The sequence below is a fragment of the Biomphalaria glabrata genome, chromosome 3 (genome assembly GCF_947242115.1).
Source record: "Biomphalaria glabrata chromosome 3, xgBioGlab47.1, whole genome shotgun sequence".
In the NCBI taxonomy this organism is placed as follows: Eukaryota; Metazoa; Mollusca; class Gastropoda; family Planorbidae; genus Biomphalaria; species Biomphalaria glabrata.
In genome coordinates, this window is record NC_074713.1 from 37,388,155 (window position 1) to 37,499,456 (window position 111,302).

Here is a 111,302-nt window from a genome sequence, read left to right on the forward strand (position 1 = left end):
TCTTATTTTGCGTAATTCATTTTGTCGGAAAACATGTCCCTCAAAACCTCATGCGACGCTCGGTCACAACCTTACTAAGGATTCGACTCCCACTTCGACATATGATTTCTTTGATTTAGACCCGTTCTCTATGACTGACTCCTAAAATCTGTCTTAGCCATCTTTGTTGAGACACATTTAATGATTTTCAATTTCGGCAGAAGACTATTCACACTTAATTAATGGAGCCCAAGCCACTGGTAGAAATTTGTAACATTTCTTAACTACGCTCTTGGAATTACATGCCTGTATTTCGCTTTAGATTTTATATCGAAAAAGAAAGTTTTTTCGTCAAATCATCTGTTGAGGGGTTTTAAACTAAAAACTCTGGGTTTTTTTGTTTTGTTTTGTTTTTAATTCAAAACCCCATTTAGCTACGATCATAGAATTTGGTGACTGTAGTTTGCTTTAAAATAATATTGAAGAGAGAGGTTTTCAACTCTAAACGCTCTGTAGGGGAATTTTAAACTCAAAACCATCTGGAGGGGTTTTAAACTTTAAAGAAAAAGCCATCTGGAGGAGGGGGATTTAAACTCAAAACCCATTTGGCTACGCTCATAGATTTTATAGTGTGTAATTTGCTTTTTTTATATTGAAGAGGTACTTTTTAGCTTCAAACCCCAACTGGAAGGGGGAGGGGGTTAAACTCAAAACCCCTTTGGCTACGCTCATAGAATTTTGAGTGTGTAATTTGCTTTTTATATTGAAGATGGGGTTATCGTAAATTTTGGATGGGGTTTTAAAATCAAAATCTTCCTCAACTGTGCTGTTGGAATTTGGGGATTGTTGTTTGCATTTTTTTTTGTTTTGTTTTATAGAAGAGGGGGATTTAACTGCAAAAACCTCTGGTAGGGGGTTTAAAATTCAAAACCTCCTGTAGGGGGTTTTAAACTCAAAGCCCCCTGGTAGAGGGATTTGTATCTCAAAACCCCCTGATAGGGGTTTTTAAAATCTCAAAACCCCCTGGTAGGGGGATTTAAACTCAAAACCCCCTGGTAGAGGGTTTTTAACTCAAAACTGCCTCGGCTGTGCTGTGGTAAGTGATGATTTAGTATTAAAATCTCACCTAAAATAAACAAAATGAAAGCAAAAATCAGTCACTTAATTCCGGTTTGAACCCCAAGAACCCCCCCCTGGCTACGCCCATGATATATATATATATATATATATATATATATATATATATATATATATATATATATATATATATATATATATATATATATATATATATATATATATTGTTACGACTTTGGAGTAGGCTAAAGATAGTTAACTCACCGATTGTCAGGTCGCCGATATTCTCCTCGTTGCAGAAGCACAATCTACTACGAACAGTCAATAATCCGAGTAATCGAAACAATTGCACAGTCCTCCTAATCAAAATGTACATACAACTATTCACAAAACCGATTTAAGAAAAAAACAATCCTCCGTTCAGAAATCCACGATCATAACTCCAGTTCCTTTTTCCTCAACACACTCGCTCAGGTCAGTTTCGCCTCCAAACATAAACAACAATTCAAAAAGATCTCACGTGGGGAAAAATGGTCAGTCGGGGGGGGGGACAAGTTTACAACACTGCCCCCTCCCTAGGTCTGTGCGTCCCGAACAGACTCTCCATCATCTCCACAATAACGGTTCAACCGATCTAGGTGCACTACTTTGCATTTGGTTCGAGGGCCCTCCTGGATCCGGTACACAACGTCGTTGATCCTTTTCACAATCCGATATGGGCCTTCCCAGTCTTTCTGTAATTTTGGCGATCTTCCCTTCTTTCTCTTGGGGTTGTATAGCCAGACAAGATCATGTTCTTCAAACCCCGCAGAGTTGGCCCTTCTGTCGTATCTGGTTTTCATAAGGTCGCTACTGTCTTTTATCCTACTCCTTGCAACTGCATGAACCTCTTCTAGTCTCCTTCGAAGTCCTGTTACATATTCGCTTGCCGTTGTTGGTTGGTCTCCTGGCTGTCCAAATAAGAGGTCTGCTGGCATCCTAAGTTCTCGACCAAACAATAATTTGGCTGGTGTGTAACCTGTAGTTGCATGAACTGCTCCTCTATAAGACAGAAGGAATAGGGGAATGTAGTCATCCCAATCATTTTGCTGTTCTGCTGACATTTTAGCCAGATGCTGTACCAGCGTACGATTGAAGCGTTCTACCATCCCATCTGATTGAGGGCGTAGTGGTGTGGTTCGCGTCTTCTCGATATTCAGGATTTTACAAATCTCCTGAAACAGATTAGATTCAAAGTTGCGTCCTTGATCTGAATGTAATTCCATTGGGACACCAAAACGACTAATCCAATGTCCTACCAAAATATCGACTATTGTTGTGGTTTCCAGGTTGGGCATCGCGAAAGCTTCTGGCCATTTACTAAAATAGTCCATTATCACGAGAATGTATTTGTTCCCTTTGTTAGTCTCAGGAAAAGGTCCAGCTACGTCCAGTGCGATTCTCTCGAATGGGACACCTACGTTGTACTGTTGCAAGGGTCCTCTAGTTCGACGTTGCGGGCCTTTAGTTGCCGCACACCGGTCACATTTCCTGCACCAATCTTCTACGTCTTCCTTGTAACGACACCAATAAAACCTTTGCCTGACTTTTTCTAACGTTTTGTTAACGCCTAAGTGACCACCTGTGGAGCCGTTGTGCATTTCATGTAGCACTTCTGGGATTCTAATCTTTGGTAAAACTAGTTGTACTCGTGTCGAGGTCCCATCGGTGGATTCCCAAATCCGTTTTAGGACGCCGTTGTCTATCACTAGAGAGTCCCATTGCGCCCAGTAAGCCTTGGTAATTTTTCCCGTACTAGAAATTTGATGCCAATCAGGGCGTTGTCCAACTTCCTTCCATTGCAAAATTGGGGCAATATCTTTGTCATCCTTTTGTTCTCTGCTTATCGTCTCCTCAGACCAAGACGCTGATGCACTTAGCTCCAACCGCCTACAATCCAGGGCACTTGTTGTTTTCCCTTCTACTTTTGTGCAATGCTTGCACTCCTGCTTACAAGGTCGTCGTGATAAAGCGTCAGCATTCGAATGGGCTTGTCCCTTCCTGTGTTGTGTTTCGAAATCATAAGTCTGTAACCTTTCTAACCATCTAGCTACTTGTCCTTCCGGATTCTTGAAGGAAAGTAGCCATTGGAGGGCCGCATGGTCTGTTCTCAACTTAAATCTTTGTCCATAAGATACTTGTGAAAATGTTTAATGGAGTCCACTACAGCTAGCAGCTCACGTCTAGTCACACAATAATTTCGTTCAGCTTTTGACAAACTTCTGCTAAAGTAGGCTACCACTCTCTCGCTACCGTCCACTTCCTGTGATAAAACAGCACCGATCCCTGTATTGCTAGCATCCGTGTCAAGTTGAAACACATTACCTGGTAGGGGATAAGACAACATGGGCGATGAGACGAGAGCCTCTTTCAATTTCTCAAAAGCTTCTTGACAATCTGGCGTCCATTGAAATTGCGTCTTTCTCTCAGTCAATTGGTGAAGGGCTCTAGCGATAGTGGAAAAACTGGGTACAAAGCGTCTGTAGTAGCTGCAAAGACCCAAGAAGCTTCTGAGCTCATGAAGATTAGTAGGTGTAGGCCAGTGCTTGACGACTTCCGTTTTTTCTGGGTCTGTGCTTACCCCGTCTTTGGATACAATATGGCCCAGATATTTAACTTCCCTCTGAAAGAATGAGCACTTCTTCGGATTTAGTTTCATTCCCGCACTTCGAATACGCTGCATCACTTCCCTCAAGTTATGTATGTGTTCATCAAATGTCTTTCCGAAGACTATAATGTCATCTAGGTAGACCAGGCAAGCATTCCAATTTAAGCCCCGCAAAACTTGTTCCATCAGTCTCTCAAAAGTTGCCGGTGCATTGCAGAGCCCGAAAGGCATAACCGTAAACTGCCATAGTCCGTTTCCCGTGGAGAAAGCTGTTTTCTGTTTGTCATCAGGATGTAAACCTACTTGCCAGTAGCCGCTTTTGAGGTCTAGGGTTGAAAATATATGAGCTCCAGAAAGAGTGTCTAATGTGTCATCGATACGCGGCAGTGGATAGCTGTCTTTTTGTGTGACGTTATTTAAAGCCCTGTAGTCAACGCAAAAACGCAGAGAGCCATCTTTTTTCTGAACCAGAACAACAGGCGAGCACCATGGGCTGTTAGACGGTTCTATAATTCCTTGTTCCTTCATTTGTTCCAACATGTGAGCTGCCTCTTGTTGCTTTGCTAATGGTAGTCGCCGTGGTGTTTGCCGGATTGGTCTAGTGTTACCTGTATCTATCCTATGGGTTACCATATTAGTCCGACCACCTTCATTTTCACTGTCCGGCATGATGTCTTTAAACTCTAGCAACAGTTGTTTAGCGTTATTGTACTCTTCCTCTGACAGATTCTCGCCCACATCTCCAAGCATTAGATCAACTCGAGAGTCACATAACGATGCACTAGCTACAGGGGCCACCGCACCACACGTTGCAATAAGCTCCACTGGGCAACAGGTGGCGATAACATTATTCTGTTGTAGGTTGCAAGCTTGAGTGTCAACGTTCATAACGCGAACAGGTACTCTCCTGTCTTCTCTGTTAACAACCAATATTCTCCCAACAGGCAACCTTCTGTATGCTTCCTTTGACTGCTCTATGAGGCTTGTGATAGACATGGGATCGTTGCCTTCTATTGTTCCCCATATGATGACTTCAGACTGTGGGGGTATGATGGTGTCTTCTGTTACTAAGACCCTCTTAATCTGTTCTTCTTCCATGTTGTCCCCCAGCAAGGGAATTTCTAGATTCCCATATTGTACTGTGCCACCCCCAATGTTCAACGTGAATCCAAATAATTGCATAAAGTCTAGTCCCAGAATACACTCATCCATGATATGGGCGACCAAGAATTCGTGACTAAAAGGTTGGTTAGCTATCTCAAAATTTACAAAGGTTTGTCCTAAAATCGGCAACAGTTCACCACTAGCTGTTTTTAGTGAATAGCCACTTGTTTCGTGAATCACGTGGTTTTCTACGAGACTAGGGTGAATGATTGATCTTGATGCGCCAGTATCTAAGAGAAATCTGCAGAAACGAACTCCTACTTTCCCTTGTACACTCAGACTTCTATTTTTACCTAACACAGCCACTGGGATGATAAGTCTAGGGCTTCCTGTAAATCTCGCTGCCTGTCTCCGCCCCACGAGACCGGCAGAATCTAGTTTTCCTGGTTCTGAGATTGGGCGGTGGCTGCTTGCTGGTTACCCAATCCATCTCTTCCTCTCAGACGGCCTGCATTTCTTCGAGTACAGTTCCTTTGAATATGGCCAGGAGCATCGCAATTCCAGCAGCGAAAGACCGACCTGTTCTGCCTGGGCATCTGCTGTGCCCGCCGGTCCTCTATAGTGTCCACCACCTGTCTGATAATATGCGTGAGGTCCTCCTCCTGCACATTGAGCCCCCGACTGAGATAGGTCGTTTTCGCTGTGCCTTTAGCTGCCTCAAAAGATAAGGCGTATATCAAAGCATCGCTCGCCTCTCGTTTCCCACTCAATCGGATAGCCTTCTTCAATTCGGGGTCATGAACACCATCGATAAACGCGTCCGTTACGAGAACGTCTAAGATCTCTTGGGTCAGGGTCGGATAAGCCAAGCGTGCCAGTCGTTCGATGTCTGCCATCAGCTCTTGTAGTGTCTCTCCTGGTTTTTGCTGCCGAGTCTTCAATTGCACCCTGTAAACCTCCTTCATGTGTTCGTCTCCAAATCGCAATTCCATAGTTCTAACAAGTGCCTCATAATCTTGCTGGTCGCTTACTATCTGGAGCAATTCCGTGACCTTTCCTCGTAACGCAAGCATTAATCCAGTGGCTTTTTCTTCGTTTGTTCTCCAATTGTTCACTTTTGCAGCCGCCTCAAATTGTCTTTTATAAACTGTCCACGAAACCGTACCATCAAAGAAGGGTGGCTTGATTTTTCCAGTTGCCTCGCTTGACCCTAAATTTACTTTTGTGCCTTTAACCTTGCCCAGCTCAACTCTGACTGCCTGGACCTCGTCGCTAAGGACTTGAATCTTTTGCTCCATCTGCACTGTGAGCTCCGACTTCACTGCAGCGATTTCATCCCTTAGCTTACTTCTGAATTCCTCCATGTCTGTTTTCTGGCTAGTCGCAATTGTTTGCATTGACCCTAGAAGCTCTTTTTTCATTTCACTCAATATTCCGCCGAGATCAGTCTTCACTTCGAACTCGTGAGTGTCCGGGTCGAACCCATCTTCTTTCAAGGCCTCTCTCAGACGGCTAACAAGGGCTTCTTTGTTTCCTGACGCTACGATGTCTCGCCTCTTTAGCTCCTTTCGGATTTCATTAATCTGGAGCTCGTGAAGGCGTTTAGAAGTAGACATTGTAAGTAGAGTGGGCGGGGTCCCACTTGTGACACCAGTTGTTACGACTTTGGAGTAGGCTAAAGATAGTTAACTCACCGATTGTCAGGTCGCCGATATTCTCCTCGTTGCAGAAGCACAATCTACTACGAACAGTCAATAATCCGAGTAATCGAAACAATTGCACAGTCCTCCTAATCAAAATGTCCATACAACTATTCACAAAACCGATTTAAGAAAAAAACAATCCTCCGTTCAGAAATCCACGATCATAACTCCAGTTCCTTTTTCCTCAACACACTCGCTCAGGTCAGTTTCGCCTCCAAACATAAACAACAATTCAAAAAGATCTCACGTGGGGAAAAATGGTCAGTCGGGGGGGGGGGGGGGGACAAGTTAACAACAATATATATATATATATATATATATATATATATATATATATATATATATATATATATATATATATATATATATATATATATATATATAGAGAGAGAGAGAGAGAGAGAGATCTCGTAAACTAGAAACGATATTGAAAATACGAGATCACAATATTTTAGACCATTCAAAGTTCTGATGCTACGGCTACTTTTTTTCTATTCTGAAAGCGAAAAATCTAATTTTTTAAATCACTTATGCAAGCAGTTTTTTTTTTCATCACCGTTGTAACACATTTATACGAATGGTTGTAGATTTTTTGTCAAAATCTTTTTTATATATTTGTATTGTTAAGTTATGTAAGTTCTATTATACTAAGATATTATAATTTTAAAGAGAAAAAAATCTATTTAGTATGCATATAAGTCAGACATAATTTAAAACAACAATTAATATGTAGTTTTTCATATTATATTATAGCTTGAACTGCAATGTTGCAAATGACACAGGTCACCTAACCAAACATTTATTTTTTATTTTTTTATTTTTTTAAGGAAATATTTTATTCTTCAGGAATAAGAGATTGGCCCTTTACAAATTATAAGACATCAGTTAGGCCAGGTTCACATCTAACTTCACATTCACTTTCGCCTATCCTTTAGTCTGCTGGACCGCTGGGACACCACACAAGATCTGTTAACCTTTTTTCTCCATTATTTTCTGTCATTTGTCTTTGATAGAATTCATTCTGATAATATTGAAACCTGCCTTTTTACCTGCCTGGGTGGAACACTTTGGGGGCCGATTTTCAGTTTGTGTTTCCACACAAACTGTCTCGGTAACCTTGTTATTTATATAATCTTTTTAGCTTTTTTTTAATGAATGTTTGTCTCAAACAGATGCCCAAATGGGATTTGTTTTTGCCAATGATTTTACCTGCATCATTTAGGCTTCTATAAAGTTTATTTTTATCTTTAATGTTCAGATTGCTATACCAGGCAGTGATATTAAAACTTACAAGATTGCAGATGTGAGCGTGATAAAACATTGCCAAGGCCTTTTCACTAACATTAAACGAGGACATTTTTCTAAGTAATCGTTATCTTTGCTGACCTTTTTATCTGAAATAATCAGTAGGCCTATTTGAAGTAAAATTTAATTTGTAATTGTCTAAGGTAGTACCAAAGTTTGCACTATTTCAATGGTCTCTCCAGCTACAGAAACAACATCATTTTCCTTCTTTTCCCTACGAAAATCGATTATCATTTCTTTGTTGTTTTTTACATTTAATAATAAAAAATTGGGCCTATCTTTACAGTATTTTTCAATGTGTTCTATTTCTTTGAAATACTCATTTACGTCAGAGCTCTCTAAAAGCAAGGCAAGATGAGCTGCATCATCAGCGAATCTTGTGAAGGAGCAAAAAGGACTATCGGATTGAAAATCATTGGTGTACAAAATGAACCACATTTGCGATGTCACAGCCTCTTGGTGGGCGCCTGTGTTAACTTATGCGTGCATTTGATATTACATTGTATACCATGGGCGTAGCCAGGATATTTTTTCGGAAGGGGGGGGGGGAGAAACCCCTTCCGCGAAAAAAAAAATTATACGTATTTATGTGTGCCCTAGAATAGGTTCTTCCTGGAGTTAGTGGGAAAATTGTAGATTTCCCGCCATTGCCAGCAAGGGGCTCTGGGGTAGCGCTAGAAGCTCCAAAAGCGCGGGGCAGAGCCCCGCCGCCAAGCACTATTTCTGGTATTGAAAGCCAACAAAATGCATATTCTGAGGTATCTACAGTGCATTTTCCTGCTATTAAAAAGTTTTATTTAAAAAAAACTAATGTGCTATTCTTACTGACTTAGACCCTCCCGCGCCGTTCGGTGCATTTGCCGTCAAGCTATTTCCACAAAAATCTGTCAGTGGTAATGACTGAAGCCTCTTCCCACCTGCTCTGAGGACCTCACTGAATGTGTGGCGCCAAGTTGTACTAGGATGTCATCGCAACTCTTTTTATGCGTAATTCATTTTGTCGGAGAACATGTCCCGCAAACCTCATGCAACGCTTTGTCACAATTTTACTAAGGGGTTGACTCCCAGTTCGGCATAGGATTTCTTTGATTTAGACCCGATCTCTATAACTGACTCCTAAAATCTGTCTTAGCCATCTTTGTTGAGCCACATTTAGTGTTTTTCTATTTCGGCAGATGACTATTCACTGCACTTTATTAATGGAGCCCCGCCACCGTAGAAATGTGTAACCTCTCTTGAATACGCTCTTGTAATTAAGTGACTGTAGTTTGCTTTAGATTTTATACCGAAAAGGGAAGTTTTATCGTCTGTTGGGGGTTTTATACTAAAAAATCTCTGTTGTTTTTTTAATTCAAAACCCCATTTAGCTACGGTAATATAATTTAGTAACTGTAGTTTGCTTTAGAATAATATTAAAGATAGAGGTTTTCCACCTCAAAACGCTCTGTAGGGGGATTTTAAACTAAAATTCATCTGGAGAGGTTTTAAACTTAAAAAAAAAAGCCATCTGTTGGAGAGGGGTTTAAACTCAAAACCCCCAATTGAACTGGCTACGCTTAAATAATTTTAGTGTGTAATTGCTTTTTTTATATTGAAGAGGTATTTTTTAGCATCAAACTTCTCTGAAGGGGGGTTAAAACTCAAAACCCCTTTTGGCAAGGCTCATAGCATTTTGAGTGCGTAATTTGCTTTTTTTCTTACACTGAAGATGTATTTTTTAGCTTCAAACCCCGCTGGCTGGGGGTTTAAACTCAAAACCCCTTTTAGCTACGCTCATAGATTTTACAGTGAGTAATTTGCTTTTTTTTATATTGAAGAGGTATTTTTTTAGCTTCAAACTCTACTGAAGAGGGGAGAGGTAAACTCAAAACCCCTTTGGCTACGCTCATAGAATTTTTAGTGTGTAATTTGCTTTTTTTTTATATTGAAGAGGGGGTTTATCGTAAATTTTGGAGGGGGTTTTTAAATCAAAATCTTCTTTAACTGTGCTCTTAGAATTTGTGGATTGTCGTTTGCATTTTTTTTTGTTTTGCTTTATAGAAGCCCTAGGGTAGGGGGTTTTAAACTCGAATCCCCCTTGGTTGTGCTGGTGCAAGTGATGGTTTAGTATTAAAATCTCACCTAAAATAAACAAAATCAAAGCAAATAATCAGTCATTAAATTCCGATCCCCCCCCCGGCAGGGGGGTGGATTTCATTTCGGGACCCCCCCCTGGCTACGCCCATGTTGTATACCCTAACCCTCTGAGGTCTCAGGGTCAAAAATTCATTATATTACATATATATGTTATCTTATACATTATTAACGTTATAAAAGAGAAGTATAATTACGTCCTACACGTAAGCATGTGTCATATTGTAGGCATGCATGTTTATCAGTCGTTGGTTTTCCTGGCTGATTCAGGACAATTCAGATAATCCATTTCATGCTATATCTATGGGCGTAGCCAGGATTTTTTCGGGGGGGGGGGATATATATATATATATCCAAAACTTTTCAAATAATACCGGACATCTATTGTTAAAATTCTAACGGAAGATCTAGAAATGGATTTAGATGATGTAGTTTGATATTGTGACAGAAATCTATTCCAAGCCATGTATAATGTTAAAACCTCACAACAGAAAAGAGCTATTTCCTTTCATGTAGCGGTCAGCAAGACTGAAGTTGTTTGTAAAATCTAAATGAGTAGAAAGTAGAAAATATTAGATTATATTAATTTATCATGCTGTCAAGAACTACCATAGGGATTGCGGCCGCAAGTGCAGGAATTTGTTTTATTGGTTATTGTTTTTATTATGATAGGAAACGTCGTAGTGATCCCGACTTCAAGAAAAAATTAAGAGAAAGTATGAATTATCATTATTAAATCTCATTGTGATTATGAATCAAAATGATGAAACTTTTAATTTTACTTTTATTCTTTTAACATAAAAAATTCATAGATTTAGAATCTAGATGAGATCTAGATCCAAATATTGTTAAGTCTAGTTAGACTAGAGTATATAGAACTTTGTCAGCATCTTATTAAATAAAGTCTAGATTGTGTAGATCTAATGATAAATCTAAATTCTAATCTAGACTATAGTACTATAGATTTAGATCTAGTCATTCTAGATTCTAGAATTAGTAGAATCTAGTATAGATCTAGATCTAAAAGTTTAAAAGCCTAAACTGTACTAAAACTACTCCTATTCTTATATCTATATACTTAGTGTCTTAGTAGCGTCTAGATCTAGCATCTATATTGTTACAAATGTCCAGTGACAGATAGAGGTCACAACTTGTGACCCCGGCAAGATGACACTGCAGCCAATGTTTTCTGGAATCTACATGTATAAACAAAGACAGGATGTGACGTTTCCTCATGTGTTATTCCAGAGGATACTAGCCATGTTTGTGCAACTTTGGACAAGCGATTAGGGACTCTATATAAGCCAGAGAGTTAATGTGAAAGTCAGTCGTATGGAGTCGTGAGTGAGCCGTTACAGTCGAGACAGACTATGTAAGACGTGTGCGGCTCTGTGGAAGAGAAATGTGTACGACTCGATGCAAGTTAACTAGGGTAGAGTTAACTGGAGTGGACTACTGTCGTTAAAGTCTATACAGCGAACTACAGTGGACTTGAGCCGTTACAGTCGATACAGTCGATGTAAGACGTGTGCGGCTCTGATTCGGTAGACTTGAGTACGACTTGGTTCAGCTTTGGGAGACCTGGAGCGACACTGGGAAGTGTGTCATTGGTCTGTTCTGTGGAATATGGCTCGAGGAAAGTTGAGAAGAGATGAATTGCAACGAAGTGAAGAGATGAATTGCAACGAAGTATAGCTAACTGTAAACTGACAGATATTGTACAGTCTTCTACGCTACATGTTACAGTAACGAATTGTTAGAGTTAATAGTCATTAAAGTTATATGAAACTGAAAGTTTAGTCGTCAAGTTCTTTGCTGTGTTTTTATTTGTGTGCCAACTAATACATCTAGCCAGAAAATTCAGAAATACGTAACAATATTTATATTATATACTAAAATCCTACTCTGTCTAGTCTTCTATAGTAAATAATAGTATAAGTATAGATTTAGTTACTCTATACGCTATAGTTATTAGTATTGACATTATACACTAATTATAGATTAGATTTCTAGATGTAAATAATAAATGAATGGCTCTCATAAGATGATGACGTTAATAATAACTTAATAAGTGAAGTCAAGTTGAAGTAAAAGTCTAAAAAATAGATATAGTGAACAGTTGAACAAAGAATATACTAGAACTAGATAGATCTAGAATCTAGTAGCCATTGTAGTAGATTTTCTAGATAGTCACAACCCCTAGAGATCAACTTGTACTCTGTAGATTTATAAATTTAATTCAAGATCTAAACAATTATAGATCTATATATTATAGATCTATTATATAATCTATATATCTAGACAATATCAATTTTAAATTATAATTAATAGTAGATCTAGAATAATCTAAATTTATAGTATAGAATAAATAGAATTATAGTAATAGATCTAGATTTATTTATAGAGCATCTAAATTCAGACTAAATCCATATATAATAGATCTATATTATATCAAGATGTTCAATAAACTGAATTATTTCTGCTATAATGCTACTTATCCCTAAAATTCTTTTTTTTTCTATATCCTGTTTTAATTAGATTATATAATAATAGATCTATAGATCTATGCTTCTGCTAATAAACTATTTGTACACAACTATTACCATATATTCTCTAAGCTTAAAAGCAAGGAATCTCAGAAGGGGATATCATTGACATAAAAAGCAGACTAGTGTTACAAATCGTAACTCTGGATATGAACCTTAAGTATTCTTTTTAGCATTAATAAAACTGAACACAGTTATAAGTAAACCTAAATTGGTATACATATAAAATAATGCAGACATGTAGTGCAATACAGCAAGAATAATAGAAGTTTAATTTTATATAATGATAGAATTAAAATAAACTGCTGAATAAAAAAAATTGACTATACATTAGAAATTATTGGATGTCTCAAATTTAATAATATTTCTTAGTCCCTAAAAAAAGTCTTTCCATTTCCTGATAATGTTGTGATGTAGCTATACTATATTTTACTACTATTATATAAAGGCTCACATTCATTTTGTTAACAGTTGCCAAGAAGTTATCATAAACATAAAAATTCAAACTAATCAGCCTTGCATCATTGAAAATATCATCTCTTTAGATATTATTAACAGCTTTCTCTAGCTTCTTATATCTAAGGCTTTAAGGCTGAATTTTTAGTATTCTCCTGTTTATGTTCAGGATTAATAGGTTAAATTTCAGTCAATACTTTTTAGTGACACATGACTTTTTAAATCCAGCTTTTGTTCTGGGTGATTCTTATGAACAATACAGGCATGGCTTTGCATCAGAAATGTATGCTCCCTGGTCCTAGATCATTTTGAAATGTTGGAGTTTGTTATACCTATGCCTTTTCATCATTTGTTTCTTTTCCTCAGATTTTATTATTTTTAAAACAAAAACACACAATTTTAATCAATATTTATTTTATATAATAGCTATTAAGAGTTTTGTTTGATGTTTAAGTTTCTTTTTTCTTTTTATTATTCAATTATAGGAAGAAAATTAGCAAAAGAAGAAAAGGCTAGAGGTGGAGTTACTAGGGTAAGTGTATAAAGATATTTTATATAATGAACACGATAACTTTTTAAAATGTATCTTCTAGCTTATTTTTCATTCCAATTATTACACTTGCACTACTTCCTGTTTTAAGTTCTTGGTATTAGTTTCAGTTCTCAGATCTACTCAAATTTTTAAAATGAAAACTTTGGTCGCATAAGGGAAAAAAATTGTTACAAATTTTTTGGACATTTTGGAAAGTAAACTAATACAATTATAAGCAGTAGCAGCAGTTTTTAAATTTTACTGTAAGAAGAGCTCATTTTTTATCTGAGAATTTTTAAAAACAAAAGTGCCCATACCCTAGTGATTAAGCTCATACCCAGGAAATTTATTATTTTTAAAGCATTATTATATTCTAAAGGTATTAAAAGTATACATACTTTTTGAAAGCAGACATATTGTTCTATTTTTTAATGTTTATTGAATTAGATCTTAAATTTTTATATTTTTTTTTGCAATTTTATTTGTTAGAATTTAGACTTGCCTTGCCTAGGGTATGTTGAGGATTTTTCAAACCAGAAATCAGAGCTAATGGGTTAAAAAAAAATTACAAATTACATATTTTCTAAATTTTTTTTTTAACAAGCTAGAATTATTAAATATATATAGTATACAATATATATCTCTCTCACATATATTTGCATAAAATGATAAGCCACATTGATTAATGGACAATATTAGAACCAACACAACATTTAGATTTCAAGTGGCATAGCAATAATTACAAAATTAACATTTATCCTAAAAAATTATATTATTCTTCGTGACAAAACAATATTTATAAACAAACACACATATAAAACATAGATATGTATTATACTTTGTAAACACATAATAAAATGAACATTTATCACCAAATGTATGTGCCAAAATATCATGCTTCATTAATAATATATATATAAAAAAAATACAATATATAATAATATCTATATTTTTCTGCCAAATCTTGTAATTTAAAAAATAAAAGTAACAGTAGTTATCAATGGATCAATAGTTAGCTTCCATTTATTGAGTTAAGGGTTGACAAAGTAATGCCTTAACCTTGAGAAGCTTAAAAAAATCCGTAAATTTTTTTTTTTTTTATAGTTACCTGACTTAACAAATCCTGAAGCGATGCAAAGATTTTTCTTACAAGAGGTACAGATTGGAGAGGAGAAACTTGCAAGTGGTAACTATAATTCATTGTTTTTGTACAATTTTTACTAAACACATACATTGTTAACTTACTAAGGTCATCAAGCCTGACTTTTTTGGTGGGCACCACTTGTATGAGTTGCATTTTTTGGTTTATTCTCTAAAATTTCAATCAAATTAATACGTTTTTACTTTTTTATACTATTGTACATTATAATGACGGTACTTAAAATGAAAAGCTGAAAACAATAGTTAGTGTACAAATCACTCACGAAATTTGATGTTAAACATTTTTGTGATTGTATTAACTCTGTTGGAAATGAATTAGTTGATGATTTCTTCTCCATAACTCTGTTGGAAATTAATTAGTTGATGATTTCTTCTCCATAACTCTGTTGGAAATTAATTAGTTGATGATTTCTTCTCCATAACTCTGTTGGAAATTAATTAGTTGATGATTTCTCCTCCATAACTCTGTTGGAAATTAATTAGTTGATGATTTTTTCTCCATAACTCTGTTGGAAATTAATTAGTTGATGATTTTTTCTCCATAACTCTGTTGGAAATGAATTAGTTGATGATTTCTTCTACATAACTCTGTTGGAAATGAATTTGTTAATTTCTCCTCCATAACTCTGTTGGAAATGAATTTGTTAATGATTTCTCCTCCATAACTCTGTTGGAAATGAATTTATTAATTTCTCCTCCATAACTCTGTTGGAAATGAATTTGTTAATGATTTCTTCTCCATAACTGTTGGAAATGAATTTGTTAATTTCTCCTCCATAACTCTGTTGGAAATGAATTTGTTAATTTCTCCTCCATAACTCTGTTGGAAATGAATTTGTTAATGATTTCTTCTCCATAACTGTTGGAAATGAATTTGTTAATTTCTCCTCCATAACTCTGTTGGAAATGAATTTGTTAATGATTTCTTCTCCATAACTCTGTTGGAAATGAATTTATTAATTTCTCCTCCATAACTCTGTTGGAAATGAATTTGTTAATGATTTCTCCTCCATAACTCTGTTGGAAATGAATTTATTAATTTCTCCTCCATAACTCTGTTGGAAATGAATTTGTTAATGATTTCTCCTCCATAACTCTGTTGGAAATGAATTTGTTAATGATTTCTTCTCCATAACTCTGTTGGAAATGAATTAGTTAATGATTTCTTCTCCATAACTCTGTTGGAAATGAATTTGTTAATGATTTCTCCTCCATAACTCTGTTGGAAATGAATTTGTTAATGATTTCTCCTCCATAACTCTGTTGGAAATGAATTAGTTGATGATTTCTTCTCCATAACTCTGTTGGAAATGAATTTGTTAATTTCTCCTCCATAACTCTGTTGAAAATGAATTTGTTGATGATTTCTTCTCCAGGGGATATCGAGGAAGGTGTTGAGCACCTGAGCAATGCTGTGGCTGTATGTGGCCAGCCACAACACTTGCTCCAAGTTCTACAGCAGACTCTACCACCTCAGGTGTTTACTTTGCTAGTACAGAAGTTACCTTCTGTTGGAGCGGTAAGATAATTTGTTAATTAATATGTATATAATAATAAATCATCTGATATGATACACATTGAAATAACACAAGCCGGATATGGCCTGTGGGCCTTAGTTTGTAAATGAATGATCTAGTGCATTGAATTTAGCTCTATATCTAACATGGCGAGATGTTCCCTTAAAAATTTTAAAATTTTCACACGAAAATGAAAATGGGGTTTAGCCGACATAATTATAGCTACTATAAAATACTTAAAAAATAAGATTACCTGATTTGTTAAAAAGCTTCCATTTTTGATAAATTTAGGTATTTTTTTATTTTTAGGGTTCTCCGGTTGTGGGAGGGACATTTAACATTCACTAAGGTCTCAGTTGTAATCTAAGGAATGTTCTTGTCAAATTTTATCCAGCTTGATCAAATGGTTTTGATTCCTATTTGGGACATACATAAAAAAGTGTTCTTGCTTTATTTATTAATCATATGTACTAAATACAAATTAGCCTGCAAAGCTTTTTTAAAAATCTACTTTTATTGTTATGGAGCCTTTTCTCTTCTATAAGTCATTTAGAGTTTTTAAGATTTAGAATTACCACAAACAAAGTAGATCATCAATACAAAGCATGTGATATAAAACAAAAAAAAACAACTTTTTTTAGTTGACAAAGCAGTGTGAAGTAGTAGAAATGTGTAGGGATCCATCTTTTTAAAAGTTCTACTAATCCATGGATGCAAGATCGCCGGCTATAGCCGGCAAAATCGAAGTAAAAAAAAAAAAAGCTTGCCGGCAAACGCCAGTCCGACTGATTGCCGGCTCTGTATCTGACTTTTTTTTTGTTTTTTCACATTCACGTTTTGATCTTTCAAACTAAAACTTAATAAGTCGAATTCAAAGAAAGACAGGAAGTTACAATTCTTAAGTTACGGCGCATGCGTTAATTTCCGAATTTTCGCTTTGTATCAAAAACGTAAACAAAAGTTAGAAACAAATCCGTATGGCCCCGGCCTGAGATGCCTAATTTACTAAGTAGATCTAATTCTAATAAGTTTGATCTGCCGGCATAAAAATTGAAACCAGACCTAGAGGCTAGATCTAGTCTAGAGATCTATTTCTACATTTAAAATGATTTTAGAAGTTGAACGTGAAAATGCGAAATTACGTACCGTATCATTGCCGTATGAATAATGATAGTATTATTATTGAAAGTTATAAAACTTATATAGATAATAATAGTCTTGGCTTTTTTAAAATAAGTTTTTTATTATTAGATCTAGAATCTAGATTTAATAAGATCTATACTTTACTAGTAGAATATTATATCTATCTATAAGGCTATAGACTTCTATCATCTAGCATTTTCTATTACTAGATGAGTGATTAGTGTCTAGATCTAACTTTAAGATCTAAATCTAGAGGATATAATTTGGATTTAGGTCTAGATCTAGTCTAGACCTAAATCTAGAGAAAATCTAATATCTAGTCAACTCAGCTCTAGTCTCGGAAAGTCTAGACAAGTTGAAGTCTAGACTTAGACTCAGAGACTATTGTATGTATAGATCTCTAATACTTAATACTTACTAATTTCTTTATTAAACCTAAATATAGATAGGTGTAAATTTATGGATCTGCTCTGTTACTATTATCATAGAATAAAAATGACATCGCATAGATCTCTAGATATCTGGTATAAAAATCAGTCTAAGTACTCTAAGCTACTATTAGTGAGAAGATCCAGTTAACTAGTTCTATACTCTGTCAGCCAATAAATATTTAGATCTATTAAGTCTTCTATTTGAAATAGAGTTAACTTTTAACATAGGTGCTACAAAGTTTTATTTGTACTAATATAGTAGTAGTACTAGTTAGGCCTATCTATGTGCATATTATATATAAAAAAATGAAATGTTCAAACATACATGAACATTATAGTAATTTAAGTAAAAGCTTAAAAGCTTAGTATTTATAGTTTGTATTTAAAGATATATATATATACACACACACACATATATATATATATATACACACACACACACATATATATATATATATATATATTTATATATATATATAGCGGTAAATGTTTTATTTATGTCGTGAAGATATAAGAGACATCATGCTTGCAGGTTTTTTGGGGTTGCCAACCCCTCCTTGCAGGCAAAACGGGGCTCTGTTGCTTGCATCCATGTACTAATCCTACAGGATTATTGTAAATTTTAAAACTAGTTTCTAACAAGCTAAATAAAAAAAAAATGTAAAAAAAATCTTATATAAGGGGAAGAACACTTTTTACAACTATATCTTTCAGTAATGTAGAAACTATTTTTCCTTTTTGATATTAAAATAATTAATTGACTAACTGATTAATAAATAATTTTCAGAGTTTTAACTTGATCCTAGAATGGGCGTGGGAGAAATCATTTCTAGACAGTTCTCTAAGGAGACAAAAACCCAAATATATATCTCTGATTAGATAAGAATTCATTTCCCTGGTCGGTTTCAAACAAAATAATTAATTACCAGTAATCAATTGACTAATTGGTAAATTTTAAAATTGATACGTGCATTGTCTTCACCAATGGATAATTTGATTTGAGATAGGGTGTGGGAGAAACTTTTTACCAAGACAGAGTGAGTTGATATTAGCTTTGTAAAAATGTTTTTGATGATCAGTTTCCTGTAAATCCTTTTTAAACCAAGTCACAAAAAAATATTGGAAATAAATTTTCTTATCTTTCTTAATATAGATCTCCAATTTATATTGAACCTTTTAACATATGCAAATAATTTATACATTCCAAACTAAAAAAATATTACTTTATAAAAATTAAAGACTTCAGTGGAACAATATAAAAATAACTACCACTAAGTAATATTTCATGGGTTATTGTGTAGTCTTTATTTTGTACTTTTATTTTTCTGTATATTGATTTGTGTGAAAGAGGGTTTGGTGTTCCTAGACTTTAGATTTTTCTGGATGTCTTGCAACAAAAACGGTTAGCCTATTTTTTTTCGTTCAAACATTCTTCTCAAATAATCATTTAACCATTTCACCACTAAGCAGTTGTCAGAAACTCCCCCATCCCTAAGAGAAGGGATATAACTCTGTATCAGTTATTTTAAAAAATCAAATTTTTTTACTAAAAAAAGAACTAATAAAACCTAACAAAAACCTTATTTTTATAATAGAGAAAAATAGACCTGTGGTTAAGCATCATGTTTGAAGTCATAAATAGGCCTACAGAGCTCAAAAACATTAAAATATCATGTCATATTTAGTTGCCTTCCAATCTCCCATTAGACAAGATCTAACAATCAATATTGTATCTAGCATCGATTTTTTTATTCATTTTTACTACTGTCTGTCTCAAATGGCTCTAAATCACTTACCCCAATCATTATATCTTTATTCTACAGCTGAAACATTAATATTCCCTTTAAAATCTTATTCCATTAAAGCCTACACATAAGCCTAAATATGTTCCATTTTGTAGGCTGGCAAAAAAAAGGTAATTTTCAAAAAATCATATAAAATCCATTCCATCATGCTGCAGATACCAAATAAACACCTAAAAATAGTGTCTCTATCACTCTAGGTCAGAGTTTGTAAAGGTATAAATAGTTATTTAAAAACTAGCAATGCGAAACAACTCAAAATCGTTGATTGCCGGCGACTGTAGTTGTCAAATGGTTAACTTGATTTTATGAGTTTGTTCCTTAGGGTGTATTTTTACTTCAAGGTATTTCTTTTCTGAAGTTCTATATATATAAGAAAAAACAGACCTGCTTAATTTTTTGACACAAGGCATACATAGTCATATGAACAACAGACCTACTTAGTCTTTTAGCAACATGCCTAAATAGTTTTTTCTGTGCTATTACGTGTATTTAAAAAAAAATTGTACATGAGAGAATTAAAGTTAAAGAGAAGAAGTTCTGACTACACATAGCTCCTCCTTTGTAATAGAAGATGAGCACATTTCTCATGAACTTGAAGATGACTGTAAAGTCCAATGCTCACTTGGTCAGTTGCAAATAGGCCTGCTTCCTCTCTTAGCTTTTTGTTGGTTTAGAGCTCTTTCACCCTGGCTACTCTTCTTGCTTCAAATCTCGAGACTCCGAGACTCACAGCTTCATGCCATGAGGAGCAATCGAGAGCTAGTGCTTCCCAGCCGTGAATGTCAATATCACACTCCTTGAAGTAGCTCTTGAGGGTGTCTTTATAGCGCTTGTATTGACCCCCCCCCCCCCCTCAGAGCGCTTTCCTGCACACAACTCCCCGTACAGAAGTCCTTTGGGAAGGCGATTGTCTGGCATGCGGACTACATGTCCCGCCCTTTGTTCAAATGAATATGAAACAAAAAGTTATAACCGTCCCGAGACATGACGTTAAACTGCGCTCCTCTTTCCTTAGCACTTTTGGAGCTCAAAAGTGCCCTACTTCTGTTCTATCATTGTGTCTGCCTCCTCTTTTCCTAAGTCTGCCTTCATTGATCATCACACTGTCTCCTTAACTTTAAATTCTCACTACGTCCTAGACCAGTCCGTTTGCCGTGGACTGCGACGGGTAAGGGGGGATAAAGAGATCCTGGTGTTTGAGTGGTGGCTATCTGAGGATAAACCACAACAACACAATACTTTGGCTCCAAGTTCCCCTAGACCTGAGACCCAGATGGCCCGCTCTGGGTCAACCGGCTGGTCATGCCGAGCTACCAGCATAGGTCGTCGACCTATGCTGGAGGGCGGTGGCTGGAGGGTCAATCAGGGAGCTGCTGTATTGGACACATGTCCGATGTAGCAGCTGACTGAGTATAGCACCTGTGTAGCCCTGGCGGGCTCATTCTGGACATCCGAATGGCCCGTCCCCTTGTTGGACTCGATGGCGGGTGGGGAGCACAGATGCCGAATTAACCAAACTATATATGGACCAAAAAACACACACAAAACTACTTGCCCCAGACCTATGTCTGGGCAAGAAACGACGAATTGACGATAAAAAAGAGGAGGTCGCAAAAAGCTGTGCCACCTGGCCATCATTTCTGGTGGTTAGATGCACAGAGGAGGGAAAAAGCCTGACCAAGTTGAGCCCTTTTATTATCTATAAGGGACTCAAGTCAGTAGTGGGAGAGCCCAAGAGTGTGTCTAAGCTACACAAAACAATGGAACTCCTTGTAGAAGTAGACAGCAAGACACACTCTGATGGGCTTTTAAGATGCAGAAGACTCTGTGATCTCCAAGTGGAAGTCATGCCACACAAGAGTCTGAACACCAGCAGAGGTGTAATCAGCTCTAGGGACCTACTGGAATGTTCCGAGAAGGAAATAGTGGAGGGCATTGAAGGAGTCACCCATGCCCGGCGCATTACCAGGCGCAGGGAGGGTGAGGAGGTCAAAACCGCCACTATTATCCTCACATTCGGAACTAGGACACCGCCAGAGTATGTGAAGGCAGGATACCTACGAGTTCCAGTGAGGCCCTACATACCTAACCCCATGAGGTGCTTCAAGTGCCAGGGTTATGGACACGGCGCGGCAGTCTGTAAGAGGAACACTGTGTGTGCCAGATGTGCTGGAGAGGGTCATGAGGACAAGGGCTGCACAGCCCAGTTCAAATGCCCAAACTGTCAAGCTGGCCACTCAGCCTACTCCAAGGACTGCCCTGTGTGGAAACAGGAGGTTGCCGTGCAGGAGTACAAGGCAAGAAACGGATGTACCTTTAGCCAGGCGAAATCGGCTGTACTGGCCCTACCCAAGGGTCAATTCGGCTTGACAAAGACCTACGCCCAGGCTGTTGCTAAGAAAGGAAGATCCATAGCCACACAGACGGACACATTGACCCCACCACCCCCTCCTCCTCCCCCAACTCAGAAGAAAACACCGCCAAAGAACACACCTCTGAAGAAACAAGAAAGCCCTGTTGTCATGCTAAAGAACAGGTTCTCTGTGCTCGCTGATGAGAGCATGGAGACTGAGCAGCATGTCAAAACCAATACTCCGGGAGAACCCGGAGACATCATGTCTGACACAGGTTCTCCTCAGAGAACCCAGCCAGACACCCCAACCTCTACTGAGTTAGAGGTTGACCAACTCCCTAAGGGGAGAAATCAAAGCGGAGAGGATGCCCGAGGTGAGAGAGGAGGAAATAACCTCCGCTCTAACCAGAGGGATCTCCCCTCTCCAGAGAGAAAGACTTCCCCCAAAAGGGGGTTGTCCTCCTCTCCATCCAAACCCAAGAATAAAAATACCAAGGTCACTGGAATAAAGGGAAACCCCCCCCGGGGGCCTCCCAAGGCCAAATAGCTCCAAGTAGGTCATCTAGAATAAGCCATGGATTCCAGAATTGTACAGTGGAATTGTAGAGGCCTCAAGGCCAATTGCGAGGAAATGCAGCTACTGATGGACTCTGAGACTCCTGTAGCTGTCTGCTTACAGGAAACATTTCTAAAAGATTGCATCAGCTTCCGAAGCTACCGTGCTTACACCAAGAATGTTGAGGATGCAGAGAGAACATCAGGTGGAGTCTGTATCCTTGTGAAGGATAGCATCCCCCATGAGAGGGTAGAACTACAGACCACACTACAGGCCGTAGCAGCTAGGATAACCCTTCACAAGGTTATCACTTGCTGCAGCCTGTATCTACCACCAGGCGCTCCATTAAACCGAACAGACATGGAGGACCTATTGAAACAACTCCCCCGGCCTTATTTAATCCTTGGGGATTTCAATGCCCATAACACCATGTGGGGATCCAACAATACCGACACAAGAGGTCGTATGCTGGAGGATATCTTCCTCCAACATGATTTATGCATACTTAATGATGCATCACCGACCTACTTGCACCCAGGAACTGGATCATTCACATGCATTGACCTCACCGTATGCGTCCCCGGACTTCTGGACGACTTTAAATGGTCAGTTAGCAATGATCTACGGGGAAGTGATCACTTCCCAATCATCATTACTAACAATCTCCCTTCATTGGGACGACCTCAGCGGTGGAAACTGAATAAGGCCGATTGGGAACAATTCCAAAAAAGATGCTCTGAGGATATCACAGAAAATATCCTCCATGAACAGAACCCAGCTGATACCTTTGCTAGCAAGCTACTAAGTATAGCCAGGAAAGTTGTACCCCTAACCTCTGCAAATCCAAAACGGCCTAGCAAACCATGGTTTGATACAGCTTGCAAAAGTGCTATTGGTGATAGGAAAAAACGACTGGCTGCATTTATAAAGAATCCTTCCCAGGAAAACCTAAAGCTATTCAGGATAGCTAGAGCAAAGGCTAGACAAACCATACGGTCAGCCAAAAGGAATTCCTGGAGAAGTTTTGTCGGCAGTCTGGATGCCAAAACTTCTGCTAGAGCGGTTTGGAAGGCAGTAAGGCGAATCAAAGGGAAAGAATCAAATGCAATAGGGCATTTGAAAAATCAAGGACGAACTGTCACGTCCCCCAGAGAAATAGCTGACTGCCTTGCATCCTCAATAGCAGAAAAATCATCCACTGCACACTACACGCCAGAGTTCCAAAAAGTCAAAACCAGGGAGGAAAGACACCCCATTGATTTCAGGTCAGAGAACAATGAAGACTACAACAAACCGTTCTCACTTGAAGAACTGAGGGAATCGCTGGACAAGTCACATGACACAGCGCCTGGAGAAGACGAAATCCATTACCAGTTCCTCAAGCACCTTCCCGAACCCTCATTGGCAGTCCTGCTAGGGGTCTATAACTGTGTGTGGCAAACAGGCGCTTTCCCAAACAGCTGGAGGAAAGCCACAGTTATACCGATACCTAAACCGGGAAGAGACGGCTCTGACCCAGCTAACTATCGACCAATAGCACTAACAAGCTGCATCTGCAAAACCATGGAAAGAATGATTAACAGTAGGCTGGTCTGGTACCTGGAAAGGAATAAAGTGATCTCAAACTACCAGTGCGGATTCCGGCAGGGGCGGACAACAACTGACCACCTGGTAAGGCTGGAAGCTTATATTAGAAATGCATTACTCAGAAGAGAACATCTAGTAGCTGTATTCTTCGATATAGAAAAGGCCTATGACACAACCTGGAAACATGGCATTCTACGTGACCTGGCGCTTATGGGGCTTAAGGGACACCTCCCCCGTTTTGTGGAGGAATTCCTGAAAGATCGAAAATTTCAGGTTCGAGTGGGCAACTCCGCTTCTGACACTCATGACCAGGAAATGGGTGTACCCCAGGGCAGCATTCTGTCAGTCACCCTGTTCAACATTAAAATAAATAGCATCATAAATGCGCTGTCCCCTGGCATAGAGTGCTCTTTGTATGTTGATGACTTTGTCATTCTTACTTATGGGAAAAACATGAACACCTTAGAAAGGAAATTACAGTTATGTTTAAACAAAATTCAGGGTTGGGCAAACTATAATGGTTTCAAATTCTCAGACTCCAAAACAGTTAGTATGCATTTTTGTAATCTAAGGGGACTCCACCCAGACCCTGAACTATTTATACACAAAAAGAAGATCCCTGTCGTGAAAACTACAAAATTTTTAGGCCTCACCTTAGATTCCAAATTTAATTTTCTCCCCCACATTAAGGAACTTAAGAAGAAATGCCAAAAGTCATTAAACATACTAAGAGTACTCAGCCATACGGACTGGGGAGCTGACAGAGATACCTTGCTGCTGCTCTATCGGAGTCTAATTCGATCCAAGCTAGACTACGGATCCATAATATATGGAGCAGCAAGGAAGTCGTACCTAAAAATACTGGAACCAATACAAAATGCTGCCCTGCGTCTCTGTCTCGGCGCGTTTCGTACATCACCTATCCCAAGTCTCCATGTGGAGGCTGGAGAACTCCCCATGGATATAAGAATGAAAAAGCTTGCAATGCAGTATATAGTCAAGCTAAAATCCAACCCCACGAACCCTGCTTTTGACTCCATATTTAACCCCACAGAGGTAGAATTATACAATCGAAGGCCTAACGTCATACAGCCGCTGGGCCTTCGAATGAGAGAACCCATCCAAAATTTAACCCCACCCATTGACCAAATCTCTAAAATAGAAACCCCTCAGAATCCTCCTTGGCTAATGAATAAACCCAAATTAAATTTATCCCTCCTTAATTTCAAAAAAGAAAATACAGACCCAAGCATACTACAAGTCCACTTTAGGGAACTGCAGGAGAGCTACGGAGATTGTGGCACCATCTACACAGACGGATCCAAAATGGAGGGAAAGGTCGCGTGTGCCTGCTCCTTTCGGAACAAAACAATCTCCCGTAGACTCCCCGATGGCTGCTCCATCTTTACGGCCGAATTGCACGCAATATTGCTTGCACTTATGGCCGTAAAAGCATCAGAAAGGAGGAAATTTATAATCTGCTCCGACTCCAAATCTGCATTGCAAGCTTTGGGGCGGATGAAGACTGACATCCCATTGGTACATAAGAGCCTGAAGCTGTTGGACCTAATAACAGCCGACCGTAGGGATGTCACCTTCATCTGGGTCCCCTCCCATGTTGGCATTGAGGGAAACGAAGCCGCAGACAGAGAAGCAAAGAGAGCCCTAAATCATGCGGTGTCAGGAACCCAAATCCCCTACTCGGACCTGAGACAAAGTATTGCCTCTGCCACCTATCGAGAGTGGCAGAACCGATGGGAGGCTGAGACTCACAGTAAACTCAGGCAGATTGTGGCGGATGTCAGGTGGCGGCCCACATCTAAGGGTCTGACAAGGCGTGGTAGCACAACCATGTCCAGACTTAGGATTGGCCACACCTACATCACGCACTCTTTTGTACTGAAGAGAGAGGAGCCCCCACTTTGCGAGTACTGTGACTCTCGCCTCACCGTGGAACATATCCTCGTTGATTGCCCCAGATACCAGGATGTCAGGGCGAAACATTTTAGAGCCACTAATCTAAAAACACTATTTAATAATGTCGACCCTGGGAAGGTACTGGGCTTTATTCGGGAAGTGGGGCTATCTACGAAGATGTGATTTCTGAATTTGTGAACATACACTATCTACATTAGATTTTTACCAAATATTTAAATTTTTACTACCTTTACTATTTTAACTGTGAATAGACCTTAATTTTAATTATATTACTGTATAGAATCTGGCCCTTGCTGTTTAGAGAGAGAGTAGTCCTTAAGGGACTGCAGGCACGACATGGCCTAAATTGTGCCGATGTGCCTCAAATCAACAAATCAAATCAAATCAAACAAAAAGTTATATACAAAGTTCTGTACAGTCTACTACTTGTAAATGGTATTGAGGTTATAGTTACATTTTAAAGGAACATATACATTAGTTGACTATTTCAGAAGGGCCTAAAGAAGAGATTATTCCTGAATGTTGTCTACTAAATGGCATGGCTACTAGAGAAAGTATATTCCTTCATCTAACTCTTGTTACAAACAGAAGACATTGATTTCTTTCAGAGGTTGGCAATGGCTGGTGCAGGAGGTGCAGCTGGTCAAGGACTAACAGAGTCTACCGGTATGGTGATTGATGAAGTGGTGGACTAAATGTTTTGTGATGAAGTCAAGTGACTTTGTGATGAAAGAAAGAACAAAATGAAAGCCATGCAACTCTTTAAAATAACATCATGTGTACAGGAAGAGGGACAAGGACTGGTGGTATCCACTGGCCACATAAAGTCTTCTTTCGCTAACTTTTTTTTTTCAGTATTATTGATTCCTCAGAAGTTGATCAACCAGCAAAAAAAAACAACATCACTTAAATGCTTATTTTGTTTTATCCTCTTTAACATCAAAGAAGTTATCTGCTCTTGGGTGTATTTTGTTCTTATGTTTATCTGAAGGTGTGAAACTGTGTGGACCATGTTAGTTGTATTATATATCATTAAATCATTGTTATTTTCTCACCAACCATGTGGGTTACATCTCATTTTTTAAAGACTCTTTGTTGTGTATTTCTGTCATTAGTCTGTGATGTTTCGTTTAAGAATCCATTAGGAGGTTTTAGATACTAAGTTAAAGTAATTCGCAGCATTCTGAAAAATAGCATTACTGAGTTGATCACTTATAATAGTTTGTTGAAAAGTTGTGAAGTATAATATTGATCAAACAAACTATACTTACTAATTACATCAATACTTTCTGATTAGGCTCCAACAAGTACTAAGTCAAGATGTAGTAGTCAGCTGTTTTTATAGCCTTTAGTTTGAATTCAGTTGGAATACAATATAATTGAAAAGAATCTGTTCTAAATGTCACTAGCATTTAAAGTTTCTAATGACTTGCAAAGCAAGCTAGCTATTTTCTAAGTAACTAGACACAGACACAAGGTTTATATACAATAATATACAATTTTATTAGAATAAACAGTGCAGTATTTTCATAAACAATAGTACAGCTGACTTTTTAGTCACACTAAATAACAATGTACAATTCAACAAATCAATTTTACCACAGATTTATGCTACTGTAGGTCAATATTTTATTTTTCGAAGTACAATTTTCATTTTTTTGTTTGTTAGCAACTATACAGTTACACCAGGAGATGCTGAAAGTTACAAGCCCAGCCAAGCTTAAAAAATTCATTCAATTTAAACAATTTGTTTTAGTTGCTGGGGCCTAAAAATATACCCTGAAGATAGTTAACATTCTTATCTTTTCTTTTGAAGGAACAGCTGTAAATGATAAGAAACCAAGTTTCTTGAATCAACACAAAGACATTATATTATGTAGACAAACCATGAAGAATAGTTATTGCCCATAAATTGACCAAGACCTGCTTCTATGAGTAATGGGAACATAACTTGAAGAGCTGAAACCAAAAGTTTTTACACAATTGCAGCTGCACAAGATTTATATAGGATTTATTAGAACAGGGCAACTTGATCAAAGCTTTCTTATTGCAAACAATGCCTGTTTAGTCAGCTGTAAATAATGACACCTAGTCAACTGTTTCATTTAACATGCGCATACACACACAAAGGGTACATTAAATAAATACAATTTTACATGACTAATTGAAATAGTAGAATGTCAAAAAAGAACAAGACACATATTTATACACATTTACATTATACATACACTACTGAAATTTCAGACCTCTTACAAATCAGATCCTGTCTGGATAAACAAAATAAACCATGAACTGGGGATTGCATGTTCAAAATTGAGAAGAGAACTCATCAGAATTATTGTTTCTTTCCTTTCAGATGTCTTGATGTTTTTATTCTTTATTGTATTCAAAAACAACACCATCCAAGTAATTTAAAAGTAAAGCAACATTTTTATCATTTATTGGTAGAAAGCTGTCTAATTAAAAAAAAAAAAAAAGGCATTTTTTAACATTTCTGAATATTGTATCAGATTTACTTAACAGAGATGTCTTTATAAACTAAAATTTTCATAAAGGATTAACTTTCCCTTCATTTTAGTTTGAAGTCATGTAGGTTACTTTGTAACATCCCCAACATCATTCAACCTTCACAGACAAAAAGCATGAAACACATTAATATAGGCTCATAAGCAAAACAAATGAGACAATAAACCATTCAAAGTCATTGTTATGTCAAGTAATTTGTTCTCGAATCATTATGTCAAATAATGTTCTCCAATCATCATTATGTCAAGTAATCTGTTCTCCAATCATCATTATGTCAAGTAATCTGTTCTCCAATCATCATTATGTCAAGTAATCTGTTCTCCAATCATTGTTATGTCAGCTATATAATCAAAAGTAATTCAGAAATGTAACCAATCCATTACAAGATCCCAATTGTTTACTTAATGCTATGGATCAGCATGAAACAGTTTCTACTTCATATTGACAAAAGTTATGGAAGCCAATTTTATGCTCTTTGACAAGGCAAGACAATTTATTTTGATTAATGGCCTGATTACTACCAGTACTCAAGACAAAACCTGTTTGTGCTAAACTGATTTCTTAAGTAATGCAGCCACATGCTGTCCACATTGAAACCAAAAAGTACACTACACCACATGGGATAATTGGATGTTTCAAAGTATTGACAGTGTGTCAAACACCAAACTTGGATACAGCTGATCAGTGACTATTATTATTATTACTTTTAAGTGAGCATTTTCTTTTTAAATATCCCTTTTGATGGATATTTATTAGGTTTCCTAGTGTATTTTTTGTTTACTTATTTCAATCTGGGATTTAATGAGAGAACTTGTGAACCTTTTGAGATATCCATCTCCTGTATAAGCTGTTATGTCATTCATCCTTGTGGTTACAATCACGCACATGCATACATTGACATTACTTAACATAAATTAAAACAGTCTTTCATAAACATGAAATTCACATAAATTAACTTCCAGTCTATAGAACAATGTGTTTAATATAACCAACAGTAGGCTTTGGTTTTCACCGTGCCCTTCAATAACATCTACTATAGAATATATGCTTCCAGGCTAGATAAACTGTGCTAGCACACCCTGATAGGTCTGTCTATAATAAGGATAATTAGCAGTGGATAGATCAGATAGAGTGAAAATAATGAACATAACAAGATCAGCTTACATCAATATGTTCTCACAGATCTTAGTAAGTGTAGCACAAAACTCAAACATACAATAATAGATTAAAGTATTTCTCAATCAGATATGAATTCTACAATTAAAAAGACTTCTCTTGAGAAAAATAAAATTATGTAGTTTGTTTTACAAAACAGCATAAAAATCATCTTGGTGGTTTGTGAGATTTTCAATGAATGGTCTTCATAAAATTCTAAAATGTGTAGAGCAAAAAGATATATCCAAATCAATTTGTCATTCAGAGAATATTTATGCAAGTGTATTTAGAACTAAAGGTTTTGTCATTAATATTAACACAAAACAAATGGCAACGGGAGGGAAAAAAAATAGACAAGAGACCATGAATGTATAGAAATATTGTGGCGTTCAGACTGTGAATCTATCAAAAGGAACGTTTGTATAAAATTTCAGGCAAATCCCTTAGGTAGTTTTAGAGATCTCTTGATATATTAGTGAATTAATCAATCAGTGGTATTTTTGCATTTAAATATCAAGTTTTTTACAAAATATTGTTTTCTTCTAACCAATTCTCTAAAAATATTTGTAGAAATCATTTGTGAGAGTGAAATAGTTGGCCTAAAAACAAAAGCTATTGTACGTTAATGAGCTGTGATGAGAGAATGTAGAAAATACAGGTATTAGGATACTGAACTAAAATTTAAAGAGTAAAACCTATGTGTCTGTAAGTAGGTTAAAAAAAAGGAGTTTAGCACCAGTAGTTTTGAAAAATTAACACTTGAATACAGAAGTAGACTTCAAATTTGATTGTGGTTTCTAGGTAACAATTCTAACAGAAAACAAAAATGCTAACTCAGAAAAAATGTTGCTTTTTGGTTTAAATTCTGTAGAGAAAGTTTTAGTTGCTGGTGTATAATTTGTACAAAACTAATGAGGTAGAGAGGCCCATTCAGAAATACTAAACTACTAACTTTGATCATTAGTGTCAATAAGAAACAAAAAGTTAGCTACAAAAGAAAGATGGAAATATAAAGAACTTAGAAATGGAAGGCTTTCATCACAAAATAAACTTAAGCCATATATATATGCTCTATCCCTATAAATCAAGTTTTCCACTAATTACTGCAAAAACCCATCTATTGTGGTAGAGGTTTATATTTTAACATGAAATCTTAACCTAAATTATCAGTTCAACACAGAAGTATTTAGTGCTGAAATTGTTCACTTCTATCTTATTTTATAATTGCAGCATCAAGGTGAAAAAACAATACAATAACAATTTTATGATTTTGTTTAAACAGACCTATATATTACAGATGTTTCCAACTTACCATAAACAGTGGTTAAAGAAGAAAAAAAGAAAAAACAAGTGTCACCGGCTCTAAGTGTGTGTTGAAGGTTTCAGAACATTTCTTGTGTGCTGTGAGCAGCAGAGGAAGTACTTAGGTAACTTGGGTTGCCATAACTGTTCCGGCTGCCTTGATAAGAGAACTGGTCAAAGTAAGGAAGCTGACCATCCTCGGCAATGGGGTCCAGCCTGCTGCACATCATGTGAGAGCCAGGTGTGAAGTGGACAGACTCCTGGGCAAACTCTTCAGGGATGTACTTGGTGTCCCATTCATTCTCCACTTCAGGCTTCCAGGGTGGTGGGATCTAAATCAACAAGGACACATGGAACTCAAGAGCCAAAGATTTGAACATGAACACTCCTACAGCAAATGAAGGTCTAAGCATGTCAATAGAAATCAAACATTCCTAGCTACAGTTCCCTTATACAGCTACATACAGAGGATTAAAACTATCACAACTAGAGAAGATCATACTAATACTAATGGTCTTGATGCCTAAACACAGCCCACCATTTTTTTCTAAATATATATGAAGCAAATTTTACTTTTTAGGTAGAGTTCAATGTAAGGCAAAATATACAGACCTATATTTTGTTAGGGACAAGAAGAACCCCAAGATTAGAGCCTATTGATGGACTGGTAGAATACTATGATTTAATGTACACTGCACATTGTTGGCTTCTTCTTTTTTTTTGTTCTCCAAAGCTAAGTCACACATATCTTTAAAGCTGGTTGGACAGAAACTTCACCTCCCCCCCCCCCCCCCCCCAGACAAAAATATACCCAAACAATTTAAACCCAGATTTTTAATAAGAAAAAAAAAGTTCTAACTTGTAACCACCTTATGTACTGTTTTTGTCTTTAGGCTAATGTTATGTTGAAGTGTTAATTTTGGCCTGGCCTTTCACGCCTGATTAAAAAAAATAAATTTTTATTCCTATTTATGACATTTGGGCTAACACAACTTTCTGTTGTAACACCACCAGGTCTACATTGTATTCAAATGTGTGTTGGTTAGATACATTCCTTCACAGTAAGTAGGGCCTATATCTAAGTAAAACAAGTCTATGCCTTTTGTGTCATATTCTTTAGTCTTGTGGATGTCAAAGGATACATAAATTCCTCTCCCCTTCCCTGCCTGGAGGTCCTAATTTTTCATTGGCCTCAATAAGATCATGAAATATGCAAATAACATTGCTTAAACAATCTTTACACAATTTTAAGCAAATATGCTTTAGACCTTAACAGAGGCTTTAAAGTATGTTAGAGTGCCCAGCTGGCATGCTGTGAGGCCTTGTCATTTTTAGGCTATTAATCCAGGTGAAAGAAAAATGAAATGCTGACAGCATGAAGCAAACATGGAACATTCAAAACACTAAGTGCTAGATAACAGATTTTCCATTTGACTGGCTAAGTAGAATAAGTTTCTGTAATTTCTTGTTAGATAAAATAACTTGTTTTACTGGCTAATTAATATATAATAAGTTCATTCATTAAAACTTCATTTTCAATATTGTTTTCTTTTAATTAACTTAATTATTAAGTTACACATTAAATATTTTTTAATCATTTAAGATCCATGTTTTAAAAACATATTCTGCTTCTGTCAATGATAAATACATTTAAACCCTGGCATATGTTTAGCTAAAACTGTTGATATGATATTTTGCACAATTTAGGCCATGTTGTGCCCAGTTAAAACTGTCCCATTTTTAGGGGACAAGACATAGATGTAGCCATCAAGCACAACAGTTATCATAAGCTTAGAGACTGAAAAACATTCTCTTCACCTGATTCACTTAAGTCAACAAGCACTGAAAGAAATTTATTAAAGTATATTGTATATTGGTGGCTGATTGGTAAAGTGCTTGGCTTCTAAACTGAAGGGTCTTGGATCCAAGTTTCTGTGAAGACTGGGATTTTGAATTTCGGGATTTTACAATGCCCAGAGTCCACACAACTCTAATGGGTACGTGACATTAGTCAACGGTTGGTCATTGTGCTGATCACATCTGTTGTCCATAGAAACAGATGACCTTTAAATCATCTGATCACATCTGTTGTCCATAGAAACAGATGACCTTGACATCATCTGATCACATCTGTTATCCATAGAAACAGATGACTTTTAAATCATCTGCCATATAGAGTGCAAGATCTGAAAGGGTTAGTTTCAGCTTTTGCAACACTATTAAAAGAAATTACTCAGGTATACTATACTTTAAGTCATGTTTTAATCTTTCTCTCTCTGTAAGCTAACAATTTTATTAACATGTTTTTTTTAGATGAGTTAACAAAATGAAAAACATTTTTTGTGTATCAACTCATTAATCTTAAATACACCATGAAAAAAAAAAAAAGAACTTGTATAGAAAAGAGCCAGGAAGACGAAGTTTGAATCATTAAACTTTAATATGAACAGCTTCAAACTACACCAACATATGTACATTACAAGCACAACAGTCATGAATTATTTCATGGTGATCAAATAGTCCAAGCAACTGGGTGGACAAGATGTTGAGAATAGAAGTGGTGATGACCAAACAAATCAGACAAATCTGAGCTATGGAACATGCAAAGGAGGGAAGTAGGTGTGTGTGTAGAGAGAGAGAGAGAGTCTAGAACTGAAGGGAAATAGGACAGAAAACTACAAGGTGATGAAGACATCAATGTCATGGCATGAAATTCATGTTACAATAAGGGGAAAATAAAAAGAAAAAAAAAATATAAATGAGCCATATAGTAGTTCAAAGGTCAACAAACCCAAAAAAGTAAAACAATGTAAAGCTATAATGAGCAAGATACAAAATGTATGGTAACTAATAATACAAGAAACAATTGGACAATGAGAACACAACAATGTTACAATACAGTCAGAGAAACAAAACCAGCCAGATTTCTAACGTCTGTCAAGAGACAATTAAAAATATTTGCCATACAGACAAGTATTTCAGAATGAGCTTTAAAACTGAATTCCAGATAAGTGATAGACACATTAAGTGTACCAAAGAAGAATAGAAGCCAACAAACCTATAGTAATTGTAGACTTGTCACTAGCACCAGCTAGTCATGTACAAAGTAATCTAGAATCACCAGCTGTTCATTTACACAGTACTGTTAATCTAGAATCACCAGCTGTTCATTTACACAGTACTGGTAATCTAGAACCACAAGCTATTCATGTACCATACAAAGTAATCTAGAATCATGTACAAAGCAATCTAGAATCATGTACAAAGCAATCTAGAATCATGTACAAAGCAATCTAGCATCACCAGCTATTTATGTACATAGTAATTTAGAATCCCCAGCAATTCATATATAAAATAATCTAGAACACCAGCTATTCATGAACAAAGTCATCTAGAACACTAGCTATTCATGAACAAAGTCATCTAGAACACCAGCTATGTATGAACAAAGCCATCTAGAACACCAGCTATTCATGAACAAAGTCATCTAGAACACCAGCTATGTATGAACAAAGCCATCTAGAACACCAGCTATTCATGAACAAAGTCATCTAGAACACCAGCTATGTATGAACAAAGCCATCTAGAACACCAGCTATTCATGAACTAGAATTGATGTCCTAAAGAATATAAACAAGATGCTATTTGGAGAACTAGTTAATAATGTTAAAAACTAGCAAGCAAAGAAAAGAATCACCCAGTGCTTCATTACTACATCTACACTGCTGAACTGTACAAAGCTTTATCTACAAAATGCTACCAGTCAGTATGCCACAAAACTTGAATGATTCTCATAGGAAGAGGGCAAAGAATAACTAAATTAAAAAGATATGAACCAATGGTATAATACAAGAGCCAAAAAAAGGGATCCTATGTGAAACCTGTAATATCTAGTCTGTATTAAAGATGAGTTGTATAGATGAGTTTTGATATATCTTTTTATTCTAAATGATGAACATATTAAGTACTGGTACAGCAGACTATAAGCAGACTATAGAGTATGCACTGGAGAAATTATTTCCAGGCATTCAATTTGGTATTATCTACTGATTACATTCAAAGGTTAGGTGTGCAAATTTGTAAATGATTAATTTGTTTTTTATTTTAATAACTAGGGTTTAGAATTATGATGCCATTGTAAATTGTTAGTTTAGTTAGTAAATATTCCTAACCACCCAAAATAATATGTATTCAAGCTTGCATAACAACAAGTCACTATAACATTTTTATCCAAATTTCTCTCAGTTTTTGCTGTGTCTATGGAGTCATTCAATTCATTATTGTTTAATTAATATGTGAAGTGGGAAGAACATCCACTACAGAGACAATTCACAAGCAACTCAGTTTAAGACTGATGAGACAACACAAAGATGTTAGTATAGATACATGGAGAGATATATATGGCACACATGCAGATCATTTTAGCATGAAGATTCCCATGACCAATGTACACAGCCAAATACCATGACAACCTAGACCAGCATAGCTGCTTATACCTAAATTATACACTACATGATGAAAGTCTAGAGATGGTCTAGAATTTAGAGATGGAAGTGAACATTTAACTTCCATTTTAGCTTAGACTTAAGCCCTGAACACTTCAAAAACTTTGTAGAAGCAGCTAAGCTGGTCTAGACTGAGCAAGCATGATAAATATATGACCACACATACAAACTCTATAATTAGTATTTCAGTAATCAATCTTTGAATGTCATTAGAACCAAAACAACAGTCAAAGGAGTAAGGCAAATGGTGAAAACACAAAAATTCAGACACAGCCAAACCTAATGAATACAAAACATCAAAATAAAAAAATGCAATATAAACAACAAGAGTTTCAAACACAAACATTAAAAAAACAAACAGCCAAATCAGATGACTACAGGGGAAACAAAAGAACAATGCAATATAAACAACAAGGGTTTCAAACACAAAAAGTAAAAAAAACAGCCAAATCAGATGACTACAGGGGAAACAAAAGAACAATGCAAAATAAACAACAAGGGTTTAAAACACAAAAAGTCAGACATATCGGTAGCGAAATCTAATGACTACAGGGGAAACAACATAACAAAACAATTGTAATATAAACAACAAGAGTTTAAAAGTGTCACCCTTGATTATTCCTTCGCTCTAGATAAAAGCAAAGATAAAATCCTCCAAAGTTGACCAAAGTAGCATACAATCACTATTCCATCTAAACCAGTGTATATAACAGTAATAACTTGACCAAAGTAGCATACAATCACTATTCCATCTAAACCAGTGTTATAACTTGACCAGAGTAGCATACAATCACTATTCCATCTAAACCAGTGTTATAACTTGACAAGAGTAGCATACAATCACTATTCCATCTAAACCAGTGTTATAACTTGACCAGAGTAGCATACAATCACTATTCCATCTAAACCAGTGTTATAACTTGACCAGAGTAGCATACAATCACTATTCCATCTAAACTAGTGTTATAACTTGACCAGAGTAGCATACAATCACTATTCCATCTAAACCAGTGTTATAACTGAAGCAGTGGATGCTCTTGAACCATGAAGCAACTCACTCAGCCTTGAGCTGCATCAAACACTTGAACTCATTAATATCAAACTGGTGTTTATTTTGGCATGGGATAACATTAGTTTCAAAGAGTCAAGCATTGCCCAATTACTGAAAAGAATGCTGTTTTATCATTGTAGAGATTTATAAAAAGCTAGCTACCGTACTATTTAAGAAAAGTAATGATTTTTTTTTTTAAGCATTGCAAAAAAAAGGTCAATTGTACACATTAAAAAAAATACTTGCACTAACCGTAACATTTATAAAAAATGCATAAATGGTTTAAAAGAATTTAAGAAAGAATGCTTTTCTGAGAAATAGTTTCAAAACATGACATTGATAGGACTATGCAAAAGTTCAAACAAAACATCTAGAGAACAGCCTGTAACAAGTGACTTCAAAAGTTCAAACAAAACATCTAGAGAACAGCTTGTAACAAGTGACTTCAAAAGTTCAAACAAAACATCTAGAGAACAGCCTGTAACAAGTGACTTCAAAAGTTCAAACAAAACATCTAAAGAACAGCCTGTAACAAGTGACTTCAAAAGTTCAAACAAAACATCTTGAGAACAGCCTGTAACAAGTGACTTCAAAAGTTCAAACAAAACATCTTGAGAACAGCCTGTAACAAGTGACTTTGATTAATAAGAAATAAGTTCAGAATATTCATTGCACAATTTGTTAAAATCATTTGTAAAGACCTGAAGAAATGATGAGAATTCACACAGAGTTTGTCAACAGTGGCAGTACTGCTGTGATCTTGACTTGATAAATTTGTACCCAAAAAAAAAAAAAAAGCAACATGGGAACACTTTAGTTGACTCACATGTAGAATAACATGCACAAATAACAATATCATCTGACTTCATCTAATTCAAGAAATCTTTAGGCAGTGGTCCTTACAGAACTTGATTCTACCAATCTCCAGTTATAGATTTAAAGGTTCTCATGGGACTTAATACACTTTCTGAGTCCTAAAAGGTTAGAAGCAATTTCATAAGCAATAGCATGGTAGTTTATTGATTCAACTAAGATCAACACAACACAAAAACTAACAATGACATACAAGTCTGTAAGCACCATCAACAATCTACATGCAAGCAAAAGGCTGTTGAGGAGAGAGAGCATAACTGCATGTATTTATGTGGCAACCATGATGAGAGGTTGTTCTAAACTGATCACACATTTATGTGGCTACCATGGAGATAGTCTAAACTTAATTCTTGTTCAACTGAGAGACAAAATAACTGCTTGACAGTGATTACACAGAGAGCTAGTTAATCCATAATGTGACTTAGTGCATGAAGGCTACATGCCAAATTTGTAATTGTGTAAATAAAAGGAGGAGGGTGGGGTAGTTTAAGAAGTGTCTTTGCATATACACTGACAATGAAATAATAAGAGGTAGTTTTAAAAGTTTAAATGATCAAGCCTTCAAATATCTAAATCTTAGTCCTAATGGACCTATTGTGTATAATTGCAGACATTAGTTTGTTCTGTTGAGTGTGTATCACTGCAGATATGAATCATTAAAACAGATCAATAATAAATCTGAGCACCAATATTTTTTTTTAAAAGGGGGATTTGCTTTTGTAATTAAACAATTAAGGACAGAGCACTATTGAAAAGTAATGAAAAATAGCACAAAGGCAAAGTGCAAGACATTTAGAAAGAATGACAAAGAAAAGAGGTAGAAGTGTAACTGTGTTAACCCAGTGAGAGATTGGCTCAAGTTCTGAGAGTGAGAAAAAATGTCCATATCATAAGTTGTAGTGTATGGTCAAGAGTTTTTATGACAAGCAACTGCTACAGATTCCAAGTGGTCTCAAAGCTCATTCTGTTGCTAGCAAGGCTGCCTCGGCTACCGTGGTAAGAAAACTGCTCAAAGTAGGGCAAAGGCTCCATATCCTCAGCAATGGGCACCAGTGCTTGATGCTGGGCAATGCCCACAGGCGGAGTCACATTCACAGCCTCACCAGTGAACACTTCATCAAAGTAGCGGGTGTCAGTTTCTGATGTCACTTGGGGCTTGAATGGTGGGGTAATCTGGTATGGGGTGGTTTTGGAGTATGCAATCAGAAAGTGTTTCCAAACAAATGATAACAAAACTAGAACACAGAAAAACATACAAATGATGATAATATACTTTTTGTTATTGTCTTGAACCAGCTGAGGCAAGTGTTAACAAGCTAGCACACATTTTGTTCATTGTTTATTTAGTGAGTTTAAATCTTTATAAGCAGCATTTTTACACACTGTTTTCTTGATGGAACTTTTTTATATTGTCAAGAAGATAGCCCAACAAAAAATCAAAAATCTTTTTTTTTGTTTCAATAAAAAAACAACACTACTTTTTTAATCTATTCAAGTTCTCAGCTCAGCTCATAAAAGAAGTGACACATGAGTTAACATGATGCAATATAAGTACAACTTGAACCCTAAACACAGTGTTGACATTGATGTCACCCAACATTTCAACTAAGTTGACACTGCAAAGAGAGAAGATCTCAACCTGTATGAATCCTGATAGACATTAGAGCGCCAGAACACAAAGCTCATTTCAAAACCATTAGACTGACATAATTGTCTCATTCATTAAATGGGATTATTGAAATTATGCATTTCTGATGTCACATAGAATGTATTTAGGGTTCAAATCATGAAAACCAAAACACCTGATGGATATGATACAAAAAAAAAATATTTTTTTTTTATGATGTGAATGTAAAGACCAAATATAGAAAACAGTTTGCAAAAGAAAGTTCTGGTTTAAGCACAGAGCTTTTCAAATGGAAATGCATTGAAGGCTAGGAGGCTTAGAATGAAGACCAAATCTTTCAGAATCATTGCAAAAGCTTCACCTGGTATTTTAAAAGCAAGTTGAAAGCAAAGGAACAAACTAAGGCCATAAAACAAAACAAACTTTAGCAATATGATAACTTTGAAAATCACCTAACTAAAGAATCTATAGTATTTTGTCCTTCAATAAACAAGATAGTAAACCTAATATGCAACTTTTCTTTACTTTTTAATGATCAACTCACTATTTTATCTTTAATCAGACTAGAGTGACTACAATATTTACCAAAGAACAAAGCAAGAAATAAAAAAGTAAAAAACAAGTAGTGTCAAAAAGCAAATTAAACAGCTTGTCCCAACCCCATTTAAATACAGAGTTTCAACCTCTTCACAAATCTAACTAAGGCATGTGTATTTGTGAGTGAATAAAGTGTGTACACAATGAGTCTTATCAAAAAATTTTACTTTCAGCTTTCTAAGATTTGTTGTTTGTACCTAAAAATACTTCATTATTAGAGAACTTCCTTTATTAGACAACATCTTTTATTTATTAGACATCTTTTATTTAGTAGACAACTTCTTTTATTTAGTAGACAACATCTTTTATTTAGTAGACAACTTCTTTTATTTAGTAGACAACTTTTATTTAGTAGACAACATCTTTTATTTAGTAGACAACTTCATTTATTTAGTAGACAACTTCTTTTATTTAGTAGACAACTTTTTTTATTTAGTAGACAACATCTTTTAATTAGTAGACAATTTCTTTTATTTAGTAGACAACTTCTTTTATTTAGTAGACAACTTCTTTTATTTAGTAGACAACTTCTTTTATTTAGTAGACAACATCTTTTATTTAGTAGACAACATCTTTTATTTAGTAGACAACTTCATTTATTTAGTAGACAACTTTTTTTATTTAGTAGACAACATCTTTTATTTAGTAGACAACTTCTTTTATTTAGTAGACAACTTTTTTTATTTAGTAGACAACTTCTTTTAATTAGTAGACAACTTCTTTTATTTAGTAGACAACATCTTTTATTTAGTAGACAACTTCATTTATTTAGTAGACAACTGTTATTTAGTAGACAACTTCTTTTATTTAGTAGACAACTTTTATTTAGTAGACAACTTTTATTTAGTAGACAACTTCTTTTATTTAGTAGACAACTTCTTTTATTAAGTAGACAACTTCTTTTATTTAGTAGACAACTTTTTTTATTTAGTAGACAACTTCTTTTATTTAGTAGACAACTTCATTTATTTAGTAGACAACTGTTATTTAGTAGACAACTTCTTTTATTTAGTAGACAACTTTTATTTAGTAGACAACTTTTATTTAGTAGACAACTTCTTTTATTTAGTAGACAACTTCTTTTATTAAGTAGACAACTTCTTTTATTTAGTAGACAACTTAATTATTTAGTAGACAACTTCATTTATTTATTAGACCACTTCCTTTATTTATAGAACATCTTTTTTATTAACTTAAATTATAAGACTTTTTTCAATATTTAATATTAAAATAATTTTTTTAAAAAGACATAATTGTAACTAGATTAAAGTAATAATTATATTAATGATATAATTTAATATGAACATAAAAATGTGTACAGTACTAAAAGCATTAAAAACATGTCTTCATGATTGAAAAAGTTGTCAGTGAGTTTATTTAATTTAAATACACAAAAAAAAAACAGTTTTAAAAAGTATTATACAAATATTTTGTTACTTGTATAAACAAATAAAAACAGGATTGAATAGACTTGGATATGTGTAATTACAATGAAACTGAACATTATGTCAACTGGACATTATGTCTACTGAACATTATGTCAACTGGACATTATGTCTACTGAACATATTGCATGGCAAGAATTGTGAAGAGGAAACTCTGATGCACAGCTATCTCTACTAATTAGTCTACTATATAGTATATCTAATCGGTGACAGGTCATTTCATCCCCAGACACTTCAGCCTGGTCATTCATCTTTGGTCACTTCATCCCAGATTAAATATTTTTTTCTTAGTCATTGTGTAATTGTGCTGTTAATACTTTGCCTTTAAGCACTTATTTCATCTGATATATAAATATGTTTATTTAGAATACTTTTTGATATTTTGGACATGTTATTTTAGTGTTTATAATGTTCCCCTACTCTCTTCAGACTTGTTGAGAAATGACAGAATATATGTAAATATGTAGATATATTGTAATGCAGGCTTTGTAATTAATTATATTGTTTCTGTTTGTTATAGGGATGTCACTATTATCCTGCGCATATTGGGTGATGTAATGATCAAAGGTCAAGGTGTGGTAGAAGTAGGGAAAATCTTTTGAGAGAAGTACGATTAGTATAATTATGATCTTGCTGCTCTGCACTCATAACTAATCATAAATCGCCAAGTAGTAGTAGTGGAAATCTTTTTAGAGATGAGAACGACTAGAATACTTATGATCATGCCGCTGATAACTTGCCAACAAATTACAAATGATGGACAGCAATACGAATCAATGGATCATCTACTGTACCTACTATCAATAGCCTATCTTATTGATTTCAATTCAATTAACACACAAAAACAAATTTTACATTAGCTCTCTCTATATATAGATGTTAATTTTTAAAATTTTTAATGACATTATATTCTAATCTTATTTATTAATTTGTAATTCTTTTTGTCATCTAAATAAAAATAAAAAAATGAAATATTGTTAATTTCATACTTTTTTACAATAATTATTTGATGGATTAAAGTATGAAATAACCAGCGGATGAAATGACATGCGGGATGAAGTGACCAACTATGAAATGACCGGGAACCCTTGCCAGGACATGATTAAGTCACAAAGGAAACAGACATGTTATCAGTCCTAAACAAACAAATGGATTAGACTGTGTTCATCCTTAGGATGAGACCAGCCAAAAAACACACGTTTTATAAGTATTACTGCACTGTTGAGCCAATGAATAGGTTTATCCTCTGTGAGGAACTAAATAAAACCAAACAACCCACCATAAACTTTGTTATGTAAATGATTTCATTTGTGGGATACTCTAACTAAGCCTATAAACTAGCCTTTAGTCTGACCAGTACTTTGATTCTAATCTATCTCTTAAACAGGAATATCCAAAACTTTAAAAACAAAGGGTAAAAAGAATTAACACTCACAGTATCTCGAATTAAATATTATCCACCCTGATTTTTGCTATTCTCAAATCAGAATCCAATTTTGAATAAACCCAAATTGCAAGTTCAATTAAAGTTAATTCAAATTATTTTTTTAAATCATAATACAAACAATTATTATGTTACAAAACTTTTTTTTAAATGATCATTAAAAAAAAAAAGTTTTAAGAAAATGTATTTTTATTTGCTCACTATTATAATTTTTTATGGGCCCCTAACACTTACTAATAAAATCTATGAAATTCTGCTACTCAAAGTGAAATAGTATAGGAAATCAGGTTTTCTTTGGGAAATTTTCGTGTGAATCATTTCCTACATTACATATATATAAACTATTATTTTAATACACTGGTATTTCAAAACTTTTAATTTTCTAGTTATATTATAAATCCTCAAGTCTAATGGAAAACAAAACATACACAAAATGTATCACTAAATCAATCTAAAAAGTTTCCCCTAGTCCATTTCATTGTGCAGCAAACAAATGTTCCAATCAAATCTTAGAGAGATGAGTACAGAAGAAGAATGATGGAGAGAGACACATACCAGATTGCCTAGACAAAATAAAAAAAGGGGAGGGGGGAGAAGTTCTAGCAGGGAATCAACTCACAAGCATAAGCCTTAGGTCAAGCTAAATATCGACACAAGGAATATTGTAGTCACCTTACAAATACCGATGGTGAAAGATAAGAAGCTTATGATGATAAGAAAAAGGGGAAGAAAAACATAATCACCTTTTTGGCCACCAAGTCTTCCCAGTTGATTGAGGCAAAGAATGGATGACTTTTGATATCAGCAACATCTGCCTCACCACCTCCTAACCTGTTCAAACAAACAACATCTGTATTCAAAAGATTTCACTCATTGAAAAGGTAATAGTCAATTTGAATAATATTTACATTTTGATAATGTTAGAATAATCTTTGTTCTTCACTAATTTTCATCAAATTTTGTTTCATTCTTGCAATAATCTATAATGTTAATTAAAAAAAGGGATTCTCCAATCATTAGTAGAAAGAACATTTGATTATAGGAATAGTACACACAAAAGTGTTAAGAACAAATAAAAAAAATGTATAATTGTATAAAATTCAATCTTAATTTGTTTTTAAATCATTCAAATTTTAAAGAATGTTTAATCACTAAAACTACTTTTAATATCCACCAAAAAAATCAAGATGTTTTAAGTACAAATAACTAAGACAAAACAAGATATAACATCAAAATATTTTCAAACCTCTGTTTAGGTTTTTTTGCTAATAAACCACTGAGCAAACTTTTGGCTTCCTCTGAGAGATTTCTGGGAAATTTGACGTGTTGGAGCAGGATGAGTTCAAATAATACGTCATGGTCCTTGTTGTAAAAGGGCAGTCGTCCACACATCATTTCATACATCACCACACCAGTGCCCCACCAGTCAACAGCTCGACCATAGTCATTGTCTTCAAGAACCTACACCACAGTCATGCGCAGTAAACAAATCACTTTTACACATATTATGCAGTAACATGTGAATCAACAAAGTTTAATTTAAAACCTAGACAATCTTTGGACATGATGGCTATGTGGTAGTGCTCTTGGTTTCAACAGACGGATCTGGAGTTAGAATCTTGGTGAAGGCTGGGTTTTTGGATTTCAGGACTTCAAGACATGCCTGAGTCAACCCTACTCTAATGTTACCTGACATTAGGTGGGGAAAGTAAAAACAGTTGATCATTGTGCAGCCACATGAAACCCTTGTAAACCATTGGCCATGGAAGCTTTACATCATAATTTACCTTCTAGATTGAGAGGTCTGAAAGGGATACTTTACTTTACTATACAGCATACAGATCTCAGGACCACTACTTGTCCAAATTCACAAGTGTACTAAGTCGTCAGCCCATTAACCAGATTTTTTTTTTATTTCCCCACAGCCATCCCCATTAGAGAATTTAATATTGTCCTCAAAATTTGGGGCCTCTACCAAGACTTAAAATCCAGAACATATTTCATGAGCCATGTGCATTAGAATCTAAGGGTCTCATGCCAGCATGAATATGTATCAGGTTGAATGAATTTTTTTAGACAAACATATTTTGTACAATAGATAAAAGACAACTCAATTATTGAAACCCCAATAAAACTATGTATGAAATCAATATAATACAGTGTCAATGTAATCAAATATTCTAATCAATGCAATACAACAAAACAAACTAACACTAACCTCTGGAGCCAGATACTCAGGAGTGCCACAAAATGTGTTAGTGCTAGCCCCAAAGAACATTTCTTCTTTACACAAACCAAAATCTGCTATTTTAATGTGGCCATCTTTGTCCAGTAACAGATTCTCCAACTGTCAGTAGCACAGATAAAAAAGATAAAAAAAAGTCTGAATGTTTTTAGAAAATTTACAGTAAATACTTCATACTAAACTATTCTTATTCTCTGGATGATTTAACCTTGCTTCTTAGCTTTACCAACACTCGGTATGTTTACAGCAGTGTGGAACAGCTGAGAAGAACAGCACACTACTATTTAATGATAGCAAGAGTCTTCAGTTCAGCAGGAAAAGTTGGCTAGAAGAAGTACTTTGCTTCCTGTAAAAAACTTTAAGAGTTTAAGAAACTTTTACAAATTTTGGTAGCAGTTCAATCTTCAATGAATGTTGTGCTTTTTTATGTTCTACTTCAACTTAAGAAGATATTTATGAGGAAAAAAACAACTTCCACACACTTCTTACAGACAATTAGAGCTAAGGTAATGCAGCAAGCAGTACTGATTTGTATCTGATGCTTTTATTTAAGTAACATCACCAATGAACAAGTCTTTCCCAACAATAAGGGAATTCATATAGAGATAGAAGAGTTGGGGCAAACAGATGGCAGCAAATACACACACAAAAATGTGATCTTGTTCAATAAGTGCCTAAGAGAAATAGTTCAATGATTTTGCTCTAACAAAAAAGTCTATAGAACTGTCGTTAGTGTTCATAAAATGATGTGAAAGTCATAGCAGTGTTGGCTATTTTAAGGAGAGAAACAGTTTTTGAAATGAAAGAGATCTCAGTTTTTAATGTTCACTTAAAAATAAGTTAACAGAAATTTGGGTCTTAGGCCAGAATTAATAAACTGTAAGTTTGAATATCTATTGGTAATTAATAATTAAGTGTCAAGAAGTATTTATTGAAATCATTTGATCCTTTTTGTGTTGACACCACATAGTCATAAGTCAACATTAGCAATTAACCCAATCCATTTTGTGTTGACACCACAGGTAGTCATAAGTCAACATGAGCAATGAACCCAATCCATTTTGTTCAATTTGAATTGGATCCACCCTAGAATTGGCTACTAAAACAAAAAACAACAAAAGAGCCAACCTTCAAATCTCTATACACAATGTTGTTTTCATGCAAATATCCAAGTGCTGATACAATCTCAGCCCCATAAAATTTTGTACGCTCCTCTGAGAACACTCTTTCTCGAGACAGATGAAAGAAGAGCTCTCCCCCATTCACATACTCCATGACAAAACAAAGTCTGTCTGCCGTCTGGAATGAATATTTCAGTTGCTGAGGACACATAAATATAAGTGTTTTAGTTACAGAACATACATTTATTTTTTTAGTCTTACAATCGCAGGTTTAGAAAGCTTTTCACCGTATTCCCATTTCTTTTAAGGAGTAAAAGAAAAGAAAACAACAACCCTGAGATCCAACAAAAGACTGCTTCAAGGAGCTACTTACAGTGAGAAATGGATGATTGGTTGTTTGCAGAACTCTGTTCTCTGTGAGTGTATGAGCTACTTCATCCTGTACAAACATGTCAGACAAACAAATACATTCACCAGGAGAAAGTTTGATCTTTTTTGATCACTAAGTTTATTTATATAGACATAAGGTTTAAGAAGAAGAGCAGAAACTGTTGAGATTTAGACTAATTAACTATGTCTAGCCTGTAGAGCTTTAGATTAATTAACTATGTCTAGCCTGTTTCGCTTTAGACTAATTAACTATGTCTAGCCTGTTTTGCTTTAGACTAATTAACTATGTCTAGCCTGTTTCGCTTTAGACTAATTAACTATGTCTAGCCTGTTTTGCTTTAGACTAATTAACTATGTCTAGCCTGTTTAGCTTTAGACTAGTTAACTATGTCGAGATGAAAAAGCAAAGACTTTATTTGGACTGGATTATCAGAATATAGAGGTATTTGATAACACTGATTTGAAGATCTGGTAAAGAGAATCTTTAAAAAATGAATACATTTCTTTAAACTGCAAAGAGTAAGGATGGTCTTTAAAATGGTGCAAGATATTAAGCTATTGTTGTCGTTTTTTTAAACACATATTTTAAATAGTTTTACACATATCTAAAAATCAATAAAAATGGTTTGCAATTTCAATTACATTTGAAATTAGGTCATGGTCACTATGTGAATAACTCAAAAGGAAAAGAAAAAGTTTCAAGTTATGGTTCCTTTTCAATTATCTGCATTAAAACAACTCGGCACAAAAAAATAAATTTAGAAATTTTCATCGATTTTTGACATGATAGTACACTAAAAATCAATGTCAAAAAAAAAAAAATACAATGCAATTTTCACACATTGCTTGTTTTTCTTATTATCTAAGAAAAAAAAAAAAAGAGAACCTTACTTTGGCTATAATGACTGCCTTTTTCAATATCTTGATAGCATATAACTGATTGGTGGCTTTTTCTTTACACATTATCACTTTACCAAACGTTCCTTTACCCAACACTTTTAGAAAGTCAAAGTCATCCAAAGACTAAATTACAAAAGATTAAGAAAAAAACAACAGCAACATTAAACAAAATACAAAAAAAAATATTTTTTTTAAACAAATCTTACATTAAGTGTAATTCTATCAATTAGTTTGGGTCAGTCATGTAATTAAATTTGTCATAGATCTATATTTATAATAATAAATCTGTGCGATTAGAAATATTTTTACCAATTGTTTCTGTAAAGCGCAGTTTCATGCTTTTTAGCTTTCTCAATACGCTATGATCCTATCCCTTGTCTGGACCATTTGGAAAGGGGTGGGGGAGAATGAACGGGGTATCTGGGTGATTGCTTTTTAAATGTATTTATTAAAAAAAAAGCAAATGACCTGAATTCGAAATTATGTTCTAAAGCCTTCTCAGGCTTTGTGTTTGTGTTCACTAAGCCTCAGACAATGACCAATATAAGGGAATAATTCAGCTTATACCACCCCTTCAGTCAAGTATAATTTCTTTCCGTTGTGGGAGATACCAAACAAAATAATTAATTACCAATAGTTAATTAACTAATTAGTCAATTTTTTTTATTGATTCTAGTGTTGTCAGCTAAAAGAAATAATTGTGCAAATTTCAGCTTGATCTGAGATTGGGTGTGGGAGAAATAACATGCACACATTTTTTCCCTGACAGACAAAGCGAGTTGAAATAAGCTTTGTAAATAATAACAAACATAAAACCATTCACTTAACTGCAACAAATATACTATATATCGTTGTAGATCTAAGGCTTTGGCTTTATTACTAACACTAAAAACAGATTACAGCTGACTATACCTGAATTAGACTAGATACAAAATTAAGTATCACATAGTTACTTATTAAATACTACAACTTTTTTTTGTTGCACTGATAAATCAGTAAAAACATTTTTTTTTTTTAATTATTGATAACAGCAACTATTATAGCAAGAAATAAGATGCCCATACAAATGTAAACAGATGCACTCAGACAAAACAAAATGTCTATTGTTTGGGTAATTAAATCCGATAATGAACTAAGCTAGCTCTAAACAGTGTGAAAACAAGACAAAAAGTTTGAGCCTAAAACAAATCTGTTTTTTTAAATGAATCCTGCCTAAAATAAATCTGTCTTTTTATTTAAATGAATCATGCCTAAAATAAATCTATTTTTTTATTTAAATGAATCCTGCCTAAAATAAATCTGTTTTTTTATTTAAATGAATCCTGCCTAAAATAAATCTGTTTTTTTATTTAAATGAATCCTGCCTAGAATATAAAGATCTGCTCACATACCACTTTCTTTTTATGTTCTACAATATTAGATGTCGGTGCTTCTTCTGTCACTTTCAGAGTATCTGACACAGACCCAATGGCTTGTATCCATTCATCCCTGAAATACCACAAAACAGATTTGAAATTCACATTGTTAAGTTACTCCTACTAGAAATAGTTAGCATCCCAGTGTGTATTCCTCACCTTTCACTAACACTTTCAACACAGAACATCCTCTCCACTTCAGTCGCCCACTGCCAACATTTTATGATGAATGTATGAGGTCTTGGTCTGTTTACTTTCATCAACTGGCAATCTAAAAATAAGAACAATTAATAAAAATAACAACAAAACCAAAGCAGTAGAGTTTGGACACCTTCTCACAGTTTGATACAGAGATGTCTACATTGTGAAATAAAGAATGTGTAGTCTCTGGTGTTAAAATGGGATTTTTTTTTGAGTCTCTATTCTTTCTATATAGTAGATTTGGCACTTTTCCATTTATAAATAATTTAAAATTGTGAATTAAAATCTTTAAGTATCTGTTACCAGTGATTTTAAATAAGCTAAATATATTATTATTTTAATATAACTTTGTCGACAACTATAGATTTATGATTTTAAAAGAATGACTATCAACACATTTTTCATATCTTTCTTTTCAATGGCAAGATTGTGGGAAGAATAGGAACTAGTAGGTTTGTAGATGGCTCTAGTGTTCAACTCTACACTTGAGATTGATGAAAAACAGAAACAATTCATTCAGTTTTGATGCAGGGACACACATTTGTTTTTTACCCATATGTATAAGCTACTTTATAGATCAAATAACAAGTCATACCTAGCCTAGATGTAAGAGTTCGGGTCAGAATGCTTTGTTTGACAAACCATGTACCAGCAGGAAAGAGAAATAATGTGTTACAAACGGAAATGCTACAAGAATACAATCTGTGTCCACTTTGAGTCCATCAAAGAAGTCAGATCTATGGTCATCATTAAGTCCATTCCCCTTACTTTCCTTTTATCAGTGGAACTTTTTTTTTAAATAAACAACTAAACTTTGAACTACTGCCGTTACCATAGAACCATAACAGTTAGGATAAACCAATAGTTTTACAAAGCTTGTATCAACTCACTATGTCTGTCTGGTAAAAAATATGTGCAAGTTATTTCTCTCACAACCAATTTCGTAGCTGAAATTTTGCACAATTATTTCTTTTACCTGAGAACATCATAAAAAATCAAACACACTAAACAAACCCAAATAATATGTGACTAGATCTAGATCTACAATGCTAACTTGGAATCTTTAAGTTACAAAGGTGTGAACAACTATAATGCTTGAGATGGAAATGATGTAAACAATTAACTGATCAGTTGCTGAAGAGAACAAATAATTATTTGGAATGAAGGAATGTTGTAATAGTGGTGTACATAATGCTAGATTAGATTTAGATCACATGAACCATGTAATTAATTAGTCTTTTTATGCTGTATATTATAAATAGATAAACATTTTTTTAAAAGCTACATATATTTTTGTTTTCTATATGTATTTAGAGAATCATATTTGAATATTTTCAAGGTTATTTTTGTACACAAGTTGTATACTAGTAGGAATCTGACCTGATGACATTTGTTGAAGTTTATATTTTGTAAATGATTCTTTTATCTTTTTTTATAAAAAAAAAAAATATATGTATTAGTAGTTAATCAAATAGTACATGATACAGTTGTAATATATTAACAATATCTTCTTGGCAGCTTTTTTGTTTTTTTTTAAGCAAAGTTACAGACTGCTCACAAAATGTATCTCATTAGGAAAAAGCAATTATAATGAAGTAAAAAATAATTTAAACATTGTTGAAAAAATACAAATGTAAAAACTTACCTTTAACAGAAAATTTATTAAGGGGATCTTGTAAATCATTGGCCTCGGGCTTAGAACGGAAACCTTCAAACGAGCCATTTTTCCTCAAAATAAAGTACCGCTTCCTCCAATTTTTTATATGTTCTCCTAGAAAGAAACAATTTTATTAAGTAAATCAAAATGCTTCACATAGAAAATAAATTAAAATAAAAAAATTAAAATGAAAATTAAAATTTACTTCAATAATTAAATAATTAAAAAGAACCAAATTTTTAAATTTTTTTTCAATTTGACTGTCATAATGAAAGAATTATGCTAAATGTCCAGATAGTATGGTGGTGCTGAAAAAATAAAATATATTTAAAAATGCTGCGAAGTTTAAAGGCACACATGGTAATAGATTGGTTAAGCTGCATAGTATGACTCACTTTATGACAGAATGAAATGAGTTTAAAAAAAACTGTAATGACAGAATGAAATGAGTTTTTTAAAAATGTAATCAATGTTAATGTTTTTAATTAATTAATTTTTGTTTAAACGTAATCAATTTACTCTACTTGGATCTGAGTGATACTTCTCTTAACATATTTTTATATCACTCTTTTGACATTTTGAAGATTGATTTTGTTCCCTATGTGTCTATAGACTATTTCCTCTAAGTATTTACCTTGCTTGCTATCCCATTTGAACAAAGAAAAACAGATCTTATAAAGTTTATACTTCATTTTGGCTAGAACTGACAACACCGGTCTCTGTTTGGGAAGTAAGTTGGGGTCCATATTTGCTGAGTATACCTCAAACTTACCCCTCTTCCAAAGGTAGCCCTCCTTGACCACATCAACATGGTCCACCTCTGCATTCATGGTGAACACTTAGGTCACCTGCTTTAAACAAAAGATCAATGAGCATTACCATAACCTTTTAATAACTGTAATTTCTAATGCAATAGATAAGAAAACCATGCACACAAAATCAGTATATATGTATATATATATACTGGTATGCGTCATACATTTAGATAGTGTAAAACTCTTGCATTTCATTGAAAGATTTAACAAGTAAAAATAGATGTTACAGAAGCTGAAAACACAATTCTCAACAGATCAAATGGTATGCAAAGAAACTAATTCTTATTTAAAAACTAGTCAGAAAAAGAAAACAAAATTAAATAAAAACTAGTCTAGTAGTAATTTGGATCAATGAATTACTTTTATCATTAAAAAAAGGTAAGTCTAATTCATATAGAAACTTATCAAATGAAAATTGAATGCCATATTTTGCACACCATAGAAATAAATAATAAGTGGGTGAGAGAATTCCCTTTTGATTTGAATTGACTAAATGACAATAATGGATTAAAGAGACACTGTAAAACTACTTTCAACACAAATTTTCAGCTCTCCATTAACTCTCTGTCTGATAAGCTCTGCAGACAGAATGCTCATTTAATTAATATAGATTTCTTCCCTGCTGTGCCATTTGGGCATATGAAGGCAAGCTCTCTCTACAGAGATGGGTCATAGGTGACTTTCAAAGCCTATTCCCATGTTACAAGTGGACGGCCATGTTTTTGCTATCCTTTTTTCGGCTTCTATGTTATAGCTGACTTTTTTGGTAAATATGTTTTGTCTTGTCTGAGGATATATCCCATGAATCTCATACAACCTTAGGTCACCATTTCACTCAGGGAAAGATTGACAGTGTGGGAAAGGAATTCTATAATGGTGCCATGATCTTGGTATGTTACTCCCATGACCCTTTTCAGCCACCACTGCCGAGTCATGTTTAGTCTCTTTTCAACCTTTATCAATGATTTCCATGTTTTGCAAGCATTGGTGGGGACATTGATGGTATTGATGAGGTGGATCTTGGTCTCCAGGCTGATTGATTTGTTTGCCCAGATAGGCCATTAGTTTTTGGAAAATGGCTCCTGCTTTACCTATCTGACATACAACATTGTGATATGCATCTTCATCTCTTGTGATAATGCTACGTAAATAGGTGAATTCAGCCCCTTAAACTGACCTTCCATTACCCAAAAGATACCCTGATCAGGCCCTTAGATTCCTACACTGTACCACCATGACAGTATCAGGACTGTCATTGGAATAATAATCATTGTGGGGGAAAAAAGCAGTGGCTAACCTAGGGAAACCTAACTTTTCTAAAAATATATCTGATGCCAGCAAGAACAGATAAATGTAACAAATGAATGAGAATAACAAGGACTAATTAATTGAATGATATTTTTTTTAATTAAATAAAAAACAATCAATACAACAATCAAATTAAACTAGTTGCTTAAGTAACAAACTAAAACCAGAATCTATGAATTATTAATTTATTTTTTAAAAAGCATATTATATATATACTATAATAATTAGTCATACAGAGTGAACATATTTAGCTAAAATGAGTAAGCAAGTTCCTACTTGCCAGAAAGGCCAATCCTTAATTCCTTGTTTCTTTCTACAGCACTAGATCATCCTTTCTATATAGTCTAGTGAAAATATCAAATATAATTTAGACTGCCAAATGATTTATTATTTTATAAAAATTGTGTTTATCTTTTAATATTATTAAGTCATTAAAAATAAAATAATAAATTTATATTTAATACTGCATAAAGTATACAGAATTGTATTATTTTAAAAAGATCTATATCATAAACTCAAAATTTAAGTGTGTTGTCTGATTTATATTTAATCTGTATTTAGAATACTAGATTGTATATAATTATGTGTATATATATATTTTTATATCTTAAGAAAGAGTAAGACAGAGGAAGCAATGGGAAGACAACATCAAAGAATGGACAGCCCTGTCTTTGAATGAAATTCTACCAGAGGCAAACGACAGAGAGGATGGAGAAAAAGGGTTGACAGAGATCTTGTATGGTGCCTCAAAGGTTCAACAGACTAAGGGCTAGGTGAAGGAAGTGACATATTATAGTATTTATTATAATATACACATTTTATTTATAGATCTAGAGATCTTGATATAGATTTAGCTAAATCTAATCTAGATGTCACAGTTTAGCTAGATCATCTAGTTTTACTAGTTCTTGTCTATATCTAGATTCTAGAAATTTATATATATATATATATATATATATATATATATATATATATATATATATATATATATATATATATATATATATATATATATATATATATATATATATATATAAATTCTATAAAATAAAACTACTCTCTAGAGATCTATATTACAATCTATTAGATATTATATTAGATTTCGTTCTATATAAGAATAACACATAAGAATACTATTAATAATAATAATAAGATCTATTAGATCGAGTCTAACAGTCACTGGATGCCATAACTACTTATACTTATCACTAGTTAATAGATCTAGAATCTAGATCTCTAGTATTATTAGTATTAGTATTTAGATCTAAAATATATTAAGATCCATAACATAGATATATATTTCTAACTAAAAGTACTTAACTTTAAGGTAACTTTTAAAGTATTTAAAGAGTATTTTTTTGGATTTCTCAATTTCTAGACAAAGTCTAGAATTAGATTATTAGTAGAATGACTAGAATAGTTTCTGAATAGATAATAAAACACAATACTTACAATACAGTTTACAAAGACTGTGACTAGAATGATTAGAATCATTTGATCTAGAGATTGATTTATGCTTATACTTACTATAATAATAAGTCTGATATTAATGTTTATTAAAATTAAATGAGTTTATGTAATATATTATCTAATATTAGTAATACTAATATAAATATAGATCTACAATAAACTGAATAATACATGAATAAATGTACATCATGTACAGTAACTTACGTTTATCGAACAAGTTAAGCTCATTCGCCGACATTTTTTATGTTTGAATTTGTGTATCTCCGTAAAAATTAGACCTAGAAAAAAACTGATTGTATCTGTGAACTCCTCATCCATTTTTCTTAAAAAGTAGACATGTTTTATTCTATTACTACTCATAGTTAAACTTATATTTGATGTTAAAATGGGTCAGGTTGATGATTTCAAAAGCTTAAATTATCGAACACTTTTTTAGCTTTATCTTATCTTATCGAACATATGAAGAACTTATCGAACACACGAGAAGTATGGTGTTTTAAAAGTGTTATAATCCTAAAATTTTGTGAAAAGTATGGTGTTTCAAAAGTGTTATAATCTATATTTTTTTTATTTATATCATTTTCTTTTTACGCCATGTCAAGAAAGACAGATTTTTAGTCATTTTCAAATGGTCCACATCGAAGGAATCTATCACTGATCAGCTCTGTTTAGAAACTGACGGTGCTAAGCCCAGTAACGCATTACCGTAGTACTTATTTAGGTCTAAGCTATTTTGAGACATAAGGCCATTAATAAATTAAATCCAGATATTATTTATTTGAGGGAGAGCCTAATAAGCTTTGGTAGCCAATAGATAATCCCGCCCTCCCCAAGTCATTGCAGGACACAACAGTTTACTTGGTTGACCTAAAAACAAAACATACGGTACGCGGCCCTACGTAACTAGCCGCCGATCTAGCACGCTCAGTGTATGTAACAGCCTAAAAGTCAGTGCTAGATATTTTTCGATCTGGGCGGGGAAGGGGGGGGGGATGCTGAAAAGCTTTGGTAGCTTGCAAGCTGTGTTACCTATAGATGTAGATAAATCCGCCCTCCCTAAACCACCTGGTTGACCAAAAAAAAACAAACAACGTATTTTAGAGCACGCTTAGTATTTGTCACACACACACACAAACAACATAACTATATATACTACGTATCTATCATGCCTAGTGTTTGTGACCTAATTAGCGGCTTGACCGTAGGTACTCGACTGATGGCTCCTCCCCCTTTCCCCTCAACATTGTTCTTACTACAACTTGAACAATGTTTTGGGGCTGTGTTGATGGCCTGGTTTACACCTGTGTGTTACGCTATCACTGACCATTTTTTTTTTTGTTGTTGTGTGTTAGTCTGGTGGCTGCGTTTGGATTGAGTCTTGAAATTTACGTTGTTACTTTGCACTGAAAAAGTGTGAATGTTGGAGAGTGGAAGCGCGGGTAAGGGGGTGTAGGCAGAATAAGAGAGTGGTTAAATGCGTTATTGTTATTATTTTTGTGTATTTGTGATGTTTCAAAGGAGTGTCTTTGTAGCGCATTAATATATATATATATATATATATATATATATATATATATAAATAATTTTATAGACCCGGCGCCACACGTCTAGATCGAGAAGCACAACGGACTCTATGTATTTGAGGCTGACGTCACATTCTAATGGTCGATCAATTATTGATGATCTCTGGATACAGTGTCTTGACTGTTTCTCTCCCCCACCACCCCCCCCCCCCGACCTTTTTTTTTTACCTGCCCAAGACATTTTTATTTCAAAATACCATATCTGCATTCTATACCTCCCCCTTTGCCCTTTCGTTTTATTAATATCTCTTCACATCAAGCACATGCGCTAGGTATTGGTTTATAACACATAATTCAGAAGTTAATAGAATGGGGCATCTGAAAAAGAAACAACAACTGAATACATTCCACTGTGTTTCTCCCCGATGTGGAACATTGATACTATTAGCATCTAGCTATAATATATGTGTCATAAAATCAAGCTTTTAAAATGGGTACAATTAGTGCATATATCGATGTAAATCTATTTACTTAAAAAAATATAGCACATTTACGGTAAACCACAAATAACTGATACAAATTGTAACATATGATTAATTTATATCTGTACTTTGCATTACATTATTTAAAAAAATAACAATTAAAAAATATATAATTTAAATATTTTGTCTTCTTTGGGTTATATCCCTTTGATGTTTATTTTTAACATTAAAATGGCGTTCGATATCTTACGAAGCTGAGATTGCTTATATAAAAACTGCTATTATCGAACACCCCCTTTTTAAACCTCAATTTTCATGTTTAGGTAACAAAGGACACTTTCAAATAAATAGTTGTAAATATTTCTCAGCCTAATTAGAAGCGTATTATATAGTTTTTTTGAGCTGAAGCATCATTAGCATTAAAAAATACCCTTAACCCGAGACTCACTCCACTCTTCCCAAGAATTCAAAAAATGTGAAATTTTTATACCAATATTACCAATGCACTTTGAATATAAGTAAAAAAATGATCCTCGGGTGAAAATGAAACTAATTATAACTTAACTATAAAGAAATGGACGATGCACAATAAGAATGGACTAGTTTCTTTATAATCATCGAAATAAAGGTGAATTTTAAAAAATACAATGGGGTGTTCGATAAGTACCTTAAAACGAAGGTGTTCGATAGATGTAAGTTACTCTAGATCTATGTACTGATAAAAAAAAAGACTAGAATTTATATAATGTACACTAGATTTGACTAGATTATTTTATAAAGGGTAATCCTGTATATCAGCGTCCCGCGTTCATAAAATGTCGATAATTAGCCAGGATAAAATTTAATTCATTTAATGCATGTAATTAGTGTTTTTTAATAAATTTGGATTAAAAAAAAAGAACCTTTACATTTTGAATGACTTAAATAAAGTACGTTAGCGACTTTTAATATGATCTGCACGCCGCCATTTTGTTTGTTGGTAATGTACAGTGGTGTTGCCAACTTGTAGTATTTTAAGGATCTTTTTTTTTTTTCACATTTTGTTTACTAAAGGCTGTTGCAAGTGTTCTAAAGATAAATAAAGTAATTAATAATAGAAACTAAGGTAAATTTTGATGATGGATAGATGAGTGGATGGATGTTTGTGGTTGGTTATTTGCTTGGATTTATGGTTGGTTGCATGGTTGTGTTAGGGTGTTTGATGGTTGGATGTTGTTGGTTTGCTGTGGTTGGTTGGATGGGTTGTTGTGTTAGGATGTTTGATGGTTGGATGTTATTATTTTGCTGTGGTTTTTTGGTTGGCAGTGGTTGGATGGTGTTGGTAGGTTGATTGTGGTTGATTGGATGGATAGTTTATTGGTTGATTTGATTGATGGTTGGTTGTGATTTTTTTCTTGTTTGGCAGTGGTTTTTTGGTTGTGGTTGAATGGATAGATGGTTGGCTGGGAGGTTGTGTTAAGGTGTCTGATGGTAGGTTAGTTGGATATTGTTGGTTTGCTGTGGGTGGTTGGTTGGTTATTTTTGGTTGGATGGTTTGATAGTGTTGGTTGGTTGGTTGTGGTTGGTTTGATGGTATTAGAAGGTTTGTTTGTTGGTTGGATATTGTTGGTTGGATGGTTTGGTGGGGTTGGTAGGTTGGTTGGATATTGTTGGTTTGCTGTGGATGGTTGGTTATTGTTGGTTGGATGGTTTGATGGGGTTGGTTGGCAGTGGTTGTTGGTTGTGTTTGGTTGGATGGTTTGATGGTGTTGGTTGGTTGGTTGTGGTCGGATGGTGTTGGTAGGTTGTTGGTTGTGGGTGGTTTGCTGTGGATTAGCAGTGGTTTGTTGGCTTGGGTTGGTTGGATGGTTGTGTTAGGGTGTTTTATAGTTGAATGTTGTATGTTTGCTGTGGATGGTTGGTTGGCAGTTGTTTGTTTGATGGTGTTGGTTGGTTGGCTGAATGAATGGCTTATTAGTTGGTTTGATGGTGTTGGTAGTTGGTAAGTTGTGGTAGGATGACAGGATGGTTGGTTGGTTAATTTGATTTGTTTGATGCCTGAATGTGGTTAGTTGGTTGGTTGGCTGTTCAACAGTCTCCCGAATCGACAGGAATAACAAACAAACTAGTGTGACCATAAACGAAACTAATATCCGATTCTCACTCCATCACAACTACGCTATTACACTCCTGGCACTACTTGCTCTTATCGAGACCTAAACGGGGACTGAACTAGCCTCCCGTAATTGTAATTTGTAATTTGAGGCACATCGGCACAATTTAGGCCATGTCGTGCCTGCAGTCCCTTAAGGACTACTCTCTCTCTAAACAACAAGGGCCAGATTCTTACAGTCATATCATTAAAATCAAGGTCTATTCACAGTTAAAATAGTAAAGGTAGTAAAAATTTAAATATTTGGTAAAAATCTAATGTAAATAGTGCATGTTCACAAATTCATAAATCAGATCTTCGTAGATAGCCCCACTTCCCGGATAAAGCCCAGTACCTTCCTAGGGTCGACATTATCAAATAGTGCTTTTAAATTAGTGGCTCTAAAATATTTCGCCCTGACATCCTGGTATCTGGGGCAATCAACGAGGATATGTTCCACGGTGAGGCGAGAGTCACAGTACTCACAAAGCGGGGGCTCCTCTCTCTTCAGTACAAAAGAGTGCGTGAAGTAGGTGTGGCCAATCCTAAGTCTGGACATGGTCGTGCTACCACGCCTTGTCAGACCCTTAGATGTGGGCCGCCACCTGACATCCGCCACAATCTGCCTGAGTTTACTGTGAGTCTCAGCCTCCCATTGGTTCTGCCACTCTCGATAGGTGGCAGAGGCAATACTTTGTCTCAGGTCCGAGTAGGGAATTTGGGTTCCTGACACCGCATGATTTAGGGCTCTCTTTGCTTCTCTGTCTGCGGCTTCGTTTCCCTCAATGCCAACATGGGAGGGGACCCAGATGAAGGTGACATCCCTACGGTCGGCTGTTATTTGGTCCAACAGCTTCAGGCTCTTATGTACCAATGGGATGTCAGTCTTCATCCGCCCAAAAGCTTGTAATGCAGATTTGGAGTCGGAGCAGATTATAAATTTCCTCCTTTCTGGTGCTTTTACCGCCATAAGTGCAAGCGATATTGCGTGAAATTCGGCCGTAAAGATGGAGCAGCCATCGGGGAGTCTACGGGAGATTGTTTTATTGGTGGGGATTACTGAATCCTATCCTATGCATTGATGCTAACGTCAGTAACTGTTTTTGAAATGTATATATGTTTATGTATGTGTGGCATATTTTATATATATATATATATGTGTCTGTGAAAAGAGAGAGCAAAAACTTAATTTTTTTTTTAACATCAACTAAATAAGTTTGTGTATTGATATTATAATAAGGTAATAATTTTTTTTGTGACCTTTATAAACGTGTATTTTTGTATTTTATTTCAAAGAGTATTGTTATGGTAAAATAAATATTAACATTGCACATGGTTTACATTGTGTTTTAAGTGTTCGATTTTGTTTTTGTTGAATTTTTCTTGTTTTAATTAAATCTAATAATAGAACGAGATTCCAATTCTAGGTCTACCTGTTTTCAAAATCATTAGGTTAAGTTTGATAATGTATCGGTAACTGTATGCGTGCAAATATTGGATTCCTTATAATAAATATAGGCCTTATCTTAATCGCTCAGTGTGTAGTACTGTAGATCCTAAAAGGATTAAGCCTATACTAGTAGCACTGTCTACGCATGTAGGCTATTACATTATTTCGAAAAATGTGTTAGAGCCTACATTAATTTAGTATTACACTGTAGAATTAGGAGCGTCCCTTTTATAAGAGCATATATATCATAAAACATTTTAACAATTTGATACATAAGTGGCATCCATATTTCATTCTTACTATAGCAGTTGACTTGCTTTCCATCAGTTTTAAGTAAATTACAACCAAAATAACTCTACGGGCTACGAAATATTTTCGTTAAATCTACAGTAGATCTAGACTCTAATTTAAGTCACTATATTCGCGGACTTTTTTTCGAATTATCTTCACTGAATCACCGTAAATCTAGTCCCTAAAATTCGCGGACTTTTCACAGCTGTGTGCGAATTATTTTCACTGAATCTACTGTAAATCTACAGTCTATATCTAAGTCACTAAATTTGTGGACTTTTCACAGCTGTGAGAGAATTATCTTCACTCTATTCTATTGGATTAGCGTAAATTAAGTCTAGATCTAAGTCTAAGTCACTAAATTCGCGGACTTTTTTTCGAATTATCTTCACTGAATCACCGTAAATCTAGTCCCTAAAATTCGCGGACTTTTCACGGCTGTGTGTGAATTATTTTCACTGAATCTACCGTAAATCTTGAGTCTAGATCTAAGTGACTAACTTCGCGGACTGTCACTGCTTCTACAGTCTAGATCTAAGTCACTAAATTGGCGGACTTTTCACGGCTGTGTGCGAATTATCTTCACTGAATCTATCGTAGATCTAGACTCTGTAGGTTCTAACTCAATGTCACTAAACTTCGCGGACTTTTAACGGATGTGAGAGAATTATCTTCACTAGATTCTAGTGATTTAGCGTAAATCTAGAATCTAGCGTATTTCTAGAGCAATCTAGACATCAGATGTACCTGTATCTAGATCCTTAAATTAACTAAAATTCACGGAGTTTTCAGGTTAAGCGCGAATTATCTTCACTAGATCTAACTTAGATCTAAATCTAGATACTATTTCTAGCTAGATGAGAAGGATGGATTGTGAGAAGACTCAAAAGTAAAGTACCGGTAGCAATTATACTTAAACACTGAATCATAATCTCCAAATACAAAATCTAATAAAATACTCAGAAAGACACAAAGATAAGACTAGATCTAGCGCGTCTTCGGTCGTAACAGTGAAAGGAAAATAGTGCTAAGTGAAATGCTTGCTTGAGCCAAGGTCGTTTTCAATCACGAGGTCGCGCTGCACAAGTGGGCGAAAGGCGGTGTAGACGCGTCGTCACTGGTCAGCTCAATGTAACCGGGAAAAAAAACGAAAATAAACACCAGGTATCGGGAGGGAAAGAACTCAAGGTCCAGTTTTAAAATTCAAGGTTTTTTCACAGTTTTTTACGAAATTCAAGGCTTTTTCAAGGCCTTGAATTTAATATGAAATTCAAGGTGTTTTCCAGGTTTTCAAGGTGGCTACGAACCCTGTATATATGTATATATATCACACATATATATCACACATACATATAGATCATTCATTCCATCCTTAAAGTCTCCAAAAATCTTGTCATGGTAAAGTTCTACTAACATTGACATCTCTGTATCTTATATTTGTCAATGGCTGTAATTTGATCACAGTATTTTACTATTTTAAGTTTTTTAAATTCTGAAAAAAAAAAAAAAATTCTGGGAAAAATGAGTAACAGAGCCTAAAGAAAAACGTAAGACATAATAATTATTTATACTGGTGGGGTATCTAATAAATCTGGACATAGATCTAAATCAATCACAGCATAAGAGCATATTATATATATATATATATATATATATATATATATATATATATATATATATATGCCTATAAATATATATATATTTGACATAGATCTAGATCAAAAATAGTAGTTAGATTTGTAAAAGAAATGTTTATTTGTAGTTGGCAGCTTTCGAAATGACACGCCTCCCCCCGCCAAAAAAAATCTAGCCAAGTTGCTGATCAAGCCTTGACAACAAAGAATGTCGTGAAAATGACGCGGGGCGCTGATCTACAGGATTACCTTATAAAGACTTAAGATATAATAGTGACAATCTAGTCTAGATTCTAGATCTAATTAAAGTAATTATATTAATTATAATAATAATTATAATTTACTATAACTTATATTTAATAACTTATAAGTATAATAATAATAATAAGTATAAAATCAGATGATCTCTACACTCTGTTCTGTCTGCTATCTAGATCTAGATTAGATTTAGATCTAAATTCTAAATAGATATTGATATAGTGACATCAAATATCTAGATCTAGAGTCTAGTCGTCATCGTGAGTAAGCTAAAGTTTGAACAACACGGTTACACACGACCAGCTAGTGGTCTACTTTACGACTACGTACACTTAGCCAGAGGAGAGATCGGATTGGCCTTCAATATTTCTGAATCTCAAAATAGTCATAAGTCAAAGTCAATACTCACATCAACTGTCATGTTCAAGCCTATTCTAGATTTAGATCTACTTACCAAAGAAAACCCGTTGTAATAGATCTATGTTTGAAAATAAATTTGTTTTTCATTGACACACAACAGAAGAGAAATGAAACAGGAAATGTTAACTGTTGATTTCTTAGCCTAACAACGCGAATTCTCTCAAGTCTTGAGATTTAGCAGCAGGCCTTTGACCTAGATCTAGATCTACATTCCCGGATGTGCGTTTTAAATAGTTTCGGTTCATTATACTAATTCTGTAGATGACTGTGTGGCATTTTACGTCTCAAGAGACGATCTTTTCCCTTTGCAACTTCTTGTGTGACTAAAGAGGCCAATCCTTGATGCCCATCTGCAGTCACAGGTTGGGCATCTGTAATCACCATGGACTGTTGCATTTTCACCCTTCTATCTACTACTGTTGTGTACAGGGTCGTAGCTAGGGATTTGGGGCCCCGGGGGGATTAACATCTTTGGGGGCCCCTTGCATTTTGACATTCGGCTTCATGACATAATTTACTTCATAAATATATAAGCCTAAATTCAAATTGGTATATCAGTAAAATTAACAAAAAGTAATCACTTAGATTCTTTTAATGCATAATACAGTTGTTTATTGGCGAAATAAATCACAAGAGACATATCTCAATTCACTTCAAATCGTGCTTTCTGTGCAGCAATTAAAGCATCTATAACATCATCTTATCTTATATAATACAGACGTTACTTCAAAAAAAGTAGATGATTACTCCTACGCGTCATGCATTTAGTCATGCATAATTAACCGATGACCTAAAATGTATCAAGTCAGTGGTTTTCCTGGATAGCTCAGGCAACCAATTCCATGCTCTAATAGCACTAGAAAAGAAAAGAAACGAAATTTACCATAGCACGTGTCTTTCTGAGTATTTTATTAAATTTTGTATTTGAAGATTATGGTTCAGTGTTTTATGTATAATTGCTACTTTACTTTTAAGTCTTCTATCCTGAAGGCTTTCTAAATTTAGTGATTTTACCTAAGGTGTTACTTTAGTTATGAATCTCACTGCTCTGTTTTGTGTCTGTTCCAGTTTCTTGTTTTCTTGAGTTGAGGCGTCCCAAACAGAGGATGCATATTCTATTATAGGCCTAACCAAGGTTAAAAAAACATTTTAAATAACATGTATATATTTGATTTATAGAAATTTCTTTTAATAAACCCTAATGTTTTGTTTGATTTTTGATAGTTTCATCAATATGTGGATTCCTTGACCTAGGTATTTTGCGTTTTTAGTCTGTGTTACTGGTTTACCATGAATAAGATAAGTGGAATTAATTTGTTTTAGTTTTTTTTTTTTTTTTTTTTTTTGTTACTCTTAATAACTTACATTTTTTCATGCCCCAATATCTACAAAGATACTGTTTAGTATTTGTGACTTCACTGACATTAAAGCCATGCTGCTAAGCTTTTCTTGCGTCATTGTGCTCCTGAGATAGTTTTTGACTAACTTAAGCTTTTGTGAATGATCTCTCACATGACGCAATTGAAGTGGCCTGAGTTAGCAGTATTCGGATGGAGGTTGCAAGGTTTGAGCACACATCATTACCATATGAAGCCAGCTTCATCAATATGTCAATTGGTGATTGTGGCACTGGTTTGTTGATGAAAAGTGCTTGTGCGTCACAGACATCATTGAACAAGCGATTGGCATGTATTTCATCAAATAATTTTTCATCAGCGTGTCATCACCAATAGACTCCAAGAGGTGTCTTGGTTCAAGAAGAAACCCAAAGGTGTCCACATGGTTTTCCAGCCTTTGGAATCTGTCCTTCATCTCCATATGAAGTCTGTCCAGCACTTTTGTCGAAACAAGTTTGAATTGCAGTTCTTTTGACAGTCCTACATCAGAACATCAAATCCCCATCAAGTCTTTTCTTTCATTCATTACATTCTTTTGCTTTTTTCGTTGGACTGGGTGATTAGTTTTGTCCGTTTCTTATCATTTTGCAGAAAGCATGAAAGGGTTTTCATTTCTAAAGCAGCTTCCCTATGTGCAGTCCAGACTTTTGTAGTTTCTTCTGAACTCTATTAATTGACCAGAATTCCAGAGAAGCAAAAAAAAAAATAATTTTCCACATGAAGAAGATTCTGTGCACTGCTTCTAGTGTCCATTCTTTCAGTTCTCGATTTAGTAAGTTTCTTCAACAAATTGATGATTTTGTCGAGAGGCATGGAAACTGCCGATGTAGCTTCTTCTCTCAAGGACCACCTTGTATTACTCTCCTTTTTTAAACTCCCGTTTCAAGCTACTTTCAGTTTGGCCTATCTCTGGGGTGAATTGGGAAAAAAATGTTGAACGATTCATATACAGTTCCAAAAAAAAAAGGTGACAATTGCTGGATCTATCTCAGCAGAATGAAGAGGTGCCAGGTTCAGAGAGTGATTATCACAGTTCAGAAATATTGCCTTTGGATTTATGTCTAAGAGACATTTCTGCATGCCAGACAGACGGCCACTCATTGTGGCTGCGTTATCATAGGTTTAACCTTTGCACGGATCAAAGTCCAGTCCAATGTCTTTTAGAGTTTTGAAAACAAGTTCTTGACAATGTTGTCCATCAGGTTTCAAAATTTCAAAGTAACCATTGAATGACTCTTTTATTTCGAAATTATCAACATCCAAGTAACGAACTGTTAGGGAGACCTGTTCTTGATGAGAAACATCAGAGAAAAGCCACAAACTTGCTTGATTTTCCCAACAATTTATTCCCTAACTTTAGTGTCCATCAAGTTAATAAACTCATTTTGAATTTATGGTGAGAAATAGTGTGTCTTCCCATATTCAATTCTCTGTAAGTGGTGTTTCGTAACTTCATCAAATTATGCAAAGATGCTATGAAGTTCCCAGGATTGGGTGAATTCAGTTTTTCGTTGTGACCACGTAAGTTTTACTTTATTTTTGCTAAGTACTTAATAGCTGCTGCTACACCCTTCAGAATAACTCTCCAATACTGCTGATTTTTCTAAATTTGCGCATGAAACATATGTGGCAGTTCATATGGTTCTGCTTTAAGCTTTTCTTCTTCTAACTTCCACTTCAAAAAGGCTTGTCTGTGGTGGACTCCTTCTTCATGTTCTTTCAGTCTCCCAGGTTTCTTCCATTTGGTGAAACCAACTCCAGATTTGCTCAATGCACTAAATGTCTTTTCTGATGCCTCAGAAAACAATACATATGCAAAACAAAACAGGCATCCCAAGTGTGGAGAAAAGAGGAGCCAAGATCTGTTGCAAATTTCTCCTGTTGGAAGCTTTCTAGTGAACAATGATAACATCAACAAAACAAATTTCGAATACTCATTTGGGGATCCCCCTCAAGTGGGGGCCCGGAGAATCTTCATATTCTCCCCCCCCCCCATCCCCCACCATAGCTACTGGTTGTGTATGGCATATATTGTGGGGAGCGACATAATATACGAATGGGTTAAAATATAAATGATTAGCATAAATTATGTAGACAGTAACTAATTTTGTTCACAAGCTAAGAGATTTCGCCACAAAATTTAGCCGTACATTTTTGGAGGCATACTAAAGTTGTCAACTCAAAGATGTGAGAAATTTAATCATTATGGCAAGACAAGAAACACGTTAGCGAAATGTCTTCTAAAAAGTTTTGGGTCGATATTGTTCCTGGAGCATCTTAGGAAAATGGTATGATAATAATCATGGCAATGTCTTCGACTCCGAACATTAAGGATGAGTGCAGTGTTTCACATAGCTACTCAAACCCAGTTGCCACATGCATATTTTCATTATTTTCTCGCATTTCATGCAGACAAAACTGTTGTCTGCTGGAACCTGGGAGTCTATTTAAGTTTTTTTTTTCCGTTTTCTGCACCTGTCTTCAATAATGGCCTTTCTTTGAGTCGCAAATGTTTTCCCCGCAGCCTTTGTGCGAGCTCTACAACTGTCTCTCTCAGAGGCCATCTGCTGCCAGGCACTTTCCTCTATGCATGTGAGGGCGAACTGGCGCCTGACTTGATCTTTATACCGTTGGGGGGGGGGGCACCTCTGTTACGCCGTCCTCCTCTAAGCTCGCCAAAGAAGATCGGCTTTGGCATGCGGTCGTCTCCCATGCGGGATAAGTGTCCGACCCAGCGCAGCTGTCGAATGGTAATTAGTACTTCTATACTGTCCACACCGGCCTCCAGCAGAATATAGTTATTTGTAATGTAGTCTTGCCCGCGTATGCCCATCATGTGGCGAAGGCACCTTTGATGTAAACGTTCGATGAACCTTAAATGCTGTCGTACACAATCCAGATTCTGTTGGAAACCTTACAGACTTTCAGAAAACACATTGCTGACTATGAAATCGGTCAATCTGTCAAGAAGTATCCTGGCAAGGTTAAGTCACGGTAATTGGAGCCCTATGCGAAACGGATTGCGCGGGGCCAAGTCTGGATAGCGATAGGCCGGCCTAAGCATAATGTCAAAATTAAGATTTTATATTAGAAAATAGGCCTACATTTGTCTTTGCAATACATTTTTATTAAATGAAAGCAGAAAATTACTTTTTTTTTTAAATCGCGCATAGGATTGGCTATTTTTCAGGAGATTTTTAATTTCAGGAGATTTCCAGGAATAAGTGCGGGGCCTGTGAAAGTGCGGGGCCCAATGCGATCGCATAGGTTGCAGTGGCTTAAGTCACTAAAAAGCAAGCTATAGTGCTCTATCCACCGATTAAGTCAGTCGAACTTTTTGGTTAGCAAGACGAGGCTGTCAGCAGTTCTTAGAGGCGCCATAGTCTGGTATGTTGGGCCATAAGCAGAACGGATTGATTCAAAGAGTGAGCTCGAGTCTCCTGCGTCCGCGTATATTTTTATGTTTTCTGAAACCACAAGCCACCATTTGTTTTTTAATTCGCGAACTTTTGTCTGCTAAATGTTACACGAGGCTCTGTAGAGGGGCTTTTTTTTTTTCATTGCTGTTAGGGTTCGCAAGCACGGAACAGTAGTGGGTGCGTTTTTTGTTTTTAAATTAATAACTCTTGGATTGCTGCTTTGTTCTCGTCGATCCAGTCTCTGCTGGGCCTAGTGCATGGTTCCAGTTTGCCTCTTGCCTCAGCTTCCTGGGGCTTTCTGAGCTTAGACTCAAGCATGGCTCTAAACTTGGCACGAATAAGGCGATGGTCTGTATAGCAGTCGGCGCTTGGCATAACCCTGGTGTGTATTACTTTACCAACATCGCATTGCTTCACTAGTATATAGCCAAGTAGAGGCTAATGTTTAGAGCGCGGGTGTCTACATCTTGTCTTTGATCGGAAATTAATTTTTCTTGTCCCTTGACAAATAAAGTGACCGGCTTCGCCTCCCCCCCCCCCCAAATTCTTTTTCTTTTTCAGGGCGTGTCGTCTCTCCCCTACACCAAACACACACTTTGAGTAACGCGACTCTACTGACTTGGGGAGATGCCATGAAAGTTACGAAAAAAAAAGCTTACAAAGACAGTTTGTATGGAAACGCAAACTCAAAATCAGCCCCCGAAGTGGTCCACCAGGCGGGTAAAAAGGCAGAAAGAATATCAGAATGAAATTCTATTAACGGCAAATGACAGAGAAGAATCGAGAAAGAAGGTTAACACATCTTGTGTGGTGCCCCAACGGTCCCAGACCAAGGGATAGGTAAAAGTGAATGTGAAGTTAGATGTGAACCTGGCCTAACTGATGTAATATAATGATTATCTAAATGATCTAATTGTTTTGTAAAAAGTCAATGTCTCATTCAAAGCCTCAAGGGAATAAAAAATTTTCCGTAAACAAGCAAACAAAAAATCCTTATTTTCCTTTAGTTAATAAGTGCCCCGTGCATGTAGTGTAGCATTGCAGTTCACACGATGATATGAACAACTACTTAATAATTGTTGTTTTAAATTATGTTCCACTTATATGCATACTAAATAGATTTTTTCTCTTTAAAAAAAAAGTGTTTTTTTTAAATAAAAATAATAGTTAGTATGAATGAACTAACGGTACTAAACTTTGCAATACTGTCATGGAATCCCCATATTGATGAAACTATCCAAAAAAAAAAAAATCAAACAAAGCATTAGGATTTATTAAAAGAACTTTCTATAAATCAAATAAGAACATAAAACTAAAATGTTATTTAACCTTGGTTAGGCCAATAATAGAATATGCATCCTCTTTTTGGGACCCCTCAACTCAAGAAAACATTAAGAAACTGGAACAGACACAAAATAGAGCAGTGAGATTTATAACAAACGAATATTCACATTTGACTAGAGTAACACCTTTAGTAAAATCATTATATTTAGAAAGCCTTCAGGATAGAAGACTTAAAAGTAAAGTAGCAATTACACATAAAACACTGAACCATAATCTTCAAATACAAAAACAAAATTTAATAAAATACTCAGAAAGACACAAAGATAAAGGCACCTTAATTCCAGTTCCATATGCTAGGACAAATTTGAACAAGTGCGCCTTCTTCCCTAGAGCTATTAGTGCATGGAATGGGTTGCCTGAGCTAGCCAGGAAAACCAGTGACTTGGCAAAATTTAAGTCATTGGTCAATATGCATGACTAAATGCATGACGCGTAGGACGTAATCATCTTCTTTTTTGAAGTAACTTCTGTATTATATAGGATAAGAAGAAGATAAAATTATAAAAAAAAATATTTTTTTTTTGACAAAAAAATCTAATAGGCCTACCGTTTGCATATAGGTGTAAAAAATATGTTGAATAGTCTTCTCCCTTACTTAATAGCCTCCCGTGTTTGTTACTATTAATAGTGAATAGTTGTAAAAATGGTGCATTTTTATGAAAAAAACTGTTTGCATAGTTGATTTTAAACATTTAATTTTTTCGCTTTCAGAAAAGAAAAAGGTAGCCGTTGCATCAGAACTTTGAAAGATCTAAAATATCATGATGTCGAATTAGCAATATCTTTTCTAGTTTACGAGAACTAAACGGGACAGACGGAAGGACGGACTACAGAAAGACCACACAAAATTATTCCCCTTTCGGGGGCCGCTAAAAATCAATAAAATAAATGATTCAAAATAAAAAAAAATTTAAAAGTATTTTAAAATATTTTAATTGTTTTAAAATTTATTTTCAAGTTCATATAAAAGCAGTAGGGAAAAAAACAACAACATAATTAAATCAGAATGCAAGAAACAATGATTAATAATCCTAAATCTGTAGATTAGATCTAGACTTTAATGGTTATATAGGGAATTCAGAGGTTAGGGTAGTCGTGAACTTTTCTTTTGAAGTAACGTTTGATAAGATAACAACATTAAGCCCATAGACTTATATAGCTACTACATAATTACATCTAATGATATAGTCCAGTGATGCCCAAAATACGGCCCGCGGGCCACATTCGGCCCGCGACGTGGCTTTATCCGGCCCGCTGAAACGTTGGCAAAAGTGTAGAAAATCCTCTCTCATAAAAGAAAAAGTTTGAAAAAAGCTTTCTCTACATTAGGGTAAATGGATTGGTACCGATAATAAGCCACCATATTTTGTTTTATAAAGATAGAGTGTCTCTTTTAAAGGACATAAAAACAGTTTTATGAAACCAAACATTAAATCGGCATTTTTGGTTTGAGACGAGATTGCTAGATTTCACCTAGAAAGGAGGGTTGATGAGAATATTTACCAACAAGAACAATTTTCCGACGGCGAATGCAGAAAAAAGTGTTTTCTACCAGAGATGGAAAAACTGTGTTCTGCAAAGAATAATCCTGTCGACGTTTTCAACCTTTCTCTTGACAATACAAGGCGAGAGAAAGACATGGGTAAATATCTCTCTCCGTTCAAATGTAACAGACAAACCAGATTTCGAAATATTTTCAATTGCCGCTGACGCGTATACCAACATATCTGATACCGCTCATAATCTTGGTATTAATTCGCGGTAAAAACAACAGAAGTTAGTAGCTATACGAGGAGCATGCATGGGACCACCACTAGCATAGTCCTGTCAAAGAAGTTTCAACCATCACAGAGAATCTTTCTCTTGCTTGGGAGAAATTAGTGGGAGTGACTACTAAGGTGCAACAAGTAGCCTATAGTCGACAGCGAGATTTATTCAAAAGGTTGTCGAGTCAAATGGAACAGAGCCTCTGTAGCTTCACTGAATTATTCACCAACAAAATCTATGTGGCAAGGTGTTCAGTCTGGACCATGTGATGATGATCGTGTTCAGATTGAATAAAGTTCGTGGTTTTGTGGTGGCCGATGTTTCAAGAGCCCAGTTTGAGCTGAAACTGGAACTGGTTGACTTACGAAGTTAAACATTGGCAAATTTCAAGCATTCAGATAATGGATTTCGCTCTGTGTTTCTTGCAGAAACATTTCTAAATTTCCAAAAACAAGCGTTCACAATGATAACAATAATCACTTCTTTGTGAGAACAAACCTTTTCAGGGATGAATCGGTTGACACTCATATTACGTAATCGTCTCACGGACGGACATATAGAGTTTTAGATTGAGGGCTCCAACTCGGCGTGTCATCTATGCAGCCGGATATTTAAAAGTTGGTTTAGGATAAACTTTCATGAATCAATGTAAGTATTAGATTCAATGGGTTCTAATAAAAATGGTTTATAGCCTATTTCCTGTTTTTTATTTTTTTATTTTTATTGTTGTTTTGTTGATCTGGCCCGCGACACGACTATCGAAAATTAAAATGGCCCGCCGACCGAATAAGGTTGAGCATCACTGATATAGTCAGTCTATGATCTTATCTAGGTCTGTAATTAATTAAGATGACGGTCAGTGACAGCATTAAATCTACAGAAAAGGGAGATCATTCTACTATGTTTGCAATTGTCAACAATTTGAACAATATTATGACTGCTGGTCCGAGTTCATGTAGATCTAGAATAATCTAGATCTAGACCTAGATCTGGTTTTGACGGCATTCTATATTTTGACATATCAGCACCTGTAATTGTTTATTTGACTCCCTTTGATTACTTTGAATGTATTTAATTATTACTATAATACAGTAACTATACAAGACGCAAAGAAGGTTAACTTAAGAACTTGATCACTCCTTCAAGACTCCTTGCTCTCTTTCTCCACAAAAAAAAAATACTAAACTAAAAAAAAACAAGGTCACAAAAGACAGTTTGTGTGGAAACACAAACTCAAAATCGGCCCCCGAAGTGGTCTACCCAGGCAGGTTCAATATTTTCTGAAAGAACATCCGAATGAAATTATTATAAATAATTTATATCCAAGACAAATGAGAGATAAGAATGGAGAAAGAAGGTTAACAGAACTTGTGTAGTGCCCCAACAGTCCTGCAGATCAAAGGATAGGTGAAAGTGAATGTTAAGTTAGATGTGAATATGGCCTAACTAGTTCACCTTTCAGACCCTGTGGTCTATAGTAGGGCAGATGATGTAAAGTTCATCTCTGTTTTTGTGGCCTATGGTTAACGAGGCTGTCATGTAGCCAGCACAATGACCAACCGCCGTTACTCTTCCCCAACTAATGTCAGGTACCCATTAGAGCTGAGTGGACTCCGAGGTGCCCAAAGATTCCAAAGTTGAAAATCCCAGTCTTTACCAGGATTCAAACCTGGGACCCTCAGTTCGGAAGCCAAGCGCTTTACCGCTCAGCCACAGCGCCTCCCCTGGCCTAACTGATGTCTTATAATTGATCTAATTGTTTTGAAAAGGCTCAATCTCTTATTCGAATCCTCAAAAAAAAAAAAAATTTCCGCAATAAAAAAAAAGTTCACAAAAATGAAGTTTAAAAGATTACTATTCTTTTTAAATAAGGTCTAACTTATAATGCATACTAATTAGCTTTTTCTCTTAAAAAAACTGCTTGCATAACTGATTTTAAAAATTAGATTTTTTGCTTTCAGAAAAAAAAAAGTAGCCGTTGCATCAGAACTTTGAATGGTCTAAAATATTGTGATGTCCGATTTTCAATATCTTTTCTAGTTTACGAGATCTAAACGGGAAAGACGGACAGACATTTCGCACAAAACTAATAGCGTCTTTTCCCCTTTCGGGGACCGCTAACTAGATCTAGATCTAGATCTAGTTTAGAATTTAGATCTTGATCTAGACCTAGATCTAGATCTAGATTAACTAGATATACTAATAATAGTAATATAGATTATAGTATATACTGATTACTCACTGACACTATACTTATAATACTATAGAGTCACTATAATTATAATATAGACAGTATAGATTTAATAGATCTAGATTAATCTAGAATCCACTACTTGAGTACTACTAATAGTAATTATAGTAATACTATATTAACTATATATATAATATTACTATAGTATATAGACTCTATGATCTATATTTATTATTTTATATTCATAGACTTTGTACAAAAGCTCCTTCTTCCCTAGCGCTATACTATTAGAGCATGGAAGTAACGTCTGTATCAAGTGTATCATATAACTTATAAGTGATTATAAGATAAGATAGACTCAGACTAAGTCTAAGTTATCTTATCTTATCTTATATAATACAGACGTTACTTCAAAAAAGAAGATGATTACGTCCTAACTCTTCTCTACACTTCTAGTTTGAACTTCTAAAGTCTATAAATATAAATAGTCTAAAGTCTATATAGTCTAGATTCTAGATTAATCTAGATCTATAATAACTAATATAGATTTAATAGATACTCATTATATAATATATAGATTCTGGGGAGTCTTGATAGAATAGATAATATAATAGATTTATCTTTTTTGATGCTATTAGGCTAAGCTTTGTTATTTATTTAAACTGTGTCTACAAGGAAGCAAAAAGTAGGCAAATCAAAAATAGACTTAGAAAAGTCTTTTTTTAAGCCTGTCTTTACTCTTAGGACTCGAGGAAAAAAAAAAGAAAATATTGTTAAAAAATACAGTAATACAGTCATTTTTTTTTTTGCGATTTCTATTAATGCTTTATTTAATTATATCTGATTTTTATATGGACTGCTAGATCTACCTTTTTGGGAAATACCAAAAATAGAATAGAATGGTTTTTATACAAAGCTTGTTTTTTTTTGTGAATTGAGGCCTTTAGGCTGTGAATCTCAAACATGTGTTAGTGAGCATCTTAAATGGTAACAGGAACCTTTGTACAAAGTTTCATGCAAATTTGTTTGATTAATTGATAGTTTAGGAGATCTCTTGAGCAATCAGTAAGTGGTATTTTAGGAATAAATATAAAATTAGTCACCATATCATATGATATTTCATATTATTTAATTCGTAACTATTACTTGATTATAGATTAAGACATGTTATTAGTTGGATCTGGCTATAATACAAAAAACAGAAATGGAAAAGTGGTTTGAGTGCTGGGACAAGTCCCAAAAAGCCTGTGGAGTCTGGGAGCGCATGCAGCGTCCTAACCTCACTTCCTCGTGGTGGAGGCTGTCCAGGCCTGAGCAAGCTATTATAGCACAGTGCAGGACAGGCCACTGTCCTGTTGGCTCATATTTCTCGCGGCTATGGCCAAATTTTGATTCACGGTGCCACGGAAGAGGAAACCGTGCCTCATATTCTGTTTGACTGCCCCAGACTTGCTGATCTCCGTCTTGACACGTCTGGGAAACCCAAAATTCTCGACCTGTATGGCGACATTTATACACTACGCAAGACAGCAGGGTTTCTGACCAGTGCTTTTGCAAGAAAGGATTTGAGCCTCTCAAGCCCTCACTCTAATGGAGTTTGATGATGATGATGATGATTAGTTGGATCTACTATCTAGAAAGTATGTGACTGTTGAGTTAAAAGCAAATTAAACTATAATGGTTGCCTGACTGGTAATAGTGGTAGGGTTTTGTGGTACATACTATGAGCTCTGGACTGTCCTCAAGATGGTTGATGGTGAGATCTTGCCTTGCTGTCCTGAAGAATGTTTCAGCTAGGGTGTAATTATCTTCATTTCTGAATGTCCCAAATCTGTAAAATGAAATGTAGCCAGGTGCAGAAGAACCTTTGCCCTCATCTTCCTTCCCCTATATGCCTCTGTCAAGTGTCTCTTTTACTCTCATCTCACTTCCCTCCTTAAGCCTCTGTCAAGTGTCTCTTTTACTCTCATCTCACTTCCCTCCTTAAGCCTCTGTCAAGTGTCTCTTTTACTCTCATCTCACTTCCCTCCTTATGCCTCTGTCAAGTGTCTCTTTTACTCTCATCTCACTTCCCTCCTTAAGCCTCTGTCAAGTGTCTCTTTTACTCTCATCTCACTTCCCTCCTTAAGCCTCTGTCAAGTGTCTCTTTTACTCTCATCTCACTTCCCTCCTTATGCCTCTGTCAAGTGTCTCTTTTACTCTCATCTCACTTCCCTCCTTAAGCCTCTGTCAAGTGTCTCTTTTACTCTCATCTCACTTCCCTCCTTATGCCTCTGTCAAGTGTCTCTTTTACTCTCATCTCACTTCCCTCCTTATGCCTCTGTCAAGTGTCTCTTTTACTCTCATCTCACTTCCCTCCTTATGCCTCTGTCAAGTGTCTCTTTTACTCTCATCTCACTTCCCTCCTTAAGCCTCTGTCAAGTGTCTCTTTTACTCTCATCTCACTTCCCTCCTTAAGCCTCTGTCAAGTGTCTCTTTTACTCTCATCTCACTTCCCTCCTTAAGCCTCTGTCAAGTGTCTCTTTTACTCTCATCTCACTTCCCTCCTTAAGCCTCTGTCAAGTGTCTCTTTTACTCTCATCTCACTTCCCTCCTTAAGCCTCTGTCAAGTGTCTCTTTTACTCTCATCTCACTTCCCTCCTTATGCCTCTGTCAAGTGTCTCTTTTACTCTCATCTCACTTCCCTCCTTAAGCCTCTGTCAAGTGTCTCTTTTACTCTCATCTCACTTCCCTCCTTAAGCCTCTGTCAAGTGTCTCTTTTACTCTCATCTCACTTCCCTCCTTAAGCCTCTGTCAAGTGTCTCTTTTACTCTCATCTCACTTCCCTCCTTATGCCTCTGTCAAGTGTCTCTTTTACTCTTATCTCTCTTTCCTCCTTATGCCTCTGTCAAGTGTCTCTTTTACTCTCATCTCTCTTCCCTCCTTATGCCTCTGTCAAGTGTCTCTTTTACTCTTATCTCTCTTTCCTCCTTATGCCTCTGTCAAGTGTCTCTTTTACTCTTATCTCTCTTTCCTCCTTATGCCTCTGTCAAGTGTCTCTTTTACTCTCATCTCTCTTCCCTCCTTATGCCTCTGTCAAGTGTCTCTTTTACTCTTATCTCTCTTTCCTCCTTATGCCTCTGTCAAGTGTCTCTTTGACCCTCATCTCTCTTCCCTCCTTGTGCCTCTGTCAAGTGTCTCTTTTACTCTTATCTCTCTTTCCTCCTTATGCCTCTGTCAAGTGTCTCTTTTACTCTCATCTCACTTCCCTCCTTATGCCTCTGTCAAGTGTCTCTTTTACTCTCATCTCACTTCCCTCCTTAAGCCTCTGTCAAGTGTCTCTTTGACCCTCATCTCTCTTCCCTCCTTATGCCTCTGTCAAGTGTCTCTTTTACTCTTATCTCTCTTTCCTCCTTATGCCTCTGTCAAGTGTCTCTTTTACTCTCATCTCACTTCCCTCCTTATGCCTCTGTCAAGTGTCTCTTTTACTCTCATCTCACTTCCCTCCTTAAGCCTCTGTCAAGTGTCTCTTTGACCCTCATCTCTCTTCCCTCCTTATGCCTCTGTCAAGTGTCTCTTTTACTCTTATCTCTCTTTCCTCCTTATGCCTCTGTCAAGTGTCTCTTTTACTCTCATCTCACTTCCCTCCTTATGCCTCTGTCAAGTGTCTCTTTTACTCTCATCTCACTTCCCTCCTTAAGCCTCTGTCATGTGTCTCTTTTACTCTCATCTCACTTCCCTCCTTATGCCTCTGTCAAGTGTCTCTTTTACTCTCATCTCTCTTCCCTCCTTATGCCTCTGTCAAGTGTCTCTTTTACTCTCATCTCACTTCCCTCCTTAAGCCTCTGTCAAGTGTCTCTTTGACCCTCATCTCTCTTCCCTCCTTATGCCTCTGTCAAGTGTCTCTTTTACTCTTATCTCTCTTTCCTCCTTATGCCTCTGTCAAGTGTCTCTTTGACCCTCATTTCTCTTCCCTCCTCATGCCTCTGTCAAGTGTCTGCCTCTTTTACTCTTTTCTCTCTTTCCTCCTTATGCCTCTGTCAAGTGTCTCTTTGACCCTCATTTCTCTTCCCTCCTCATGCCTCTGTCAAGTGTCTGCCTCTTTTACTCTTTTCTCTCTTCCTTCCTTAAGCCTCTGTCAAGTGTCTCTTTTGCTCTCATTTCTCTTCCCTCCTTATGCCTCTGTCAAGTGTCTCTTTTACTCTCATCTCTCTTCCCTCCTTGTGCCTCTGTCAAGTGTCTCTTTGACCCTCATCTCTGTTCCTTCCTTAAGCCTCTGTCAAGTGTCTCTTCGACCCTCATCTCTCTTCCCTCCTTATACCTCTGTCAAGTGTCTCTTTTACTCTCATCTCTCTTCCCTCCTTATGCCTCTGTCAAGTGTCTCTTTGACCCTCATCTCTCTTCCCTCCTTATACCGCTGTCAAGTGTCTCTTTTACTCTCATCTCTCTTCCCTCCTTATGCCTCTGATAAGTGTCTGTCTCTTTAGTCCTCATCTCTCTTCCCTCCTTATGCCTCTGATAAGTGTCTGTCTCTTTAGTCCTCATCTCTCTTCCCTCCTTATGCCTCTGATAAGTATCAGTCTCTTTTGTTCTCATCTCTCTTCCCTCTTTATGCCTCTGATAAGTATCAGTCTCTTTAGTCCTCATCTCTCTTCCCTCCTTATGCCTCTGATAAGTATCAGTCTCTTTTGTTCTCATCTCTCTTCCCTCCTTATGCCTCTGTTAAGTATCTTTCTCTATAGTCCTCATCTCTCTTCCCTCTTTATGCCTCTGTTAAGTATCAGTCTCTTTAGTCCTCATCTCTCTTCCCTCCTTATGCCTCTGATAAGTATCAGTCTCTTTTGTTCTCATCTCTCTTCCCTCCTTATGCCTCTGTTAAGTATCTTTCTCTATAGTCCTCATCTCTCTTCCCTCTTTATGCCTCAGTTAAGTATCAGTCTCTTTTGTTCTCATCTCTCTTCCCTCCTTATGCCTCAGTTAAGTATCAGTCTCTTTAGTCCTCATCTCTCTTCCCTCCTTATGCCTCAGTTAAGTATCAGTCTCTTTTGTCCTCATCTCTCTTCCCTCCTTATGCCTCTGTTAAGTATCAGTCTCTTTTGTCCTCATCTCTCTTCCCTTCTTAAAGTATCTGTCTCTTTTGTCCTCATCTCTCTTCCCTCCTTAAGCCTGTCAAGTATCTGCCTCTTTTGCCCTCAGTCACTCCCGCCTCTTTTTTTTTTTTTGGTTTTTGGTTTCCCCCCTTCCCCTTCTCAAGTCCCCACTCACTCATCTGTTGCTTGCTATTTTGTCCCCCCCCCATAAGTCTCATGGATCCCCATGTGATGTCCTTTTTTATATGCTTTTGGAAAATTTATATATTATTATTAATAATAACTTTTTTTTTCTATATTTTATCTAGTTTTTCTTTTCTGTTTTCTGTTACAAACTACAAATAATGAAAGCTTTGAATTGGTGACAAACTTGGAATGACAACTTTAATCAACATGCAAGAACATAATACTGATATTAATCAAGACAGTGAATGGAAAAGGCCAGACACACTAAGTCATTTAAAAGCACACACCCTAACACGTATTTCTGAAGTAATGATCTTAGACAGCCAGTGTGGGCTTCTAGTTTTGAAACGATGTAAGATACTTATTTTTAATCTAAATTATTTTAGGTTGTGATATTTAGATTGATGGGACAAGGTTTGATGTTTTATTGATTTCTGCATCATGGTACATTAAGATTTCAGTTTCATAAAGGAAGCTACATTTATCCCAAACTAACACTTCCCCTAGCAGTGGACTCCCTATTTGCTGACATCAGTGACAATAGCTTTCTTTTTTTTTCTGTTTGGTCAACATTCTGCTGTAATGCTTTTTTTTTGTTTTTTTTTTTTTTCATTGTAGAGATTTATACTTTCTCTTCAAAGAATTAAATTTTCATCCACTAAACTTACCCAGACTACCAATGCATACTTCACCCCATACAGAAACACAAAATATGCAATGCTAAAATTGATTTATGGCAGATTGCTGAAGGATTAGCCACTGACTTGTTAAGGGTGGACAAAAAAGACATGCACAATTTTCAAGTTTTTTTTTTTTTTTAGAATTATCAGGAACCAGGCAAACTGAGTTGAAAAAAAAAGAAGAAAACTCAAATTGAGCAGAACATGGATTAAAGTGAATTGAAATAGATTGCACTCTAATTCATTTAAATCTCCTCATTAGATGGGAAAGCTATGTTACTTTAAGCAACATCACCATTAAGTTGTAGCTTCATTATTAGTATTATATGCAGTAAAAATAGAAAAACTACAAAACTCTTCACCAAAATAACCTGATTGGGGATGGAGGAATGAAACTCGAGTTTCTGTATTAACTCATGTATGACTTTCACAATAATTGACAGAGAAGACTTGGATTTTTTTCAGGAGTTTTATCCTTTTTTTATGGTTCCTCTTTTAAATTTGCAAACTCTTCATGGATTCAGGAATCTGGACATGCATCTTGATAATGACTCTAACTATTTTTTTTATAGAAATTTTACACTTTGGGAAATAAATTACTATCTAATTGGCCTTATAGTGAAAACAGTGAAACTGGGAATTCCTGCTTGAATTAAAAAAAAGATAATTAAATAAATAGATGTTAATGAGGATTTTGGACTCTGTCTTTTCAGCTGGACTGCTAGAATTAATTATACTTTTTTTTTTAAATCTATCATTCATTAGTTATTTGGATTGAAGTAATCACTCTTACATAAGTCACCATTGACTTTGTTGTTTGAAAGATTATAAGATTTATTTACCCATTGGAAGAAGTTTTCTTTTAACTATTGTAAAGAAACAAACTAAAACTCTATGGCAATATGACAAGGGGCTCTCCAATACCTTACTTCAGAGAACAGTTTCAGGAAAAGAAGAAGAGGGAGACACAGATGGAAAGAGGACATAAAAGAATGGACGGGCCTGCCATTCTGATAGTTTCTATCCAAGGCAAAGGACAGAGAAGGATGGAGAATATTGGTAGATAAATCTGGGGTGGGGGCCCCCACTGGTCCAACAGACTAAGAGATAGGTGAAGATGAAGTTATTTGACCTTAAAAGGTCTAGCACTCCTGTGAAATACTTTATAGCATTGTGGAAACATTTAAAAGGTCATTCTTTTTACAAGGGGTGGGAAGAGGCTTCCAAAAATGTGCTCTGTGGTTTTCAAACTTTTTTGACCCATGTATCCCTTAATATAGTCAAAACTCAAAAATAAAAAAAAAAGACTTGAATGAAGTTGAAATTTAAAGAGTGTATTTATGTCCGGCTCAATATTTGTAAGTAGCAACCGCAATTCTCAAATACAACAAATTTCTAGTTGGTTTCTTTTATTTGTGATGAGGTACATTATGGCAATCAATCCACTTTAAATTATTAAATTATAGCTTTTATATAGCGCTACTTTCATGCTTATAGCATGCTCAGAGTGCTATGGTCCAATCTCTTTTGTGGACCAGTTGGGTGGTGGGGGGGAGGGGGTATCTGGGAGAAGATTTTCCTTGCTGCCTTTAGGTGCTCAGTAAACACAACTCTGCATGAGTCAGGTGTTGAACCTTGAGCCCCCTTCATAGGTAACCAAGCCAAGTTCAAGCGTACTTAGCCTTTCGACCACACATAATGCAGAATATAAAATTGGAATCTGTTTTTGTAACCAGAATTTGTGGTCTCCTTTTTCAAACATTTGATTCCTAGATCACGATATTTCAATAAGCTGTTTCTATTTTATTAAGGATTCATCTGTGATTGGGATCAGAGTTTGTCCATTCCCAGTCGGGAATATTCAAGTGATCACATGAATGTCTTCAAATCTTTGGTTGAGAACTTTAGGTCATCATAGATTATTACTTAATAGACATATTAAACAAGGGGCAAGTTGCTTATTATTAAAATTATCCGACTGGATAAACTGGCCTTTAGTAAAGTTATTTTAATTGTATAAAATTTTCATCATTCTGCGGATACCCTAAGGTTGTCTTGTGGACACACAGATTGAGAACCACAGCCATGCAGATCTATTTCTCATCTTTTTAAATAGGAAAATGGTGGCTGATAGTTTGGAAGGCTTGGCTAATTGAGTTTAAGTCTTTTATGTTCCTAATGAAGTCTTGAGTTTAACTGTATAAGGACATTTCTGAGTTAAACACCACTGTTTCTTGCAAAGAATTCTACAAAGTAATTATTTCCATTTAACAACATTTTAAATAAAAATGTCTTGATCTACAATTCATTTTAATTTTCATATATTGATTTAGACATTGGTTTATATTTGTGTTTTTATTGGATATATAGGTTTCCAGTTATTATAATATAAACTATTTTCTCTTTATCTTTTAATATATATTTTTAGCTCTTCAGAATCTACCTCATCGTAAAGCATTTGAAGTGTTTTCAAAACAGATGAAGCTGTTGGCTCAGAAATGTCTAAATCCTTATTTTGTAAGTGAAAAATAGAAGTATTATAGTGTAATTATTATAACTTTCTGCACACATTGAATTTCCTTAATACAGAGGTTTATTAAAATCTAATTGAATTAACAAGGTTTATTTTATTTCATTTATTTCACAAAATAACTCATAATGCCAATAATTTTATATATATGTATTTAACTCATAATGCCAATAACTTTATATATATATATGTATTTATTTATTTCTATTTTTATTTATTCAGTAATTCCTCTATGAATATCTTCCATTTTGTACAGAGATGTGAGGGTGTAGATTTCTTCTACCTTTGCAAAAATGACATTTACCTAGTTGCTGCCTTTGTTTCACCAGAATCTGATGACACTATCTCTGTTGTTCTTTATCTGGACCTTCTTCAAAGGTTAGAATCTTGTTGGTAACTAGTGATTCCTATGAAACACAAGAACATTATATAATGACAAATAATGCTTAAAACAATGAGCAATGTAAATGATTTCTTTGACACATACACATACTGACCATGCTAGATCATTTTGCCAGTAGTTAACAATTGTATGTAAGTTTGTAAAATTACTGATTAAACAATCCAAATAAGGATGCTTGTAATAAAGTCAATTGCAATTACCAGTTGTTTTGAAAGGGTTGTATTACATTTCCAAATATTAAATCATTAATGTGTAAAGTAAAGTAAAGATGATAGCTCATTATAAAACTAATCAGTTATCAGCAACACTTAATGAAAAAAAATATTGATAGTATATGGTTTTTTACTAAATAAATTGTACATATAAAGAAAATTTTTTTTTTATTCATAATTTTTATCTATTCTCATACATCCCTAATTTATTGCAAAATCGCATTTTTTATACCACATTTATTTAATACCGGTATATTAGATGATTTAATTATTTTTCAGATAATTGTAATCATAAAGAAACTACTTCCAACAAAATATTGTGTTTCCCTAATTTCACTATTATACTGTTTGCTTTTGTCACAATTTGTATTTGGTCAAATGTATGTAGAAAAGTTTAGTTTGAACTTGTGACATCCTGCCTTAGATTGTATGACATTATGAAAGACTGCATTGGAACTGTGAATGAAGCCTATGTGACTGTGAATAGGATGCTCATCTTTGAACTTCTGGATGAAGTCGTGGTAAATAAACATTTCTCCTAAACCTTTCTATGCTTTGCCAAGACAATGCAATGCTAAGGATTGAAACTAGAGTGTGTATTATGTCAGTCTCTATGATCTATAGTCTTTATCCTTATCAATAGAGTAAGTAAAGTTCTTCTCTCAGACCTTGCGATCTATGGGACAGATGATGTAAAGATCATCTGTTTCTGTGGCCCGCTTTTACAAGGGTGTCATGTGGCCAGCACCACAACCAACCACCTTTACTTTTCACCAATTATTGTTAGGTATCTATTAGAGCTGGATGGACTCAAAGGTGTCCTAAATAACTTGAAATTAAAAATCTCAGTCTTCACCAGGATTCGAACATATGACCCCTCGGGTTGGAAGCCAAGCGTTTTACAACTCAGCCACTTTGCCTCCATCCTTGTCAATATTGTTTGTTTACTACAAGTGGTAAAGTGCTTGGCTTTAAATTAGAGTGTGTTGAGTTTAAATCTCCTTTTGTCCCTAGAATTTATTTTTAAATCTAAGATTTTTAGGCTTCTTTATCCATCTCTAAAGGTTACATAGACCTGGAAATTGGTAAAGAAGCTGGTTGCATAACACTCGTATCAACATTGTCAACATAAACCTGTTAGCTATTTTACCTATCCCAAAGTTTATAACATCTTTTAATTGTCATAAATGTATCCTAAATTTTTATATACCGGTAATAAATATTTACACATTTTAGGCCTATCTGAATTATTGAAATTTTTTGGTTAAGTTTTTTATTTTTTTTGCCCCTTTTTTTCCCCCTCAATTATTTATAAATGAAACTCTGGGGCAACTCTGTTGGTTTGTGGTTTTAATTTAAACACATCTTCAAAAGGTTAATTGACACCATTATTTGTTTCAATACAGAACTCTGGTTACTGTTTTGTTTCATCATATGCAGAAGTGAAACCTCATTTAACCTTTGAACCAATACGCCCAACTATTCCACAACCTGATGATTTGGCATCAAGATTTGTAAGCTAATGTATTTTTAACTTATTGTTTTCTTAACTTACAACTATTTATATTATTAGATGCATTTGAATATTGGAAAAGGGTGAAAGGAAACATTTATTATGAAGATCTTTACATTTGTTTTAGTTTGGCATTACAGTTGGTGATGGAGCTCGTCTACAGGCAGGCTCAACTGAAGTAAGTAGCGTGGTGTTTAGCTCAAAAACCTAAAAGAGTTGAATATATAGTTATAAAGGTAGTCTAAGACAGAAGGATTTATGCTTTTACTCTGTTATCTCTTTGTCATTTTTAGTGACCAAATGTTTTTTTTATGAGTTGAAATTATGTTGAATGGTTGGCCCTTTAAAACTCTGTGGCATTTTACGTCTCAAGAGACGTTCTTTTCCCTTTGCAACTTCTTGTGTGATTAAAGAGGCCAATCCTTGATACACAGCTGCGATTGCAGGTTGGGCATATATAATCACCAGGCGCCGTTGCATTTTCACCCTTCTTTCTGCTTCTATTGTGTATGACATCTGCAATCCGTGACCCTTCCTTTATGCTCTCTCTCCATGTGGATCTATCCAGTGCTACCTCTTCCCAGCTGCCAGTGTCGATTTTGAAGAGCTTCATGTGGCGTTTGCAAACATCCATATAACGTAAAAGTGGGCGACCAGCCACTCTCTTGCCTTCTATTAGATCGCCATACAGGATGTCCTGTGGAAGTTGACCTACTGGCATTCTACGAACGTGGCCAAGCCAGCCAAGGCGTCTGCTGCTGATAACAGAGTGGATGTCCTGGCACCCTGCTCTTTGTAGCACTTCCTCATTGGTTATCTTGCCACCTTATTTTATAGATCCGCCTTAGGCATCGGAGGTGGAAGACATTCAGCTTTGTTTCCTGCCATGAGTAGGTTGACCATGTTTCACTTCCGTACAGCAAGGTGCTCAAAACACAGGTCCGGTAGACTAGGGCTTTAGTACTGTTAGTCAGCAATATGTTGTCCCAGACCCTTTTCTGCAACCGTGACATGGTGGCCATTGCCTTGGCTATCCTGTTGTTTATGTCTTTATCCAGTAGAGTGTTGTTGGATGCAAACACTGCACCTCAAGTAAGCATTAATGGCCAACCACTAGAAATTGTTGATCACTTTTGTGGCCCTTTAAAACTAGTGTTATTGAATCAAAAATCTCTTGGAGATTCTAATTAAGCTTAGTTAGTTGACTATTAATTTTAACAAATTCTGTGACAACTTGAGTACTTCATTAGTTTTAGATTTTACTAGGTTCATTTACAATGATAGTAATTCGTTTAAATATATTTATTTACAACTACAGAAATTCCAAATGATTTTGATTTTAATATTTTCAGTGAGTACTTCTCTGTGGCTTAGATTTTAACACAATGTTTGTTTCCCTTTGACTCAGTCAATGAATATCATCCTTGTCATTAAACGTCTGTCATTTTTTCCTTTCTTTTTTCACAGCTGAAGTCCAAGGCCCCTAACTCTGCATATATTAATATAGTTGAAGAATTATCTGCAGTGTTTAGTCCCAATGTAAGTAACTGCCTTTTAAAGTATTTTTTTTCTTCTACCCAGTATATTGATTTAATGCATGAATGACCAGAAGGTCAATGCTCAAATAGTAAGAATTTAAATCTTAAAGAAAATATAAATTGGCTGGTAATAAGTGCTATCAGCAAAAAATCTCTGTCTTGCATTATCCTGTTCAGCTAGTTTTAAATGCATTCTATTCTTGTTGTGTGTTTCTCTTGGATTGCCAAATGCAGCTTTGTTACTTTACTTGCCCTTTTTTTCTCTTGTTCCCTGATTCCCACACTGTATACCCAACACAATCCCAGTTCCCTTTATGTCATTCATCTATATCTAGTCTGTTTGGCCAGTGGATTGGATTATTCTCTTTATACTTTTAAATGCCTGTGAACTTTCAAATGCAAAAACATTTCTTAAGATGATTTTAATTTTTTGTTCTAAAGATGATTTTTGAGTCTCTCTTCTCAATCTTAAATCTAACAAGTTGTATAATTCACCTTAATTAACCTTTATTATAACATTAGAATTGGGACAAATGGAATATTGTCTCATTTCTTTTATAAATGTCAATCTTCACATTTTGAAAACTTAACATTTAAATCTCCATCACTTGTAACAATAAGATTTGATTGTTTCTCCATTCTTACCAATTGAAATTTTTTTTAAATTTCATCTTTTTAATAAACCTATTTGTCATATTAAATATAAATAAATATAAATGAGACCAGTAAAATGTTAAATGTCTTGACCTGGTCAATAGGGTGAAGTCCGTAGTGCTGAGTTGTGGGGCAAGCTGACATTGATAAGTACTTTGGATCAGCCTTGTCCCATTTTTATACAACTGAATTCTGACCTTGTCATCCTCACCTCGAAATGTAATGAAGGTCAAGGTAATATAGAACTTAAGTATTCTTTTTTTTTTTCATGTAAATTGTACATAACTAGATAAAATAATAATTATAGCGCATTAGACTGAATAAAATAAAAGTGTAAATCTGCAAGCTAATTTTCTTTAAAAAAATTACACAATGAACAATGGTCTTAAATTCTCTAACTTATGTCAAATACCTTTTTAGTTGGGTGGGCTCAGGGGTCCTAGAAATCCTGAAGTTCAAGATCTTAAAGTTCAAAATTTCTGTCTTCCCCAGAATTTGAACTGAAACCCCCTCGGTACAGAAGCCAAGTGCTTTACCATTCAGCCACCAAGCCCTGCTTTCACTTCATTTAGTTCATCTTATTTCAACTGACTCTTTCTTATTTCTCTAGTGGCAGGAGCAGTGCACATTGACAATCCCAGTTTCCATCCAAGTGTTGACACCTCACTTTTGGTCAAAAAGAAAGTTTTGAGAGTCTTACCTCCCCCTGATCAGGTGACTTTATAAACAATATATGATTCAAGAAAAAATACACTGACAATTATTCACATTTCATCAGTCACAATGTGTCTAGTATCTGAAATCTATAGATACAAAATATTGTCAAAATTGGTACAATGAAATTTTGAAATTAAATCACCAGAAACTAGTTCCGAAACAAATATACTTCAATCACATTGTCCCAGAGCAGCATGACTAGAACCAAGAACTTGCTATAGTATAAAATAAGAGGAAAAAATGCTATTGACTTGTGTTGGGAAAAACTTCAATTAGTAGTAGATGAGCTTAGACCAGAAGTGTATTTTAACTCAAGAAATCCTTAGGCTGGACTAGATTTGCCTTGACTTTGTTTGTTTTCAAGTAGCAATGTAGAAATTGGGAAAAACCCTGTGACATCACAGTTTCAAAACTTTCCATGAGTCAATTTATGGGCTTGTAAAATGATTATATTAATACCATGCAACATACTTGGGGTGGGGGAATAAGAAAGATTTGTTCTTTTAATATTTAATCTATCGGCGTGGCATAACAATTACATTTATTGAGTGTGTTTCACCTTCACCTATCTTTAGTCTGTTCCATCATTGGGCATCACACAAGATCTGTCTACCATCTTTCTCCATTCCTCTCTGTCTTTTGCCTTGGATAGAACCTCTTTCAATGGCAGGCCCGTCTATTCTTTAATGTTGTCTTCCCATCGCTTTCTTCTTCAGCTCGAATCAACCATTACAATTTTTTAACATTTTCAGACCCGTCTTATGGTGTATACATTGTCTGACTCAGCCTGCATTCACATTCCTGTTGTTTTGATTCCCAGTTTAATGCCAATAGATGACAGTAGGTAAGAAGTTAACCAAATGTTTATTTTTAATTCATATACCATAAATTAATAAGCTTATTGTCATTTTCTTGGTTGACTAAGATGATTGAGTAAATAGTTAGATCAAGCTGAACTCTACTCTTTGATAAGTAAGCTAGAAAGAAAACTCTAACACAGAAGAATGAATGAATCATGATGTTAAACACATGCACCGTAAAAAAGCTTTATTTGGACATCCTCAGAATGTAGGAAAACAATCAACATTTCCACTTAGAGGGTATCAATAGAAGTGCTTCAAATATTTAATAATGTTAACAAAAACAAAGGTGACTGAGGGAAGATTGGAGAAAAGGTTAATGAAAAGTTTGGTTAATCAGAAGTTTGGTTAATCAGAAGACGTGGGTCAGTGGTATACAAGTTTGGTTAATCAGAAGACTTGGGGCAGTGGAATACAAATTTGGTTAATCAGAAGACTTGGGGCAAAGGTATACAAGTTTGGTTAATCAGAAGACTTGAGGCAGTGGTGTGTGTTAGAGGTGTTTCTTGTTGTATTCTCCTAGCATTGAGAGACATGACAATATTGTCAATGTGGCAACAGGATTAAGAAACTGCCAAAGTTATCTAACATATAGCTCAGTTATGATTTTAAAATCATGTGTCAACAAGCTTCATCTTCTCAAGAGCTATACACATGGCAGAAAAAAAAAAGGTTTTTAGGCAGCATAATAGTGTTTATGTGTCTCATTTATTTACTGTTAACCCCCCCCCCCCCCCCCCAAATTTTTTTCTTCACTTTAAAATATTTAGACAGCATGTATTGTTCAGTATAGATTGTGGAAAAAAAAATTACATTTATCTCTTATCTTATTTTCATAACGCTTGCCTGAAATGTAATTTTGTTTGCACAGAGATTATAAATTTTCTCTTCGACTTATAAACCAAGCAGAGAGCCGAGCCAGAGCTTCTTACATCAGAGTGAAAGTAAAATTACCTTCTTGGGTGACAAGGTAAGTCAACGTTTACCTTGACCTACAATATCACTGGAATCATACAAATATTAAAAGGACTTAATAAATTTCAAAGTATGGTAATGTGCACACTGGAAATATTACTATTGAAAAGCTTTTAGACAGACTAGGCATGTGTTTCCTTTAGTTATGGTACTGTGATGATTTTATTGAGACCACAACAAATTGATGTGATGTTTTTACAATTGACTTATGTCTGAGCACATAGGTTTCAATGCTATCATGAATGAAATTATATATTTTTGTAGCAGAAAGTAGGCAATGTGTTTAATACAATCATTAATTTGATATTGTTTCTAACAACTTTCATATATTACAAGTTGACATTGTAACAGCAACAACAACAAAAAAGATTACTTAGTGTTGCATACATAATTAGTATGATATTTTTTTAATTGACTTTGTTATTATTTTGTCATTTATTTTGGAAATTTTGCAAAATGAATTTTTCTCCAACTGACATTGATTTGTGTTTCTATGTTAGCGTGTCCACCACAAAGTCAGGGGACAATCAGTCCAGTCATTTTGATTCTCAGGAAACATCTGCTGAATGGGAAGTGAAGAAATCAGCTGGCCGGACAGAGGCGTTCATAACATTTAGGGTAAGAGGCTCAATTGTTTGGTCAAGACTTTCAATCTTTGGCTTCACTTAAGGAATTCTGCACTCCAGCCAAACTTTCAATCTTAATATTTCAATCCCTGTTCATTTGGGCGCACAATCTCCTTCACTTTCTGCATATTGAATTCCAGATACAATTATTGCTTTTTGGACATTGAGGTCAGCCTGTGTTCTGTTGTTGATGATAATTTATTGCACTTCAGATAAAGTTTGTTGATTCCTAACATTAAAATTGTCTCGGTTGTACCAGCCATCACAGTAGAGTAGAAGAACCAAGTTATCACACATATTATTTACACTAAAAGGGAACTGGCTTGTCTTGGAGTTTTTTTACTGCCAGACGGATGCAATCGAGACCAATCATCTTAGTAGGCTTGAATATTGACCTGGGATTTGGCAATGGCCTTTTCCTCTCACCACAGGTTGCCACTTCACAGGTCAGTGTTCATGCCTACTATGACGATTGATCTGGGCGTAATGATCACATTCTTTGTTTCTGAAGTCCAAATGAGGTTTGAATAAAGGAAGAGTAAATGATGGAACTACAGTATGCTCAGAGTGTTGTCCCATTTCTTTCTAATATAGAGTATAGTGTAAGCATTTACTACATTCCAGATGGAAGTCTGATAAATGATTAATAAGAAATGAGCTTTTTATGATCTTTGAATTCTGCAAAATTTTTTACAATGTAATTAGCCACCCATTTGAATATGTTGATCTCTTCAGCACAAAAGGAAACACTAACTCACACGAAATAGTTTTATCAAATTTGAGTAACTTCCACATATACAAGAATCTATTTCAAACTTTCCTCTGAACTCAACACTACTGGTATTTTATTTTCTCTTTTGAAAGTCTTGGCAGTAAACCGTCTTTGCTGACAAATGTTTTGACTAAGTGTAAAGTCCAGAATTTATCCCCCAGTTTTACATTTCTTTATTCTGAATTTGAGAATATTAAGGCATTATTCACTTATACATTAGTTAGAGTTGGAAAGTATAGCTGGTGGGTCATTGATCTGTCCACATAGGTCTGCAATAATTTGACCCAATGAAATAAGTGAACCCTTAATTTAACCTGCATTTTGAAACAAACAAAAAAAAACATATTTGTTTGGCTTTGATTGTTTAGCCCATAGTTCTTTTTTCTCTCAATTAGTTTTATTGTTTTATTTATGAAATCAATTAATGTATTCCTATTACAAACTGTATTTGCAGCTGATCAACCCTAAGGACAAGTCTATCAACCTCAGTGACATCGGCCCAATATCTATTGCCTTTTACATGACCCAGTTCTCAGCCTCTGGTCTAGTCGTCAACATGGCCAAAATGGAGACTCAGTCTCCTGATCCTTTGAGTGTTCCTCCTAATTTTTTCTTTGGTGTATCCACAAAGGCTGCTTCCTACATTGTGAGGACAGATGTACCAAAAGACTGAGACTGAAGAATGACAATAATATGAAGGTGCTGGGTCCTAAATCTCTGAAGAGTTCAGTGACATTGATCCATGATGCTTTGGCATTTTTTTCGGAGCCAAACCTATTTTAAAACCTATTTTAAATTAGAATTCATGTCTCACATAAAGCTGTGTTTTCCAAACCTATAGGCACTGGTGAAGGAACAGAATTACAGCAAATATCAAGATTCAGTAAGGAAAGAGATCAAATCTCCATAACATATTTTTAAAGTTTGTTGGCAATTTAAAATTCATGCGTCTGTGCTAGTCTGATATAATATACTTGTAACTATAATTACTTTATATTGAAATTTTTTTTTTCCTTGTCATAAATGATGTAGGTCTTTATATTTACTGTTTTCAAGTAAGGCTTCACTGAACCTAAGAGACTATTGCATTCAGTCAGCTATCTTATAAATAAATATTTTTCAATCTCAAGATAGTACCTGATGATTATTCAACAGAAACTATTGCAAGTTATATCAAAATAAATTTTACTGAGAACTAAATAAATTACAACTTGAAGAATCTCTTGATAAACTGAGCTATTGTTTTGAAGATAAAAAGAGGACAAGATTATCAACAAAGAAACTGGCGCTGCACTGTGGCAACATGCCAATTGTGCTTTCATTATTCATTCTTATTTCTTGCTGGATGTATATTGAATGTTCTTTTGTAATTAGTTATGCAGATAAACTTTGTCACATGAGTGAGTCTGGTGTGAATGTACACTTTGGTTTCTTATAGTTATAATGTTTTTTGTTTGGTGTAATGCACAAATTGTAAGACAAATTTCCATACGGACAATAAAGATTATTATTGTTATTATTATGATAAAATATTACTACATAAGATAGCATGAAAAAAACAACACATTATAGTTCCATAATTCTTGTAGTCATTTACAACCTGGGAATTGCTTATAAAAATAACTGCAATAAAAAGGTCTAGAAAACAAACTTATGAAAGAAAACATTGTCGGACTCTGAGAAGTGAAAAGTTCTGGACCAAAAAAAACTTCAGATTCATTTTAAAATCTGACATAGAGTGGGAGTTCACGGAACAAAGCAAATTAATCAAAGTAGACAAAGTTCTAAACATTGAGATGAGAATAATGACTGAAGCCCCCTGACCCGCTAAAAAAAAACCCATCATAGCAATGGTACATAGTAAATTACTTATTCAAAAAGCCTTAAACCTTAAAAAAAAAAAAGCACTGGGTGTTTGAGTTTGTAAGATGAACTACTAAGTTTCTTCCTTGAAAAACAGGCTGTCATTCATCTATCAGATATAAACCCTTAAAAACTAATATGGCGTTACAGCAGTTTCATATCCCACAATACCAAATGATTAATAGCTTATGCCTCAAGAACATAAAAAAAAAGTACAAAAGATTTAATCTCAATTGGATAGAGGCCTTAACAATTGTTAGGGCAGTGAAGAATGTTGTTCTTTCATCTGTGTGGGAGACAGTTTGCTCTTATCACAGATCATGTGCCACTAAAATGGATTTTCTATCCAACCAAAGGTTTTCCAGCCATGCCAGCTGCAAAGATATGCTGAGTTCTCAACAGGATTCATCAACTCAATTTGATCATAGAAAATCTTACGTCATATGCCAATAGACACAAGAGTACACTAAACAGAGACAATTATTTGGCAAACAATCTTTTCTATAGATAATAACTCTATGGAAAGAATACAGCTAAAGGGAAAACATCATGAAAGCATCAGGCCATGATTCACAAGTATTAAGTTTCATTTTACAAGACAGTTGGACCAGAGTTTACATTAGAACTAGTTTAGACACGCTCAAAACAGACCAGAAATGACTACAAAGCAAAAATTAAGAGTATTTTTAAATTGGATATAAACATTCAGGTGAGTGCAGACCAAATCAAGAAGAAAAGTGAATGTGATAAAAAAAAAGGACCTTTAATGTGTGCAGCAGAGTTATTGCTAAGGCATCATATTGAGACACAGTGATCATTCAAGAGACTGATACCGCTACTAGAGAAATAATTCCTCCCAGTTCTGAAGGATATTAATATTCTCCAATTTAAACTTCACCACCAGATTCCATCACCCTACTTTAATGACCTTAAAGCCAGGTCACATTACCATCTCTAGATCTATCATCCTACCTTAAAGCCAGGTCAAGATCTACTGAACCTCAAGTTCCCATGCTCCATTTGTATATTCTGGACATTGTAATGAGCGGACCTGAATTTTGAAAACTTAATCTAATGAGTTTGACAATTTTCGTTTGTCTAGGGCAGGGGTTCTCAACCTGTGGGTCGCAACCCCCTTGGGGGTCGATTGACGATTTGCCAGGGGTCGCCAATGACCATCGAAAAAATGGATTGTTTTGGTTTATTCTTCTATTCCTGTGAGTGTGTGCGTGGGGGGGGGGGGGGTCGCGGCAGAGTGGGTGGTTGTAAGAAGGGGTCGCCGAGCTTAAAAGGTTGAGAACCGCTGGTCTAGGGCAATGACCACTAAGACATATACAACTTTTAAAGTGATGTAGGCTGCTTTATAAGTAAGCTAATATCAAGATATTTTGTTTTCTTACTTAGGAAACATGCTCATTTCAGGGCTGTTTATTTTGATTTCTGCATTTGAAAAATTCTTTGAGGAAGAAGGCGGTGCTTTAGTATATTAGTATTGAATAGTTTGATAAGGAGGGATGTGCTGTAGTATAATAGTATTGTATAGTTTGACAAGGAATGTAAGTATGTAGCCTATGTACTACTCTTGCAAAGCTAAACCAATAAACTTCCAGGTGACTCCTGGGAATGATTGAACTCAACCTTGTTTCTTTTCCATGCTTGTTACCTTCAATATAGTTAATAAGAAAAGACTCAAAATATCACTACATTGAATAGCTCAACATAAATAAAACGCACTGAAAGTCAGGAAACTTGTCTTCAATGCCCACACACACAACTTCAGCCATCATGCACTTGAGGTAAGGTCTGAAGTACTAGACAACACAAATGTTGCACTGCTGTTGATTACAGAACTTTATATTCAAGGACTGGTTCAGCTCTTGTCATTTAAGGCATTTTTAACTAGTAGTAATAATTTATTAATTATTGTTTGTCTTGCGAAAAAGATTTTAAAACATCAAAATATTGCAAGATCAATTTAACTATAGCACCTTCATTGTGTGTGCTAATTTCAAAAGCACTGGTAATATACTGCATTAGGTACTAAACAAATATCTGGTACCAGACTTTTTACTACTGCATGAATTTCCAGAGACGAGCAGCATGGCAAGCAAAACAAAATTGGAAAACAAACTTTAACAATAACACTTTTTTTTTGTCTCTGCCCTTATTTTTACATCAGTACTAGACAATACACTGGCTAACAGTCACTGGACAAGTGACAAATACACTGGTTAAAAAAGTCACTGTACAAGTGACAAATACACTAGCTAAGAGTCACTGGTGTGACAATTACACTGACTTACTCTCACTGGACAAAAAACACTTTAAAAAAACAACTACCACTTTTGTCATTTCAAAATTAGGGTTAAAAGTCTAAACAAATGAAACAGTTTAGTGTCTATTGAATTCAATACAATGTCTCCGCTTTCTACATTTTTTTAAAAAGTAAAAAAAACACACAAAAAAAAACCAGTTCCTAAAAATTCCAATTAACAGGATCATCTTAAATAATCTAATAATTCCTGTTCAAGCTTAAACCATTTGAATAATTAAAACATTTCAAAATATAGATGACTAACACAAGTGTTTGTGAGTTGTTGGCACATCGGCACAATTTAGGTCATGTTGTTACACGTGTATGCACACATGCAAAAAAAATTGTGAGAAACTTGTCCCCATAAAAAAGTGTTGTCTAATATGGAACTTGTAGGAACTTTTTTTTCTTTGAGTTTACTGAAAAGCTACTTTCATTACTTTATCAAATATTTGTGGAGCTGTATAAAACTCTTGAAAACATCAATGTGAGCTATTAGGAGATTATTTTTAATGTTGTTAGAAAGATGTTACTATAGTACATTTTGTGTTTTTTTATATTCATTTTTTTCTAGCAAAATTCTAGCAGATATCCCTGCCCATGCTGCTGTCCAAACAGGGCGCATAACAGCTGGTGGGCAATTTTCATTAGAGTCTTCAATTGGAGCTGACACAGAGACTTACACTAACAGGCTTTACCAGCTAACAGCATCCACAGCGGTAGGTGTCTCTTAGAAAGCAATGGCTGAAAACTAGAAAGACTATTTTTGTATGTGTGTGTGTTATATAAACCTTTTTTGCACAATTATTTGTATTTAGACTCTTTATTGGTAAATACCTTTCATTTAAGTTGGATTATCAACAAATCATTGTTTTTTTTTTTGTCTTTTTTTATTATAATGAATTAAAATTATTTTTTAAATAATCTAATTACACAAAGTTTCTCACACAATTTTAGCGCTCCTCATCTTCACTAGATGACCCAGAATCTGTTCGATGACGATAGCGAATATTCTTTCTATTTAATTTGCTTTTTTTAAAATGAACTTCAACTGATGAACCTGGAGTGGCGTCTGGAGTAGTCACTTTATGGGTCTCAAGGTCTGTTGGGTCCCTCTGGCTCACTGTAATGGGTGTGAATATAGAAGAAGTAGTCACAGCTGACCTAAGGTGACCTAATCTAGACATAGATGAAATCTTCTGTGAGCAGACAGAACTGTCTATTGCATTGTTGGGTTTACTTGTGAGGTCGTCCTCTTGTGTCACAGAAGTGTGAGTTCTATTCTGTGGTGTATTCCCATCTTTCAAGGACACGTCTCTATTGCCACCATTAAATTTGAGAATTTTTATCTTTGAAGAAACAGAGTCAGGCCTTGTATGATTGCCACATTTAGACTGTACTGTGGAGAGACTAGGACCCACAACCTTTGAGACTGTGCTGTCAGCATCTAATGAAGATTGGTCAAAAGTGACACTGACAACAGCAGGGAAAGACTCTGGAGGAAAAGCTTGGAATTCTGGCATAAAAAACATGCTAGTGTCTTGTGAGCCTAGGTGATCAGGGGGAGATGAGATAGCAGTAGATGTGGACTGGGTCTCTTGCCTGGAGGTAGGAGTCTCAGCCAGAGTTCTGTCAGTTTCACGAACTATTGCTTGGTGTGCAACATCCTCTGGTACAGCCACAGCATCTGCAAAATTGCTAGTGGAATCTGTCAAACCATCTCTTATGTCACTGAGGCTTCTGTTGTTACCAGACTCGCCCGTGACTAAATTATCAACAAAATTGTCAATAACATCTACTAAGATACCAATGCTGTTGGCACTATCTCTTAAGTACTGATCCCCACTGTGCTGAAGATCTTCTCGAATGCGCAGCAGTCTTCGCTGAAACACACCCTTTTTTGAGGACATGCTCTTCTGCTTTCCCCTAGCAATTATAGCAGAGATTTTTTTCCCAGAAGGCTTGGATTCCCCACTCATAAGTCTCTCCCTGGAGTTCATGTAGCGACTGTACATTGCACTTAATATTTCTTCAACTTCAGTGTCGCTGTCTGATGAGGAGAGTAGATCATTATAAAAAGAAGATGAAGGTGACTCAGACTCACGTTGTCGGGCTGGTGACGCTTCTGCCTGTCTATCAGGAGAATGGGTACCAGTTGCTGCTTCCACATCTCTTAGCCTAGTGTTGGAAGACGATGGACTTTCCAATGAACTGTCTGAGTCGTACTGGAATAATTTTTTCTTTTTTCCATCAACCTTTGCACCACTTTTTTCTCTGCTAGCATCATGGTCATCCCCAGAGGATGAAGATGAAGAAGAACTTGAATCTTCAAGCTCAATGCTGTGCTCAACCTCACGCTGGATGAGGCTGTCAAAAAAAGCAATCATGCAGGGCTCCTCTTCTGTGGTGCCACGGGTGTAGTCATGTGATAGGAAGCTTCCAGCCTGCAACACCATGTGAATGTATTCTTCATGGCTGTAGGCGTTCCTCTCAACTTCATCATCATCACCATAGCGACGATTATGTACAAGATGGCCAGTGCAGTTTGGAAGAGCATAAGGGCTCCAGACCTGTTTGTACAAAGATAATAAAGTTTTAACCATAGTCATGTGACTAAAATGACATCAACTATTCATGTATCTGAAACTAGTTTCCACTTTCATATATGTCAATCATCTCATTCTTCTATAAAACAAAAGATTTACAATTATTCATGTATTAATCTAAGAGTTAATGTTGATTAGAGATTTCAATGTAAACAAAAACAAAACAAAAAAAAACAACTTTCAGACCTTTTGATAAGTGAGACAGATGATGTAAAGGTCATCTGTTTCTGTGGATCATGGTTAATGAGAACATCATGTGGCCAGCACAACGACCAACTGCATATACTTCCCCCCAACTAGAGCTGGGTGGACAGAAGTGCCCTAAAGATCCCAAAATTCAAAATCACAGTCTTCATCAAGATTCAATCCCAAGTCCCCTCGGTTCAGAAGCCAAGCAATTTACCACATCCACCACACCCTAGATGTGTTTAGTTAATAATTCTTGCTGAGTCAGGTAAACCATTCCAAGCTTGACTTTGACACAGAAATAGTACTTGTATGTAGATATAGAACAACTTTTAGACTGGGTCTTCAAATGTATTTTAGTTCAATGAAGTATTTGAAAGTTATGGTTATCTTATCTTCAAATTTTAATGTATCTATTGTTGTATTACACATACACTATACAGTGGAGCATTGCAATGCTGACAAATGAAATGTTAAGACACACACACACAAATGCTGTTTTTGACTAGACTAACAATGAAAGTCAACACAAATTAAAGTTATTCTTTATGCAGACATAAGGATGGAGCAAGGTGTAGTACAGAGGTCACATTAAAGAATCATGGTATCAGTTTGTTTCTTTAAAAACAAAAATCTAGATTAGAAGTAAACATACTAAAAAGACCTACTTTGATCAACTTCTCCACGCCTGATGATATAATGAACTGATTCTGAGGACAGTAACGCACTTGGTTCACTATAGACCTATGACCTCTCAGAATCATGTGAGGCTCTGTGTGTGTAACTGAGGACAGACAAATATAGACATTTCATGTGAGCTACCTCCAAGTTGGACAGTATTTGAGTAACCTGCTCTACCATAAACAATAAAGAGAAACAACAACAAACAACAATACATTACAGAAGATAAAGTTATGAGATATTGAATGTAACACCAAGAGCAAAATCTCATAGTAAACATGACACCCCATCATCTGTCCATTGACTTTCATCTTAGGGCTGCTTTGACAATTCCCATAACCAAATTCTTCGTTCTTTCAGATCAGCTGTTCTTAGCAGGACATCAAGAGAGAGGCAGGTCCATTGTTTTACGTTATCCTGCCAGCTTTTCTTTGAACTTTCTTTGTGCTCCCTCCAATGTACCTTTTGACAGTGAGCCATGTCTTATAATAGAACCAAACCAACTCAGCTTTCATCTCTTCACAGTTTGAGGAGTTCCTCCTTTTTGCCAGCCAGAGTGTGTTGATTTGTAAAAGTACAAATTCATTTGTCTTCTTTAACTGATCTCTGATGCCCAGCAATTTTCTGTAGTATATACTCTCAAAGGCTTCAATTCTTCTTTCAGCCTCAGAATTCAGAGCTCAACTTTCTCAAGCATAAAGAGACCAAGAACAGAGAATAGCAGTACAGTTTTAATTTGACTCTCACTCTTCCAGATTGTCCACAGTTTGCTCATGACAGTGGATGTCAAATTAAATGGGTTTGATCTCTTTTATTGATCCTAAATCTCTTGTTATGTTATATTAGGCTCAACAAAAACAGGTATTACAAACACAGTTATAGTGGTAAACTTACAGTTGTCTTCTGTATCATTAGGTATCTTCCACAAATACACACAACAGTCATCTGACCCTGACATAACATACTGATCAAAAAGAAATTGAAAAGTTATATTTTACTCTGCTCAATAAGTTTTGTGTATGTGGCTTTTTAAATGTTGTTTTTATCTGCATCTATATCGTTATTGTGTGGACAATTGTGGACAAACTGAATTTCCATTTGTTTGGACTAATAAAATTATCTTCTTATAACTTGTCTGGACCTGCACATTGAAAAGAATAATATTTGTGGAAACTTTTTGTGATTTCAAATTTTATGGGATAATTTGTGAAAATAAAAAAGGTTCATTAGAAAATGTCTCACTTCATCTTGTAATCCTGCAAAGCTACAACTTTTCAGTGTGCAAGCATTGTAATATGTCTTGTAATCAAACTCAAACATAGGCTGCATCTTAGCAATGTCAAACAGGACAGGGGAGGAACGACGTCTCAGAGCCAGCAAACGATCACCTTGGTTATTGAATCTTACACTCATACAGTTGTATACACCACTTCTGTAGGTCAGTGACCTAGAATCAAAGGGGAAACACAATTTTGATACAAAGTTTTAAACCACAAGCTTTGATTTTACCCTGAACTCGCTTTTTTAAAATATAAATATTTACATATATAATTAATTAATCATAATTATTTGATATTATTATTATATACTATTATAATTAAGTATGTATATAATCCTATACTATTAGGCGAATAATTCTTGTATGTATGTATACAGTGGAGTATTGCAATGCTGACGAATGAAAAGTTAACACACACACACAAAAATGCTTGCTGTTTTAGACTAAACCAACAATATATAAATCTTGAACTTTACCTATGAGAATGCAAAGATTTATTTAAGAAAAAAATTCAGTGGACAATAATAATTACAGATTTATGATTTACTACTTCTAATAGAAATTACAAAACAAGATTTACATAAAAGGCATACGAATGTCCCACAATCCAAGTCCATGTTTGGAGTTTGCAGTTGCCAGCAGTCTGGGGTCCATGGGATTGTATGTCACAGAATGCATTGCAGCCCTCAGGTCAGCCAAAACAAATGGCGCTGTAAGAAAAAATAATTGTAGAAATGTAGTTGAACATTTAAAAATATTTCCTATCATTAAGCTTCTATTTAAAAATTCCATTGACTATAAGCTATCATCCCAAAGAAACAGTATTTTTTTTTTAAAAGAGAACAAATGCTAAGTGAATGCTCAACGTAATGACGCTAATCTTTAGAAAAGAACAAAACAACAAAACATTGTGTCAGGCATATCACTCTCCAATCCTTTAGTTGTTCAAGTAAAGGGCTTCAGGGCCCTAGAAGATCCATATTACCTTTATGGGGACATGACAAGAGTTGGAAAAAGATGACATAAATTACAACACCACCAGTAGGTATTTGGTACTTTCATTATTGCAGTACCGATTTCACGCTGAGTTTTAGAATGTAAGAAGGAAATAAGAAACACATTTGGATAAAAAAAAAAAAAAACTAACCACTGTCTGTGGGCACCCTGGTGTCAAGAATTCGCACTTTACCATCATCGCTAGCAGTCGCAATGATTGTAGAGCTGACCGGGTCTGGAGACAGAGCGTAGATGGCGTCACTTAAACCATAGATTGATGTTGACTGTTTCCTATCAAAGTGATTACATTTAACATTAATTTCAATCTTGTATAAGCCATACCAGTTAATCAACTTTAAAAGACTATTATATTCTAATAGCTAGTTTGTAAATAGACAGTGGTGGCCAGCATAACTTGATTGGCTTCAGCTGACATAAGTTTGAGACTGAAAGTTTTTAGTAACCAAGCTTGAATGTAAATAGTAATCTATTATAGTTAACCGTTGGCCTTACAAACACAACACTTGCATCACAGAGTGACTTTCAAACTATCATTGAATGAATCTAGTTTCTCATTTTAAGAAACGAAGTTGTTTTTTAAACTGTAGGTGGGTCATGTAGACAAAAAGAGAATTATGGGATAGTCACAAGGTGGAGACATGTGGGACCTTAAAGATGCCAGCAAGTACATTTCAGTTTGTTGAAATCTTGTAAAAACTTGTATATCAAACTATTTTTTGATAGACATTCTGCTTATATAGAGATTGTATTTGTTCAATAAAAATTTTTGCATTATTTTTATTGAAGATTTCCTTCACATGTATATGTATACATTTTGCCATTTGAAGATTTGAAACGTGTAAGATTGGGCTTGCTATCTAAAGTTAGTGTCAAAACTTGCAGCACTAAAAAGCAATATCTTTCTACACATGTTCAGATGCAGCAAAGATTGAACTTTAAAAGGGTTTAACAAAGATGTACCAGAACTTTCCAAGTAACCTTTGCCTTATCAAAAACAAATATAAAGCAAGGATTTATACAATAAACTTATTAATGTCATGTATTAGAACATCTATTATAAACTTACACACTAATGTCATGTATTAGAACTTGTCCATCATTCCCTGAAAATATTTGAAATATTTAAATGTATTAATGATACAATTATAGATACATTTGGGAACTAGTAAAGTGCTTATCATTTATTAAAACTGAATGAACCAACAAGTATAGTATAATCATTCTGAATGAAACTTTGGGAACATCTGTCCTTTATTATACACTAATTACATGGGCAAGATTTGCTAGTCCCAAATTTTTAGCTTCCAGAACAAGTGGTCTCATTCTGTTGTGTACAGAGTTGAAAAATTGGTTGGTATGTCAAGATAGCTTGTAAATGGCATCACTTTTCTTGAAATTTGGTTGATTGCTTGTCCATCTCTCATTTATTCTACTCTCTATCACTCATCTTTCAAACCCACACACTCATCTTTCAGATCCACATACGAACCAGTTACAAAGTTTATTTTCAGTGTAAGTATGTGATGTTAAGGTAAGCTAATAAAAAGGACTTTAAATTGAACTTTTTGTAAATAGTTTTAGTTCTAATGCTCTATTTAAGCTATGACCTTGTTATGAAGGTTTCACTATATATGGCAGTGCTGCTCAGTCGGGCTATCCCAGTTTCCTTAGTCTCCCCTTAAATATATATATATATATATATATGTCTCTCTCTCTCTCTCTCTCTCGCGTGTGTGTGTGTGTTAACTGTATAATGTCTTTTAATTCATATTTATACTGTATCATACATTCACTTTTCCTTTTTTTCACATTCCAAATTGAGGAATTACTAGAGTTAGCAATTTCTGAAACCAATTTAACAATTTTTTTTTTAATTTGCTATTGTCTTTTCATATTACATTTCACCACAAATGTACAGTTGTACTTAATGTGAGGAATTTAACTATTTACACTCGTGCGTAATGTTCCTGAATTGAGGAGCTAGCTTTCTAGTTGTTATACTTGTGACTGCTGTCAAATTATAGTCATTCACCATCGACCTGTGATTACACTTGTTTATTTTCCACAAGAAAAATACTTGTTCACATATGTATGTGTAATAAAATAATGTTAAAACTTAGCTGCAAAGTTTTTTAAAGCGTGGAAATAGAGCTTCTGGCACCCATTAAGCTACTGTGGAAGTACTGACTTGAACTTCTCTTACAGGTTATAATTTGCATGGCGTTATGTTCTCTGGAGCTGAATCAGCTTCTGCACTAAATGGTGAGCTGATGGTATTGAAAACTGGTTCTTGACGTCTTAAAATTTGCCTTCATAAATTTCATAATTAAGGAATCCAAATAAGTCTGGTAATATTAACCATATCACTAGAAATATTTTCACCTTTCAACAAAAGAAAATGACAAAACCTATTTTCCCTTGCTGGCCTGGAGAAATTGGAAAGCCTTGTTTGAAAAATTTAACATGCATTACATAAGCAAGCAGCCCATTGCAATAGCTACCATGAAAAAACATAAAATATCTTCCACTCTTCATTAGAAAAATTAGTTTCAAAGTCACAGTCAATATCCTTCTAAGAATATGGACATTTCTACTTTGAGAATTTATATTCTTCTCATTACCTTGCCCATGATAAGCCAGCGGATGCATCGGAATATTTAGTTTATATATCTACAAGTACTTTTCTATACTGCCTGTGGTTATGACCGTAAGTCTGATGCTTGGTCTTTCGCATAATATGATGAGAATTCATGCAGCTTTGTGCAAACTTTTCTGTTAAAAAAAGTTTTTCTCAGTCAAAGATCGAGCTCCATCAGTTGTTACACTTGCCATCTTGTTCCAATCATACCCAAAATTCAACACAGTTCTTCAAAGCAATGAAGAAATACTGGCCTGAGATTGTGTTTTTGAATTTATATAATGAGAGAGTTTCGATAATTTGTAGGGAAATTTAGAATTATTTTTAATAGATTAGCATTTTTATATGTATATACTGTGGGTACACATGATTTCTGTAGGTATTCGCGGGCCGCATAAAACACTTCAGCGGGCCGCAATTCGCCCACCCCTGGGTTAAATCATAACATTCTTCGTGTCTGAAGGAGCAATAGTAACTAACAACATTATAACATTAAAAAAAAATAATTTATGTCTGAATTTCTTCTTCTTTGTCAGTTTAAATGTTTATACCATTGTATGGTTCAGTAAGCATATAATATATAATATAATAGAAACTATTGAAATTAAAATCATTTTTCTTTTAAGCAATTTGCTACCTCCAGTGGCAATCTTTCTGTTCTCGGCATTGAAGCAGCAGGTGTTAATATTACTTATGTGCTGTGTTTCAAACACTACCGGAGGTTTCACATCATAGATGGCCTGTCCAACATTCCACAATAAAAAGCGACGATCATCCCCACCTAAAAAACAATAAGCAGAATAGGGAGAATTTTTGTTTTTGCATTTAGACTAATATAATAATATATATAAATAAAAAGTAGTTCATCAATTAGGCACCAGATAATTTAAGAGATTCAATTTAATAGTTTTTTTTTTTAATAGGAGAAATAGAATACACCTAGACTGTCAGTTTAACAACTCTAGACAGGTATAAAGCTTCAATTCTTAAGTCTAAAATGACTTTCAAAGTTTCTCTAAATGTGTATTTATATCCTTCAAAGTATGAGAGTTTTAGTGTAAACTGTGTTAATGCAGGCAATCTTTCCTTTCTTTGGGATATATAATAGCAGTACACTTTCAGACTTTGGACAGATATACTGATATCACGACATTGGCATCTAAATAGTTTTTTCTCTCTTTCTATATTCTTGAACATTTAGGTGATGATACCAAGAGCTTCACTAATTATGGCATGTTTAAGTTTAACTACCCCATCTTATGGTCCCTTTTCACCAATCAGCTTGCCTATAATATGATTCATCATACATTTAAACAACTTCACCTAGCAATGCAGTACCAAGTGAACTAACCTTTAGATCACAGCAAATTTTTTTTTAGACATGTCTATGGTAGCAATTAGTAACTAGTTTTGCTTTAGTTTTTATTGAAGGGGGGGATGGAGGTTAACCACAAACCCCTTTCAGTTTCTACCCATGAAATTAGTTAGCTGTACTGGTGAAGCACTTGGCTTCCAAACCAAGGGGTTCGGAGTTCAAATCCTGGATTTTTAGAGTGCCTTTAGTGCAGCCAACTCTAATGTGTAAAAAAAAAGTTAAGTTCCCCTTTCAGACCTTGTGGTCTATAGGGCAGATGATGTAAAGTCATCTGTTTCTGTGGCCGATGGTTAATGTGTACCTGACTTTAGTTGGGGAAAAGTTTAGGTGATTGGTCGTTGTGCTGGCCACATACCTTATGTTAACTGTAAGTTTTGCTTTTCTTTTTAGTATTAGGGGGTTTTTAACCTCAAAACCCTCTTCTCAGGCTCTGGAGGGAGTTTTAAATTCAAAACCCTCTAGACTCTAGAGGAGGGTTTAAACTCAAATCCACCCTTGACAAAGCTCATTGAAATAGTTGAATCAATGAATGTAGATCTAGTTTCCTTTTACATTTTTATTGAGGTAATTTTTAACCTCAAACACCCTTGGCAACACTGGGTAAGGGATGGTTTAACATTTAATTCTCTACAATAATGACAAATGCAAAAAATTTAAGAAAAACAAAAAGTAACTAATATCTCCCCCCCCCCCCCGATTTCATTTCAGGGAGGGAGGGGGTAGATACTAATTCTATAATAACAATAAATAATAGAAGCATCCAATGATCCATGCAATCTTCTTAGATTATAATTATTTGTCTACTTTAAAGTTTAATCTGTATTAATTTATAAGAATTATATTAGACTTAGAGGTCTATATTTATTATAAATATCATAGAAAAAAAAACTATAAGTTCAAGTAACTTCAAAGAGTGTACATGCTACAATCAATACTAATTACTATTCTAAACTAGATCTACATAGAGTCTAGTCTCACCTGATGCTATAAAATCTCCATCGGAAGAAAATTCAATGGCGTTAACACATCCGTAGTGACCCAATAAATCACGCTTGAACAAACTTTGTGACTTCGATATTCTGTGACCATACACCATTTGTTTAATAAACGACGTAGATAGGGAACTGCCTTCTCTTTCACGTCTACTTAACCCTAGAGGAGTGCTAATAAATTTTCTTCCTGGTAACTCCATTTATGATACTTTAAACTTGTATGGACGAGAATGAAATTTTAAGTACCATCAATGTTTCTGTTTTGTATTTATTTATCTAAAACGACAGCCATGTTGATTTGTTAAAAATTTGGATTTAGACAAGTCACTCGCTGAAAAGCATGATTGTCTATATTAAATATATAGGTCTGTGCTGATTATAATTTTATCATGACCAAAAAAGTATGATCCAAAAAAACAATCAGCGTGCTAGAGAGGGCAGGTCAGTAATCCTAGTTTAAACCAGTCACCAGTGTAATGTGTATATGCACGATGCGATGGATGAGGGTACTGCTCTATAATACCTGGTACCATTGATATTTTTATACATGTTTTGTTAATACAGATGCTTTCTGATATAGGATCTGTGTCCATCAGGAATGACCACTGTTTTCTTAACATTTATCAGCAGTACCAACAGAGTCAGAGTTATCAAAGCATATATAGAATAATAATATGCTTGGGCAGTCCAGAATATACATGTGTAATGTGTATATATATCGTGGGCGTAGCCAGGGGGGGGGGTTCCTTGGGGTTCAATATCCCTCCCCCCCCCCCTGCGGGAACGGAATTAAGTAACTGATTTTTGCTTTCATTTTGTTTATTTTAGGTGAGATTTTAATACTAAATCATCACTTACCACAGCACAGCCGAGGGGGGTTTGAGTTAAAACCCTCTAGGGGGTTTTGAGTTGCAATTTAATTAAAAAAAAAACTATCAGGGGGTTTTGAGATACAAATCCCTCTACCAGGGGGTTTTGAGATACAAATCCCTCTACCAGGGGGTTTTGAGTTTAAAACCCCCTACCAGGGGCTTTGAGTTTAAAACCCCCTACAGGTGGTTTTGAGTTTTAAACCCCCTACCAGAGGTTTTTGCAGTTAAATCCCCTTCTTCTATAAAACAAAACAAAAAAAATGCAAAAAACAATCCCCAAATTCCAACAGCACAGTTAAGGAAGATTTTGATTTTAAAACCCCTTCAAAATTTACGATAAATCCCTCTTCAATATAAAAAAAGCAAATTACACATTCAAATTCTATGAGCGTAGCCAAAGGGGTTTTGAGTTTAAATCCCCCCCCCTCCAGTTGGGGTTTGAAGCTAAAAAGTACCTCTTCAATATAAAAAAAAACCAAATTACACACTATAAAATCTATGAGCGTAGCCAAAGGGGTTTTGAGTTGATGGCTTTTTCTTTAAAGTTTAAAACCCCTCCAGATGGTTTTGAATTTAAAATTCCCCTACAGAGCGTTTAGAGTTGAAAACCTCTCTCTTCAATATTATTTTAAACCAAATTCTATGATCGTAGCTAAATGGGGTTTTGAATTTAAAAAACAAAAAAAAAAACTGCAGAAATTTTTTAGTTTAAAACCCCTCAACAGATGATTTGACGAAAAAACTTTCCTTTTCGATATAAAATCTAAAGCGAAATACAGGCATGTAATTCCAAGAGCGTGGTCAAGAAAGGTTACAAATTTCTACCAGTGGCTTGGGCTCCATTAATTGGCCTAAAGTGTGAATAGTCTTCTGCCGAAATTGAAAAACATTAAATGTGGCTCAACAAAGATGGCTAAGACAGATTTTAGGAGTCAGTCATAGAGATCGGTTCTAAATCAAAGAAATCATATACCGAACTGTGAGTCGAATCCTTATTAAGGTTGTGACAGAGCGTCGCATGAGGTTTTGCGGGACATGTTCTCCGACAAAATGAATTACGCAAAATAAGAGTTGCGGAACAAACACAAAACAAAACAGCTTGCCGGAAAATGCGCCGAACGGCGCGAGAGGGTTTCAGTCAGTAAGAATAGCACATTAGGTTTTTGAAATAAAACTTTTTAATAGCAAGATAATGCACTGTAGATACCTCAGAATATGCATTTTGTTGGCTTTCAATACCAGAAATAGCGAGCGCTGCGAGCTCCATCAGACCCCCTTGCTGGCAAAGGCGGGGAGTCTACAATAAACAATAAACGTCTTCCGAAAGGGTCAGAATGTAATAAAGATTAATTATGTACACACACACACATATATAATTTTTTTCCGAGGGGGGAGGGGAATCCCCCCCCCCCCGAAAAAATCCTGGCTACGCCCATGATATATATATACAGTGGCGTAGCAAGGTGTCCGTGGGCCCGGGTTTAAGAACATCTTGGTGGGCCCCTCTCCAGCCAATAAGACAAATTTAGTGTGTGACAAAAATGAGTAATCTAAAATGTAAAGACATTCCAATGTAAAGATCGTATCTTTTTTAAAAAAAAAATGAGTAATTCGAATAAATGGATTAGGGTCATACATATGAATGTGTTGGTATTGCACCGTATTGGTTTCAAAATCAACCACCGTTAGGAAAAAAAAACTTCGAATGGATGGTTTTGAGGTTATACGATGTGAATGTGTGGGCATTGCACCGTATTGGTTTCAAAATCAACCACCGCTAGGAAAAAAAACTTCGAATGGATGGTTTTGAGGTTATACGATGTGAATGTGTGGGCATTGCACCGTATTGGTTTCAAAATCAACCACCGCTAGAAAAGAAAAAAACAAACAAACAAACAAACTTCGAATGAATGGTTTGAGGTTATATGATGTGAATGTGTGGGCATTGCTCCGTATTGGTTTCAAAATCAACCGCCGCTTGAATCCGCTGTCAGAATAATTTAAATGGGCACAAGCTGAACCTCCAAGAAAATATTTAACATTTATATTTCATTTGTCCTTGACAAAAATTGTTTAGTATGGGGATCGAACCCAGGACTTGCGTGTCAACAACCAGTCATTCTAATATGTGCAGCATTTTGTTTTTTAAAATAAATGATTCAGTCTTTTACAATACCTAGATCTATAGTGTGTATAACATGTTGATTCTAGGATCTATTTTATTTCTTTCCTGTTCTGAAACAGATATTGTTAAATCTGAGTTAGTGTTTTGGAGATTTTGGAGATTATGGCCTCATGACCAATCTACTCTCTGTCTCGCGCCCCCAGCCCCCTCCCCACCTCCGAGGTGCTGACGGTGATAACGTTTAGAAGCTTAACGTGTAGGACAAAAGGTTGCCACCTAAAGCTATCGAGTTACTCCTGCCCGAGGGAGAAGGAAAACTCAGAATTCAAACCTCTGCTGCCTCCAGATAAATATGAGTTTTAGATCAAGGCATATTTGATATGAAATACAGTCCGCGCTTTTTTCCTCGGCCCTATTTTAAAGACACCATTTTATCAGCGCTACTTTGTTGTACGAAATTTTGGCATGTAACCCAATTTCAGTTATGTGTGCTTCTTAAATCCAGATTAATTCTAGGCAGTTCTATTTATTATTCAAGTCTACCTTTGTTCGTCTATCCTCGATATGAGCATGAAAAGAAACACATAATGTTGCTGTCTCTTTGTTTTAAGTCTAAAACTATACAATCATATAGGTCATGTTCACGTCGGATCTATTCAGACAAGGGTTAGCAGGCAGGATCTTTTGCTTTGATTATAAGCTATCGCAGCAGTGCCGGATTTAAGGGAGGGCAGAATAGAGACGCTTTGAGTAGAAGACTCGATGACCATTTTCCCTGTAAATAAACGTTTTAACGGTTTACTAAAGCAATATCCAGTTCTTTCAAGAGCGTCTGAAAAGCTGTGCGGACTCGCATGTGTGTTATAACTGATGATAACTCTTAATTGGAGCATAACAATTTATCCAATGTGATAGCAGTCCGGGTGAAAGCACAAACATTAGAGACTGAATACGACATAGCTTAAGGAACTATAAAGACAGGCTCGAGCTAAATGGGAGATAGTATAAATACGGCTTGGTGTTGGACCGAATTGATGTTGGAAATCAAGTGCCAGTGCTTCTTGTGACTGAATTAGAGACAGTATTATAAGCGCACATTCTTAAAAGCACGGGATAAAACGATATTATTAATTAATGTCTATTCGTTTTAAGACACATTAGGAAGTAATATGTAAGCATGAAGTTTAAATATTGGACTATTAGTGTTAGGTTAAATTTTGATTTAGGTGATGGCCAGAAACGGTAGATCTATACGGCGTAACCACTGCCTGCTACACAAGTAAATATCACACCAGTACTCCGAGGACTATAGGACGTAACCACTGCCTGCTACACAAGTAAATATCACACCAGTACTGCGAGGACTATATGACGTAACCACTGTCTGCTACACAAGTAAATATCACACCAGTACTCCGAGGACTATAGGACGTAACCACTGCCTGCTACACAAGTAAATATCACACCAGTACTCCGAGGACTATAGGACGTAACCACTGCCTGCTACACAAGTAAATATCACACTAGTACTCCGGGTTCAAGAACATCTTGATGGGCTTTTCTCTAGCCAATAAGACAAATTAAGTGTGTTACAAAAAATGAGTAATCTTATCTTATCTTACATAATAAAGAGGTTACTTCAAAAAAGAAGATGTGTGATTCAGTTAGGACCGCATATAAGAATAGTGTCTTAAAAGTGAATGTTTTACATGTTTCAAATGAACAAACAAATGTTCTTCCTAAGTTCTAACGTGGGCCCCAACTGGCCTTGAGTCATGGGCCCAAGCGTAATGAGCTCCTTCGCGCCATGGTTGCTACGCCACAGCTGTGGGCCCCTATTGCTTGTGGGCCCGGGTTCATTGAACCCCTTCGCGTCATGGATGCTACGCCACTGTATAAATGTTATAAACCTGGTGATGGCACAGATGGGGGTAGTGGTGTGTGTGTAGTCAGCAGACGCAAATCGCCCCAGGCCAGCGCTAGACGAGCGGTCAACCGTGACGAGCTACGACGGTCAGCCGAGTCGAGTGTCAACAGGACGGTTCGGGAAGGATCGCCATCATGAACAGAGCTCAGGGGCGTCACGAGAGTTGTAGTCATCTGACCACCTAGAAACGTCGAGCGGGGTTCTGTCCGGTTCGAGAAGGCCAGTAGGGACCCTATATAAGAGCGGAGGTGTCGCAGTCAAGACGATTCAGAAAGGAGGTTCACGACAAGAGTTCAAAACACGGTCGACTGCAGCACAGTTCAGCGGTGTGGTTCTGTACGGAGCATTACGACGGTTCAGTGCGGAGTACTATCAAGTACAGTTGAGTCGAACGGCGTCTTGATCAAGGTCTGCGATCGAGTCCGACACAACGAGCCTAAAGTGTGAAGTCAGTCCGGAACTGTTGAACCCAGTGCAAGCCGGAGAGGCCAGTGCAAGAGTTGATACGGCGGAACGGTGTTATCGGAGAGATATTTGTACAGTGTAAGTGTTACCAATTGTACAGTATTGGCTGTTATTTATCAACTATTAAAGTGTTACGTTACTTTGGAGCCCTGAGTTGTCAAGTTCTTTAAGTTGGTGGTGTATGGTGCAGTTTGCAGAGAGCCTGGATAGTGAGATTTGTAACAATATATAATATATATATATATATTTATTTATAGATACACACTGTTCCCCTTTCTATATTTATCTTAGTATTTGTTCTTTAAATAAAAAGAAATATCAATTTCGTTTTATTAATTGTAATTGTTTATTCGAACCCATTGAATGTAGCGAAATGACAATAAATCTACATTTATCTTTGCAATGCTATTAGGATTTGTTTTGTTTTTTTAACAGTGTTACAAAGTACCATTACTTGCTCTCTCTTGAAAAAAGAATAAGACTCTTAAGATTATCTCATTAATGCTATTAGGATTGGCTTTGTTTTTTTAGACAGCTTCTAAAAGGAAGTGGAAATGATTTTTTTTTTAATGCTTTCTAATAGGGTTTGTTGGACTAGTCCGTTTCGTTTCTTTGATTAAAAAGTATTGGGCCGGAAGTCGCCTTTTTCCCTATATATCTTTGTATTTTTCAGTTCTCTTTTTAAATTAAACTGACATTATTATGCTATAATTTTAAGTGTACCTGATAGAGAAAAAAATTCTGCACAAAAATACGGGTAGTTGAGATATAACCCGCTTGAGGCTATAAAAAGAAAAGACCTGAAACTAGCGCGTGAAACTACACATTTACAGTACTTTATTTGATGAGTATTTTACCCAAGATCTGTGTTGTTGTTTTTTTTTAGGACTAGCTTATTTCATGTACCCGGCATTTTCCGATACACAATTTCATACATAATTGTTGAAAAAAATTGAAGTGATTTTAAACTTTAAATGATTACTTAAAAAGGTGTTACTCTAATCAATTTTAAATATTATTTTGTTATGAATGTCACTGTTTATTTTGTGTCTGTTCTAGTTTCTTAAATTTTTCTTGAGTAAAGGGGTCGTTTTTCTCCTAATGGTTATACCTGATTTCTCCAAGCAGCTTTTGTAAAATATTGGTCCTAAATAATGCTATGTTTATAAACAAAAAATCGCATGGCTGCATAATGATGAATGTACGTGTTAGTTCAATATATTTTATATTACTAGGTAACTATAAATAACCGCATAAATAGACGTAAGTTTAATTTTTTTTCTGCTAGATAAAGTCATATAGCAAATTTTTGTTTATATCCTAATTCTAAAAAGGAATAATAATAGAATTATACAGTAAAAATAATCACTAAGTTTTTCTTTTAATAGTTTTGAAAGTCTAACTGAGTTTGTGTTTTTGCAGATGTACACAAGCTACACTATGAGTCAGTCCATCTCTTCTAATTGTTTAGAAATGAGTGTAAAAATGTAGGCTTCGATATTTTTAGCCTGAATTTAAGAAGTTACAAACTTCAAACATCTAATATATTGCCTCTTCCATAAAACTTTGTACTTAGAAAATAAATTTATCCAATGCTCGAAATCCTGCTTGTATACTTAGGCCCTATTTAAATCGATCCGGTATCAATGTAGCCTATTAAGTAGCAATAACCCCGCAAAAAAAAATTAAATGAAAGAAGATTGAGATATACATATATTTTTGTGACGGTACGCACCGGTACGGGGTACCGGCACCTTTTTTTCAATATCGGGAAAATGATTACTTTTCTTGTAATTCAACATTAATTGTTAATTTATTATTAGTTGAAAGTTAGGCAATCTATCACTGAGTACCGGAGCCTCTTTTTTATTTTTACAAAAAAAAAAAAAAAGCACGTTAT

At 35.3% G+C, this 111,302-nt stretch overlaps 4 protein-coding genes across 18 annotated transcripts; 2 read left to right on the forward strand and 2 right to left on the reverse strand.

Annotated features, from left to right (window-relative positions):
* The first annotated feature begins 10,192 nt into the window (after window positions 1-10,192).
* LOC106079824 (mitochondrial import receptor subunit TOM20 homolog) lies at window positions 10,193-27,032 on the forward strand. The gene is made up of 5 exons (XM_056024870.1): window positions 10,193-10,664; window positions 13,436-13,482; window positions 14,587-14,668; window positions 16,020-16,162; window positions 26,582-27,032. The coding sequence occupies exons 1-5, from the start codon at window positions 10,541-10,543 to the stop codon at window positions 26,666-26,668; spliced, it is 483 nt and encodes a 160-aa protein (XP_055880845.1). The 5' UTR covers window positions 10,193-10,540; the 3' UTR covers window positions 26,669-27,032.
* Window positions 27,033-27,451: 419 nt separating this feature from the next.
* LOC106079823 (RAC-gamma serine/threonine-protein kinase-like) lies at window positions 27,452-62,402 on the reverse strand. 13 transcript variants are annotated; one of them, XM_056024861.1, is made up of 13 exons: window positions 62,244-62,400; window positions 52,831-52,894; window positions 51,200-51,275; window positions 50,416-50,541; window positions 48,729-48,840; window positions 48,546-48,642; window positions 47,146-47,277; window positions 46,238-46,303; window positions 45,872-46,063; window positions 44,717-44,845; window positions 43,745-43,959; window positions 43,242-43,329; window positions 27,452-31,288 (listed from the first exon to the last, which is right to left on the reverse strand). In XM_056024861.1, the coding sequence occupies exons 3-13, from the start codon at window positions 51,255-51,257 to the stop codon at window positions 31,037-31,039; spliced, it is 1,467 nt and encodes a 488-aa protein (XP_055880836.1). In that variant the 5' UTR covers window positions 51,258-51,275; window positions 52,831-52,894; window positions 62,244-62,400; the 3' UTR covers window positions 27,452-31,036. The 13 variants fall into 13 exon arrangements, with proteins under 13 accessions (XP_055880836.1, XP_055880837.1, XP_013096499.2 ...); XM_056024862.1 differs by having other exon boundaries at window positions 51,200-51,278; XM_013241045.2 differs by having other exon boundaries at window positions 52,827-52,894.
* An 8,638-nt stretch (window positions 62,403-71,040) lies between these two features.
* Window positions 71,041-92,562, forward strand: LOC106079822 (uncharacterized). Of its 3 annotated transcripts, none has more exons than XM_056024873.1 (14): window positions 71,041-71,166; window positions 77,748-77,934; window positions 80,691-80,779; window positions 81,049-81,170; window positions 81,832-81,928; window positions 82,814-82,921; window positions 83,048-83,098; window positions 84,388-84,459; window positions 85,217-85,346; window positions 85,723-85,826; window positions 86,582-86,673; window positions 87,561-87,659; window positions 88,165-88,282; window positions 89,517-92,562. In XM_056024873.1, the coding sequence occupies exons 2-14, from the start codon at window positions 77,772-77,774 to the stop codon at window positions 89,733-89,735; spliced, it is 1,464 nt and encodes a 487-aa protein (XP_055880848.1). In that variant the 5' UTR covers window positions 71,041-71,166; window positions 77,748-77,771; the 3' UTR covers window positions 89,736-92,562. The 3 variants fall into 3 exon arrangements, with proteins under 3 accessions (XP_055880848.1, XP_055880847.1, XP_055880849.1); XM_056024872.1 differs by having other exon boundaries at window positions 71,042-71,166; window positions 77,705-77,934; XM_056024874.1 differs by lacking the exon at window positions 71,041-71,166 and adding an exon at window positions 73,267-73,392 and having other exon boundaries at window positions 77,705-77,934.
* Window positions 92,563-92,589: 27 nt separating this feature from the next.
* LOC106079825 (DDB1- and CUL4-associated factor 5-like) lies at window positions 92,590-104,337 on the reverse strand. Its single transcript, XM_013241050.2, has 9 exons — window positions 104,000-104,337; window positions 102,284-102,427; window positions 100,075-100,111; window positions 99,139-99,278; window positions 98,572-98,701; window positions 97,955-98,159; window positions 97,607-97,676; window positions 96,700-96,815; window positions 92,590-95,809 (listed from the first exon to the last, which is right to left on the reverse strand). Exons 1-9 carry the CDS (start codon window positions 104,211-104,213, stop codon window positions 94,193-94,195), a joined length of 2,673 nt encoding a protein of 890 aa, XP_013096504.2. The 5' UTR covers window positions 104,214-104,337; the 3' UTR covers window positions 92,590-94,192.
* Window positions 104,338-111,302: the final 6,965 nt, after the last annotated feature.

Bases quoted from the DNA above. Each gene is read 5' to 3' on its own strand.
- LOC106079824 (XM_056024870.1), top strand. From the start codon at position 10,541: ATGCTGTCAAGAACTACCATAGGGATTGCGGCCGCAAGTGCAGGAATT. The intron at 10,665-13,435 runs GTATGAATTATC...ATTCAATTATAG, and splicing joins CAAGAAAAAATTAAGAGAAA to GAAGAAAATTAGCAAAAGAA. The intron at 14,669-16,019 runs GTAACTATAATT...TTTCTTCTCCAG, and splicing joins AGAGGAGAAACTTGCAAGTG to GGGATATCGAGGAAGGTGTT.
- LOC106079823 (XM_013241046.2), bottom strand. From the start codon at position 51,257: ATGAATGCAGAGGTGGACCATGTTGATGTGGTCAAGGAGGGCTACCTT. The intron at 43,330-43,744 runs GTTTGAAAATAT...TTGTTTGAACAG, and splicing joins GCAAAAAAACCTAAACAGAG to GTTAGGAGGTGGTGAGGCAG. The intron at 31,289-43,241 runs GTGATTATGTTT...TTGTTGATTTAG, and splicing joins AAGACTTGGTGGCCAAAAAG to ATCCCACCACCCTGGAAGCC.
- LOC106079822 (XM_056024873.1), top strand. From the start codon at position 77,772: ATGACAACTTTAATCAACATGCAAGAACATAATACTGATATTAATCAA. The intron at 82,922-83,047 runs GTAAGCTAATGT...CATTTGTTTTAG, and splicing joins ATGATTTGGCATCAAGATTT to TTTGGCATTACAGTTGGTGA. The intron at 83,099-84,387 runs GTAAGTAGCGTG...CTTTTTTCACAG, and splicing joins TACAGGCAGGCTCAACTGAA to CTGAAGTCCAAGGCCCCTAA.
- LOC106079825 (XM_013241050.2), bottom strand. From the start codon at position 104,213: ATGGAGTTACCAGGAAGAAAATTTATTAGCACTCCTCTAGGGTTAAGT. The intron at 100,112-102,283 runs GTAGCAAATTGC...AAATATTTTCAG, and splicing joins CAGAAAGATTGCCACTGGAG to GGAATGATGGACAAGTTCTA. The intron at 98,160-98,571 runs GTAAATCTTGTT...CTTTGATTCTAG, and splicing joins GACATTCGTATGCCTTTTAT to GTCACTGACCTACAGAAGTG.